Source organism: Pelodiscus sinensis, chromosome 20, assembly GCF_049634645.1.
Source record: "Pelodiscus sinensis isolate JC-2024 chromosome 20, ASM4963464v1, whole genome shotgun sequence".
Taxonomy (NCBI): Eukaryota; Metazoa; Chordata; order Testudines; family Trionychidae; genus Pelodiscus; species Pelodiscus sinensis.
Genome location: NC_134730.1, coordinates 12,342,652 through 12,484,427, shown reverse-complemented (window position 1 = coordinate 12,484,427; position 141,776 = coordinate 12,342,652). Strand labels below are relative to the sequence as shown.

The following is a 141,776-nucleotide window of genomic DNA, read 5'->3' as shown; positions in this document are numbered from 1 at the left end:
TCCTTAAAACAGAAGTGAGGGGAAATCTCTAACCTTCTCTAAGATGCAGTGCTCATACTTCAGTAGGGGAGTTGTGCAGATAAAAACATCAGTGCTTTAAAAAAAAATCAGCCTTGATTAGTAGATGTCAGAAACATAGATAATAGAAAAAAGCAGTTGTACTTTAGTGTCCTTACTCCAGCATATGGATCATTTCCTTCATGGCTTCAATGGCTCCTGGAATTGGCTCCAGCCCCAGAAAGAAGCCAGGTGACTCATAGATATTAGCTACTTTAGCCTGGAAAGAGATATGAGGAATATTAGCAATTTTTTAAATTGGAGTTTTGTGCACAATAGCTATTGAAAGTATTCAACATCAGAAGGACCTGTTTTGCCCACATTTCAGGGAGGGAGGCCAAGTGGCTGAGATAATTGTAAATGGGTTACTTAGTCTCACCTACTGGTGCCTGGACAAATCCAGCCCAGGCAGGTAATGGCTGGAAATAATTACCATCTGGTGACCTTTGTGAAATGAATTGTTAGATTTCATTCCAGTTCTCAGTAGACATATCTGCCTGGTTACAAAAACAAATCAATGGGCCACAACACACAGACACATACCACACCATGATAACTAGCACTCTCAGCAGAAGGGCCAAAGTCAGACTGGGGGACAGACTCAGTTATCCTCACATTTTACAGTGGATCCTGCCAGACCATGACTGAATATACTGGTGGCATATTTGTTGTGTTGCTCTCAATGCTTTTGAGTGTGTGCTGTCCAGGGCCTCAAGCAACAAGACTGAAATATCTATGAGCAGATTCTGGTGTCGGTATGACAGTTTCCCCATGGTGATATCAGTGCAAATTCTATTTTAAGATGTTGTAGTGGCAAAATGACTAAAGCAAGGGAATTCAAAGTTTGGATAATATCAGAGGGGTTGCTGTGTTAGTCTGTAACTTGAAAATCAAAGAGAGGTCCCATGGCACCTTAGAGACTAAACAAAATAGATAGAATCATGAGCTTTTTTTTGGGGGGGGGGGGGTCCACGAACGCTCATGATCCTATATATTTTAGTTAGTCTCTAAGGGTATGTCTACACTACAAAGTTAATTCGAACTAACAAATTAGTTAGTTCGAATTAACTTTTATAGGCGCTATACTAGCGATCCGCTAGTTCGAACTTAATTCGAACCAGCGGAGCGCTTAATTCGAACTAGGTAAACCTCATTCCACGAGGACTAACGCCTAGTTCGAATTAAGGGCTGTGTAGCCACTTAATTCGAACTAGTGGGAGGCTAGCCCTCCCCAGCTTTCCCTGGTGGCCACTCTGGGCACCACCAGGGAAACTCTTCTGCCCCCCTCCCGGCCCTGGGGCCCTTAAAGGGGCATGGGCTGGTTACGGTGCCCGTGCCAGGTGCAAGCCTGCCAGCACCCAGCCAGCAGACCCTGCACCTGGCACGGCTCGAGCCAGGCACCCGCTGCCACCCAGCCCTCCACCTCTTCCTGGGACCAGGCTGGCGGCTCCCGGGAGCCTGCCCGGGTCCGCAAGAGGCGGGCGCCCGCCTGGTCTAGTGCGGACATCGTGGACCTCATCCACGACCTCCGCACTAGGCACAGGAAAGTGGCCGTCTAGGGCAGGATAGCTGCCAGCCTGGCCACCCAGGAGCAGGTTTGCATGAAAATCAAGGTGGTCCACTGAGACCCCCGACCCTGGGCCCTGAGCTTAGAATGGCCGTACTGGGTCAGACCAAAGGTCCATCTAGCCCAGTAGCCTGTCTGCCAACAGCGGCCAACACTAGGTACCCTGGAGGGGATGGACCGAAGACAATGACCAAGCCATTTGTCTCGTGCCATCCATCTCCAGCCTTCCACAAACAGAGGCCAGGGACACCATTTCTACCCCCTGACTAATACCACTCCATGGACCCAACCTCCATGACTTTCTCTCACTTCTCTTTAAACTCTGTTCTAGTTCTAGCCTTCACAGCCTCCTACAGCAAGGAGTTCCACAGGTTGACTATTGGCTTTGTGAAGAAGAACTTTCTGTTGTTAGTTTGAAGCCTGCTACCCATTCATTTCATTTGGTGTCCTCTAGTCCTTCTATTATGGGATCTAATGAAGAACTTTTCTTTATGCACCCTCTCCACACCACTCATGTTTTTATAGACCTCTATCATATCCCCCCTCAGTCTCCTCTTTTCTAAGCTGAAACGTCCCAGTCTCTTTAGCCTCTCCTTCATATGGGACCTGTTCCAAATCCCTGATCATTTTAGTTGCCCTCCCCTCTCCCACCCTCTCTCTGCCCCTCTCCCACCTCCTTTTCCCAGTCTCCCCCAGTTTTGTTCAATAAAGAGAGTTTCTATTTTTGAACACACCTGTCCTTTATTTTGTACATCAGGAAGGGGGCTAGGGAGGGGTAAGTGGAAGGAGGTGAGGGAGGAATGGGGTACGAGCCCCCGATGGGGAGGACTGGGCTGGCTCTGCAGGCTCCTCGGAGTGGAAGCTCTCCTGAAGCCCCTTGATTGCTCCCCCCTCCGGATAGCAGCCTGCGGCAAGTGTAGCCAGGCTGATGGCCGAGTGCTGTGATGTGTTGAGTGTGGGCACTCAGGGCACTCCAAGCCAGGACTGCTTTGCAAGAGGGGAACCCCTGAGAACTGTCTGTCCGGGGTGGGGGTCGGGACCCTTTAAGCACAGCCCTCGGCTAGCCTGAGACAGCAGCTCCACGCTCTAAGTCCTAATCTGATGCCCTGCCAGCACTGCTTCCGGCCATCCTTAACCTTGGTTCAGGGTCCACTCAGTGTGGACATGCTAGTTCAAATTAGTAAAACGCTAATTCGAACCAGTTTTTAAGTCTAGATGCGCTAATTTGAATTAGCTGAGACATACCCTCAGATGCCACAGGACCACTCATTGTTTTTAAAGTTTCAATAGTTACTCATTCTGTGAGGCACTGCGTAGTCAGCTTGAACACTAGGGAATTATTGTCTCTAAAAAGTACAGCAATAAAATGCGGGTGTTGCAAGCAGTCCTGTGAAATTCAGTGCTAGTGACTAGGGTCCCACAGAACAAGTTCACAGCAGTGAGAGCAACTGCACGAGCTTTGCCAACCTTACCCTGCTTGGCCCTGACAATAAAGGTGCCATTTAAAGCCAATTGTGGGTTTAGTGAAGGTCCACCTATTCACTGGACAGGCCCACGGCCAGTCACCACCTCACCTGGAACAAACTGACTGGTTTGGATTTGAAAGGCAGCATAGAGATGGCAGGCCTTTCCGAAACGGGGATGAGAGACAATGCTTCCTGCTGAACACAGGCTTGTTGCTGAGAGCTTGTTTCATATACCTGTAGCCAAGGGCCTGATTTTAGAGGTTAAAAGGGACCAGGCAGAACAATGTTGAGTGTGATTTTAATATAATGGAACCTCCTCCTGTGACTAGCTGCTACAAACACATTTCAGTAAAAACCAGTTACTAACCTTTCGTAACCGTTGCTCTTTGTGATGTGCTGTTCGTGTCCATTCCAGTGAAGGTGTGCACATCAAACTTTTCCCTAGCAGCTTCTGTAGGGTCAGCCAGGGAGTGGCTCCAGTACATGGCACTATATATATATATATATATCTCACCATGCTGACCCACCCCTCCCTCAATTCCTTCTTGCCAGCTAGGGAGGATATTGGAATGGACGTGACTGACCCTCCTCGAGGAACAGTTATGACACCTTAGTGCCGTTTTTCTTCCTCAAGTGCTTGTCCATGTCAATTCTAATAAAGGTGACTCCCAAGCTGAATCCCAGGAGGCAGAGTCAGTTAGCCACTGATTATAGGATGGCCCTGCCTACTGCATCATCATCTCAAGCCTAACAGTCAATGGCATAATGGACCATGAACATGTGAATCGAAGAGCAGGTAGCTGCCCTGCAAATGTCCTAGATTGGAACCAAGCCACCACCTTCCTTTCCTCAGCCATTGCCGCAAAGTCTATGCAAGGACACCCTGCTGACTGGCTAGCCACCGGTGGAGTCATCCCACAGCATAAATTTCCTCCCAAAAATATCGAGGTGCTGTGCCTCTTTGGTGCCAGAGCTGGCCGGCCCCACTGCTCCTGCTAGTTCACAGTAGAAACCAAGGAACATGAAAGGGGATGGGATGTAATACTTTCTGTCCACATGTCTGGCCACTGGGGGAATGGAAGCCAGTGTTTGCCAAATTCTGAGATTTCTACCATCTTTATGAAGGGCAGGGCTACCCCGAAAGACCCTTCTGGGGCCAGAATATCCATCATCGGGCCCTCAACCTCAGCCACTTCTTGCACCTGAATGCCCATATTATGGGCTATTCTGAGAAGTTCATGGAACGCTCTATGATCTATTGGGGGTGGTCCTGAAATGGATGCCCCTTGACAATTTAGGGTGACATGTCCCTAACATTACTGACCTAGAAGTCATGGCAGGCCTTCCCTGAGCTTGGTGGTATGCCCAGGGGGTCCAAAATGGCCACCGAGGAGAAGGAAGCCATTGTGGATGCCACTGCATCTGGTGATCCACTGTAGGGTGAGAATGTTCTTCTGGCTGCCCAGGAGCAGGTGGACTCACCCTTAGATAATGACGACATTGAGGGTGAAGACCATGGTGGGGCGGATGAATCCTGCACAGGGGTCTGGTATTGAGAGGAAGGCAAACAAGAACGGTGCTGGGGAAACTTGGTGAGGACCCATATGCACTCAGAGACCTTGATCTCTGACTAGGGATGTTAAAATGCATTCATTTTGGTAAACATTTAATTGCTGAATTTTTCAGAGGATACATGCTTACACACAGCAGCTCCCACCTGCCCCTCTGGCTCATTGGTTAACCATTTACACATGTACACTGTCACATCCCTATCTCTGACAGGCAAAATGGCAGTACCAGCAATTGGTGCCATGATCCCTACCCCAAGGAGGACCGGTACCATGGCCTCGGTGCCGGGGGTTCGGTAGGGGCTGGAGGCGGTGAGAGTCCCTCACCAGTACATCATATGGCTCCTGGAACAGCATCAAGGAGCAGGCTTCCTGTGATGGTGCAGCACTAGCATAGTGCAAGCTCCATACTGGGAAGCCATGCCAACCATCTGGTGACTTGGGCATGGTGCTGGTCAGGTAAAGGTGAATGCTTAATCATCAGACTGTGATGAGGGCACCTCGGCACTGCAGGCTTCGATGCCGTGTGGCCACTGCTGCAGTGCCACCATCTCAGGTCTCTGGCCACCTCAAATGTATCAGATGTAAATGGCTCTAACATGTCTGCCACTTTGTGATCTGTGGGGGAGCGCCCAGTGCTGGGCTCATCAGCACTTGTGGTACTGGAGCTGGCGGTGCCATCACCCTCTGCCTCAAGGTTCCACAAACTGAGGGGAACTTGGCAGACCGAAGAGGGGATCACGCTCTATTAGTCTCTTTATGCCCCTCAGCACTGGGGAGTTAGATCGGTGCTGAGGCAGAGGGTCCCGTTGTGGTACCAGTGATCTGTGGTGCCAAAGCTCTTTAGCAGCTTCTTCAGGTGGTGCTGTGTCCCGTACCGATGCAGGAGCACAGCGCACCAACAAACTGGGTCCCAGTGGATCCAGTACCATCAGCCTAAGTACCACTTCCATCAGTAGCTGCTGCAAACAACAATCCTCCTTTTTTGTGTGTGGCTTGAAGGATTTGCAGACCTTAAAATGGTCTATTTGGTGAGCTTCCCCCAGAATATGTAGACAGGAGTCGTGGGGGTCACTATTAGGCATAGGCTTATGGCAGGAACCACAAGCTTTGCAGCTTTGGGCCTGTGCATAGCACACCGCCCAAGGCAGGTGATAGCCGTTATCTACCACCTCAACTACTCTAACAATTAACACTAAAGTGAAAACAATAGCTACGAACAATAAATACAAACTCAGCTAGGGAATGGCGCACTTGTAGAGCAAGCGAGCAATGTTCCAGCACCGTTGTGGACAATAAGAAAAAAAACTCAGGGAGGGCTGGGTCAGCAGGATCATATGGCACCATATACTAGCGTCACTCCAGGGGGCTCCCTGGCTGACCCTACAGAAGCTACTAGGAAAAAGTTTCCGATGTCCATGCATGCAATGCGCACACACCTTCATCAGAACCGAGGTGAACAAGCACTTGATGAACACATGACATTTTGGGGTCTTTAATCCTCATTGCCCTGTGAGATAATACATCTATCTTTATTACAGATTAAAAAATGGAGGTTAAAAGCACTAATCAGTAGTCACTGCGAGAAGGGATATTACATTTTGTTTAATTAATTGACTAGTCAATGGATTTTCCATCGACTAGCTGATTAGTCAATGGGGGAGCTACAGTGGGGTTAGCTCCCAGGCCATGAGCTAACGCTGCTGCAACTATGCCTTTTAAACATAGTAAGAGCCTGTTGGCTCACGCTGGGTCTCTCCTGCTGCACTGTAGCCTTTTAAATGTACATTTAAAAAACAGAGGTGCAGCAGGGGGGACCCAGCATGAGCCAGGAATCAGCTCTCCCTGGTCCCCCTCCCCCACTGAGCTTCTGATTTTTAAATGTATTAAAAGCCAAGTTTAAAAAGCAGAGGTGCAGTGTCTGGGACTGGGTGCGAGCTGGGAATCAGCTGATTCCTGGCTCACACCTGCTCCCCACTACCCTCCCCTACTGCCTACAGAGATGGTGCTGGGGGAACCAACTTTTAAGCTGTCTCCCTGCAGCAACGGCTCCTGATTCCTCCCCTCCCGTCTGTAACAGAGGCAGCAAGTGGGAGGAAGTGGCTAGTCGACTATCCAACAAGATTTGCTTATCGGATAGTCAACTAGTTGATTACATCCCTAACTGCGAGTAGAACTGGCTCTGTCCGGTGAGCTCCTTGTTCCCAGTCTCATGCATTGCTGAGACCCTGCTGCCTCTTGTAAGTGACAGGGCTGGCTTTTCTTGTCTGTTTCTGGAAGTAAATGAGGGAAAGAATCATCATTGTGCTCTAGGCTGGTGCTCCCCTGGAGAACACCCAGGTCAGAGCCAGCTCCAGCAGCCAAAGGACAAAGGGCTATTCTGGAACATAGGGAAGGTAGGGAGGGAATGTAAAGGACAGTTTGAGATGAACCTGTGAGCCTGGTGATTCTGCTCCCCAGACCACTGAGGGCAAGTTCCAGCAGCCCTCACTTGCATAGAGGGACTAGACTGGCCCCCTCGGCCCCTAATATGGGAGGCACAAGCTGCCTTTCCCTCTGTCCCAGGGCCAACTCTGGGCACAGAGATGAGCCTGCTTGTACAAATATGAGTTTATCTGCTACTCCGTGTTCTCCTTCCCCTGCCATAATCAGGACACTCCACAACTGACAGTTTTCCGGGGAGGGGGTGTGTGGAATCTGCTGCATATGCCTCAGCTATCAGAGCAAGAGACATTGTTTTCCTGCAGTTGCCCGAGCTGTACTGACGTGTGGAGGAAGAGGAATCATATGTGGCAAAGACAGTCTGCGGTTGATAGAAAACAGACTTTTCAAAAGAACAGAGGACCTACACCCAAGCATGATCGTAAGCCAGGAAAAAGTTCCCTTTCAGAGAATCCCTTAAGGGAGCAAAGGTGCAGAAAAGGTGAGAGTTAATACTGCTATATGTCAGGGTTTGCTGTACAGTTCAGAGGCACCGTTGTTCCCTACTGAGAGGATACACCACTTGAGGTTTTACTGGCATGGCTGGGGTCCTGCCCTCCACACAGCTAGTTGTGCTGTTCCTCCTCCTTTAAAAACACAGCAAACAAGAAAAAGTGTCATCCATGCACCTTTCAGTGGGAAATGCCTAGATTGGTCAGAGACCTGCATCAATACCACTTGGAGGGTTGCAGTGCTGGTTGCAGCAGAAAGCTACTCATATTGGGGAGGTGAAAGGTTAACTGATAAGTGTCACCCTTAACTCACCACCACTCCTCACCCTCTCATTAGCAGTCATCACAACAGCCTACAGGATTGAACGGACTGTGGGGACTAAACTCACACTCACACTTCAGGTGTGTCTACATAGGAGCTAGGGGCATAATTTCCAGCTCCAGGAGACATACAGGCACTAGCCCCGATCAAGCCACTGTTCTAAAAATAGTGTCTGTGGCAGCATGAGAGTTGGAATGGGCTAGCTGCCCCAAGTACATACCTAGGGTTTTAGGCAGGTTTGTGCTGCAAGGAGCTAGCCTGTCATGCCACTCGCGCTATCGAAGCTGAAGGGCTAGTCCACGCAGACTCACTCCGCAGCAGTAGCTCAGCTCCTCAGATTAGGTCTGGCAGCTCCTCCATTACCAACTTTTAGTGAGTGGTATTGCAACCTGTGCATCATGTCACAACACCCTTGTGTTTGGGGGCCTTCAACAAACTGATCCTCCCCCCCTTCTGTGGGTGGCCCTGGCTTCTCCAAGCTGTGGTTTGTTGGGACATTATTTTGTTTCATATAATAAAATCTCAGAGTTACAAACACCAGAGTGACAACACTACCTTAAAAACAAAGGCTGTAGTCATAATTTTGCATAAATATACTGTAGCATATATAGGAATACTAAACTATGGTTATAATACTTCTAACTAACCAACTGTTTAGTAAGTGATTAATATATATGACTGATACAAGTAAGTATAGTTATATTCGTATATATATGTATGTTTACCATGCCCATGTCTTACTTCAGTTTCAAGTGGTTTGATATTTTTATGATCACGGGGTTTTTTGTTTTCTCTTTTTTTTGGGTCTGTGTGGTGTTTCATAACAGTTACTTTATTCCTTATACTGAAAGGGTCCAATTATGGCAGTGTTAATAGCTACTTCCATTCCTTTCTTTAGCCTATATTGTATGTTTGCTTTGTGGTTTGTCTATGCATGTAGCAACACATTCGAAGTAGGGCTATGACTGTTATAGCGTGGATTACCATGAGGAATATACTGAGTGTTCTCATTTTTGGATGTTAGGTTACATCTTCTAGATTAGCCCACCAGCGTGTTTCAACTTCTCTTTGGACACTTTCTACTTCTTCTATTTGTTGTTGGATAAGTTGGGCTGTGGGCATCAAAGCTTCCTTGGCTTTGGCTACCAAATCATGTATGTCTAACTTTCATTGATTCACTGGAGGGAAAAGTTGAATTAACAAAATTGTTCAAGTGTGCAGGAGAAGTAATTGTGTAAGTGACTGTTAACACTGCTTGTTGGCCAAAACGCATAGGTTCCTATTTGGATTGTTCCCATAACCGGGACACAGAATGCTGCATTCCTTGCAGGACAATTGTGGCTTGAAATTGAGAAGTGGGAGTAACCCAATGCACATACCATGTCTTGTATTTGAACCACTTCGACGACTAATTGTTTCTGTACCAATTGAGCCCAGCCTTTCTTTGTGTTAATAGCAATTGTAGCATAGCACTCACATAGCCACCATCCTTTATGTTTTATGCAGCAAGCTTGATTAATTTCCAAGCCAGTTTAAGTTACCAAACGCACTGTGGAGTAATGCTGTAGGAATGTATCATTTACCAAAGTGCCCACACTGTTTGCATGGTATATTTTGACTGGCTTTTGTGTCCATTTTAGAACGGTCATCATGAGGTACATAGTTTTACTGACCTCGTAGTCCAGTTTTGGAACTTTGTCAAATTTGGCAGAGTGCAGAAGCTTTGGAGCAATATGATGTACTCCTTGCCTCTGTATCTGTTTTAGGATAGCTGTGCAGTCTAGTATACTCATGGCCAATTTTGTAACTGCACTTGCAGTAGCCTGTCCTTAATTATTTCAATTACTCAGTCCCCATAGGCCACACAAGCAATTGCTAATGAAATATTATTCTGGAGGCTGTTGATAATTGACAAAATGGTAGCATTTAGGTGGGTGAATCCTTGAGCAATGAGGTGCATGTTATCAATTGTGACTGCATGTGGGCTTATGTTTTAGGCCTTCATCTTACAACATAGACTAGCAACGCTGACAATACCACTTAACTTACTAGAAGAAAAATGTTTGCCCCCAAAAGCATCTGGATACTAGGATCAGATACACTCAATAAACTATTTTCATTTCAATTGGGTTAGGGATGTTAAAAATTATTAATAGGATAATCATGTAACCATTAAAAACCATAGCAATTATACACACTGCAGGCTCTGCTTAGCTGGGAGCTGGCTAAGTGTAACTGATACCATTAGCCAACAAGTATCAGCTTATTGATTAACTGGTTAATCGGTTATACTCTAACATCCCTAGTTAGGATCCTATTTACTTAGTGTAGGGGACAATAAAAGGTTCCAAAAAGTTTCTAGTATAAAACAGCTGTTAACTACAAGCAAGTGAATAGCCTGATCCCATTAACGAGAAGTCCTGTGGCTCCTTAAAGACTAACTGGTTTATTTGTGTATAAGCTTTTGTGAGAAAAAAAACACTTCATCAGACATGTGTAAATAATTATGTTAATCTTTAAGGTGTCACAGGACTCCCCATTTTTGGAGATACAGACTAACAACACAGCTCTGAGACTGATCACATTAGTCAGCCTATGAAAATCAGGTGGAGATTGAGTGTTCTGAGTACCAGTTCTGGTGCCAGAGAAGAGGAACATGAATAATAGTCTTTTAGCTGCAAGTTACAGGCATGGGTAGTTTTCTAGACTATTTGGGACTTTAAAAGCAGAAGCTGTGGATTTCTCAAGGAAGGCATCCGCAGTCCCTTTACTATCTGTAGAGCACATTAAATACTCTGTAAAAAAAACAAAGCCTCAAATCCATCTGCATTTTATTTTTGTTTTTGTTGTGTTTACTTAAAAATACCCAAACCGACTACACTCTCATTCAATATCAGATATTAGGGGCTCATCTACACTGGGGAGTTATTTCAAAACAACTCTTATTTCAAAATAACAAAATGAGCATTCACACTACCAAGCCTGTTGTTTTGAAATAATGGTCTTATTATTTCAAAATAATAATTCCTACTTTTGAAGAAGAATGAACTTATTTCAAAATAGAGGACTGTGTAGCACTTTAAAGACTAACAAGATGGTTTAGTCCTGTTTTTTGTTTCAGCTACACCAGACTAACACGGCTACATTTCTATCATTATTTCAAAATAGTTATTTGGGGAGTTAGTCTAAGAGACTCCATCAAAGGCAACAATTCATTCTGTTGGAAGTGGAGAGCTGGGTTCATTTGCAGCTTTGATAGCTTCCTGTAACTGCTCTGTGCACTGCAGTTCTCTCACCTGGGAAACAGGTGCTGTAATAGCCCCATTCCATGTCTCTTTGCCTGGCTCTTAACCTTTGTAGAGTGCTCAGAGATGCTTGGATGGAAAATTTTACTGCCACTGCTGTATAACAAGAACAGGTCTTTGGAGCAGATAAATGAACACGAGGATGCCCCTGTGTTTCAGAGTTTCAGCTGGACTATGTTTACTGCCTGTGTTTGTTTAAATAAGGAGCCTCCCTTTCTCTGAAAGGAGTTGGGGACAGAGTGTTCACTGTGAGCCGATCAGGATACAGCTGAAAGTTAACAATGGTGGCATTCAACAACCTTCTGTACTATCCCGAAGAAAAGTGGTGGCTCCCATTTTGCCCTACCAGTATTCCAGGGACAGTACATTTCTCTCCACTGAAGAAGACGAGAGAGTGAGCATTTTCAGCAAGGAGCAGCTGCTCCATTCTGAATGACATTTCATTCCTTGGTTTGCTCTCAAGCCGATCCGGTGAGAGCAGACCGCCCCCTCGCTGTGCGACACACCTGCCTGCTCAGCACGTGTGCCCAACCAGGGCACGCTGCCCCCAGCCCACCATGCAATGCTGGACAGGCTAACTGGGGCATCGCCTTTGCCCACGTGCTATGTCAGGGGGCGCTTCTACCCTGTTCCGCCAGCCCCTCACCTCCAGGTCCTCCCGCAGGCAGCGATATTGCTCCAGGACGGAGAAGCCCCGCCGATCCGCCAGCTCCACGTGCGCTTCCCCGGGGTAGCGGGCGAGGAAGGCCCGCAGCACTGCGCCCTCGAAGTCAGCCAGCACCCCGTCCATGTCCACCAGCACTCGGAGCCGGGGCGCGGTGGCTGCAGCCATGTCACCCAGCGCCGGTGATGCGGCAGCAGCCTCCTTAGAGAGCCCCCAACGGCTTAGTCAATAAGACCGGGCGGACTTGGCGCCTGGCAAGCCCCGCAGGGGTCTCAGCGCTCGTGGGGCGCGGGAAAGCCCGGGGGCGGGGCGCGCAGCGGAGGGCCGGCCAGGCGGGGGATTCAGCATGGAGGCTGAGCAGCGAGGGGGAAACACGCCATTTCCGCTCCGGCCGAGCCAGTGCCAAAGCTCGGACGGGAGCGGCTGCTCACTTCCCCCAATGCCAAGCCCGTCCCGCTGGGAGGGGAGCGGTGCTGCCGGCTGGGGCAATGGAGGTAGCGGATTTGGCCGGAAGAGCGTACCCAGCCTGTCCTGCTGCTCTTGAAGAGCAGCCAGGCGCCTGCAGGGAGCGGGACGGTAGCTGTAGTCCGGTTCAGGGCGGAGCTCTGAGGCCTCCTCCCAGTTTTGTTTGGCTAATAGGAGTGGACTACAGCTCGGCTTGAGCAAGCTGCACTGGTAGGGGGAAGGGATTCAGTTCAAGTCTTTGCCCTTCCACAACACTTGCTGAGTCAAATGAAGGCACGCTTAGATTTTTTTTTTTAAACACCAGTTCTGGTGGTGCTCATGCTGGGTGATACACATGCCCCTGGTAATGGAAGAGCAAGCTTGAGCTAAATGTGAGTGACAAAAAAACTGTTACAAAGACAAAATGTTAGAACCAAGTATTTAAAGTTTTTCCCTGCCCCCTTTGAAAACTAAATGTTAGCACTAAAGAGGAAAAAATAGCAATAAACCAAGTCATAGTATGTCTGCTTCTGGAACACCTGTGGGTAGTTGGCAAAGGCTTCACGCTGTAGAAGATTGACGCTGCAGCATCAATCTGGTGTTCGATTTAGCAAGTCTAGTGAAGATGAGCTAAATAGAACTCAGAGGGTGCCTCCCCCTCACCAGTATCAGTACTGCTGCTCCTTATAGAGAGTAAGGGAAGCTGCTGTCAACTTGCTGTTACCAGCATAGTGGGAAACTAGATTTAAGATACACAGCTGAGTGGAGTACTATTAATTAGTCCTGTAGCACCTTATATAGGCTAACAGATGTATTGGAGCATAAGCTTTCGTGGGCAAAGAGGCATCTGACAAAGTGGGTCTTTGCCCACGAAAGCTTATGCTCTAATACATCTGTTAGTCTATAAGGTGCCACATGACTCCTTGTTGCTTTTGCAGATCCAGCCTATCATGGCTACCCCTCTCGTACTTGCCACCATATCTGGAGTTGCACATCTTATTCCACCTTTCACTGTAGTGTAGGTCAAGCCTTAGTTCCCCTCCCCCGAGACAGCAAAATAGCATGAAGTATTAGCCAATAGCCTCATTGCCACAAGCGGTCCTTTGACTAAGATCTTAGTCCCATTCTCCAAGAATTAGACATCCAGTTATTTTAAAAAGGAAGCCATCATGCTTCATATGAGCTAGCCCTGGCTGACAGCACAGAGTAGGTGGAGCACTACTCTGATCTCATGATACTTCTACTGTTTCTAACTCAGCTCCTGTGTGATGTTTCTTGATTTACAAGTCCTCATGTCCAGAGCTCCCTGTAAGATGGGCACTTTTGCAGCCACTCAGGAGAGTCCAGTGCTGTCCAGCTGATTAGTAGAGCACCCACAACTAGCTTTGTGTTTCTACTTGTGCATTGAGGCATGTTGAATGTGCACCACATTAAACATTTGTTCTGCACCTGGATGGCAAAGATCCAAGGGAACATTGCTCATGTCTTTTTACACACCTAGATTAATTAAGCTATTGTGATGAGGGATATTTCCTTTGAAATGCTTCAAAGTATACTGTACCAGCAATAGATAGAGACAAGATATATAAAAAAAAAGGGACATTGAAATAAAACCCACACAGGAAACACTGCTTCAAAACTTCTATATTATTTACTTTTAAGCAACAGTCCAGCTTTGTGAAGTTACAACACACATTTTAAAAGGATAAGATTTTCACCTCATGGTCAAGCACCAGCATGATCATGCACAGCATTGAGTCATTATAATAAAATGCCCCTGTAATTTTTATTTGAATAGCCACTCTTGTATGATCTACTCCTCGTTCCACCTTTACTGAATTAAAGTTTTGCTATACACCTAAATCCACCTCTCAATATTAGGACAGGCATCTCAGCCCTACATATGGCACATGCCCCATTTCATAATGGTCCAACTCTAAGATACCCCTTATTAAAGGCAGCATGGCATACATTAGCATCATACTTCTGTATTGTTCTATATGGCACAGTAGGGCTTGAGACATTTACCACAGGGAAATCAACCAACAGTTGTGTGGTAAAGGGGATTACTCTTATTGTTTGCCTCCTGTTCAATCAGAATCCTAAACCCTTGTAAAGCTGACTAAGAGGTTCTTTTAAAAAAAGAAGTCTCAGTACAAAAACCCTCTAAGCACATTTAGAACCAATCTAGTCTTCTTTGAAACACATTACTATCCGTCCACAATTTCCCTCATGTTTACTACTAGAAAAAAAAACAAACAAAAAAAACCCATGTCACTTCCAGTAGATCCTGGGCAGACAAAACAGTGGGGGGAAAAAAAAAAAAACTTCTTTAAAAAATGGCAGTACATAAAGTGCTTCTTTTTAATGAAAGGAATTAGATGTACAGTCAGGCTCAAGTTGTGCAGTTCACAAGCGGGGGGGAAGAAACAGACACGAGTTCAAAACAGAAAGGAACAGGTTTAACCAAGGACTAAGCTGGACTTTCCACCAGGTGGATTTCTCCTGGATGGTGCAGGTACTGGTGCTACTGGGCTAGGAACAGGTGCAGCTGGCAGGGTTTTTTCGTCACTCTGGCCTGGAGCAGCTTCTACATCAGCCTCAATGTTTTCTAGAAGATAAAAAAAAAAAGTTTGATAAGGAAAAGGAGACAGCCAGAGACATGGGTGGTGGGTGAAAGCTCAGGTGAGGAAGTCAAGCCTGAGGCTCTGCCCCATCCACATCCTCCCCCCCAATGGGGTCAAGCCCACCTCACACCGCAGCTGACTGCCCCCAGACACAGCAGGGGGCATGTCCCAACCCTCCAAGGAGCCTGGCTGCCACATCACTGCCCCAGCCCTCCCAGGCAGCTGGTGGAGAGCATAGGCAGCTCTGAGGAAAACAATACTTTCCCTTGCCTATTAGTGGAGACTTCCATTTTAGGTACCTCCCGCATCCACATTCCAAGAGGATGCAGCCGTGAACATCTTCACTTGGCTCTAGTCATTTGGGGCCAACTTAGTTCAATTGCCAGAAGAGCAGCACTTGCAAGCAATTCAAGGCAAGTACTCACAATTAGTATGGCCATGCATATTTACGTTTGCACCTTCAATTTGAAGTGGATTCCATCATATGCAGGGTTTATAGTTTGGTTCAATGCATCTCAGCACCCCAGCTACACAAATTGTTCCAGTTCTAGCACTCATCATGCAAGTTATGTATCAAACCTGCTAGTGGCTCCTAGTGAAACATCTCAATAGGTGTTAAATAGCCACTACAATGCAAGTCTGAACCCAAGTTCTGCAATTAAGAGTTTTACATACTACATTCACATTGTAATACACAAGCTAAACAGAATCTACACTGAGTGAGATAATATGCCTAATCCCCTTCCTAAACCTCTGTGGTTTGTTTATAAGCCCTCCAATAGGTCCACATTAAAATATGGGCTTCCCTGAAGTTTACATCTTTTAAAGAGTGCACCATTTCATCCAATTCTATTCTGGTTAAAAGGACCCCCCAAAAAAGAACAAACATACCCCACCCACACACAGGAATTCCACATGTGTAGCCCATTTGTTAAATGTTTGCCAGGGCATCAACTTGTTAGAGGAAACCTCCCCCCCCCCCCAAGTAACAAGAGCAGCCTGGCTAAACTTTTTTATAGTGGGCTGCAGTACTCCTTGGGAGAAGCCGGACGCACCCTTCCTGCATACCATTGCCTTTAGAAAAAGGGAAGGTGTGAAAAGGGGAAAATAGCCTCAGACTCTCCCACCTGTCACCTTGGTATGAGAACTGCAGGGCTTACCTGGTCGCATGAAACCTGCACAGTTTCGGCCCAACCCCTGGGACACAGACCCCCACTTGGTGACCGTTGGCCCATATATGGTAATATGCAAGTGTGGGAAAGTGATGTGCGGACTTGGGGATAAATACCCATCACACAGTTCGCTCGAGGGGGTCTTCGCAACACACGTACCACCGTGTGTGCACCTTCCCGTATACTCCAAAGCACTGCCGGCCTGATCAACCGACCAGCCACCTCCCCCGACTCTCTGGCATAACCAAGGCCTTCGCAACGGAACCGATATCTTTGAAATGTTCCATGTGCTGTGTAAGTTGGTATGTATGATTTTATTTTCTTGTTGTACAAGCTTAGTGTTGTAGTTGTTTTTGGTAGTACATAGAGTTTGTAGTTATCACTGGTAATTAATGTAACTGGATATCGTTAGAATAGAGACTATTCCCCTTACCGTTCCCATCCTTATATTTGACACGTTTAACTAAAAATCATAGAATATAATAGATACTGTAAATTCATTAACACCATTTATTAAAAATCTTAGAATAAATACTATAAATTCATCACTGTCAAATATCTTTAGTTTACTAAAATGGTCCACCTGGTTCTGTCCTTCCCCCATTGGGTATGCATCATCAGACCTGTGGCTCTCGCAACACAACTATTAAGTTTTCTATTCATTAGAGTCAATTATCCAGCTTTGTCCATTCACATTTCTGGAAAGAGGAGTTTTAATTAAATGAATCTCCAGTCAGGGAGGGATGTAACTATATTGGTTTCTGCTGCAGCTGGGAACAGTTTCCATCTGTCCCAGGACAGCAGTCCCTCTGCTTTTTTAGGACAATCCAGGTAGTTAATCTACAATATGCTCTCACAAAATAGGACACACACAGATGTCACATGTTCACTCAATTCAGTATATACATGCAATGAAGTTCAGGGAAAAGCTAACTGAAAATGCACCCTCTTTCCCCCCCACATTCTCTGCTATTCAGAAGTCTAGTCTTGATTGCTTATGTTTTTCAATTTTTTTTGAAAGCATGAAGAGGCTTGTAGGATTTGCTGTAACTAAGTGGAACAGATTGAACTTGTGCTGCAATAAACAGCAGTGACAGAAAAGAAACCCCACTCCTTTGACTTGTCAAGTCTTGTTTTGAAAGATTCCTGTAGGATAAGACTTCTTATTCAGGTCTACAGACTAAATGCAAGATGCATTATCAGCAAATTTTAGTTACAAAACACATTTTTAGCAAATCACCTATAGGAGATGTAAGGAAAACATTCTTATGCTGATGCATCAAAAAGTATATAAAACCCCAATGATCCAGCAGAGAGTTTAAACTTCTCATATGGTAATCTCTTCAGTAATCTACAATACATAATTAGAAACTGGCTGGATAAATGGACCCTACATGTCTACACTTCATCTCTCACTCACTTATTCTGCAAATGCAGACACCTGAAATTGCAAATGAAGTGGGGATTTAAATATCCCGCGCTTCATTTTAAAATAGCGCCATAACGTAATTATGAAAATGAAGCACAGGATATTTAAATCCACTTCATTTGCAATTTTGGGTGTCTGCATTTGCATTGAGAGAGAGAGGGAGGAATGAAATATAGACATATCCAGAGTCCTTCAGAATTACAGATTGCATCCATATTCCTTTAAAGCAACAGAAGCTTGAAACAGTTTAGAAAATTATTTCAGACCAGTGAATGGAAACATGAACAACACTGGGCATGGAACATTTGTCTGCATGAGTGGTGGAACATTTCACATGACAGGCATGAGAAGAGACATTCTGAGATGCTAGGCTTGCTCAGTGACAGTGCTGTGCAGTTCTGACCATGCTCTACTGGGTATCCATAAAGACATGGGGGAGGGGCACAGAGAGAAAGGGGCACAGATTTATCAGGGTTCATGAGGAATTTCAGTCAGAGGTGCCTGCCTTCCTAGTATTTGTGCTATTGCTTTGGAAGAACAAGTACCTCTACAATTCCTGCTAGTGGCATTAGAGTTAAGTGTGACTGGTTTGCCTGTCTTCACAACTTTTGTGACTGGCCAGAACAACTTAGCAGTCATGTTTCCTTGTCTCAATCCTGGCGCTGATGCAATTTAATCAAAACACTTTCCCGTAATATTATGTCATGAAAACCAACTCCATTTCACTTGTCCATATCATTGAGAAGTGGGTTGACGGACTATCCAGTGCAGCTGGAAGTTACTCTTCCAGTAGGCATAGGTTCTGCTGCTTATTTTCAGAAGAACGGGTCCTGCACAAAAAGGGGTTTTTGCACAAGAAGGAGCAGCGTAGACAGCTCCTTCTTGCACAAAAGCCCCTTCCGCAAAAATGGCAGCTCATAAGATATGCAAAGGAAGCATGGCAATATGCATATCTTCTTGTGCAACGATGCGCAGTGTAGACGTAGCCCTAGGGTTTCAATTACAAGCAGAGCTACAGTAACATGAATATTAATTTGCACCAGTCACATTTACTACTAGGAATGGTGTTGACAAAACAGAACATTCCTTCCTAGAAGTCTTGAAAAAAGAGGTTACTTACCTCATAACTGTAGTTCGAGATGTGTTGCTCATGTCCATTCTGATTAGATGTACGCGCACCATGTGCATGGATTCCGGAGCTTTTTTCCCTTAGCGGTATCCATAGGGCCAGCAGGGAGCCCCCTGGAATGGCGCTGGTATACTGGTGCACATATACCCCTGTTGGCCCCTCCACCCCCTCAGTTCCTTCTTGCCAGCTCCTTCCGACACAGGGAGGCAGGTGGAATGCAGAATGGACATGAGCAACACATCTCGAAGAACTACAGTTATGAGGTAAGTAACCTCTTCGAGTGCTTGCTCATGTCCATTCTGATTAGGTGAATCCCTAGCCGTGTCGCCGCCCCCTCCCCCGAGGTGGAGTCGGATGGTAACTAACTACCTAATTATCTTTCTGCAGATCTCAGAACTGCCCTCCCAACGGCAGCATCCTCCCTGGCCAGTTGCGTAATCGCATAATGCTCCGCAAAGGTATGTGCCGACGACCATGTTGCTGCCCTGCAGATTTCCAAGATCGGCACAAGAGCTAGGAACGCTGCCGACATCGCCTGGGCTCTTGTGGAATGAGCCATTATGCGCGGCAGTGACCTACCCGCACCCTCGTAGCATAGCTGAATGCAGGAAGTAATCCACGAGGATATACACCGCGCCGAGACTGGCAACCCTTTCATTCTTTCTGCCACTGAAATAAACAATTGAGGTGACTTATGAAACCCTCACATCCTATGTAAAAAGCCAATGCCCTCCTAACATCCAGGCAGTGCAAAGCCTGTTTCCTGGGTGATGTGTGTGGCTTGGGGGTAAAAAACTGGTAGGTAAATATCCTGGGAGAGATGGAAATGTGAGACAACCTTGGGTAGAAACCCTGAGTGTGGACACAACCTCACCTTGTCTTTAAAGAACACCGTGTAGGGTGGTTCTGAAGTCAGCGCCCTAAGCTCTGACACCCTCCTGGCCGAGGTAATGGCCACTAGGAAGCTACCTTGTAAGACAAGTGCTTCAGCGAGCAGGATGCCAGAGGCTCAAATGGCAGCTTCATAAGGGCAGTCAGGACCAGGTTAAGGTCCCAAGGCGAGACCGGCGGTCTCTCATATGGCATCATCCTGTCAATTCCCTTCAGAAACCTTTTAACCATAGGATTAGCAAAGATGGACCTCTGACCCTCCCCGGGGTGAAAAGCTGCTATAGCCGCCAGGTGTACCCTCAGAGAGGCTGTGGCCAGGCCTTGCTCCCGCAGGTGGAGGAGGTACTCCAGGACAGTCAGGATCGCCCCTTCACCCGGAGCGAGCATTCTGACCCCTAGCCACAAAGTAAACCTCTTCCATTTAGCCTCGTAAAGAGCTCTAGTGGATGGTTTCCTACTTTCTAACAGCACCTCCTGGACTGCTCTGGAGCAGGCTCGCTCCGTAACCGAGAGCCACTGAAGAACCACGCCACAAGGATGACAGGCTCAGGTGGAGTGTTCCTCTAGCCTCGCAGCTCTGCGTGCTTAAGTCTGGCACGAGAGGTAGCCTGAGTGGTCTCTCCACGGTTAGGTCTAACAGGGTGGTGAACCAGTGTTGGCGAGGCCACACCGGCGCTATCAGAATGGCCTGGACCCCGAACTGCTGCACTCTGATGAGCATGGATCAGGGGGAAGGCATAGAGTAAACCTCTGGGCCACCTGATCTGCAGCGCATCGCCCCGAGAACCCAGACCGTGACCCATGTACCAATAGTACTCCCAGCACTTGGCATTGCTCAGTGTCGCAAACAGGTCCAGACAGGGAAACCTCCACCTTTGGAAGACTTTGTGAAGTATGTCTCGCCTTAGCACCCACTTGTGTGCCTGAATCGAACAGCTGAGCCTGTCTGCTAGCCCGTTCCTGGTCCCTGGGAGGTGAGACGCCTCTAGGCAAATGCCATGGGCTACACACATTTCCCACAGTTCCCAGCACAGGGGAGAGGAACGCACCCCACCCTGCTTGTTGATATAATACATGGCCGTAGAGTTGTCTGTCAACACCGCCACCACCCTGTTCTGTAAGTGGGGAAGGAACGCCCTGTAGGCCAGCCTGACCACCTGGAGCTCCTTGATATTTATATGGAGGGGAACTTCCCCCTGGCAACCACGTACCTTGTGTTCTGAGGCTGCCCAGGGGTGCTCCCCATCCCACGTCCGAAGCATCCGTGACCAGTTGCACCGATGGGGACGCTCTGGTGAACTGGACTCCCGCACACACCCTGCCCTCATCCTTCCACCAGTCTAGTGAGCATAGGATCTCCTGAGGTATAGTCACCACCGCATCCAATGGCGACCTCAAAGGGTTGTGTGCTACTTTGAGCCACCCCTGCAATGGGCGCATGCGCAGCCTGGCATGTTGGCCACATGGCAGCGTGTACTTATGTGGTCCTAGGAGCCTCATACAGGTCCTTGCCGTCGTAGTGGGAAACTCCTGTAGCTCCGCTACCAATGAGCAGATAACAAGGAATCTGCCCCTCGGTAGAGACGCCTTTCCCGCGGGCGAGTCTAGACGGGCCCCCACGAAGTCTATCACCTGCGTGGGGTCTAATGAGGATTTGACGTCGTAGGCCGAGGCTCCCGAACAATGCCCTTGCCCGTGACATGATCTAGCACCTGTTCGAGACGTGCCCCTTATCAGCCAATCGTCCAGATATGGAAACACCTGGACCCTGTGCTGCCGCAGAAACGCGGCTACCACCGTCATACATTTGGTAAACACCCTTGGGGCTGTACACAGCCCAAATGGGAGGACCGTAAACTGGAATTGGTCCTGTCCCACCAGAAACCATAGGAACTTTCTGTGACTTGGAAAAAATCAAAATGTGGAAGTACACATCTTTGAGATTGAGGGCAGCGTACCAGTCCCCCTTTTGGAGCGATGGGATGATGCAAGCCAGCATCACCATCCTGAACTTTGCTTTTCTTATGAAGGTGTTCAGGTTTCGTAAGTCTAATATGGGATGCATGCCCCCCTTTGCTTTGGGTACCAGGAAGTAGCGGGAGTAGAAACCCTTATCCCTCATCTCTGGGGGCACTCTTTCTATAGCCCCTAGTGCCAGCAGGTTGGACACCTCCTGCCAGAGGAGTGTCTCATGAAAGGGGTCCCTGAAAAGGGACAGGGAGGGGCTGGAGGGCAGGGTAGGAAAGGAAGGGGATAGTATACCCCTGCTTTACCAGGTCTAGGACCCAGCGGTCCGATGTGATCTTTGCCCATTTCTGGTTTAAAAAAAGATGGTCCCCAAAGGGTGGATAGATAGGTGTGACTGATCCTCTGCTCTCCGGCATACCTTCAAAATGAAGGCTTAGTCTGGTGGCCAGGTGACGGCCCTGCACCTCTCTCTGAGTCCAACCGAGGACCTCTACGCCTACCTCTAAAAAGGTTGGGGCGGCTATTGTTGCGGCTCCTATCAGTGCTTTGCCCCCGCTGAAAGGGTCTGGGATAGCTTCTAGCCTGGAGGGAACGCCTGTGGGGGGGGCCGGGGTGTGTATCCCTAGCGACTTCAGTGTCACTCTTGAGTCCTTCAAGCTATGAAGCTTGGAGTCAGTCTGCTCTGAAAACAGGCCCGACCCTTCAAAAGGTAGGTCCTGGATAGTGGTCTGCACCTCGGACAGGATGCCGGACACTTGCAGCCATGCACTACGCCTCATGACCACCCCAGTAGCCATAGTGCGGGCAGCTGAATCGGCCGTGTCCAGAGCCGCCTGGAGGGATGTATGCGCCACTGCCTTGCCCTCCTCCGTCATGGCCCCGCACTCTTGTCGGGATTCACAGACTTTAAGGTCAGAAGGGACCTTAAAGGGATTCAGGGGGAAGCTGGCTGCCAAACTTTTGCATTGACGCCCACGAGTTAAAGGCATAACACCCCAGCATCACTTACTGGTTAGCTATACGTAGCTGAAGGCCTCCCATGGCGTAGGCCTTCCGGCCAAGCAGGTCCAATTTCTTAGGCTCTTTTGCCTTTTGGGGTAGGGCCTGGAGGCCCTTGATGCTCCTCCTGCCCCGCGGCCTGCACTACTATCAACCCCCGGGGCTGGATGGTTGAAAAGATGCTCGTGCCCCGCTTGAGGTACGTAGTACCATCTCTCCACACCTTTCTGGGTCGGCGCAATGGAGGCTGGTGTCTGCCACAGGGTCTTTGACAGCTTGTCCACCGTTTTATTCAGTGGGAGCACCACTCGCCCAGGGCCTGTTGCCGTCAGAATGTCCACCATAGGATCTTGGTCCTCCTGGACCTCCTCGTGCTGGACCACTAGGTTAACCGCCAACCTTCGGAGCGGCTCCTGGTGCACCCTTGCGTCCATTGAAGGGGGCTGTGGTGCTGAGTCCGCCAGACCCTCGTCCAGCGATCACGATGAGGACTGAGGGACTACCTCATCCTCACAGAGCTGCACCTCCGATTCCCCTCCGGCTGAGATGCCCATCAGGGCCGAGCCCAGCTGGGTTGTAGCCTCCTGCCCTTGGCCAATTACTTGAGACCTAGGCATTGTCGCCATGGACAGGCTCTCCTCAGGCAGAGGAGCTCTTAATGGGGTGGCTGATGGGGCACTACTCTTTTGGGACAACCCAGCCACCAACACCGTAGGAGGGGGCCCTGGGCCTGGTGGTAAGCCCAGGGTGTCCAGAATGGCCACTGGGGTTGTCCCTGCCACTGCTGCTGGTTCACTGAGTCCCAGTGACCCAATCTAACAGTTGAACAAGACCTATGATGAGAATCGGGACCTGTACGATGACCAGGCTGATGTCACCGATTCAGCCTCGGACTGACGAATAGTCAAATGCCGCCCAGGGAGGAGCCGATGACACTTGCACCCTTTGCTGCGCCACCAGGGCCGATGGCTTGCCCCTGTGTTCCACATGTGGTGCCAGCGGGAGCATAAGTGGAGGCACTTGCTGCGGCAGTACCGTGCCCAGCTGCATTTGGCAGACCGGTAAATAACCAACTGGTGCTGCCATTTGCTTCTGCACCGCAGTCTGTTGCGGTACCAGTGCTCCCAGGGCGTGAGCTGGGATCGGTGCGGGGAGAGGTAGCAGCGTCGGTGCAGTGCGGGGAGAGGTAGCAGCGTCGGTGCAGTGCGGGGGACTGGTGCCGAATAGGCCGTCGGGTGCCCAGGTACTGGGGCCATCGGTGCCGCAAGCGCACTTGCTACCAGTGCCACTGCTGCCGGATAGAGGACCGGGGTCGAGGCTGGTGTCTGTCCTGGCTCCGATGCCGGTGCTCTTGCCGGCACGGGGAATTGCTGCTGGTGCTGGGCCGAGGCCTGCACCTCGCCCAGAGAGTCCCACGGCCCAGCTGTCAGAGCCTGCTGGGAGGTGTTTGAGCCCTGCATCGGCATCATCTGCCCTCTCCTTCCTCCATGGCCATCTCAATGAGGTCTCAGGCCGCCTCAAAAGTTTCTGGGGTGGAGGGAGGATGGACCTCCCCTATACCCATGGGCTGCCCCGGGGTCCTACCCTTGTCTGGGCTGCGCCTCTTTTTTGAGGCCTTAGAAGACAGGTGCCCCTCCTTAGGGCACACCTTCTGGTCACTCCTCTCCATTGAGCATCCCCTCGAGCCCTTGGAGCCTCTTGGCACCGGGGACTGCGACCTATGTCTTGGTGCCTTATCGGCCTCTGACCGGTGCTTGGCCAACACGGGTGCCGCTGACGGCACGCAGCGGACAGAGTGGGGGCACTCCTTGCCCTGGGGCTGCAGTGCCGACTCCATTAATAGGAGTTTCATCCGGGAGTCCCTCTCTTTCTTGGTCCGGGGCTTAAAACTTACAAATAGAGCAGCTTTCTTCTTGATGGGCTTCTCCCAGGCACTTCAGGCAGTCGGAGTGAGGATCTCCACAGGGCATAGGTTTAGAGCAGGAAGCACAGGGTTTAAAGCCCTGAGGCCCTGGCATGCCCTCCCCTCACAGGGAGAGTCCCACTGTGCTCCCCTATCTAACTAATTACACTATTTACAGTACTTAACAGCTACTTAACTAGATAAATTTGTAGTTGTAACTATAGTACAACAGATAAAGGAAATACAACTGCTAAGAGATAGGCTAACAGCCTGAAAGCATGCTCCAGCTACCCTCATGGGCGGTAAGAAAAAACTAAGGGGGTGGAGGGACCAGCAGGGGTATATATGCACCGGTATATGGTGCCACTGCAGGGGGCTCCTTGCTGGCCCTATGGATACTGCTAAGGGAAAAAAGCTCCGGAATCCGTGCACGCAGCACGCGTACACCTAATCAGAATGGACATGAGCAAGCACTCGAAGAAGAATTCATGCTCTTGCCTCAGTAGATTCTAAAGTTGGTCTCAGAGTCCACCACTGCAATGCCAATTAAAATGCATTAGGAATGGCTCATAGGAAAACATTTAGGAAAACTGCATATTAGTCAAGGGCATTAGATACTCTTCCCACACTAACATTTGCTGTAGTATAGTGATAGAAATGTAGCCGTGTTAGTCTGGGGTAGCTGAAGCAAAATGCAGGACAATGTAGCACTTTAAAGACTAAAAAGATGGTTTATTAGATGATGAGCTTTCGTGGGCCAGACCCACTTAAAGCTCATCATCTAATAAACCATCTTGTTAGTCTTTAAAGTGCTACATTGTCCTGCATTTTGCTTCATTTGCTGTAGCGTTATCAGATGTCAAGCCCATCCCATAAATCTTTCCTCCTTAAATGGAAGTTCTCCTAAAGCCTTTAAGGAGAAGTCCTTTCAGGAAATGTAACTTCACAGCTTTGCTGATCTTCCAGAAGCTAAAGTTCACTGGTGTGGAAAGTGGCACTAAGGGAAGTATTGGTTTAAAGAAACAAATGGGTACTTGTTCTAATCAGGAAGTGGGCTATTTTTGTGTAAATGTAAGCAGGTGTGAGGCAATAGACTTCATCTAGACCCTGGAGAAAGATTATCCATGATCAAAGGCATCAATGGTTTTCCATATTTACATGGACTGTTTTGCCAATAAACTCCTGCTCAGCAAAACTAGTTGGTAAAGACTTTAAAGAGAAGACTATTTACTTGAAATAAAGAGGTGTGAAGTATCACTTTATCCTTGAGTGTTGAGTCATAGGTACATTTTTAAAGCAATCTGTTTTTAAAAGAGCTCTGTTGGTGTGAAAACTACATGGGAAGAGAAATTTAACTATATGGATAGAATCAACCAAATGCCATTCAATACACAAAATTTAAACTAGAATACAGAAAACTTACAGTTATAGAAAACAAATTACAAGTGCTGTTTAATTTGATGGTAACCATTTACATCCTACAAGGATAGGTAAGCTGTTTCTAACAGAGTACCTTCTGGCTTTTTCAAATTATGAAGTCTTGGTTAAAGCATCTAAGAGGTCCCTGCCAGAAAGATACTGAATGAAAAGCTCAGATTAAGAGAGCTGAAGCTAGATCTGCTTGGTCACAAAGGAACTAAGATTCAAGTTGCCAATGCCCCTAATGACACACCACAAGGCTTTCAATGACATCTAGATGGAGACACTGCATATCAGATTCTTAGTAGGAAGCATACCTTTTAGTGCATAAATAGCAAGGCTAGTCAGATAATAGTCCAATGAAGTTGGAGTGCGTGACCAAGGGGGGGGGGGGGGAGACCTACCACATGAAAAATATAATGAATACACATGAAACCTAGATTTTTCCAAGATGCTTTTTAAAAGGTTATAAATTGAAATTGCTATTAATATTCATGTACTCAAATATAAATTCCACCTAATTCTCCTCCTTGAGGAGGATGACTGTTAAGAGTCTTAAGGGGCATAGTAGACACCATTGCCCTAAGGAATCACAAACAAATCCCTACAGTTATCAAGTATCCATTTGGCTTAGTGAAGAAATCTAAGCTTTAATAAAAACATGAACCTTATGAATGCTTTTAAAGTCTTTTGGGAGTAGATTCATGTTCAAATGTGGCTCTTCAAATGTTCAAACCCTGTCCAATCAGAGGACAGCATTAGGAGCTGTTTCTTCATTGTGGACCAGAGTTGCAAGTGCTATATTTTGCAGGTAGTCACTGACTATTAAACATATGTTGGCAACAATCACAAAAAGCAAAATACATGACAACTACCTTCACTCAGACTTGAGATGTTCTGCAAAGACTATATTGTGCACTTGGCTCAACAGCTATGCAGCCAAAAGTGGTCTTTTAAGGGCATATATACTGAACAAGAAGCTACAAAGAACAGCAAGATTTAGTCACATTTCACTTAATTCTGAATTTTCTGTAGCAATACAAATAATGTCCTTTTATAAACAAAACTCAACTTAATATTTACAGTCTCTGAACTTAGTATCTAAGGTGTCAGCAAATTGTTCAGAAACTGAAGTCACTTACAGAGCTTCATACACACCGATTTTGAAATCCTGGTACAGGAAGTCTCAAACTTCATTGTACCGTGACCCCCTTCTAACAAAAATTACTGCACAATCCCAGGAAAGGGGACTGAAGCTTGAGGCTGCCCAAGCCCCACTGCTCTAGGCAGGGCAGGAGGGGAACCTAAAGCTGAAACTCCAGGGCTTCAGCCCCAGGCAGGGGCCCTGTAACCTGAATACTGCACTCCAGACTGATGCCCTCAGGCTCTCTCTTTAGCCCTGTGTGGAGGGACTCAAGCTTCAGCCCCAGAAAGTCTAAGTCAGCCCTGGAGACCCCATTAGAATAGGACTGCACTTGCAACCCAATTTGGCTCTCAAACTATGGTTGGGACCCCACTGTCCTAGTACTAATGATTTGTGGCACTCAATTAGGGATGCTAAAGAGGAGACTTAGAAAGCATCACAACTCCCACAGTCAAAGATTTATTTCATTTAGGTTAAATAAAATGCAGGGATGAAACTTGGTGCAGTACAGCAGTTGTATCTAGGGACAGTCCTTTTCCATCCCCATTTCCCCGTTACATGGGTTTCAAGTAGGGACACAAAAGTGCGTTTGCAAATCTAACCATGTAACCACTAAAAATCACAGTGGTTACACACACTGTGGACTCTGCAATATAAAGCTTATTTAAGCTTTATACTGCAGAGCTTGCAGCAGAGTCTCCTTGAGTGGGGTTGCTGCATAATTGGGGGGGGGGGGTTAGAGACACTGACAGGGGCTGCTCCAGCAGGCCCTGCGGGGCTGGAAGGACTCCCTGCCCAGGGCAGATGGGGAGCTGCCCCAAACCCCTTACAGGTCAACCTTTATACATCCCTACTTTCAAGTTAGCTCGTTAGTGCCAAGAAGCCTGCACTCGAGACTAACTTTACTGTTGGCAAAGGAACATGCTCAAACCCAAATCCAATGGGTTAAAAACAAGGACACAGGTATTCTACAATTAGACTTCATCTACATTAATAATATGGAGATATACCATCTCATGGAACTGGAAAGAACCTTCAGAGGTCATCAAGTCCAGCCCCCTGCCCTCATAGCAGGATCAAGTACCATCCCTGACAGATTTGCCCCAGATCCCTAAATGGTCCCCTCAAGGATTGAACTCTCAACCCTGGGATTAGCAAACCACTGCTCAAACCACTGAGCTATCCCTCCCTCCACATTCTAACCAAGCACAGCAAATATTCAAGTCATCACCCTTTTGAAAGATCCAAGAGGTAGTCACAGGCTAGATTTCACCACTAGTATCTGAACAAGATATATGATTCTCCCCTCTCCCGTAAAGGATGTAAAAGGTTAACCAGAAAGCTGGAGCAAGACCCTCCCCCTGCCACAGGACCCCAGCCCTCCACACTTAACAGGTTAGCTTTTTACATGGGTATTAACTCTTACATCCCTAATAGTTAAACTTTCAGTTAACCGATAAGCTGATGCTTAGCGGTTTCCATTTCAGTTAAAAATCTTCCCTCCCAGCTGGCTCCCTGGGAGTGGGACAGGCCTCTGGAAGCCGGTACGTGCCGGAAGATGGCTTATACTACAAGGCGCCTAGCGCATGGGGCAGACTGCCATGACCAGTGTTTCCTCTAAGATTTTCCATCTGTGAGCGGGGTGAAATGTGTCTTGTGCGCTGATGCTGATGTCACATGTGCTTGGTCAGATGCATGCCACACATCAGTTACTATCAATATATGTTAATAAGGGTTGCGGGAGACAAAATTAGAATGCTCATGCTACAAGCTGATGGTATCTTCTCTAACTGTTCTGTAGTACCCATAGTTCGGTTTTTTGTGTCATTAAGATGTGGAATGTAGCAGGGCATCCAGCCAATGTCTTTATTCATACTTCTGTTACAGGAATCAAATTTGTAAATGAAGTTAAGTTCTAAGGCTTCCCTGCAGAGCTGGCTTGTGAAATTGGCCAGAAACAATACAGTGACTTTGAGATCCATTAAATGAGTGCCCAAGCAAGTTAAAATGTTCCCCAACAGGTTTCTGTGTGTTGCCTTTTTGGATATTTGATTTTTCCAATAATTTTTTGGAAGTTTGGCCAACATACATGGCAGGGGATCATTGCTGGCATATATCACTTCAGTGGATGTGCAATTAAATGAGCCTCTGATATGGTGGTTTGTGTGTTTAGGACCTGTTATGGTATCGCTTGTATAGATGTGTGGACAGAGTTGGCACCAGAGTTGATTGCAGGGGTGTGTCCCTGGATTAGTATGATAGAGGTGTTGGGTGGTTAGCAGCCCCACTCCTAGTGGCAGCAGCAAACCACCCGCCCCACCTCTAGTAGCAGCAGCTGTCTTCCCTGTGGTCCTGGCAGCAGCCAGAGCAGGCTCCTCCTGCCATGTCCACGTCTCCACCCCAAGGCCCTGGCCATGGGAGCAGCCACGCAACTAACCTTCCAGGTCCAGGAAGGGGAGTGCTGCTGTGCAGCTCTCCAAAGGATGTGGGCGGGCTCAGAATTTTTTGTATATGGCCACACAGGCACACACCTTAGAGGGAACACTGGCCATGAGCCCCAGAGGCCTGTGGGGCACACAGGTTTGAGCCCCAGCCACTTCCAACCCTGGCTGGTCCAATTCAGCCTGATGAAGCTGGCAGGAGATACACCTCTCCAAAGTCATGCCTAAGCAATCTTGGACAGGCAGGTGTTAACTATTACAATTTTAGTCATTAAAAACTTATTTATATCCATATTTCCTTCCAACACTTAAAATATACCAGAACTCAATTCTCCCCCCCCCCCCCCCCCCGAGACTTCTATAGATTAGCCATCAGAAAGGGAGAGTTACTTACCAAGAGTGTCACCAGTTTCCCCGCCCTGGAAGAAAAAACACACACGTTATTTCCCTTTACTCTGCAATGCATTTTTAATATTAGATACAGTAGGAAGCACTGAACACCGGGCTCCACCTAGCAATGACTGCTAAACAAGGCTAAACAATATTTCTCTATACCTAGCACAGCCCTCCCAGTTTTGGGAATGAAGAAACAATGTAACAGCTACCTCTGAAACGCAGAAACAGGAAGCAATATTAGGATGTTGAATTTTCTAGATCAGATGTCAAGGCAGTACTGTGGATAATGCATGCAGAAGAACCACTATTGCCACTCACATCTATGGAGGTGGTCAATTTAAGTAGGAGTCTAATGTCAGTCAAGTGATCAGGGAAAGGGGTTAGATATATCTGTTTTTAAAATACAGACATGTTCATTAATAAGAGCATAATGGTAAAGACTGACTGGACATAGATGCCAACGCACCCTAAAGACCAGAGTTATAATGACATGGAGAAACCTGTATTGTGCTCGTGTGCAAGAAGCAGACAGGGCACTCAATCCAACACTGTTCATCTTAACACCTTTCACTAGAAAATTCACTTTGAAAGCTTAAGTTATATTTAAAACTAACCTGATAGCTAGAAAATGTGTCGTGGGAATTTTCATTCCCTCCCCCCCCCCCCCCCCGAAAGCATACCCTTGCTGTCTCAAAGGTCATTTAACTGCATGTGAAGTGGAACAAAGTGATTCTTACTGAGCTTACATTCCACTCAGTCCCAGTTACATTTTCTGTAACAGCTCTGAATTAAACTTCCTTACTTGCTTGAGCAGCTTTAACACCAGGTTGGGGCCCAACATGAAACTGTTGCTGGCAATCTATAAAGTACTAGGTCATTTCCCCGATGCAGATCAACCCATTAACAGTGAGATAATGAATCTTAGAATGGAGAGCCTGTTGCTCAGGTGTAAGCTGACAGCTGCACTGACGTCAACAGAATTACATGAGACAGGCTGAAGCATGTGTATGCACCTCTTAAGTTCTAGACAGGACTACACTATAATCATTTAAACTGCTTGCAGCTACAACTACTGTTCAAGTAAAGCATTCTGTGAGAGGAATGATATTGAAGAGTCATCTTCTTCATGCTACAGAATATATAATGAAATTAAACATATTAGAACAAACAGTTTACTCTGGTTTTCTGCTGTAACCATCAGATGAAGTTTATAGCTGTTACGTTCCAGTTAGCAAGCAAGACGTTTCTATACTCACAAGTCTCATTGTGAATCAAAAAAAGTCAACTTTGTCTGTGACTTTAGATGCCATTTAAATATGAATAACTGTAAGTCTCTACACACTTATCTGTTTTATCAAACCTGGGAGCTACACTTTGTAGTTTCTTTCCTTGAAAGCTATTGGATTTTAGGCTGCATCTATGAAGAAATCTAAAAACCAGTCAAAGCCTGCTTGAGCCTCTCCAGTTTAGCTATGTGCACAGAAGCTACTGTTCTAGGTCTTATTCTCCAGGATTTGGAATCACCTATCAAGCAAAAACCTGTACAAATAGCACAGTCCCTTTCTTGCCTTTCCACCTCAAGTTAGGCCACATACTTGCATCTGCTGCTCCTTGTAGATGGCAGCCAAGCAAGTCATTACAGAAGTATTCAGGTTACTTATTTTGCACTCCAGCACAAAACTAACATCCCCAAAGCACAGCTGCTTGAACTTTACAAGTCAATTCCGGTAATATTGAACCCCCATTAGGGCTAAGGCACAATTTTCCTCAGTATTTCCAGATTTTAGCAATGGAACAAGTCAGAAACATTTACTGAGTACCCAGTTTAAAAATCTAGAACTCAGTGTTTAGTTTGCTACCTCTCAGCTTATTAATGGTACTGGGAGATTTTATACTTTCTCCAGGTAGAAAATAAGAGGCCATAATAAAGCCTTCAGTCCCTTTTCCTACTATATAATCTTACCAGCAACCATTAAGCAGCCATAAGCATGGCACGAGCTTTTGATAATCACTGACCTTTGGATCTATGAAGTCCCCACAGTTTGCATCAGAAGAGTTTCTCCTTTGTGGTTCAGAATCTTCTCTCACACCTCTGGGCATGATCCCTGAAAGCAGAATTTTGTTTTAAAAATGAGTAGTCTCATGGCAATTTAGAGACCAACACACACATGCAAGCTTTCATCTTGAGATCATCTAATCTGACATAGGTTTTGCCCACAAAAGATCATACTATTTTTTTTTGTTAGTCTCCAAGGCCATGCCTACACAGCAAGCCATTATTTCAAAATAATATTGAGATGGACTTCTTACTCTGACTCCTGTAATCCTTATTTCACAAAGAGATAGTGACGTTGAAGGAAGAGTGCTTGCTCTTCCTTCGACTTCCTGCTGTGTAGACAGTGCCAAAAGCTAAATTAAGCTATTTTGACTTCGGCTGCACAATTTACGTAACTGATGTTACGTGTCTTAATTCAACTTTTGCCCTGCAGCGTAAATATGCCATAAGGTGCCACAGGACTACTCCTTTTTAAAACAGAGAGACTAAGTCTAACACTTTTGAAGTTTTAGTAAGGATGTAAATTCAACCTACAAGAAAGCACACTAGCACAATTATCCATAGTTTTATTTCTCATGAACTAGTGAAAGAGCAGTGACAACCAAGATTTCACCCCAGGTATCTTGGTGTCTCATCACTGCAGTATTAAAATGCCTCAAACAGTCTATCCTCACAGCCTCACCCCTTTGAGATAAATATATACTTTTTCCTCATTTATACATAGAAACAGAAAAGGTGTGGCAAACATGAGAGATTAAACCACATTATCTGAATCTCAAACTGCTGGTGCCTGAACTTAAAAAAAAAAAAAATTTCCCCCCCTCAATACCATCAACTGCATTCACTTCAAGATGCTAATGATACTGCTTTGCAGTTCAAGGGACCACTTGAACCAGCCTTTTCCATAAAGCATTACAAAATTAGAATAATCGCTGGACACTAGCAACACTAGAATAGACACTAAAACCAGAGTGATGCTTTTACCTGTTGATTCAGCCTTAGAAAGTGGAGTCTCTTCAGGAGGACCAAAGATGTTGGATGCCATTCTGTTCCTTCGCACTGGCTGCTCTTTCGGCAAATCAAAGCCCAAGTTGAAATTGGAACCTCCGCCTGGAGGGCGCAGTACCCTGTAGAAAGATTTAGTATGACAATCTTATATTTCAAGAGTTTTATCATGTTTTGGCATACACAAGCCAAGCACAAAAATGGGAACCAAGAATGAGTTACACTTGTAGCTCACTCCTGGACCTACAACATACTTCAGGACAGCACAAAGAAATCTGTTCGGTTGCTGCTATTCATACGGAACTGATCAGAGGACTAGAGAGAGAGACAGTGCAATTCACTACACTAAATAAAGATAGCCAAACAAAGGGGGGGGGGAAGGGGGGGAGAACCTTAGCCAGCTCCATTTATCCAAGCATCTCAGAATCAGGAAAAAATACTACATTTCCAACTCAGAGCCAAAAACCTATTTATCATAGAGTCCAATCTTTCAATTGCTAGCAGCCAAATTCATTAGAACACCCTACAAAATTAATCTTGAAATTAGCAATATGGCAGAGACCAACATTTGGCACATAAACCACTGTACTATTTGCACCATCACTGATTGTGTCTAGCTTCCAGACTCTTCTATTTGGAACTGTTCCAATTTTTTTAAACCCAAACATGCAGCAAGTTCCTGAATTAAGAGATGAGCCAAAAAGCTTATAGTAAAAATTGCTCAAGTGCCATCTGTATTGAACAGGGATCAAGGGGCAGAGTTTAGCTGCCAAGCAAAAAAGGCATGGCATATAGCTCAAACAAGCAAGATAAATCTAGCAGTGAGACCTTGAGCAGGAAGTAGTAAGAAGCCTATCTGATACCTCCTCCAGAAAGTCAAGAAGAGAAAATAAGAAAGTGCACAACACTTAAGCTTTCAATTCCTTCAGCCATATTTTCTTCAGCCTAATCTCGGAAGATTAGCACCACTGGAGGCTAGATGAGTAAGGAACAGCTCTCAGACAAAATTCAAAATACTGCCAAAGTTGTTGATTCAGAATATCAAATGAAGTTATCATATTAGGAATGTGAAATCTTAACCAGTAAGCATCACCTTACTGAATGGGTGAGGCATACCTATCCAATTAACTCTGTGGTGTTCAACTAGTTCTATAGTGGCTACTGCTATCGCAAACTAGCCACACTCAACCAGCCAAATAACCACATGTGGCTAGCACTGGGTTGGGCAATAATTTTGGATGGGAGGGGGGGGGGGGGCAGGGCACTTCACAAATTTCAGAAGTTGCCACAGGCTGACCCAGAAAGGCAGGGCCTCAAGCGGAAGGGGCAGGGTTGAGAACCACCCTGCTGGATACTGTGACCTTATTTTCTGAACCAGCTGCAGCTAGAAAGAAGAGTTTAATTTAAATTATGAAACAGATTAAGTGTTTTAACTTTCTCATGTTAGTTTATCAAACCTCATTTTAAATAAAGTAAAATATTATGTCCAACATAAAAGGTTTCAATGTTTTGTTTATTTATGGGAGGGGTGGGGAGCCCTTTTTTGGGCAGGGGTCACTGACTCACCAAAAAAAAAAACTTCCACTCTCCCCCCCCCCCCCCCACTGATGTGGCCCCAACTGAGACACCTCACTCCTTTGGTGTGCCAGCCTCATGGGGGCAATTGGGGGGGGGGGGGGGGAAGAGGGGAGGAAGAGCAAGGGTATGTCTATACTACAGTGTTATTTCAAAATACCTATTTTGAAATAATGTGTCTACACACAAAATGCATTTCGAAATAGCATTTTGCTATTTCGAAATAGTGCATCCACACTGAGTGGACTCTGAATCGCATTTAAGGCTGGCCGGAACCAGTTGCAGCAGGGCACCAGGTCAGGATTTACTGCGTGGGGCTGCTGCCTGAGACTGAGGTCTGTGCTTAAAGGGACCCCCTCCCAGACAGCCAGTTCTCAGGTTTCCCTGCTTGCTTGTCTAGCTGGATGAGAGACAGCAAAGCATTTTGTCTCTGCACACTCTGGTTGCCCTCACTCGGGACACCCCAGCACTCTGCAACATGGAGCCAGAATTGCCCCTGGGCACTCTGGTGCTTCTCGTGGATGCACTGCTGCAAGCCTGGCTGCACTTTCTGCAGGCTGCCATCCAGGACGTCCATTGGGGCGGGGGGGGGGGGGGGGGGGAGGGCTGTCAGTATCCAGGAGGCCCTGTGGGAGAGCTTCCACCCTGAGGAGCACTAAGAGCCTCCCTGGTTTGCCCCACTGGGGGCTTGTGTCACATTTCTCCCTCACATCCTTCCACTTACCCCTCCTTAACCTCCCCTTCCTGATGTCAAATAAAATACATGTATTTTTTTCCATGAACACAAACTCCCTTTATTTAACAAAACTGGGGGGAGGGAGAAAATGAAACTCTGGTGAGACTGAGGAAAGGAGGCAGGAGAGGGGAGAAGAGAGGGTGGGAGAAGGGAGGGGGAAACCTGGGAGGAGGGAGCTGGAAAGGGGAAGCAGTGGGAAGAGAAGCTCAGGGCTGCGGGAGGAGGGGGGGGGTCTCACCAGACCAACTTGATTATCATGCAAACCTGCTCCTAGGTTCTCATGTGGCCTTTGGTGGCCAAGCTGGCAGCTAGCCTGCCATAGACGGCCACATTCCTCCATCTAGTGTGGAGATCATGGATGTTGGGGTATCCCCCCCCCCACCCTGAATAAGGTCCATGATCTCCACCCTGTAACAGGAAGGCTCCCGGGAGCTAGCAGACTGCTCCTGTGGAGCAGTGAAGGGCTGGCTGCTAGTGGCTTGCTGGCTCAGGTTTTGGGGCCACTAGGTATGGGGCAGTGACTGCTGACTCTGGGCATGCAGGCTTGGAGCTGGCACAGGCACGGTGGCCAGAGTCTACCTTGTAGAATGAGTATCAGAGGGGTAGCCGTCTTAGCCTGAATCTGCAAAAGCGGCGAGGAGTCTTGTGGCACCTTATAGACTAACCAAAGTGTTGAAGCATAAGCTTTCGTGGGCAAAGACCCACTTTGTCACATCTGACGAAGTGGGTCTTTGCCCACAAAAGCTTATGCTCCAACACTTTGGTTAGTCTATAAGGTGCCACAGGACTCCTCTTGTAGAATGAGGTTTACCAAATTCAAAATAAGTGCTCTGCTATTTCAAATTCACTTTTCTGTTTAGACATACCCAGGGGCTGTGTCTACACTGGCATGAATTTCCGGAAATGCTTAAAACAGAATAGTTTTCGTTATAAGTATTTCCGGAAAAAGAGCGTCTACATTGGCAGGCTGCTTTTCCGGAAAAACCCTTTTTCCGGAAAAGTGTCTGTGGCCAATGTAGACGCGCTTTTCCGGAAAAGAGCCCTGATCGCCATTTTCGCGATCGGGGCTTTTTTCCGGAAAAGACTACTAGCTGTCTACACTGGCCCTTTTCCGGAACAGTGTTTCGGAATAAGGACTTATGCCCGAGCAGGAGCAGAATAGTTTTTCCGGAATAGCAACTGATTTTGTACAGTAGAGCATCGTTGCTTTTCCGGAAATTCAAGGGCCAGTGTAGACAGCTCGCAGCTTATTCCGGAAAAGCGGCCCAGTGTAGACACAGCCCCAGGGAATGGGGTAACTGAGGTACAAGGCTTCCCATAGACCAGATTTTTTTTCTGGTGTTCTGGAGTTAGCGGATTTTATGGACCTCCTTAGGCTCCAGAGTGGGGAGGGGGAGATGAGGGGTACAGTGCAAGAGACAAGGCTGCCAGCAAGTAGGATTAGGATGGGGTGCAGAAGCAGGCTGGGAGTAGGGCATCTAGCCAAGTGGAGGGAGCAGGAACAAAGGAGGGTGCAGTGTGGGGCCAGAAGAGAGGGTGCAAGAACAAGGGAGGGTGTTGGAACAAGCTGGGGGAACAGGGGTTTTGGGAGGGAGGGAAGGGACAGGATTGGGGTGGGAGGGTCTGGGCATGAGAGGGGGAGAAAACCTTCTCTGGCTTCGTGTCCTCTTGAAGCAGCGGCTGCAGCCACACTGACCCGGCCACCCCAAAGGCACTGCAGCCACAGGCTAACCCAGAGAGGCCACATGGCTGAGGTAGCGATGCCTCCAGTGCCAGCCCTGTTGAGAAGCCTCAGCCCCAGTGCTGCCTCTTCTCCAGCAGCTCCGTGGGGGTGGAGTGGCGGAGCTGAGCTCCTTCCCCTGTGGTGCACACCTGTTAGGGGACGGGGCCTGGAATTGCCTCATGGGCCATATCAAAGCCCAAGACGTGCTAGATCTGGCCCACTGAGGCTTCTGCCCACCCCGGGTTAGCGGCTAGCATGCTGGACACCACAGAGTTAACTGGTAGCCAGTGAGGGAGGGAGCAGCTACCCACCTGCCATGGGCAGGGGCTGTGCCAGATGCTGCGGGTCCAGGCGCTCCACAAGTAGGGGAAGCCTCTGTCCACAGGGAGTCCAACCCACCTCGGACAAGGGCTGCTCTAGCAGGAGCCGGTGGCAGCCTCAGGCCCTACATGAGGGCTAGGAACAGGAGCCCTGTGGACTGTACCAACCAGGCTGGAGCAGCCCCCAATCTGGGATCCCACTTAATAGATTGAATGTTAGGTTGACCTAATAGTTAACTGATTAACCAGAACTTTACATCGCCATTTCATATACAGTTCAGACCCAAACTATGGAGAATGGACAGTCGGGTGAGTCTATAATAGTGAAGTGAGGATCCCGGTACTTTAGTAGGGATGTTTACTGTTTTAACAGACTAATCATGGGACTGCTGAAAAGCTCAGCAGTTACACATGCTGCAAGCTCTGCCGCTTAGTGGGGCTGCCAGCCCCTGCTGGCTCCACTCCTTGGGAGTGGCTTTGCTGCTGCAGCGAAGCCACCTCCTCAGGAGTGGGGAAAGTTTAACCGATAATATTAACTGATAAGCTGATGCTTATCGGTTAAACTCTAACATCCCTACTTTTTTGTACAATTAAGTCCCCTTAACAGTTTGGGTCTTATGCTACAGTTCATAGTGAAATGCTACAGACATCTTTCTACTATGCAAAAATTCAAACACAAATACTGCAGAGCTGGAATAACGATCCTGTGACTCAGATATGGATGATCGCTGCCAGGAATTAATTATTCTCAATGAATTCCAAACCTTAAGCCTACTGCACTAAAGGCAGAAACATAAGACATCCAATTACTTTTATACCTTGATAACCTCAAATGCAGCAGAGCAACAAGCAACACAACTTTCATACAAGAGTGAATTAATTTGTTTGATATTCTAGAACTGAATGGAGTTTTTAAACTTACTTTGAAAACATCCTTAGAGGGGAACACCCCTAAATTGCACTGCTTCTTAGTATAGCAGGGATTCTGTACAGAATCCCTGCTATACTACACTACACACTGAACATACATCCAGACTACCCAGTAGATTAAACACAGCTTTTAAAAATCCACATATACCTTTATGATTTCTTTAGTCCCATTTCTGAGGCATGTAGTTTGAACAATTACAACAGTCAATTAAAAATTAATCTACTGAATACTATATCTTGTAAAGAAAATTTATCCTTCTAGTGAAAGTGTTTAAATGTGAACACCACCTCTCATCTATTAGTTGCAGTGTTCAAAGATGGACTTGCAACCACAGCCCATATCTCCCCCTATTGACAGATTAGTGACAATCATTTCCTAGGCAGACTGATGTCAAACAGACTAAGACAACACAAAAAAGGGTAGCCAACTGCTAAGTGTACATAAGAACGGTCATAATGTATCAGACCACAGGTCCACCTAATATTCTGTCTTCCAACAGTGGCCAATGCCAGATGCCACAGAGGGAGTGAACAGAATAGGGAATCTTCAAGCAATCCCTCTCCCGTCACCCATTCCCAGCCTCTGACAGAAGCTAGAGACACCACTCTTACCTTCATGGAAGTTAGGTCCATCAATGGCTATTAGCCAGGGTGGGTATCTAGTTCTTTCTTGAACCCTGTCTTCACATCCTCCTCTGACAAGGAGTTCCACAGGCCCAACCATGCACTGTCTGAAGAAAAGCTTCCTTTTAAACCTGCTACCTATTATTTAGTGACCCTTAGTACTTATGTTATGGGAATAAGTAAATAATTTTCCTTATTCACTTTTTCCACACCACTCGTGATTTTATAGACCTCTTATCATATCCCCCCTTAGTCTCCCTCTTATCTAAGCTGAAAGTCCCAGTCTTTTTAAACTCTCTTCATAAGGGACCCGTTCCAAACCCCTAATCATCATTGTTGCCCTTTTCTGAACCTTTTCCAACGCCAAGATCTTTGAGAGGAGGCAACCTCATCTGTATTCAATATTCAAGATGTGGGTGTACCATGGTTTTAGAGGCAATGAGATGTTCTCTGTCTTATTCTCCATCCCTTTTTTAAATGATTCCTAACTTTGCTTTTTTGACTGCCGCTGCACATTGAGTGGATGTTTTCAGAGAACTATCCACAATGACTCAAGAAATCTAGTGAAGCTTCAACATGTCTGACATTCTAGTCCAGCTAAGCTTATCAGCTCACCCTTTTAGTCATCATCCAAGCCCAGGATTTTGCAATTGCCCCGCCAACAGCCACACTTTTCCTGAAATACATTATGTTTTTAATTGGATTTCATGCAAAGAGCAATGAGAAGCAAACCTCAGCTCCATGAAGAAAACACTCTTGCAACAGAACCAAATACCCAAATTCTCAACAGGAAGTTTCTGCTTGTTTAAAACCGCCACTTATCAAACAACTGCCTAGTTCCAACTTGCCCAGAAGACCATGATTTACACTGCCAATGCTGAGCTCAACTGTAGTTTGAGATAATTTTTAAGAAATGCTATGCAATCTCTCACAAGTGATCTAATTAAGTTCTTTGTTTTAGACCAACCTTGGCTTCCCTGATCCAGTCTCATGCTCTCTCTTGTTCTGGTATTTTTTTTTTAAATAAAAAAAGCCCTCTTTTTCACAGCAGTTTCATAGCCCTTGATTCCTGCCCCCTCAAGATGGCTCCCACATCATTATGTGGGAACCCCCGCCCTCAAAGAATAGCCAGTGCACCGCCGCAGGTTTTGATCAATGGAGAAAAGATGCTCAGTGAAGTAGCGCCTTCACTTCCCCCAGCCCTGGAGCATGCTCTTAGAGATCCTGCTGCCTATAATCCGTTTAAAGCAACAGTAGACAATGAGCTTGACAATATAGACACAGTCCAGCTGGCACAATCAAACCTTCCACAAAGTTCCAGGACCCTACAACTGTCCCCGAGTAGGAGCAGCCTCTTAACAGGAATGCCCAATGAGTTACCAGCGTGCCCACTGCCCCTGCTAAGGTTCACAAGTAGAGAAGCTACAGACGAGAGACAATAGAGCCAGCTCCAGCCCCACCCAGTGTGGGCAACCCTCCCGGGGCACCGCCACTAGAGCAAGGAGCGAGCTACCAGCAGCTCAAGACAGGCGGCACCAGGGACTGCAGGGAGGACGGCGCCGGGGTTTTGGGGAGGGACCGAGAGGCGAATCCAACTGCGTGGCTGGGCAGCGAGCTCCCTTCCTTTGTTCGGCGAGCAGCCGCACGCAGCAGCAGCCGCCCGGGGCGGGTCTGCCGCGATCCCAGGCCCTGCGGCTCATCCCCAGACAACTGCGTCAGGGCTTCGCCGCGAGACAGCGAACCCCACGGGCGGCACATGCCGGCCAGCCCCGAGAGATCCGTCAAGGCACCGCACGGCTGGACCCAACCCAGCGACGGGGCTTCACGGATCCGGACTCCCCGTCTCCCTCCGCGTGCACGCCGCCGTCGCGAGAGGGAGCCCCTCAGCGTCACCCCAGCGCGCGGCTCCCCGTCACGGCCCGGCCAGTTTTGTCCCCCCGCGGGCAAACGGTCCCAACGGCCAGTCAGCCCCGTTCCCTCCCCGGTCCGCCCACCTGGAGCTGCTCCTTCCGTTGGGGTCCACGCCCTTGAAGGTGGTCGTGGTGGTCATGGCGGGGACAGATGGGCGAATGCGCTTCCGAGCAAGAGGCTGGCAGGAGGTGAACTTCACTCCCCGCTGCTGGTGACAACTACTGCAGCTGCCCCCCACCCCAGCAGCCGGTTTTTATACCCGCAAAAAGACGCGCCCCACCCTTCGGCTCTCTCATTGGACGGTTCAAACCCGATCCCACCCACCATTGGGCGAGGAGCCGCCACTCTGTGCTTAGTCCCGCCTCAACCTGTATTCTGAGTGGCATAGGGCAGCCTTCTTCCCTGCCCCTAAACTTGATTGGGGGAGAAATAATGTTCTCTCAGAGTGGATTGGCTGCCTTTGGTGCCGGGATCCCTTTGTTGCTAAATGGAAAGTTCAGTTGTCACTCACCTGACTCGATTCTGATTGGCTCAACTATATATGAGGCCAGACAAATCTCCAGTAAGTCTAGTTCAACAGATTTTTCATTATGAGGGGGCACCGTTGGATTGGAACTGAAGGGTCCCCACAAATGGAGTGACTGGATCTAGCTTAGCAGCACTACAGTGGGAGGTATCAGGCCAGAAATTCAATCTTCAACCCAATCACCACCACGTACAAAATACCTCAAAATTGCTCTCATGTTGCTGGTGCTGTCTCAGAAAGTCACCACACCATGATGTAATGCTCTCATGCCATGTCATTACCTCCAAAGGTAATCTTCCTGTGATGCAATGTGAAGCCACCATCTCAAAACATAATTTCAGCACCTACCCACATCCATATGCTGAAGTAGTCCCTAGCCCACAAAAAATTATGCCCAAATACAACTGTTAGTTTTTAAGGCGACACTAGATTTTTTTTAAATGCCCATCTAAGGCTATCATCGTGCTGTAACAAGCAATAACACCGATTGCCTCAAAATGTTCTGCTGCAATGCAATGGCGGCAACTAAAATTTCACAAACTCATGGGATACAACAAAATAGCACCACTTCAAAATCTGATCACACAATGATAATCATAGTGCAGCCTCTAACGTCCAGACAAAGAGACATACAGCAGTGCTTCAAAATGTAACACACAGTAGTGATTTTGTGTCAAAAGATACGTGATGATGCATAAAATTCTGCTCTTTCAGAATCACATTCCGTTACAATACATTAGCACTGTATCAAACCAGATTCTGTTCTATTCTCTATAGCTTCTTACACTACACACCACCAAAGTACCTGAGCACCTTCCAGCAATGCATTAAGAAACATGACTAACATTGGTCATATGTTTATTCTCTCATGATAGCTTGCAAAGTACCAAGGAAATGGACTAACCTTGAACTTAGTCATATGTTATTTGGAAAATGGGAATCATATTCAGATTGATTAGTTCATATTCTATTCTGATAAATAGCCCACTATAGTTATGTAGGTTAGAATTTTGTCTAATAGTTAATATGTCTCAAATCTCAGTTACTAGCCATAATTTCTATAATACCTTCCATCCAAACATTTAAAATGCTAACTGATTAAATCTCCTAACACCCCTGTGATGGAAATCAGGAGTATTAACCCAGTTTTACAGATGGGGAAATGGGGACACAGAGGTGAAATTACTTTACAAGGGTCATAAAGTACCACAGAATGGAGATCAGAAGCCAAATTTCCAGTCCAACTTGCTTCTCTACCCACAATTCCAAATGGCATGTCCCAACTCAACTACATAGCCTCCCTATCACTCTCCCTTAGGAAACAAAAGGAAATGAGTGCCTCTCAGGTCTGAATACACTGACTTTTGTGACCCAGTTATAGCAGAAATTAATCTGTCTGTAATGGTATACCATCCACCTATCGCAAGCACCCTTTCTGGTCTAGTAGGAGTGCAGTTTTTTCCACTTCCTCTGCTCTCAGTTCCCCATCAACTGATGCACTCATCAAGCAAGCCTCCAGTGACTCAACCCTCCATTCAAGTCACACACACTCCAACTGCAAAACCAAACCAAACCAAACCAACTCCTTCTGGGATATATTGTCCAACCAGGCCTAATCGCAAAACCTTTAGTAATATTCTGCAGCTCTTCCTGGGTTCAGTTCCTTTTATAATCCAAAAAGCCCCATCACTGTACCTCTCCATCAGCAACATTTCTATCATCAGACTGAGGATGAGGGAAGGCTAATCAGGCGTATTTCAGTACCCAACTTGGCAAGCTTATGTGCAAAGATTTCTGTTCTGGGATGGAGCAAAACCCCTAAACTACCTTCTAAGTACATAAAAGGTTCTTACAAGGAGGAGGGAGAAAAACTGTTCTCCTTAACTTCTGAGGATAAAACAAGAAGCAGTGACTTAAAATGCATCCAGGCAATTTAGGTTGGACATTAAGAAAAACTTCTTAAGTATCAGGGCAATTAAGTACGGAAGTAAATTGCCTAAGGAGATGGTGAAATCATCACTGGAGATTTTTAAAGAGCAGGTTAGAGAAACACCTGTCAAAGAAACAAAGAAAACTGCCATGGGTGCAGGGGGCTGGACTAGAGGACCTCGAGGTCCCTTCCAGGTTTACAAGTCTATGACTTCACCTGTCCTTTAGTCCTCTAGTCCTGGTTCTCCAATTGGGTCAGCTTCATTTTAGTTTTCTTCTGGGGGTGGGGTAACAGTTCCATCCCTTCCCTGGGTCTGTCTAAACTGTCCTCTCTCAGGGCACAGCCAATTCTTCAGTGACTGTTGTTGCAAGGGGACCCACTTCTCCAGGCCCCAACTCAGAAATTCTCTAAGTAAGAGAATAACTAAATTTCCCTGGGCCACTTCCCCATAGCCTTTATCTTTTCTGAGTCCCAGCAGCCACTCAGAAATACCTTCCCTGCTCCCCTGGTTCCTGGCTGCACCTCCTGCAGACAGACAGGAGTCCCTTCCTTATTCCTTTGGCCCTTCTCCTGCAGCCAACCAGAACCACCTTTTACTTCCCCAATGTCTACCTACAGACTGAACTCATGTGAGCTCTGAAGCTCCTTTCATATGGACCTGCTGAGCCCTACGGAGTCTTTCCTGAATGGCTTCAACCCATGTAGCCACTTTGGGGAGCTTGAAGGATCTTTTTACTGCCATTTTCTGGGGCAAGGAGTGGCAGGGAGGAGGCCTAAGAGCCTGGGTCCACCCAAGTCACACTGGCTCACTTTAGATAAAGCACAATAATAATTGCATATAGAAAGTATTAGAGTAAAACATGATTCAATGTGAAAGCATTGTAAAAAATGATTTTAAATTATACTTTGTTTTATTGTTCCAGAATAGCCCATTACGTGAGGGGATACAGGCATGTATGGAGAAGAGGCCACAATCTTGAATTCTATCTTACAAAATCTCCCATTTTTATGTTCATTTTAGATTTAAAATATAAAAATTAAAGGATGACCACTTTCCTTTTAGTCTGAAAACAAACAGCTAGAGCCTTAGAAATCCACTCATTTCTGATTGGTTGAAGCTAGAGTCAGTTCTCTTGGCTAATCATAAAATATTTTTGCATTAATGGTCACAATATAATCAGCATCCATCAGAAAAATTGACACTACTTACATTATGCTGGCTAGGCCGTATGAGTAACAAAATGAAGTTACGGAAAATAATATTCTTGCAAGAGGAGTATCTGCTTTGAGCCTAGCTATCTTTTGCCAAGGTGTTTATTTTATATCAGTATCTTCACTGTGACTTTGTACAGCTTGCAGCATCAGATCATGCTATATTTTATTTCCATTAATTGATTTAATCACCTTTTTATTTGAAAGCCAATTTGAGTAAATGTAAAAAAGATACTCTTCTTGAAGTATCTCTTTGCACCCTAGAAGTTATTAGCCACTCAGCATGTTTGATTTCAGAACATTCTGATGTCAAGCATGTCATAATACTTTGCATTTCTAGAACCTCTTTCACATGAACATCTTAAAGTGTTTAACAAACATTAATCCTCAAACCACTGGCTAGATGGATATATATTATAATCCTAATTTTGAAGTTGGAGAAACTAAGGCACAGAAAAGGTAAGGCCAGCATTTTCAAACTTGAGTTCCTAAAGATGGACACTTAAATCTATAATTCAAGGCCTGAATAAAACTGCCTGATCTTCAGTATTAAGTACCCAGAGCTCCCATTGAAGACAGCTGGATTTCTAAAACTCAAGCCACTTTTCTTTAGGGTCCATATATATTGATGTAAATCTATAATTGTAGGCACTCACATTTGAAAATGATAGTACAGGCTATTTGCCCAAAGACAAGATTTTATCTGAACTCAGAGAAGAGTCCTGGCTACTACTGCCCCATTTTAATGCCTAGATTACACTTTTTTATTAACAGAACAGATATGGAAAAATAAGTCTCAGGGTGTCCAAAATATTATTTGAAGGGATGGCCATGATTTGTGAAAGACCAGTAAAATTAAACTGCATCTTAGTGAGGATCTAATGAGTTTGTTGCATTAGCATTTTTGTATTAAAGGTCATGTGGTCCCTATTGTATTTAGCTAGTATGCATTACCTGTGGCATTTATATTCATTATGGGCCTATTCATATCCTCATTAAGAAAACTCAGTTTTCACCTTTTTTTTTTTTAAAGTGCTGAACCTTTGTCCTGATCCACATTGGAAGTAAAACCAAGTTCAGATGAACCTGTTCCTGACACCTATCAGCAGCAATAGGTCATTTTTCTAATGAAGATGACATCGTGCAGACACACTCAGACCGTAGGAAGCAGAACTCAACAGCAAACCTCTAAGCACTTAGTGCTGGCAGTCTTCAGAGGAAGGATCAACTTAAGTCACAGGGATACGAATGGCAAGAACATACCAGGACAAAGGTCCAAAGGACTAGTTTTTGGGCTTTAAAAAGATTTGGTATGCTACCCCTGCTACATTTTATATGTTGGAATGAGTAAGTGCCTTCTAGTAATCAGTTTGCTAGATTAGTTGAAAGAAAAGTCTCTGAAAAATTTGGGGACAAAAATGGTTTTGGTTGTCAAACATTTTAAGGCAAAAGGAGCTTGTACCCATAGTCATCTTCCAGTACTATTGAAGGCAGCTGTTAGCCTGAAAGTGTCTCCTTAATCTAAAAGCAACAACAGCTAGAAAATCAGGTACTAGACACAAAGGAATTGAGGTTAACTGATTGCAGCTTTTGTTTTAATATGTTGAAATCCTTCTGCAAGGACCTAACAAAATTACTAGGGATATTCTTAAAGCTGCAGCACCTGACATTGCTACAGATTATATTTTTTCACTCTTTTGGACAGGGAAACTTTTGTAAATTAGGTATAAACCCAATTTAAATGGTCTGATTTCTTTAAAAAAATCATACAGCTCCCCATGATGTTGACAGGAATTCAATGAGGTTAGTGACAAATGAAGCACCATTGTACTTCTGTATGAGGTTAAAGGATTCCTTACCACTTTTGAAAACATATGGGTGCTCCCTGCCTGTCTTTTTTACTCCTATTCCCTTAAGGGAGAAGGAACAAGACTGAAAATGCACCTGGCAGTTTTCAGACTAACTGTAGGTAAGAGTGATCAAAAAATTAAATGAGAACTCGTCCTCTATTTTCAGAAGCTGAAGCAAGTTAAAACAGATTTTTCCAAAGTTTTGGCATAATACCATGCAGCTGAAAGAATTTGAGATTTGGAGTGGGTTTTCAGAAATCTCAGGCTGGAGAAGTCTTTCCTAGCCAGGTTGAATGACAGAACATCTGAAGACCAAGGGGAAAGTATTCTCAGAATCCCACCCAGGACTCTGATTTTCGATCTTAATTTTCCTTCACTGAACTTTTTTAAAAAAGGAATCACCTGTGGATCTAGATAGAGAAATATCTGCAACGAAGAGCAATGTCATCTCCCCAGAACAGTGTGATTTTGAAGTGCAGTCCAGAACAATTGCATGCTGAGGAAGAAAATACTCTGCTAAATTTTAAGAAATCCCTAATTCTAGTAACGGGGGAACATGCAGTGGCCTACAACAGGAGACTAATACTCCTGGATATTTATTTGAAAGTTACCACAAAATACAGGCATATTCTGTTAATTTATTCTACCCAGAAGTTTAAGGTGGCTAACGTGTTACTAGGTGATATGAGAAAACACCATTCAGTCATTTAACTTTCTTAAAGCATAGAAGCCATAATCTACCATGCAAGAATCATTTTGACTGACATTTCATTTGCTAGGGCAGGAGGAATAGGAAATCACTCTTAAAAAAAAACACACACAACACCCACAACTCTTGGAGCACTTGCAAAAGGTGGTCATGAAAAAGCAGGGCTTTACTTTCTACTTCCTTTATGCATTAAGTACTTGTGAGTAGCTGAAAGCATTAGGAGATTCCAAGTGACATAGAACAAACAAGAAAACCAAACAAGAATATTCTACTCAGACAGTGAGGGGAGGAAGTAATAGAGAGATCTTAGCGGCTTTTCACTAAAGTCTTGATTACAGCTCCACTCCATTGTATCCCTCTTGTTTTGTACTCTTCTTGATATGAATCAGGATTTAAATGGGGCCTGAACTCTTCTTCTTTCATCCTATAACACAGCATAGCGTCGAAGCAGGGTTTGAACCTTCTTTACAATACCTGAATGTGTCCATCTACAAAGTCTGATCTACTTTCTGTACAGTACTTCATGGATTCTGACCTTAGCATTCCAAAATATATCTCCCCTAATCCACATTAATGTAAACCGAACACTCTTCCTCTCAATCTCCCAATCTGTAAAATGGGAACTGTATTTATTTGCTTACCACATAGGGTGTGTCTGTTCTACTCCTGGGAGAAAGTCTCCCACTATGGGTAGACAAATTTGCACTAGCAGAGTTGTGCACTTAAAAATAGCAATGTGGATGCTGCATCTCAGGCTGACCCCAAGTGGCTAGTCTGAGTCTCTGCCAGGGCTACAACATCCATGCTGCTATTTTCAGCGTGTTAGCTCATGCCCCACTAGTGCAAGTGGGTTGGAAAATTTACTCCCAGCTACAGTGCAGTCATTACCCACAGAGGTGTAGATGTTTGAGGATTAAAGTTTGTACACTGGTAGAGAGATATAAAGAACTACAAGTGCTAAGTATTACCACTATGCAGAAAAATTGAGAAAACTGATTATTTTAAACAAGAAGTTTATTTAAACAACAAGACGCTTTACTTGAAGGGAAACTATCTAGGATCAATGTTTTTTGGAGTAATTTACCCCTACTTAGACAGAGATTGCTCTACATGTAACAGCTACGTACAAAAAAGTTATAAAATCGTCCTTGGTTTTACAATGATAAAAGAAAAACATTGAAATTATCCAATCAAACAAAGTATGCAATGTTTTTGTTTGTCAACAGTGAGAGCAAAATAACTTACTGGAATATAAAGATAAAAGTTGAAGGAGCATGCCACAATGGAGAAAAGGGGTATTTTCACAGAACCAGGCTTTTTTTCCCCACCCCATCTCCATTCCATGTTGATCAAAACATACCATTGGCCATTTAGTTAAAAAAAATATGCATTGTGTCTGTGCACATACACCAGATACTTTATGTACAATAGAAGGAAGAGGAAAAAAGAGAAGAGAAAAAACTATACTGCAGTAGTCAGGATGTGGCTGAACCAAGTCTCATTTTTCTAATTGTGAATGTGTTGTCTGTGGGAGCACAGTTTTGGAGAGAAAAGTAGCAGGTTCTCTTTTTAGTAGACTCCTCCTGTCTGCTGCTGGAACACATCAATTGTATCTTCATCCTCCATTTCCAACTGTATCAGAAAGAAAGAACTGCTTTCAACTCAGCTGAGTAAATATTAGACATATTCGAAATGTCTTAATTTCACATCTTCACATATCTCTTACCACAATTTTAAATGAGCAGAAAAAAAAATCCCAAATGTATGCATTCACTCTGCTTTATAGGAACATGAAACTTTAAGAGTGATATAAAGAACAGTGGATAATTGACTAAAACAAAATTAAGATCCATGACTATATTGATATGCTCTAAGGGCTTCACAGACAACTCTGTTGCCTACTACATTAGACCATTTCACTCACATCCACCCTCCTCCCCGCCTTCATTCCACTTTGTGATTGTTCAAATGCACAGCATTTTAAGTGGCTTAAGTTGCAGTATTTAAAAAAAAACAAACCACCAAACCAAACCAAACCCACCACACACACAATGTTCAAAGTCAATAAGAAAATGGGATACTAGTTACTAGATACAAAGAATTTGACTATAAAGAGTTTCTAGACATGTTGTATGGCCAATGTAACAAACAGTACCAGAGTACAACATGCCCTATTACTAGACCTGTGTTTGCTATAACACACTGCAACCTCCATACCACAGGTGTTCTTGTATTGGGGACACCTGAACACTGGCAAGGGGAGGCAGCAGCAACTTTGTGCATTGCCACTCCCCTCCCCACCCACCCACACACCTGGGGGAACTGCAGCATAAGGACATGCTCTGCTGGAGGCTTTTGTCCACTACTCCCATAACAGCAGGGGGTGGTGTCTGCGAGCGACAAGGAATGCAGAGCACCAGGTAAGCACTGCACCCCTATCTCCCTCACACCTTCCCTGGCCTGGCAAAATCTTTAATTCAGCAAACCCTGTTTCCCAGGGTTGCTAGATTAAAGAGGTTCAAGAGTACAAGTCTTGCAAGTGGCACTCTGTGTTGGCATACTGCCTTTTCCCCTATAAAAGATCTCATGTGCTTTGTAAGGGCTCCAGATGTTATGCTTAAACAAGTACATTTACACTGCAAAGAAAGGTCCACTGTGGTATGTCTAAGAGACCATGTCCACAGTGCATTGGTGCTGCTACATCACAGTAATGCTCCTGGTGAAGTTTTAAGAGTGTGATTCTGCACCTGTTGTAAGTCCACAGTGTTTTACGGTTTTTAATAAACCGATTTAGCTTTCATAGCATGCATGGTGTACAAATGGCATATGATTTTGATTCTCTGCATTTCAGGCTTAACCAGAAGTTTAAATTTCAACAGCTAGGGTGACATTCTTTGAAGCAGAAGTCTGGAAACAACAGCCCAATGACAGCACTGACAAAATTGCCAAGTCCCTTATTTATCATGGGATGGCATGCTGAAAGAATACACTTTAATCAACATGCAATTCAGGGGCCTACTACACAAAACACTCCAGAAAGACATTCTTGGGTATCACCAGCAATCACTGCCAAAATGAACCAGCATCCTACATTGCTGGTCTGATTTTTGTTTTTAAACTTACATACTTCAACCATCTCAATGCACCATACTTGGTAACTTTACATACTGAGATCCTAACTTCACATTAACTATACTAAACAATTTTCAAATTATAGTATAGTATACCGTTCTACAGAGCCATCAACCGGCAGGCCTGTCAGTATGCTAACACTAATATTATTATTTGAAAGAGAACTTCAATACTTACCTGCCAGGATTAACAACCCACCACAACCATTGTAATCCATAAAGTAATATCCTTACAGGGCTTGGCATCAGTAGAAGCTGTACATCATCTTATCTGGCACTGTGGTGGTATAAATTTAATATTCTAGATGCAGAATATAGTGTTATACTTGTCCCAACATTTCTGAATTAGTTACTGTAAAAGTCCGAAGTTATACCAATGGTCAAGTTCCATTACTTAAGCATGGATAGTTATATGGATGTTGCTCTTTAGCAGTAGTATAAGACACAACCATTAACTCCTGCAGCAATCTTTAAATATAATTTTTACCTGTGCAGGTGTATCTGTTTCATTGATTGGCTGCCCATCGAACCGGAACCTGATTTGCCTCATTGACAAACCCTTGCACAAAGAGAAATAAGTCACATGTTAAAATACTGCATAGCTCCAGTTACAAGAGGTCAATCAACCCAAACTGATGCCATAATCCCCTTGCTCACCTCCTGTACAATTCAGAATTTGTACAATTGTGCTCCTTTGAATTACAAATTGCACAATGTTTAGTTTCTAAAAAGATGCATCATTGCTCCTACTAACGGAACATTAAATAGTGTACTAGAAATCCCATCAAACCCTGAAGGATAGAAGGCACTGAAAAAAATTACAAGAATTTTAAATAATTAATTTGGAGGAAAGTTAGAAGTAACACTTTGGATGGCAAGTGTCACAGGTGAAGTAACATCCCTGCTCAAATATGCAGCACAGCTCTATTTCACTGTCTCCAAAAGCAGCAATATTCTACAAAATATTTTATTTTCCTCATGTAAAGCTCACATCAATCTGGCAGTCTGAAATGATTCAAGAAGTAGCTGATTAATGCCAAAAGTAATCATTCAAGGCTATAGTATTTTAAACTTCCAGCATCTAATGGTGATATCAAGTCTAACCTCCATATTGAATTTAAGGCACACACAAGATGAAATTACAGAACGTGGATGATCAAGAACACAAAGATGAGAAACAAGCAGTCATCTACCTTTGTAGGGTATCTACCAAGATAAGATAACATAGAATTTTCTTTAAAACTTTTTCTTTTAATTCTCACTAAAATCATTTGGTGACCCTTTCCATTTTCAAAATACTATCTCATTCTCACATGGGCTGATGGAGATGTTCCTACACTAGTAAAACGCGTTCTGTCAGTGCCCAGGTCTATGTAGAGCAGATATAGTCCAAATTAGTTGTCCCTCCGTAAGAGCATCTGAATTTAAGATATAAGCCTGTGGCTGACCAAGCAGTTAGTAAAGTGGTTCCACAACTATCTGCTACACAAAGGAATTAGGTTCAAGCCCCAGTGTTGAAGGACTGAGTGACTGATGCATATAGGCAGCTCTCCCAGCCCTTGGGATGAAGCAACTGATGCTGATAGCCTCTTCAGGAAATTAGTTACTAAAGTAGAGTATTTGACGGGAAGAACTTAACAAGAGGGGGAAACTGAAGGCGCCACCCAAGAGAAAAACAACATACAAGATCCACAACATTAGAGAATGTTATTTTGTAGTGGTTCCTGGCAATTTTGTATGGACTGCAAGTGAGACCTGACAGAAAAGTGTGTATTTGAGAACTCCACTCTCACAAAAATATGGATTCTTCTGCACTTCAATGTACTAGAACAATTTCCAGTAATACATTCTTCCCAGAAACAATGATCCTCAATAACCTTGATCTCCTGAAACTATATCTGAAGACTATTTAGTTTCATTTTAGACCAATTATATACCCTACATGACTTCTACTGTAAAGCTGGCTAGGTCTCTGCATTGCCTACCTTTTGTCTTTCTTCAATATGCATGAAGTCATTTTGCTTCAACTTCATGTTTCTTAGCCAAACTTTTCAAGCTTGGGAGTCTACAAATAGTTCTGATTTTTAGAAGTGCTAACCATTCACAGTCCTCAAGGACTTTAGATGGAATCTACAGAATCTCCTATGAAAAATGCTTAAATATTTAAATGGGTATCTATCTTTAGGCCTTCAAGTTTGAACATTTTTGCCGTTGACCTGTGAACCCTTTAAAATGGTTGCTTACCTCATTTCCTATTTTAACTGGATTTTGGATGTTAGTTTATTCAAAATCTGGTTTCTGCTCATTGCAAAAATTGCCTAAATCCTTACACTCATCCTGCCTTATTTAAAGACATATGAACTCAGCAAGCTCAGTAACTTACTCAAGATAATAATGAGCCATTGGCAGGGCTAGAAAATGTCTCAGACGCCACCATCACTAATTCATAGTCATAACACCTATTGGGTAAGGAATGGGCATGCATGGTACTCCTGCCCTTAATATGGGACTGTAGTGAATGTATGCATCATTCAAAATTATCTCTGATTCTGACTGTCAAGTGCAGATGTCATTCAAACAATCACTCTCACCATGATGAAAACCTGTTGAATTCCTTCTGCATTATACCTAGGTTTCCTTTGGCTCCCTAGATTAGCTCAAAGCCAGACATGGAGAAAGGTAAATTGTAAGCATCGTTAATTACAACGTATATCAATCATACAACTAAAGCATAACTTAAATGATCTTATTGTATAAATCCCTTGAAATATACCCCATCTTAGTCAGAGAAGGACAGAATTATTAGACCCAAGCGTGGCCTACACATTTTTTGTGCCAATGAATCTATTTTAGGCAGAAGTCTAATTTTTACTGAAATAGTTATACTGGCACAACATCCAATAGTTATACTGGCACAACGACGTCTAGACTATGACAAAGTTCCAATTTCACTTTCAAAAGCAGAGCTTTCGAAAGTAAAAGTAGTCGGGATGCATCCCCCCCCCCCGGGCAAACCTCCCCTCTTTTTCGAAAAGCCATGGAAACCTCATTTTTTTGAGGAAGAGCGGTTTTTCAAAGGGGAGGAGGGGGGTTTGCTGGGGAAAAAAACGCATCCTGACTACTTTCACTTTCGAAAGCAGATCCGAAGAACCTATGCAAATTCCCACAGAATTTGCATATCCTCTTTCTGAACTTCGGTGTAGTCTAAACATAGCCCCAACGTGCATAGAATTAGAGAGCTATAAAGGTTCTAGTTAGTATTGTTAAAAATCAGTACAGTTTGAGATCGTAGATTAACTTGATACCGAAAACAAGTTTTTTAGAGAAGAGACTTTTTAAAAATACATTCTTGAGAAACTTATGGACCAAGTGTCAGACAACTTCTTCCACAACTATGAAAAAAAAGTCAGTAAGTTTTCCTAAAATAAGATGATGTTTCAAGCTCTGACTGTTCAACTCATCAAAAAAATAAGTTATCTGGCATCACTCTTTACTTTTGCAACTACTGTTTGAGAACTCCTTTTTTCCCCAATATCTATTTGCAAGTTATGGAAGGTATCTATTTGCATGATATCGGAAAACATGTTTACTCAGATGAGTTAATTAATCCACTAAACAACAAAAGGAATGTCTACACTGCATGCTTATTTCAAAATAAGCTATTCCAGAATAGTTATTCCAAAATAGTTTATTTTGAAATAGCATGTGTGCACTGCAGGAAAGCCTCAAAATTAGTTTGAGGCATCCTAACGTAATGTAGACGTGCTATCTTGATTTAGAGCCCCAGGAGGCACTGGGAAGGAATAACTTAGAATAGCCCTGGTGAGGGGCTATTTTGAAATAGGTGTTATTCCTCATAGAATGAAGTTTACAGATTTCTGAATATGCTGTCCATTATTTTCAAAATTATTTCAAAATAATGGAATGACTGTATATATGCTCACATTGTTATTTCAGAATAATGATAGTTATTAGTAATGGTGCAGTGTAGATGCACATACAATTAGAAAAATGAAACTGATCATGAAGCCCACATTTTCTTTCCAAGCCCACTCCCATACAGTTTTACATTTCAAAGAAATCTATGACCAGCCATTGACACTTTCTATTTCTGTACAGTAAAACTAAGCCCAAAAATCAGAAATCTGAGAACAAACAACAATTACAAAGGTACTTATCCCTGTTCAGCTTCCTAACCACATTTCTTTCTACCCTACTCTCTGTGTTTTGGGGAAAGAAGGGAGTAGAAATATTAAAGTTGCACTCCAACAACAGGGGACTATGAAACAGACGAACATAACTTAACTTTATTCTCTTTCTCTCAGTCTATTTACCAACAAATGCTCAAAGCAGTACATAGTCTTCTATCTGATTGGTTTTGCTAAATATGTAAAACATTTATTGTCCTCATCCATCTTACTTAAGATGACCCCTCCTATAGACATTGATCCCTTTTAGTGCCTCACCTGTCGTTCACAATAGGCTTTCATGAGTTTACTAAGTGGTGTGTGCCTCTTTATCTTAAACTGCACCACAGACCCATCTTGCCCTGCCACTTTCAGATTAATGTGGTCATTGTTTTCAGTCTTCACTCCTTCCTGTTCAGGGGAAAAAAGAAAGGATAGGAATGATTGTAAAAAAAGCATGAAATACATTAACATTTTACCATGTAGCAACAGTTTATTACAGAAGAGCAAAAGTACCTTACAAGCTTCACACTTTATTTCATAATTCAAAGTAAGTGTCTTTCAATTTTCCTAGTATGAAACTCTTCCTAATTTGGAAATGCAAAACCTCTTTCTATAGCATTGAAAGGAATAAATTCTGTCAAGATCTACTGAAATTAATTAGTACACACAATGGTGATGGAAGAAAAACTTAAAAGGAACACAGACACATACTAACTGCATTACTGAAAAAATTCTCCAAAGGGCTAAAGAATTAAGAATATTGTTGTCACATGCTCATATACAACAATACATTTCATCCTTATAAAGCAAACTAAATTTACATTTAGGATTGTAATCTCAAATATTCTATAAAATCCCGCCCCTCCTCACTTTATTTCAATTTAGCCAAGTGAAGCAAATTCTGCAATTTTCAGAAAGTTTAACTTGAATGCCACGGATCTTAAAAGGAAGCAAGTTCAGATCTTGCATCTTGTTAGACTTTCATGAATCTATTAACGTGCCTAACACCTGAAACCAGCAGCTTTATTCAGTTTATTTCTATCTCTTTAAAAAAATTTGAAACTTACACTTCAAACCCCCTAAAAAATGCACACGAGCCACACTAATAATGCAAAAGCGATTTCAGATTTTTAATTTCATACCCTGCTAGATTCTAAAGGCCAGAAGGGTCTATAGTGATCATCTAGTTCAGCCTCCTGTACAGAGGCAACGAAATATCCCCAAAATAATTTCTAGATCTTATCTTTTAGAAAAAAAATCCAATCTCCATTTAAAAATTGTCAATGATGGAGAATCCACCTTGACCTTTGATAAATTGTTCCAATGGAACAATTACTCTAACTATTCTCACCCTTAACAGTGTATGCCTTAATTTCAAATAATTTGGGAGTGGGGTGGAGCACTCTTTAATGCAGAACATAAACCACCCAATGCAGATGACACCCTAGTCAGTTCAAACTAAGCATCTCTCCTTCGGATATAGACAGTTCTCTGAGCTTTGCTTCATTAAAAAGGCGATACCAGAGGCACCCAGCACAGGGGTCTGTGTTCCAACTTCACTTTATACCACACTGTGGGGTCAAGACCTCCTAATTCTAGCCACTGTGAAGCTTGAATAAGATTTCAGAAGACAACAAGGTACAGAGGGGTCAGGTATCCGTGTGACAGATATCCCTGCAAACGAGGGTGGGCGCGGGGGTGGGGGAAGAGGAATGAAACACAGTCTGCTGCCTAGAGAAAGCTACAATCAGAGCCCTGGAGGGAAGGGAGAACGGGTCCTTTAAATGGGAGAGGCTTTTTGGCGCCTTCAAACTCCATTTAAAATGAAAACGCAACAGCAGGGAATCACAGGCTGCTCCATGCTGCTCCCCTCCCCTGCCAGGCCGCTCAGAGCTTCGGGAGACCCGCCCAGGGCAGGGGGCGCTGGGCAGCAGGAGGCACAAAAGAGCGGGGGCGTGAGCCACCTCCCTGCCCTCCCCAGCAGGCTGGCACCGCCGAGCTATTTCAGGGTCCCCCTCCCCGGGGAGAGCCGCGAATGGCCCCAGCTCAGGGTAGGTGCGAGATGCTGCAAAGCCTGGCCGCGGCCCGGGGGGAGGGGGGAATCCAGCCCCTCCGGGAGGCGGGGGCCGCAGCCGCGGCGTAGGCCTGCCTCCCTGAGACAGGGGAAGCAGCACAGGCCCGGTTCACCCCGCTGCGGCCCTTGGGGATCCCCTGGCACAGAGCCAGCTCCACCACCGCGGGAGAGAGCCGGCCCGGGCCGGGCGGCCCTGCGGGGGCCGAGGACCAAAGCGCGACGGCGGCCAGGCCTGGTGCGGAGGGGGGAGGAAAATGGCGCGCAGAGCCGGCGCGGCAGAGCCAGGGCTGCTGCCCTGCCAGGCCGCGGCCGGGCCTGGCCCCTCTTTGCCCTAGACCGGGGATTTCTCCCTCACCTTGGGCTTTTCGTCGGCCATGGCGAGTCAGCAGGGTCCGGGCCTCTCCGAGCGCTTCACAAAGGGGGGAGAAAGACCGAGCGAGGCGGAGAGAGAGAGAGAGGGGGAGGCTGGGGTGAGCGCGCACGCACTGCCGCGGGGCCGCGCCTTACCCTGCGTGCGCGCGCCCGCGCCGCCCCCTAGCCCTGGCCCCATTGGGTCCGGCCGCCGGGAGCGCGCTGATCCGTTACATAACACGGCCGAGAGGAGGAGCGTGCGCGCGCACGGGCATCTCACAGCCCTGCGTGCGCGCCCCCCAACCCGCCGGGCGCAACGGGCTGTGCCGTGCCCGAGCCGAGTGTATTGTCCTCTCAAAATGGCCGTCGGTCTGTAGCTGCGGCCTCCATTTGCCCAGGTGCCCTGCCACACACCCCTGTACCCTCCCACAGCAGCCTTCCCTAGCCTTGGGCTCTGTGCATGTCTGGCCCTAGATATGCACCCTGGGGCCAAATCAACCCCTCCTCTACAGTCCCTTCTGGGTCACAGACCTGACATCACTCCAAGGGTCACCGCTCCCCTCACATCCCCTTCCTGGGCCTGCTTCAAATGTGCCTCCACCCAGCAGCCTACCCCCCATTTTTAGCGTGGCCCTCATACACTGCCATGTATCTCCTACTCCCTTAAGGTTCTCAATTCTTCCTCCTCCTCCTAACTCTTTACTCAGTCCTCTGTATGTCCCTTTGTCAACTTACCCGTGGCCCTCTATGCCCCTCAGATACATCTGTACATACATAGGTACATTAATGCTGCTCTAAGCTAAAGTCACCCCCTTGTGCCTCTACCCTATAACTCACATAGGTCTAGTCTACACTTAAAACCTTATGGCTATGTCTAGACTGGCCAGTTTTTCTAGAAAATCAGCCGCTTTTCCGGGAAAATCTTGCCAGCTGCCTACACTGGCTGCTTGAATTTCCGCAAAAGCACTGACTTCCTACTGTAAGAAATCCGCTTTTTGCGGAAATACTATGCTACTCCCGTTCGGGCAAAAGTCACTTTTGCGCAAAAGGGCCAGTGTAGATAGCTGAGATTTGTTTTGCGCAAAAGCGCGTCTAGATTGGCCACGGACACTTTTCCGCAAAAAGTGCTTTTGCAGACAAGCGTCCGTGCCAATCTAGACGCTCTTTTCTGAAAATGCTTTTAACAGGAAACTTTTCTGGAAAATTATGCCAGTCTAGACATAGCCTTTAGTTATAATTAGTGCTTCAGTGTAGCCAGTGTTTAACTCAGTGATGGGCAACCTGCAGTCCATTTAGGTTTTGCGCATTTGCGCAAGAGGGCTTTTGCCCGAACGGGAGCAGCATAGCATTTCCGCAAGAACACTGACAATCTTACGTGAAATCATCAGTGTTCTTGCAGAAATTCAAGCAGCCAGTGTAGACAGCTAGCAAGTCGCTTTTGCGGAAAAACTTGCCAGTCTAGACGCAGCCTTAGAGTCTGCTGAGATTGTCGGGTCACTCGTGGGGTTAAATGTTTTGTTTAATTGGTTAGCTGCTACAGGCAGGGGGCTGCTCTGGCTGGGTCCACTATGGCTGGGGGTGGAGGGGGGGAGGTCCAACCTGCCAGGCCAGTTAATCTGTTACTCTGTAAGCAGGCCACTAAGCCCACAATTTACTGAGTAATCGGTTAACCTCTTACATTCCTACCACTCACTAGCCTAGGTTGCTCCTCACTTAGACCAAAATGAGTATTCTCACAGGGGGACAGGTATTCCACCTCTCCAAGAGCCATTAACAATTAGCAGAACAATTTTTCCATCAAACTGATTTTGGTTATAGCAGGGGTTCGGTTGCTACAGCTACATTTCCCAGAAGTGTGGATTTTTCACATCCCTGGGAAACATAGGTATACCAACATAAAAGCCTAATCTAGATTACATTTTGTACACTACTTTGTGGTTATAATGCTTTCATCCTTCCCATTTACTCATATTATTCCACCACACCTACACACTATGTAGCAAAGTCCCTACATATCATTACATTGATCCTCTTAAAACTCTGTGTCTCACTTTCCTAATGCTAATGAAGGGTTCGGTAATCGGTACATTATATAAAGTGTTTATAAGAAGCTAGTTCAGTTCTGAAGGACAACTCTCCCACCTGAAGGAATGCCGTACTGGATTTCCTCTCAAGAAATTTCTACTTTCAAGTTTTAATAGCCTCAGCTAAAATCATAGGGTCTGTCCTTTATGTACACTCAGACAAAATCTGACAAGTTGGAAATAATTTCAAAAGTTTATTTTTCAGATCCTTGAACTGGGGAAGAATGTGATAGCTACTTTGAAAAAATCACTTAATAAAAGATATACTGGAACTAACTCAGAGCATTCTATTGTAAATATCATTGATTATTTGATCTTTTAAAGTAATTGTTGCCACAATTAAAAAATATCTAGAGATATTCAGGTGTTTCTAATCCAGCTACACATCAAAGAACCAATGATGTGGTATCAATAAATTTTGCTAGACCTAAAGGACTCATACTGAAAGTTGTTACAAATGCCATATGGAAATTCATCCAAGAATTTATCAAGGTTCTGGGGAACACCCATAGATTTGATATTAGCACATGTGAGACTTTCTGTGGAAAGTCTCAGGCTGTTGAATTGGTTCCATCAAAACTGTTTTTGAGCTTTACAATTTAGGTATTGCTAATGCAACTGTGTCCATCATATCCACTTGCTGTTTTTAAACACATACTTGGCTATGAAGTAAAAAACAAAATATGTACATTTTAATACATAAAATGCACTGCCCACAAACATTAGCAGATATATAATGACAAAAATTGCACAGATTAAAACATGTCATTGCACAACTTTAGAGAACTTAGTCACCAATAAAGCTCAACCTTCCTTTTAGATCTTCCCAATATTATTTCACCATGAAAGCTGCTCCACTTTTTCCTTGTCTTTTGACATGTATTTTCCCTAACACCAGTCCCCTTCTCAAAACCCAAAGTTAGCCTTATAAAAGGTTGGCTAGAAACAATCTTCATATCCAGTAATGTTCAGGGTTATCGAGACATTGAACCTTCATACTATCCTGGGTCTAAGAGTTGGAGGAAATCACAGGGTGTCAAACCTACAAGATGAGCATGGCCTATGGATTCACATACTAGAAATGTTAAATATCAGTTAATTGAATAGTCGATTAACCTCATGAATTCTTATAGATTAGTCAACTATTCTATAGTTCCCAAGGGTGGGGCCGGCGCTGGCAGCCAGTGTGCTCCAATCCCACTCCCAGGGAGCCCCTGCACCTCACACTGCTGCCTCTCTACCAGAGGTAGCAGTGCAGGGTGCCAGGCAGGAACTGGTCCACAAGGGGAGCCAGTTTAAAAACCAGCTCCCTTCGCAGACCAGCTGCCTGCCACTCCACACTGCAGCAGCCCCTATCCACGGATGGGCTCTGAGCTTCCAGACCCAGTGCAAACTGGAACTGAGCTGGGCTGCCTGCCCGCCTGATTCCCAATATACTTTAAATGCATAGCTGCAGTGGAGGTAGGTCCCAGACCTGGTGCAAGCTGGGACTACCATGCTGCTGGCCAGCCTGCTAAAAAAATTACTGCCTAGAGTGGGGGGTAGAGGAGAGGGAAGGAAAGGAGGAAATGCATGTAGTCTATAGCATTAACCTATAAGCTTTTGCTTATCGCTTAATCAATTAGACTATTACATCCCTATCACATGATCTGTGGATAGGGTTGCCAGGTGTCTGGTGTTGTACTGGACAGTCCGGTATTTGTTCGCTCTGGTAAAAAAAAATATCAGAAAATACCGGACATTGCAATGTCCGATATTTTCTGATTTTTCCAGCTGTGCACCAGACAGAAGCCTGGCGTGGGCAGGAGGGGGGAGCCGCTGGTAGTCCCAGCTGGGAGGTGGGGTCGCAATTGCTGCTGGGAGCCCTCAGTTGGTTGAGTGTGAGGAGAAGTCTCCTCCTTGCTCATGTGTCACCGGGAGCCTGCGTGGGACAGACAGCAAGGATCCAGGTCAGTCCCACCCCGGCCAGTTCTCCCCCACTTACCCTCTGGATCTTCCCCAGCCAGCCCCCCTGCAGCTCCCCCAGCTCTGCTTCCTGCCAGCCTGTTCCTCTTCCTGATCTCCCCCGGGCAGCACTGCTGCACCATCCCCTCCCCCCCCCCCCCCCCCCGCCAGCTCTGACTTTGTAATGTACAAAGTGTGCTTCTTGCGCAAATACTTTCACACTCCCACTCAGGAAAAAGCCCTCTTGTGCAAGAATACTTGCTCAGAGGGCCACTGTAGACAGGGAAGAATGGTTTTGCGCAAAAAAGCCCCGATAGCCATTTTAGCTATCTGGGCTTTTTTGCGCAAAATCACGTCTAGACCGGCCACAGCTGATTCAAACCAGGGATTCGGACTAGCATGCCGGGCGAGATCTTGCTAATGAAGTGCGAGATATTTAAGTCCCTGCTTCATTAGCAGTTTCGGTCGCCTACATTTGCATCCCCAGTCCGAACTAGGGAGCAAATGTAGATGTACCCATAGAGACGTTTAGATGGAACGTTTAGATGGAAAGAGAAGAGAACCTGAAATGCCATGTTCCCAAGTCAGCCTGGTGAGGTGGACAAAGGCTAGTAATATTTTGAAGCACCCAGCCATCTGTTGTCCCACTGGTCATCAATGAAGACCACCAGAGACTGCCGTTATGTAAAATGTTTCTTTGAGCCCTCTCACAAGAAGTTGTAATAGCGATCATAGAGCTGGAAGAGACCTCAGGAGGTCATCAAGTCCAGCCCCCTGCCCAAGGCAGGACCAATCCCAACTAAATTAACTCAGCCAGGGCCCTGTCAAGCCAAGACTTAAAAACCTCTAGGGATGGAGATTCCACCACCTCCCTAGGTAACCCATTCCAGTGCTTCACCACCCTCCTAGTGAAATAGTTTTTCCTAATGTCCAACCTAGATCTCTCCAACTGTAACTTGAGACCACTGCCCCTTGTTCTGCCATCCATCACTACTATAAACAACCTTTCTCCATCCTCTTTGGAACCTCCCTTCAGGAAATTGAAGGCTGCTATCAAATCCCCCTCACTCTTCTCTTCTGAAGACTAAACAAACCCAAATCCCTCAGTCTCTCCTCATAGGTCATGCACTCCAGCCTCCTAATCATTTTGGTCGCCCTCTGCTGGACCCTCTCCAATGTGTCCACCTCCTTTCTATAGTGAAGAGCCCAGAACTGGACACAATACTCCAGGTATGGCCTCACCAGAGCCAAATAAAAGGGAATAATCACTTCTCTAGAGCTGCTGGCAGTGCTCCTCCTAATACAACCTAATATGCCATTAGCCTCCTTGGCTACAAGGGCACACTGTTGACTCATCCACTGTAATCCCCAGGTCCTTTTCTGCAGAACTGCTACTTAGCCATTCAGTCCCCAGCCTATAACAATAATTGGGATTCTTCCATCCCAAGTGCAGGACTCTACACTTGTCCTTGTTGAACCTCATCAGATTCTTTTGGCCACAGCTGATGGTCATCTGTCTAGGTCACTCCCATGGTCATCTGTCTAGGTCACTCTGGACCCTATCCCTGCCCTCCAGCATATCTACCTCTCCATCTTAGTGTCATTTGCAAATCTGTTGAGTGCAATCTATCCCCTCATCTAGGTCAATAATAAAAATATTGAACAAAACCGGCCCTAGAACCGATCCTTGGGGCACTCCGCTAGAAACTGACCACCAGCCTGACATTGAGCCATTGATCACTACCCGTTGGGCTCAACAATCTAGCCAGCTTTCTATCCATCTTACAAGTCCATTTATCCAATCCATACTCCCTTAACTTGCTGGCAAGAATATTGTGGAGACCATATCAAAAGCTTTGCTGAAGTCAAGGTATACCACATCCACTGACTTGCCCATAGCCACAGAGCCAGTTACCTCATCATAGAAGCTAATCAGATTGGTCAGGCATGACTTTCCCTTGGTGAATCCATGTTGACTATTCCTGAACACTTTCCCTTCTTCCAAGTGCCTCAAAATGGATTCCTTGAGGATCCCCTCCATGATTTTTCCAGGGACTGAGGTAAGGCTAACTGGTCTCTAGTTCCCTGGATTGTCCTCCTTCTCTTTTTTAAAGATGGGCACTACATTTGCATTTTTCCAGTCATCCGGGATCTCTCCTGATCTCCACGAGTTTTCAAAGATAATGGCCAAAGGCTCCACAATGACATTTGACAACTCCTTCAGTACTCTCAGGTGCATTAAATCTGGACCCATGGATTTGTGTACGTTTAGCTTCTCTAAATAGTTCCTAACTTGTTCTTTCCCCACCAAGGGTTGTCCACCTCCTTCCCATACTGCATTGCCTAGTGCATTTATCTGGGAGCATTTGTCCGTGAAGACAGGGGCAAAGAAAGCATTGAGTACTTCAGCTTTTCCCACATCTGTCACATGAGGTTACCTCCCTCATCCAGTAAAGGCCCCACCCCCTCTCTGATCACCCTTTTATTGCTAACATGCCTGTAGAAACCTCTCATTACCCTTCACATCCCTTGCCAACTGCAATTCCAATTGTGCTTTCGCCTTTTTGATAACTCCCCTGCATTCTCAAGCAATATTTATACTCCTCCCTAGTCATCTGTCCAAGTTTCCACTTCTTGTAAGCTTCCTTTTTGTGTTTAAGCTCACCATGGATGTCTCCGGTAAGCCAATGGGGTCACCTACCATATTTGCTTTTCTTGCTCTGCATCAGGATGGTTTCTTCCCATGCCTTTAATAAGGCTTCTTGAAAATACTGCCAGCTTTCCTGGACTCCTTTCCCCTTCATGTAAGCATCCCAGGGAATCCTGCCCATCAGTTCTCTGAGGGAGTCAAAGTCTGCTCTTTTGAAGTCCAGGGTGTGTATTTTGCTACTCTTTCTTCCTTTGGTCAGGATCTTGAAGTCTACCATCTCATGATCACTGCTTCCCAGCTTGTCACCCACCTCTACTTCCCCTACTTGTTCCTCCCTGTTTGTGAGCAGCAGGTCAAGCTGCACATGGCCCCTGGTCGGTTCCTTCAGAACTTGTACCAAGATATCCCCAACATTCTCCAAAAACTTCCTGGATTGTCTGAACTGCTGTATTGGTCTCCCAACAGATGTCAGGGTGATTAAAGTCACCCATGAGAACCACGGCCTGCCATCTGGAAGCTTCTCTCAGTTGTCCAAAGAAAGCTTCATCTACCTGATCCGGCAGTCTATAGCAGACACCACCCACAACATCACCCGTCACTTCCACCTCTAAATTTAACCTATAGACTCTCGACAGTCTTTTCTCCCTCTAAGTACTGGAGCTCCGAGCAATCATATGCTCTTACATACAATAGAACTCCTCCTTTTCTCCCCCGCCTGTTCTTCCTGAACAGTTTAGCATGACTGGAGCACTGTCATGGAAGGGTATAGTCATCCCACCTTATCTCTGTGATTCCAATCAAATCATAGTTCTTTGAGTGGGTCAGGGCTTCTAATTCTTCTTGTTTGTTTTCCAGGTTTCTCGCATTGGTGTACAAAAACCTTAGATAACCAGCTGATCGCCTTGCTTTCTCCATCTAAAAGAGGGGTCCTCCTTTGTTGCTCGTTCCTCCTTGTGATTCTTCCCAGTGTCCGACTTCCTCACTTACCTCAGGGCTTTGGTCACCGTCTCCCAATGAACCTAGTTTAAAGCCCTCCTCACTAGATTTGCAAGCCTACCCATGAAGATGCTCTTTCCTCTCTTGGTTAGGTGGATCCCATCTCTTCCTAACAATCCTTGTGCCCAGAACAGAGTCCCATGGTCTAAGAAACCAAAGCCCTCTGACACCACCTGTGCAACCACACATTTACTTCCTCAATTTGATGATCCCTACCCAGACCTTTTCCTTCAACTGGGAGGATGGAGGCGAACACAACTTGCACTTCAAATTCCTTTATCCTTCTTCCCAGCACTACATAATCTGCTGTGACCCGCTCAAAGTCATTCTTGGCCATATTGTTAGTTCCTACATGGAGAAGCAGGAATGGGTAGCGATCCGAATGTTTAATCACTTTCGGAAGTCTCTTGGTCACATCCTGAATGCAAGCTCCCAGTAAGCAGCACACTTCTCGAGATTGCAGGTCTGGACGACAGATGGATGACTCAGTCCTCCTTAGGAGGGAGTCCCCAACCACCACCACCTGTTTTCTTTTGGGGGTGGTAGTCGTGGAACCCCCATCCCTCGGACGAGGCATCCCATGCCTTCTGGTAGATGGTGTTCTCTTCTAATTTCTTCCCTGAGAGATCCCTGCCAAAGCATTCTCCACCGCAGTGCTGTGAAGAAAGCCTGAAAGCAGTTACTTACCTCTACAGGAATGGGGGATACCTGAGTTGGCTTTCTCCTTCTAGAGATGACATGGTGCCAGTTTTCTTCCTTGTCCTGTACTGCCCTGACTGGCTCTTCAGCCTGCTGTGCCTGCAGGATTAAATGCTGCCTTCTATCAAGGAAGTCTTCATCCTTTCTGATAGAATGTAGGGTTGATACCTAGGCTTCAAGTCCTCTAATTTTTTCTTCTAAAATGGTGACCAGCTTGCACTTAGAGCAGATGAAATCCATTCTTTCTTCCGGGAGGAAGACTAACATGGCACATGCTGTGCAGGTAACAACAGCAGACCTATCACCATCCATACCTGCCTTCCTTCTGAGAGTATCCTCAGATGTTATTAAATGCCTCCTTGAAGGGCAGGAGAGAGAAAAGAAAAAAAAATTCAAGGAAAAGAGCACTAAACACTATGGGGGTCTCCTAGGGTGAATTCCCAGGCCAACTCCCAGGTTGGCTGCTGCTCTCTGCGTTTGCTCTGGCTGCCTTTTTAAGAAGGCTGAGGCTAGGCCTGTCTCAAAGCCTTGCCTCTGATGCAATCAACCCCTGAAGGCCCACCAGAGCTTAGGAAGTTTTGATAATAGTTTAGTGAAAAGATTTTTTAAGAACGGTAAGATTTTTTTTTTCCAAACTCCCTCTCAACTCCCTGTTATCAGCCCCTGTTATGATCATAAATGGGGAGGCCTGTCCATAGTACAGGGTAGCAAGGGATGGAGGACTACACTCTACCTTAGAATCATAGAACCATAGAGCTGAAAGAGACCTCAGAAGGTCAAGTCCAGCCCCCCACTCTAGGCAGGACCAATCCCAACTAAATCAACCCAGCCAGGGCTTTGTCAAGCCGAGTCTTAAACACCTCTAGGGATGCAGACTCCACTCCTTCCCTAGTTAACCCATTCCAGTACTTCACTATCCTCCTAGTGAAATAGTTTTTCCTAATATCCAACTTGGACCTCTCCCACCACAACTTGAGACCATTGCTCCTTGTTCTGCCATCTGTCACTACTGAGAACAGCCTCCATTCTCTTTGGAACCTCCCTTCAGGAAGTTGAAGGCTGCTATCAAATTCCCCCTCACTCTTCTCTTCTGCAGACTAAACAGACCCAACTCCCTCAGCCTCTCCTCAAAAGTAATGTGCTCCAGCCCCCTAATCATTTTGGTTGCCCTCCGCTGGACCCTCTCCAATGCGTCCACATCCTTTTTGTAGTGGGGGGCCCAGAACTGGACACAGTACTCCAGATGTGGCCTCACCAAAGTCGAATAAAGGGGAATAATGACATCTCTGGATCTGCTGGCAATACTCCTCTCAATGCAACCTAATATGCCATTAGCCTTCTTGGCTACAAGGGCACACTGTTGACTCATATCCAGCTTCTCATCCACTGTAACCCCCAGGTCCTCTTCTGCAGAACTACTAAACTGGTTGGTCCCCAGCTTGTAACTATGCTTGGGATTCTTCTGTCCCAAGTGCAGGACTCTCCACTTCTCCTTGTTGAACCTCATCAGATTTCTTGTAGCCCAATCCTCCAATTTGTCTAAGTCACTCTGGACCCTATCTCTGCCCTCAAGCATATCTACCTCTCCCCCTAGCTTAGGATCATCCGCAAACTTGCTGAGGCTGCAATCCATCCCCTCACCCAGGTCATTAATAAAGATATTGAACAAAACCGGTCCTAAAACCAAAGCTTGGGGCACTCCACTAGAAACCGAACACCATCCGGACATCGAGCCGTTGATCACTACCCGCTGGGCCCGGACTTCTAGCCATCTTTCTATCCATCTTACCATCCATTTAGCCAATCTACATTCCCTTAACTTGCTGTCAAGAATATTGTAGGAGTCCATATCAAAAGCCTTGCTAAAGTCAAGGTACATCACATCCACTGACTTTCCCACATCCACAGAGCCAGTTACCTCTTCATAGAAGCTAATCAGATTGGTCAGACACGACTTGCCCTTTGTGAATCCATGCTGACTATTCCTAACCACTTTCCTCTCTTCCAAGTGCTTCAAATGGATTCCTTAAGGATCCTTTCCGTGATTTTTCCAGGAACCGAGGTAAGACTGACTGGCCTATAGTTCTCTGGATCGTCCTTCTTCCCTTTTTTGAAGATGGGCCCTACAATTGCCTTTTTCCAATCATCCATGATTTCTCCCAACCTCCATGACTTTTCAAAGATAATGGCCAAAGGCTCCTCAATGACATTTGCCAACTACCTCAGTACCCTCAGATGCATTAACTCCGGACCCATGGATTTGAGTACATTTAGCTTTTCTAAATAGTTCCTAACCTGTTTTTTACCCACCACGGGCTGTCCATCTTCATCCCATCTTGCATCACTTAGCGCATTAGTCTGGGAGCCCACCTTGTCTGCGAATACAGAGGCAAAGAAAGCATTGAGTACTTCAGCTTTCCCTTCATCATCTGTCACTTAACACTCAGAGACTCAAATACCTATATCTGTGTGCAGAATTTACCACCTACAGCATGAATCCAGGTATGGAGCAGGTTAAGCAGTTGCTCCATTACACCAATGTATGCCATCATCCCCACCTATGCAGCTGGAAGGAAGAGAGGCCAGCAGTGGGAGAGCCCTCCAGCTCTGCTAGCACAACTCTCCCACCCCCTTATTTCTGGATCCCTACACACCAGCATGATGTTGCCACAGGCTGTTTGGACTGAGCATGACACCGCCTGAGCCCACCCGCGAGAGCCATTGCACCGCCCTCCCCCGGGACTAGAGCAACGCCCCAGGGGCTGCCGCTCCAGCCTGATGGGCAACGTGAGGGCGCCCCACAGCCAGCGACACCGCCACCCCGCGAGCAGCTGAGCCGAGCCGCCAGCGTTAGGGAGGGACGAGCAAAGAACCCAACCCAATGAAGCCCAACCCACCCCCACCCCTCCGAATGCATTGACTCGGGCCGCCTCTCCCGCTTATATAGCTTCGCGGGGTCCTTCCAGCGCTCGTTGCGCCATCGGGCTGTCTATTGAGCGCCTGCCCCCCATTTCAACATAAAAGCCCCAAAAGGGAGAACTTACCCTCACCCTTTCCAACACACGCAATTCCCCCCCTTCCTAAGGAGCTAGTCGAGAAGCGCAGCTGCAGCAATGTGGCCCAGGTGGCGTAGATTTGTGCAGGCACCGCAGTAGTCAGCTCCGAACTAGGGGCCTCTCTCTCTGCCTGGCGCCCTGAGTGCAGGCGGCCTGTGGTGGCGGCAGAGCTGCTTCGCTTCCGCTGTCCGGCCCCGGCCTGGAGAGCGCGCTGGTGGCATGGAGGAGCTGGATGTGGAGCCGGCGGTCACTGTACGGCAGAGCGAGTCCCTACCTCTGGGGAGGCTGGACCCTCCTCCCCCTGCCAGAAGCTCTGGGGCGGGGGAGGGAACAGGCGAGGGGGGGCCTGCGGGGAGAGGGGCGCGGCTGTGCGGGGCAGGGAGCTGTTGTGCCTCACTTCGGCCCCTCCCCCGTACCTGTGCATTACTGATTATCTCCCTTTGTTAGCACAGATGAGTCCCCCGCGCAAAAAAAAAAAAATGCAATGATCATTAGCGCAGTACCTAGTGCTCTACAAGAGAGGGTAGGATCATTATCCCCGTTTTACAGATGGGCAAACTGAGGGCATCTCTCTTGTATCTGGGAGCAAGCATCCCAGCTTGGTTAGATAGACTTGTGCTAATGGGGCCTTGCCCTAGTGTGCTAAAAATGACTTTGTAGATATTGCTTTTACATTATGGCTCTCAAACCCACCCCATCCTCTCCTGGGGTTAAGAATGCGGGCTGCAACACTAAACAGCTAATTTGAGTTTGCTACTGTGGGCCCCACTACCACAAGCTTGTGGACTGAAATTGGGAGGCTGCAAGGGAGACATACTCTGAAAGAGGAAAAGGAATCCCGCTTGCTTGCTCTGTTGTCATAGAGAGCAGCCACATGCTTGATAGTCCCTCTGCCTTCTTTCCTAACAGCTGATTCCTGGAGTGGACTCCAATCGGAAGCAGATGTGTTTTGACTGGGGACCTGGAGAGATGCTGGTGTGTGAAACTTTGTTCCCAAAAGGTGGATAGCTTCTCTTTCATTTTTGAATGCTTGTCTTGGGTGGATTTTACTAAATATTAATGCAGAGCAAACTGGAGTATTGACAACCTCTAGGCTACGTCTACACTGGCCCCTTTTCCGGAAGGGGCATGTTAATTTCACCTATCGTAGTAGGGAAATCCGCGGGGGATTTAAATATCCCCCGCGGCATTTAAATAAAAATGTCCGCCGCTTTTTTCCGGCTTTTAAAAAAGCCGGAAAAGAGCGTCTACACTGGCCCCGATCCTCCGGAAAAAGCACCCTTTTCCGGAGGCTCTTATTCCTAGTAGGAATAAGAGCCTCTGGAAAAGGGCGCTTTTTCCGGAGGATCGGGGCCAGTGTAGACGCTCTTTTCCGGCTTTTTTAAAAGCCGGAAAAAAGCGGCGGACATTTTTATTTAAATGCCGCGGGGGATATTTAAATCCCCCGCGGATTTCCCTACTACGATAGGTGAAATTAACATGCCCCTTCCGGAAAAGGGGCCAGTGTAGACGTAGCCCTAGTGTTCAGAAACTGTAAATTAGATCCCAAAATAAATTAGCTTAAAATGAGATATTTGAAAATAAGCGTGGGGTTCTTTTTATTGCCTTTTAAAGAATTTGGTGTACGTTCAGATCATGTTTTTCAAGTTTTATTTTGCAACGAGAGCTAGAAACTTCTTGGCCGGTCATTTGATTCTAGGAGTTGAGGCTTCAAGAACACCACCAAATGATGTGAGAGTTAGCAACACTGTTAAACAGCTAAGAGCTGGGTGAAGAATTCAGTCACATTTGTGCACATTAGACTCATACATTCAGTCACAGTAAGCATACATGATCAGACTTAGGAATTATATTGAGCAGATTTGAATTTTCATTATCACATGCAAATTATTAAGGAATTTTGTGGAATTGAATATTACAGAGGGTCTGATATTTTATTAATAGTTTTGTGCCTCTTGTCCTATTTTTGTGCTGACTCCTAGACTTTTTACCAAATAAATTTCCAGTTAATATGTTAAGAACCATTACTGTAAGTACAGAAGTATATTACTATCCAATAGGACTGAGATTCTGCAGAGCCATAGCATTCATTTGGCTATTTTATGGTTTACATGCTTCATTTCAGGACGTGAAGAGAAAGGGCTAGGCTGCCCCAATATTTTCATTGTTCGCAAAGATCAAGATGTGTACTCACAGACATTACGCAAACTCTTCAATGAATCCCATGGGATTTTTGTTGGACTACAGAAGAGTGAGGAAGAATTGGCTGGGAAGTCAAAGAAGGCACAGTGAGTAAACAGAAATGCTAGATACTGTTGAAACAAAAAGAGAACATGTCTGCTTCCCTGTTCCCCATGGAGATCAGTAGTGAGGCATAATTTAGATGTGCCACTTAATAGTGGAGGGCGAAGGCAGGTTGGGAATAGTTCCGTCAGATCTGTTTCTCAAATAGTGTTGCATCTGTGCATCTTGTTAGGTTGGTAAGTTTGTGAGTTACCAAAGGTACAATTCATACAGTATATACCTTTGTTCATTGACTGAATTTAATAAAGAATATCTTGATTGTTCCTTTTATTTGTGCCCACTCTCCTTTACTGTTGATCTCTACTGCCTCATCTGTAGATACGAGGTAGGAGAGCAAATCCCCTATGCCTTTTACAGATTGTCTTGTTAGAATGTGAGGTAAGGTGATACAATAATTATTCTGTGCAGAAAATGACCAGTATATTGTTCCCCTTCCTCTACCAAACATATAAATCTTTCTCCAATGAGTGGAATAATGAAACTGAAATTCTCTTAGCTGGTGAGTCTCAGTAATATTGTGTAACTAATTTTTCCTGTTACCATTTTACAAAATTTGGCCCCAATCCTGCAAATAGACCTCTATGCCTGTGTAGAGCCCCACTGACTTCAGTACAGTGCAGGAGAGATCTGCCTCTTCAGAGAAACTTGTAGGATTGGGGCCCTACTATCCTGTAGGCACAAGACTAACAATAAATAAATCTCTCTAAACAAGATTTTTGTATTCTTCACAGATTGGTTCTAGTGAGTAAAAACTACCGTTCAGTCATAAGAGCTTGTATGGAGGAGATGCACCAGTTGGCTAGTAAGTTATTGTTCTCCATTTAAGAAAAGACAGTATTTGAGACCATAAAAAAATCTTGGTGTTAATAAAGCTTTTGATACTATCTCACAGGAACTGATAAACAAACTAGGGAAATGCAACCTAGATGGAGCTACTGTAAGATGGGTGCAAAACTGGTTGGAAAACTATTCCCAGAGAGTAATTATCAATGGTTCAGTCATGCTGAAAGGGCCTAAAGAGCAGCAGGGTCCTACAGAGATCAGTTCTGAGTCCAATTTTGTTCAATTCTTTATTAATGATTTAGATAATGGTATAGATGAGAGTACACTTATAAAGTTTGAGGAAGATACCAAGCTGGGAGGGATTGCAAGTACTTTTGTGGACAGAATTAAAATTCAAAATTATCTGGACAAATAGGAGAAATGATCTGTAGTAAATAGAATTAAATTCAGTTACAACAAATGCAAAGTACTTCACCTAAGAAGGAACAATCAGTTACACACATACAAAATGGGAAATCACTGTCTAGGATAGAGTACTGCAGAAAGGGATCTGGGAATCATAGTGAATCTCAAGCTAAATATGAGTCAACACTGTAATACTGTTGCAAAAAAAGCGAACATTTTGCAATGTATAGGCAATAGTGTTGTAAGCAAGACACAAGAAGTAATTCTTCTGGTCTACTCTATGCTGATTAGGCCTCAGCAGGACTATTGTGTCCAGTTCTGGGTGCCATGTTTCAAGAAAGGTGTGGACAAATTGGAGAAAGTCCAGAGAAGAGCAACAAAAATGATTAAAGATCTAGAAAATGTGGCTTATGAGGTAATATTGAAAAAATTGGGTTTGTTTAGTCTGGAGAAGAGAAAACAGAAGGGACATGATAGTTGTTTTCAAGTACATAAAAATTGTTCTTCACCTCTTAGGCTAGGACAGGAAGCAATGAGCTTAAATTGCAGCAAGGAAGATTAAGGTTGGACATTAGGAAATGTCAGGATGGTTAACCACTGGAATAAATTGCCTAGGGAGTTTGTGGAATCTCCATCATTGGAGATTTTTTAAAGAGCAAATTAGACAAACGCTGTCTGGAATGGTCTATATAATACTGAGTCCTTCTGAGAGTACAAGGGACTGGACTAGATGACCTCCAGTTCTGATTCTTTGAATAACATTTTGCAATTGTAATTTGTAATAACTGCTGTAATAGCGTTTTCTAATTTTAGTAACTATTGAGAATGCAGTTCCACCTAGGGATGTGAAGGACTAGTGGACTATCTGATAAGAAAATACTTATTGTATAGTTGACAGGATAATTGACTTGTCACCTCCCCTCTCTCTTCCCCTCCCCCCCCCCCCCCCCCCGCTGTCTTTGTCAGATAGAGGTAGCAAGGAGGGGGAAGAAGAGGGCTACTTCAAAGCAGCAGTGCCGCTTGAAGCCTGGGTCCAGACCCCAGGATCCACGCAGCACTGCCACTTTGAAAAGCAGTGTGCAGCCCAGGGCAAGCTGAGGTGTCCCCAGGCTGCACGTAGCATTTCAGAGCGGTGCCGTGTGGATCTTGGGATCAGTTGGGGACTCCCCAGCTGACCCCGAGTTCCATGCGGCACTGCTGCTTTGAAATGCAGCGGGGAGCCCAGCGTCGGGCTGCACATGGCATTTTAAAGTGGCAGGGCTGCGTGGAGCTGATCTTGGGCTCCTTGTGACATTTCATAGCCGTAGTGCCATGTGGAGCCTGGGATGAGCTGGGGACTCCCCTGCTGACACCAGGCTCCACACAGCACTGCCGCTTTGAAATGCTGCCACGGCATTTCAAAGCGGCAACGCCACACAGAGCCCATGGTCAGCAGAGGAGTCCCCTGCTGACCCTGGGCTCTAGGTGGTGCTTTCGCCTTTGAAGTTGCTACAAAGGGCTGTTGCTACACTTCAAATACAGAGGCACCCTATTGACTAATTGATTAGTCAATTACCTGATATTTAATATCCTTAGATCCACCCATAGATGCCATGTCAACCTAGGGAGAGACATTTTGCATTATTTTAATTGAATTTTCAGAATTTACACTTACACTCACTTTTTAAAATACTTATTCCTCCAAATTATTTCTCTGCTCTAGAGATGTAACAGTATATAGTTGATTAACTGATAAGCAAAAGCTTATAGGTTAACGCTGTAGACTACACACATTTCCTCTTGCCTCCCCCCCCAAGCCAGTAAATTTTTTGCAGGCTGGTTAGCAGCCTGGCTCAGTCCTGGTTTGTGCCAGGTCTGGGAGTTTCCCCTGCTGTGGTTCTACCTTTAAAGTATATTAGGAGCCGGGCAGGCAGCTAGCCCAACTCAGTTCTGGCTCATGCTGGGTCTGGATACTCAGACCCCATCCCCGGACAGGGGTTGCTACAACCGTGTGCTGCTGCCTCTGTGTTAGAGACAGCAGCAAAGGGCAACAGGTCTGTGAGGGGAGCTGGTTTTTAAACTGGCTCCCCTCGTGGACAAGCTCCCACCTGGTACCCCACACTGTTGCCTCTGATACAGAGACAAAAACATGGAGTGGCAGAAGGCTCTTCAGGAATGGGGCTGGAGCATATTGGCTGCTGGCCCCACCCCTGGGACTGTAGAATAATCAAGTAACTGATTAAAAATTCATGAGGTTAATCGACTATTCAATTAACTGATATTTAACATCCCTATTCAGCTCTTTGATTCCCTCCTTGATCTTTCAGCTGTCACAAGTTGCTTTTTTTTGTTTCTGCTTCATTTCTTAAAATATTTTGTACTCTCCCACTTCCATCTGCCTCAAACAGTCATTCTTATTGTCCCTTCTAGAATGCCATGCTTCTGATTATTTATTTGTAACTCCATTAATGCAGGATTTTGTCTCATCTTCTCTGCTGGGAAAAGCAACTTCTAACTCTGTCAGAAGAATAGGTGACCATACTGGATCATTATTACAGCTGCAATGTCCCTGTTTTGTCATCAGTTTTAGGCATAGTCTGATGATAGTTAGTGCTAGTCCTTCTTCTCTTTAGTTAATAGGCTTGTTCTTGCATGTGGCACCCCTACCTGTAACTTACTATTTCCTTATCCTTATCCTTATTTCTCTTCCTGTACCATCATATGACGTATATGTAATAATGACATTTAGCAGGGTAGTTACCACAAACACTCAGTGTTGAAATACTGTTCAGCAAGCAAAACTGTTTCCAGCTATAACATCATATGAATTTATCATCTTTTCACAGAGCTCTCAGAATAGTATCCCCTCTATGACTCTTAGAAAAGAGATCAGAACATGTAAAAAATTAAGAAAAGGTGCTAAGTAACTAATGAAATGCCTAGTAACATTTAAAAGTCTATGACAGAGATAGGAAACCCTTTTTGGGTTGGGGGCCACTGACCACAACAAAATTAGTCAGGGGCCACACAGAAGCGAGAAGCACAAACAAAAAACAAAAAAAACCAACCAACCAAAAAACCCCAGCTGAGAAGCAGAAAGACATTCCTCATATCCCCCTTCCACATCAATGCCTAGGTGGGGCCCAGACTAGTAGATTTTCGGGGCTCCTCTATGTTCTGGGGTGGGACCAAAAATGAGTTCAGTGTGTGGGAGGGTGCTGCCGAGAAGCTGGCTTGAGGTGTGACATCTGGGTGGGGAGGAGGGAGATGTGGCCCCCTCTTGCCCAAATTTCACAAGGCTAGAATGCCAGTGAAGGCTTCTTGATGCTGGGGTGGGAGCCTCAAGACTCTAGGACTGGATCCAGGCAAGCCGGGGGCCAGATCCAGCCCCCATGCTGTGTAGGTTCTCCACCCCTCGTCTATAACGAGACTAAGGAATGACTAAGCATATCATTGGATTCAAACATGAAAGAGCTTTATTTCTGAGCAGTGTCACCACAGGACTGAAAGAATATTTCTGCTGTGTTTTGACTTCTTTCTCTCTCTTCCCTCAGTTTCCACTCGGGACCCTGAGCTGCAGTGTCAACACAGCACCCAGGTAATTTGCAAACACTGTATTGTGAAATCTAGTCACAACTGAAAAAAAAAACTACTGCCAGCAAATTCATTATGCAAGTATGTTGTTACAGTGACATTCTAAATCTGTTTCATTAGTATTTTGCATTGGTGATATATTGGTATAAGAGAGACAAGTTGTGCTCTGACATTATTTATGTACAGATGCAATTTTTTAGACCTCAGATACTCTCACCTTCTAACAAAATCCAACCATAAACGAATCCCCCAGCCCTCTATTAGATCCTACGTCTCCAGTGTCTCACCCCCAAAACCAATGAGGCTTGTAGTGAGACTTGAAATCCTGCACTTGAAGCAATAATGGAACAATCTTTCAGGAAGAGTAAAGAATATCAGCTGTGGCATTATCTTGTCAATGTTAATGTTGCCGTACTCCTCTCTCTGTCATAACTTTTTCTTGCATTATAAATTCAGATCTATAGAAGCAAAATAAAGGTCACTTTTAGTTGAGGTCTCTAAGGCTACGTCTACACTGGCCCCTTTTCCGGAAGGGGCATGTAAATTTCACCAGTCGTAGTAGGGAAATGCGCGGGGGATTTAAATATCCCCCGCGGCATTTAAATAAAAATGTCCGCCGCTTTTTTCCGGCTTTTAAAAAAGCCGGAAAAGAGCGTCTACACTGGCCCCGATCCTCCGGAAAAAGCACCCTTTTCCGGAGGCTCTTATTCCTTTGAAGTAGGAATAAGAGCCTCCGGAAAAGGGCGCTTTTTCCGGAGGATCGGGGCCAGTGTAGACGCTCTTTTCCGGCTTTTTTAAAAGCCCGAAAAAAGCGGCGGACATTTTTATTTAAATGCCGCGGGGGATATTTAAATCCCCCGCGCATTTCCCTACTACGACTGGTGAAATTTACATGCCCCTTCCGGAAAAGGGGCCAGTGTAGACGAGCCCTAAGGGTATGTCTACACATCAAAGCTATTTTGGGATACCAGAGGTATCTCAAAATACCTACCCTGTGTCTTCACAAGCCATCTGTTATTTTTAATGGGTGCACTATTTCGGCATCCCGGTAACCCTCATTCCACGGTTAAGGGATGTCTTAAAATAGCGCTTTATTTCTAAATAAACTCGAAATAAGTATGCAATTTGCATAGCGTGAATTGCTTATCTTATTTCGAGTTTAGAGTGCAGTGCCAGACATAGCCTAAGATTGCTAAGTTTTAATGTCAGAAAGAATTCCTGTATTAGCTTAGTGTTGACTACAGATGGTAGATTTTTTTAATTTACAAGCAGCTTCGAAACTCCCTAAATCATATATGTGGCCCTGTGTCTCATTTAATACCAGTCATCTCTGAAATGTTTGTAAAACACTTCTGTCCAAAGAAATAAACTTATCAGAGGACTGGATAAAGAGGAGGGTGATCCTGAGCATATTGTGGTTCAAATGCCTTTCTTTGGTTGCTGTATTAGGAAACTCTGGAGTTATTGTTGCATATGAAATCTGTATCTGTTGCTCCTCAGGTCTGTATTCTGTCTGCAATGGAGCTGATCTGGAACTTGTGTGAGATCATTTTTGTTGAAATAGCACCAGGTGAGAATCGACATATAATAATAGTAAAATAGAAATGTTTTTTGTTTGCATAGGTCTTTGTTTTAGAAATGTATAAAGTGCCCATCAGAAAAGTCATGGTAATATTGTCAGGAAACAGCAACAGAACCTACTACTAATGCCTCCTGTCTCAAATAAGACTTGTCTTCTCTATCTTGCATTGTGCCCAAAATTTTTAGATCTCTTTCCCTTTTTCTTCCTGTTCTAATTTTCTCCTTTCTTTGTACAACGGAACTGGAGTTGGCTCATAGTACGTGAAATAAAGAAGTGTGATATCAAATGGAATTTTTTTGAGTTGTTGAATTTCAAGCAATAAACAATCTCTACATACAAAACACTATTAAATGCATAAGCACAGACTGTATAAATGTTACGTATCACTTACCCATTGGGGCCAAATTCTTTGGTGCAAGTCCATTGACTTTAAAGTGTTTTCTTGGATGTCAATTGAATTACACCAGCAGAGGACTTGGCCTGTGATTTTCAATCCAAGTGACTTTTTAGGCATGTAAACATGTGCTGTCTATTCAATGACATACTCTGGAAGAGTGGTTTTTCAAAGTGGACCATTTGATGGTTGTTTGTTCAGAGCAAATATTATCTCGTGCTAATTTTCTTCCTCATTTCCAGCAAAGAGAAAACAGATTGGAGAGGAAAATAAAGTGAAGAGGAAAACTATGTGCATCATATGGGCAATTTAAGATGTATGATAATTATTTTTGAAGTGCCCGTGATACATTGCAACAGTGTTGTCAGCTAGCAACGGCACAGATCAGGCGAATAGACAAAGGAACAAATCCACTTTCAGTTTGTAAAATTCTGAGTTTAATTAGGCAGCAGCCTGTTTTTCCCCATGGCCTTCAGTGAATTGAGCCTGGGAGATAAAAATCCTATGAATGAGCTGGAGGATTAGTCAGACTTGTCCTCTGCTTTTGCCTATGGGAACTATATTATGAAACTAATAACATTAGAATCTTAAAACAGCAGGCAATAGGGATTTGATCGAGAGATGTATTCTCTGCCTACAGCTGGCCATCTCCTTCTTTACCTCCTCGACTGGGTTCGTCTTCATGTGTGTGATGTAGACAGCATGGTTCGTGAAGTTCTGAACAGTGAAAATCCATCAAAACACAAAGACTTTTGGAATGCTGTGAGTGAAGAAGTCTGTGTTCTCTCCATCGAAGAAGTTTATATATTTGCATGCATGCTCTGTCCCTCCTTCTTCATGAATGGGTTTGTACACTAGATTGCATCTCAGAAACCGACATATGACATAGCTGCTAGTATCTGCATGGAAGGATTCCTGGAGGAAGCCATCATGAAAACTATTGCTCTCACTCCTAGAGAGGATTTCAAATCAAAATAGAGGCCAAGGCCAGCACACTACAGGGAAATGTTATAGGGCCACCCTACCTGGGCGGGCCCTCCTGCATCAGGTCATGGCATGACAGGTTCATCTGTTAAAGGAGCTGTCTTTCTCAATGTGTGATTCAGAAACCCACTTTTAGGCATAATTAATTCCTGCACATATACAATACTCTAAGTTAGAAAATAGGGATTTTATGGATAATGGAGTTCAGTAGGTTCACAGCATTTTTTCATACTCCCTCCTGGGATGTTATTTCCTGCTCACCCTCTTGAGATACAGTCCCTCTCTAATGTTTGTCTTTTCACTCTTATTCTGGGGCATCACTCTAGGCTGTCCACCTGAGAGTTCCCAGAGTCATTTTTTGCCCATGATGCTTCTCTGATCGCTCTAAGTCAGGTCTCCTCTGAAAAAACTCCCTGCAGCATTCTTCCCTTGCAGGCCTCCTTGCTTGTGAGTCCTACACATGCTCATAGAATGTTGCTGCAGGAACCAATCTCTTCTGGATGTGGTTCCCTATAGTTCTTCATTCAGGAGTGTGGCAGGGGGTCTTCTGTAGTGTTTCACTCCCCCTTCCCCTCCCCCCCCCCCCCCCCGCGCCCCTGCCTGTGAATCCTGCCCTTGGTCCTGGGATCCACCCTCCACCATCAACTTTCTTCTTTTGGGTTTGGTTTCCCCTAACGAGGAATGGTTCTTCCCTTGGTTCCTCTCCATGAACAGTCCTGTAACTTGGCAGGGGTTCTCTAGCTTTGGTCAGTCCTCACCAACAACATGCTTCACCTTCTTCCCACTGGCTCTGAGTACCAGCTCTCCTGTACTACTCCTGTTTCTGCCTGGGTCTTTCCTTTCCTCCCAGGCAGTTCTCACTTCCCTCTTTTCTCTGTCTCTCTCAGGTCCCTTTGATTTGACCACTGTTTATCTCTCTTCATTTATATGACCCGGGCCACTTACAACCAACTGAGAAGCAGCTGAGGGGTTGTGGACTCTCCTCCCTCATAAAGAGGCCCTTCACCCTCCTGCAGGAGGCTTGTGCTATGCAAGCATTTGAGTTAGCAGGATCTATAATTTAAGCTCTTCTGGTTACTTTACCTTTCCTAAGCCACAGATGTTGACTGAAATTCACTTTTGATCTGTTTCTGCAGTAAGGTGGTGTCTCAACACTGCTTCTGCATGGTGCTCACAGACTGGTTATTTTTGCAGGTGGACATCTTTGTGCTGCAGGGCCGGATGGATGAGGCACGGCACTTACTCTCTAAAGAAGCCAGTGCCAACCCTACATCGATGGGCATGTGCAGAATTCTGGATGACCTGATGAAGAAGATGCCTGTTCTTAGTGTATGCATGCAGCAGCTTTCTCAGACAGTTCCACTATGGAATAATGCATGGGATGGTCTTTAGGAGGGTGGCATTTGTAGTCCAGCTTGTATCATTTTGCTTTGGTAGTGATTCCTGTTCTTAATGCTGTGGAAGGAGACACACTTTCCAAATTGACAGCTCTTACACAACCTCCCAGATAATTTTCCTTGTTGACTTCATCCACACATCTCCCCTCTGCACATGCTGCAGTGGCTTTTTTGTGGTGAAAAGGCACCAGAAGCTGCATTGTGGTCCTGGATATGTTCCTGTGCACTCTATCTCTTTGATATTTAAGTGGCTGAAATGACGATGAAACCTCAAAAGATAGCAGAATACATAAAAATCCTTGCTGAGGGCCAATGTTTTGGTTTGTGTTGTGAAAGGCTTGTTTGAGAGTCCTGCAGAATGACTGTCGGAGCAGTTGGACTTTGCATTTACTTTATCGTGTATGTCTCTTCCCTGTTCAGATTGGCAGTACCCAGACACTGACTGAGATGGAACTGAAATGGCAGCACTGGCATGAAGAATGTCAGCAGTACCTCCAGGATGGGACCTTTGCTTCTAATCCCCGCATGGAGTCCATCTGCAAGGTGTGTTGCGGCTGCGAGGGAAGAAGGTTATGAGCATAGACAGGGCTTGACAAACCGCGGCGAAATCTACTCGCCAGCCCCGCACTGCGCATGCGCAAGACCTGCATTGCGCATACACCCGCCACCGGTGAACGGGGCAACCACTGAAATCTACTCACCACGGGCGAGTAGATTCACTGATTTGTTGAGCCCTGATCATAGATTTGAAGGCACCAGTAGACATCCACGGGGGGTTGGAAGTCCCGTGTTGGCCAGAGGTAATATTGGTATGCTATGTGGTCTGTGGTGAAAGCAGGATATATAGGGTGTTGGACTCTTGAGTGACTTCCACTTACTTCACCTCTCCATAAGTCAGGACTAATGCTGGCTATAGAACTGAGTTCATAGGCATGTTTGGAGGCCTGATTAATTTTTTTGAAACACTTAGGCTGTGTCTAGACTGGCAAGTTTTTCTGCAAAATCATCCGCTTTAGCGGAAAAACTTGCCAGCTGTCTACACTGGCCGCTTGAATTTCCGCAAAAGCACTGACAATCTCATGTAAGATTGTCAGTACTTTTGCGGAAATACTATGCTGCTCCCATTCGGGCAAAAGTCTTTTTCCGAAAAACTTTTGCGCAAAAGGGCCAGTGTACACAGCAGAGATTTGTTTTCCGCAAAAAAGCCCCGATCGCGAAAAGCGCGTCTAGATTGGCCACAGACGCTTTTCCACAAAAAGTGCTTTTACGGAAAAGCGTCCTGCTAATCTAGACGCGCTTTTCCAAAAATGCTTTTAACGGAAAACTTTTCCATTAAAAGCATTTCTGGAAAATCATGCCAGTGTAGACCTAGCCTTAGTGGATTTCAGCAAAAAGACTCAGTCATAAGTGTAAGATTGATATCATCAGTTCAGACTGTCCCCTCAATACAGTGCCTTCAAGAACAGCTATTCCTTTCCTTTGAGTTATGTGGTTTTAATTAAGTTGTTAGTGATTGCATGTCCTGCCAGTGGGAGTGATGCCAAGAGAAGTAGAGCGGAGGGATTAAAAGGAAGGAAACTAGTAATGAAGATGAGTCTTTGAGGGCTTATGGAGGCATTTCTCTTTCATGCTAGATCCTGCTGGGAGATGAGAACGCTATACTGGAAAAGAGGGAGCTCATGACCACTTGGTACCACTTTCTGGTGACCCGACTTTTGTATTCCCACCCAACTGTAAAGCCAGTGGAACTTCGCTTCTATGCCCAGGTAAGTCGCGAGTAATTGTATTCAACACCATGTTGCGAGGACTGAGTTTTACAGGGTCCGGATACTTGTGTGATTTTCCTACAGAGTTTGAAAGTGGATCAGCAACCGCCTGAGTTCCAAGTGCGTTATAAGTAGGGATTTAAAAATGTAACTTTGTAACTACTAAAAATTCGTAGCGGTTACATTCCTGCTCCAGGGGAGGCTTCACTGCAGGCTCTGCAGCCAGCTCTCCGCTCCACTCCCAGGGACCCATTGTGTAACCTGTGGCAGGGAAGGCGGGCCAGACGGGCCTGCCATGAATAGGGGCAGCTCCAGCAGGCCCTGTGGGGCTGGAGTCACTCCAACCCCAACCAGTTAACTGGAACAGACAAGCCTCACCCATTAAAGGTGGACTTACTGGTGAATCTTTTACATCCCTAGTTATGAGTAAAAAATATGTAGTTGACCAAGAATTTTCAGTGTATCTTGTAAGTGGTTCAGTTTCTATTTGAATGGGGCAAGCGGCGAATACCTGTGCTAATTTCTTTAAATCATAGTGCTGAATCTTTTCTGTTAAAACAGAGATGAAGCTTGTTGGATCATTTCAATAATGTTTTGTTTATCCTCCCCTTCCCCATTTTTTCTGAAAGGTCTGAATAAGGCCGATGCAGCCAAATAAATCTATTCTTCTGCGCTGTCCCAATGGCCCTTTGCATTGAATGTGTCTTGTGTTTTTTTGGGGGCTTCCACAGTCTAGCCTGGACCTGTTCCTGGAAGGAGAGAGCAGCCCTGAACCTTTAGACAGCATCTTAATGGCAGCCTTTGAGTTCGAGATCCACCAAGTGATTAAAGAATGCAGGTTGAGTTTTAGTAAGACTTTGACTTCTTCACTATACAGCATTGCTTCTTTGTTCCCTCAGTCCAGCAGCGAGCTGGCATCTCTTCTGTATTTGGGAGAGGAGTCCGCCTGCATACGGGGTTCCGTCTGCATAATAAGGATAACTGAGCCTTTCAGATCTGCTTTTTAAAGACTTTGGCAAGAACACTTAAAGCACCACTAGGTCTGTGGCATAATGTCACTCAACTGCAAGCCTGCTGGGGTAGTGCAGTGCATTGATTCTGTCAGTTGGAAATTTCTCCAGAAAACATAAGTCACTTCTCAATTACAGGCTAATATTTTCTTCTTTTGCTTTTTGCAAATGCAGCATCGCCCTGAGCAACTGGTGGTTTGTGGCACATCTGACTGACCTGCTGGATCATTGCAAACTCCTTCAGTCTCACAATCTCTAGTAAGTGCCTCTTCATTATTTACTCAGGTGTCCTGAGGCCAAAGATAGGAACCAAGGAGTGGTGATAGAAGGATAATGTGGTATTTTCTTGATGAAGAACCACATATCAGATTCTGAGAGCAGGGATGTACTGTGTATTCCTGTGAAGCTTGTGGGGAAAAAAGGAAAATCCAAGTGCTGCAAGGAGTGACGTTGCAGGAGAATGCTAGCTAATCTGTGTGACAGGCTCAGGTCAGGGATTTAAGAGTGCTAGAAGGAAAGTATGTGAGCCCTAGATTAAGTCGGTGTCTATTCCCTGGGTAAACGGGCTGGCATAGAACCAGCAGGAATTTTCCAGAAGCATTTTGGACAATCAGGTCAGCTAGAACACCTGGAGCCTTTCAGAGCCAAGGGAGTCAGGCTAATCAGACCACCTGTGGCCAATCAAGAACCAGTTGAGACTGGTTTAAAAGAGCTCCTCTTCTGTCAGTTGAGAGGCATGTGAGAAGAAAGGAAGGAGCCAAAGTGCTGAGAGAGAGGAGTTTGGGTGGGAGCTGCAAGGCAGGAATAGTGTGGTGAAGGAATAGGTACCAGAGGAAAGGTTCTGGGAGGAATCATTTGGGGAAGTGGCCCAGGAAAGTAGTTGCCACATGTGGAGGAGAACAAATCCCATCTGTTGCTGCTGCTGCCGCCTTAGGGTCCTTGGGCCAGAACCCAAAGTAGTGGGTGGGCCTGGGTTACCCTCAGCCTTCCCCACACCACTACAGAGTCTGTCCCTGGATAGGAGACCAGGACTTAGAGGGGTTTTGCCCCCATAGTATGGACTAGCCTATGATGGGTATGGCTCAGTAGGCCTCTAGTAAAAAGGAAGAGGCCGTGTGGTGGGACATAGCAGACCTTTAAGGCTGAATACTATCCGCCCAAAGCATAGGACCCATGGGCACAGCCAGAGCTTTGCCACACCTGCCACATCTGAGTTGATACTAAACCAGCACCTCATTGATGATAATGTCTGGTGTGCTGTGGGCAGTGAAGTTTTTTCAGATGAAATATAACTGACAGTGGTTATTAAAGATCCCATGGCACAATTTTAATGAAGTAGGATTAGTAATCCTCTTACCTTTGCTACATTCCTACTTGAGTAATTGCATTCTGCCTAAATTTTGCTTGCCGTTCCAGTTGGCTAAAGGATGGCCTGAATTATTTTTTAGCTATGAAATGCTATTAAACAGCTGCTGTGTCTGTCCCATGGGGTGGCTGATTTTCAGTGGAGTTTGTAAACCATACTGAGATGCTATGGGACGAAATGTATTGTGAAAATGAAAAGGGTTTATTAATAGCTTCAACAGAATCTTTCCATTTAAGATACAACATTGAGGCTGTTCATAGTTTGCTGAGGGATCCTGCTGCAAAAAAAACCTTGATATGCATGAGTTGTAGAAAAATTGACTAATTTAGCTGCTACTTAAAAAAACAAAAAACACTAATAGCATGGATTGTGAGACACTTAATAAAACAGGTAATCACATTGTAGTCTGAGTACGTGTAAGGGTTAAATATTTTTACTTTTCTGTTTCAGTTTTGGTTCCAATATGCGTGAATTCCTTCTGCTGGAGTATGCTTCCGGGCTCTTTTCCCATCACAGGTAAACAACTCTTTCCCTGCTTTCAGATTCTAGGCCAACAGTGGGCATCAAAAGAGGCACCTTCATGTTAATGATATAAAAGGCAAAACAATTTTTATGGGACGGGATATTGATTGAACTGTTTGACAAAGCCTTTGGACTGCTTCTGCTAGAACCAGGGGTTAAAGAAAGGAAAGATATATTAGTTCTTATCAAGTGTCTCCACCATAGTTTTATTGCTTTGTTTTTTCTGGTTATAAATGCCACAAGTAAAACGTTATCCCTGCAACCCCAAGTGTGCAGAGCAGCTGTTGTGGGTAGTAGGGTGGCCACAATAGGCATCAGTACTAGATAAAGAGTAAAAGCCAATTTAAGTCTCAGAGACGAGTGATCTAACCAAGGGGTTTCTGACTGTGTTACTGTTCTTAGTCCTGTCTCAAATTTCTTTCATGGCTATAATAAAATGCTTAACTGAAGAGTTCTCCTAAGATGGAACATTTAACCTTTTTCTCCCCCCTTTTGTAGCCTATGGCAGCTGGGAGTAGATTATTTTGATTATTGTCCAGAGTATGGTAAGGTCTACTTGGAACTTCATATAGAACGAATCCCTCTCAACACGGAGCAAAAAGCCCTCAAGGTGCTGAGGATCTGTGAGCAGAGACAGATGCACGAACAAGGTGACTGACTCTTCATTACATTTCATTCCTCTATAGTGACCTGAGTAGAACTACTAAAAACGGACTCTCCATTTTCTCTTCTCCCCACATCATCCCAAAGTACGTAGTATCTGTAAGATCATGGCCATGAAAGCTGTGCGAAACAATCGCTTAGGCTCGGCACTTTCCTGGAGCATCCGAGCCAAGGATGCAGCATTTGCTACTCTCATATCGGACAGGTGAGTCTTTGTTACTGTCTAGACTGAGCAGAACCTTTTAGAGACTTTGCAGTAATGGTGGAGGGAAGGAAGGATTGTCCTGAGAAGGCTCTTCTGAAGGCTAGTGAAGATAACCTCTCTTAGAATAGAATCTCCCTCCCATTAGGACAAACTAGTGCAGAATTTGCACTAGTGAATTAAATCCTTGACCCCTTTCAGAGAGAGAGATGTTTACATAATTAGGAATGCAAAATCCTGTTAACTGGTTAAACATAATATTTAACCGGTTAACTGATTAAAGGGGGAACAGAGGCCTGCTGCGGACAAGGGCTACTCTGGCTGAGCTGGAATGCTCCTGTCTGTGGGCGTTGGAGGAGGGCTTCTCCAGCCCCCACTGGTTATCTGGAACTGGTAAGCATCACCTATGAAGGGTGATGCTTACCAGTTGATCTTTCACATCCTTACGTATAATACTTGCAACATACTACTTCCTTAGCTGTTTCCTTACCATTCTCCTCCCTATCTTCTGCAATCCTGAAAGGACAAGAATAGGGAAATAACAGACTTACAGATCAACTTAATCTTAGGTAGCAGAGGCAATTAACCTTATTTTGTGGAGACTTAATCTTGTGGGCAGTGGGGGGCCTCTAAGGGAGGGAGAATGTGTTCTATCCAATGTTGGAGAAGGGAGATCTGATTTCTATTTCTGACTTGCTCCTATGTGATCATTGACAAGTCTATCCTATATCTGCTTCATTTTTTTTTAAAGATGAAGGGAAAGTACCTGAGTCTCATCTAGGATTAGATTGTAAACTTTGAGATCTTAGGGTAGAAGATGCTCCAGAACAGTGCTTCCCAAACTGTTTGCTAAGGCGACCCACCAAACACATTTTGGTGGGTTGTGTTTGGTTTGGTGTGGTGGGTGGTGGTTTTGTTTGTTTTTTTATAATCCACCCTTACCTATATGCACTCTCTGCCCTACCATTGCAATCTTAATCCCAGGCAGCTGGGCCAAACCTGAGTGGCACTGCAACCCTGTGTGCCAGACCACAATGCCCTGGAGCAAGGAGTTGGGCTTACTGTTGGGTGAGCGCAGGCATGTTTGATCTCCAGTCATCACTCCCCAGGCCACCTGTACATTGGGCTGGGAGAAGTGTCCTGTTCACCCATCTAGAGTCTTCCCACAATCCCTAGGACACACTTGTTTAGGAAAAATGCCATAATAGTGCAAGGTGGTGTTTTTTCACATTGGGGGCTGAATACCATGGGGGGATTGCTAATTTGTCTTGTTTTAGGAGGGGGAGGGATTATATTTACTTGAATGAATGTGGAAGAGAACCAACTCAGGAAGTTGGCACTGAAAGCAGAAGCATAATAAAGGCTCAAATGGAAAAACTCTTAGGACTTAAGCAGCCAGAGCAAATTATCAGCTCTTCTGTGCAGTAGAAAAACAAAGCCTTAGTTCTGAACTGGCAGAGGTGTTTATGCACTTATTCCTCGACTGCTTACTGTACTGCTATTCTTCCACCTCTGCTTTTAAAAACAAACCCTGATGACTGCAGGTATCCTGAATAATAACAAAAATAAATGGTATGGAGATGGGTGGATTAAACATTCTATCCTGCCTCCATGGAATGGTTTTGGCTCTTTGGGAGGGTGATTAAAACAGAGTGAAGTTTTGCAGTTGGGTAGTAAAGCTTCTCTGAAGAGTGGGAACAGAACATAAGAATAAGTATAAACTGAGCTTGGTGGACACAAGTCTCCTCTGACCTCTGATGTGTGCCATTTCCTTTTAGATTCCTAAAGGATTATTGTGAGAGGGGCAGCTTCTCAGACCTGGACCTTATAGATAACTTGGGACCTTCCATGCTGCTCAGTGATCGGCTGACATTTCTTGGTGAGAATTTGCTGTCTGCCAACCAGGGATGTTAAATGTCGGTGAATTAAATAGTTGATTAACCTCATGAATTCTTATTGGTTACTTGACTATGCTATAGACCTCAGGGGTGGGGCTGGCAGCCACTGTGCTCTGGCCCCACTCCTGAGCAGCCCCGTTACTCTGTGCTGCTGCCTTGGTATCATAGGCAACAGTGCAGGATGCTGGGCAGGAGCTGGTCTATAAGGGGAGCCAGTTTAAAAACCAGATCCCCTTGTAGACTGGCTGCCTCTCACCCCACGCTGTTGCCTCTGATACAGAGGCAGCAGCACGGGGTGGCAGTAGCCCCTGTCCAGAGTGGGGTCTGACTCCTAGACTCAGTGTGAGCTGGAACTGAGCCAGGCTCCCTGCCTGCCTCCTTATACACTTTAAATGCAGAGCTGCAGCAGGGGTAGGTCCCAGACCCAGCACAAGCTGGGACTGAGCTGGGCTGCTGGCCAGCTTGCTAAAAAGTTTACTGGCAACAGCGGGGAGGTAGGAATATGTGTAGTCTATAGCATTAACCAGTAAGCTTTTGCTTATCAGTTAATTGGTTAATTGACTATACTATTACATCCTTACTGCAAACCCTTCTTAGAACTTCTTACCCTACAACTATTTGTCTGAAGCTGCTACAGGTTCTCTCCATTTCTTCTTTCCTTTACATCCCTAGTCCTTTACAGATGTCGGGTGGAGAGCAGATTATTGTGTATGATTTGGGATATTGCCTTCTTACTGTTGGCAGACTGTTTTACCTCAGACTGCATTCAAAGAAGTTCTCTGAAGTTCCATACCAGTTTGTACAGGACAGTCTAAGGCTCTGGGACTCATAAATCTGGGATTTATAAATCTAAAATCTAATTAAATAACCACTTACCTTTCCCCTCTGTTTCCCTATCTAGTGGTGCTTCCTGTGAGGCATTAGTGATCAGAACCTGGAAAAACTTGTGGGGATTTTCCTAGATACATAAGGCAACTCTCTTGCACTAATGATCTTGCCCATATGGTAGTTCTGCTTGCCACTTGGAGCTCTCCAGAGTACATCTCCACACCTCTATTTGTTCAACATGGCAACTCTAGGCCCATAGTGAGGAACACTTAACTCCATATTAGGAATGTTAAATTGCACATAATTGACTAATCGATTAGTCAATAGAGCACCTCTGCCCTGGCTGTTGCTACACTTCAAAGGCGAAAGCACTGCGTGGAGCCTAGGGTCAGCTAGGGACTCCCGCTGATCCCAGGCTCCATGCAGCACTGCCGCTTTGAAACACTGTGGGGAGCCCAGTGTCAGGTTTCTTACGGCATTTCAAAGCGGCAGCGCCACGTGGAGCCCGGTATCAGCTGGGGACTCTGGCAGAACGGCTCTTGCACAAGAGCGGGGTTTTGTGCAAGAAGGAGCAGCATAGACTGCTCCTTCTTGCTCAAAAGCCCCTTGTGCAAAACGACGACTCATTGAGTATTCAAATGAGGTGCAGTGATTCAACACCATGCCTCATTTGCATATGTAATTGCACAAGGGCAATATCAAGGCAATGTAGATGTAGCCTTGTATAGGAAGCACAAGATTTCAACTTTCCTCTTCAGCCAAGACCTGCCAAGGAGCTCACTCCTCCAACCATTTAAGTTCTGGGAGCTTTACCACAGACTTCAGAGGCTAATCGTGCAACTTTATTTTAAAAAAAAAGGCATTGGATCTTCTGACACTAGCTAATGCTTTACTGTCCTCACTCACCACACCCACAGGGAAATACCGAGAATTCCATCGGTTGTATGGGGAGAAGCGTTTCTCCGAAGCTGCCAAGCTGCTCCTGATGCTGATGACAGCTCGGATTGCTCCATGTTCATTCTGGATGACCCTGTTGATCGATGCTCTCCCCCTCCTGGAGCAAAAAGAGGTGAGTTGGGGGTTCTGATGTAACAATACAACTGCTCTACTTGTTATTCCCAGGCACCTCTTTTATCCTGACTAGGAGTACAGAGATCTGACAGGGTATCTTGGAACTCTTTGTCTGCCCTTTGTGGCTGGGACAAACTGCACTAGTGATTCTCTGTACTTGTCTTGCAAATAAGTTAGATTTGGCTGTTCAGGAAATATGTGGCCATATGAAAGTTGTGGCCTGTGTTGGTAAAGATGAAGAGGCACTTAAGACAAAATAAATCTCCGTTGTACATCCTGTGAAATGTTATATGTACGCTAGGGTTGCAGGAGGTAGGGGGTAAGATTGTAAATCAGCACTAAATTCAGCCCTGTCCTTTCAAAGTAGTAGAAACATTGTACTGTTTAGGGTTGGGCTCACTACAAACTTGCCCAACTGCTTTAGTTGCTGGAATTTGGGATTTTCTAGTGTGCATCCCTCTCGTTTAAGGTTTGTCCAGAAAATTACAGCCTCTCAATTGCAAGACCTGTGCCTTGGCAGGTGTTGTGGTCCAAATGGAGACATGGGTGTGCAGAAGCTGTCTCCTCTCATTGACCTACCCCAGAGCCACTCATTCTCGATCCTTCCAGCTATGTAGTTAATGTTTTAAGCAATATTCTCTTTCCTCCAGGTAATATTTTCAGCAGAACAGACATATGAATTGATGCGCTGCTTAGAAGACCTGACAGCTGGAAAGACAGATAATCAGAAATTTCAGGTAATCCTGGCCTGAGGTCAATTAGATGATTTGACTGGAGTGGCATGGGAAAGGGGAAGCAAGTCTGCATAAAACTCTTCTTGTTTTTAGGGTGATGATATTGAGACCACCAAGGTGGACATCTTAAGACTTGCTCTCGCACGAAACCTTGCCCGAGCTATTGTCAAGGAGGGCACGTTGGAAGGATCATGAGAATGGGCTACTGAAGTAACTCTGTGATATACTGTACATAAACTGGCAGCTTTTCTAAGAATAAATCTCATTTTGCATATTTCTAGCTCATCTGTTCTTGTGCCAGTTTTCTCTAAATGTTTCAAATACGATAATGAGCCTGTAGGAAGACTTCCCCCACATGCTCTACATTCCTTTAGCAATAAACTGCCTCTAAGATTTATTCTAGGCACCTCAATTCCTATAAAGGATTTGGTTGCTGCAAGTCAGCTTGCAAGTGAAGGTTTGCCAGGCTTGACCTATGTTCGGGGCTCGACAAATTATACAATCTACTCACCCGGGGCGAGTAGATTGTAACCCGGAAGAGCCGGATTCCAGTGATCTGCGCATGCGCAGATCGCCGGACAGCGCGGCTGGCGAGTGGGGCTTGCCGCGGTTCAGCGAGCCCTGCCTATGTTGTTGTTCAGATAGCTAAATGTGTGCAACATTTGCGTGTTACCATTTCAGTTGTGGTGTCTCCTCTACCTGGAGCTGAATTTTAATGGCCTACCTTCCAACCCTGATTGAGGTAACAGCCTCCACCTCTTTTTGATTGGTGGATTGACTCTCATGGCTTCCATAAACAGCAACCTACTTCTCAGTTTGTCACAAAAGACCCCACACGAAGCAAAGTAGGGAAAACAGTTTATTTAACATGCAGCAAAACAAATGCATTGGAGACATATTTACAGTGTGACTGCTCAGACTGAAGCTGCCACCTCAACCTATAAACAAGTAACATTCATAAATAATTTCCAAAGCTCATACAATAGTTTTCCACAAAGTGAGACTATGGTCTCTTTCCCTTTGACTGAACAGCATGGGCCTTGCAGTGCCATGAACAAAGAGGATGAAGCTATTCTGCAGAAAACACTTGTGCTCTTTTGATTTCCTCTCAGTGAGTCTCACTTCTAGGCATCTAAAGCAGGGAAATCTGCTTCCTAACAATACGTTACAGCACCTGGGCAGACTTAAAAGAGCTAAGCAAAGCCCCTAGATGTATTGTCTACAATGCCAGTGAGGCCCATGTTGAAAGCAAAAAGGATGTTCCTTGCTCCCCCCTTTCCCATCAGTTTAAGAACACAGCTGCAGTTTTTTTTCAAAAGACAAGCATCTCTTCCACTCAAAGACAATTCAGAAGGCCACATGTCCTGAGTACCAAATCACAACTAACACTTTGCAAGCTGAGTGGATTTTTACTTCTACTTACCTTTTAATGTCTAGTGCCCCTTTCATTTTGCTCCATGGTTCATATTTCTTACTACTCTGAAGAAAAACATTGAGCGACTGTGGAAAGTACAAAGTGACTAGAGAGATCTCCAAGCTCTACTTAACAGTAATGAATTTTGTAACCTCCATTAAATCCATCAGCATTTCCTCATTTTAGTTTTATTCCTATAACAGGCTAGAATATCTTCCTGCAGTACTGAGTGTGTGGGCAGTCAGGCTGAACAATCTCTTCACAATTTCAGAGAGCTCTGACTGTACCTTAAACTGTTAGAAACGCTGTGTTTAGTGTAGTTAGTTTCTATACAGCCACCTTGCATGCTGTCTTCACTGGAGTGCAAGTTTACAGAATTAAACCAGGAAAAAAATGTTTCATGAAAACAATTAGCTAAAAGGTCACCGAATAATTGTTTAGGTATGTGCAGATAGAGAGCTCATTTGTCCCAAGCCCCATGATTCAACATACAGTTGATTTCCTGCAGAGCAGGGCGTTCCCCTTGTGGAGACAATTGCACTTAGCCACTTAATACTGGGAACAAATAAAACAGGGTACTAAACCCAGCAGTGCACATCTCAGCCTAGTGGATTCTGCCTTACCTTCATCAATCTGCTCACTTACGTCCTATAACTTCACTATTTACATCTCATATTCTTAGTCTTTTCAAGTGAACACAGTATTCAGCTATAACAACACTGTCTGCATAAGGAGAACCGAGAGGCATTTCTCCTTATCCCTGGTCTCAGTCTCTGCACCTGATTAGTGGCTGCTGAGGCTGCTGCACTGTAATTACCATCCTTTTATCAATGTAACCTTTGCTGTCCACTCAGTCAAGGACAACTGGAGCCTTTTGGCCCTGTTGGTTTTACCTCCCTGTTGCACACATTTCCTCTCCCTCATACTATGGAATGTGATGAAGGCAGAAGAATACACAGTACAGCCGTATGAATAGAAAAACTAGCATGAGCTGCCTGGAAGAGAGACAGTGCAGAGGCAGCTGGAAATATAAAACAAAAGCAACTAAAGAGTATCACACAAGGTGCAGTTACCGTCTGAATGAGCAGCACTGGCTCCAGCTGGCACTGGAGAGGAAAACAGGAGGCATGAAGTGTCATTTTACTGTAAAAAGCCTTCCTGTCTCGGAACCAGTGGTTCCTGCACAGCATGCCGAGAAGGTTCAGTTCTGGCATCGAGGCAAAAGCCATAGGGCAGGCACAGGCTTTAGGGCTCTGCCCCGAGGAAACTCGGGATGGCATCATAACCCTTACCAGCCTGTAGGCAGCTCTGGACAACAGCAAGGGAGGAAGCCAACCCATCCCCTTCTGGCTACAGGTCTCCCTTCCAGAACACCATTATTTCAAGTTTAACAAAGTGGAAGATAGAACCAGATTCACCCAGAGGCCAAGATAAATCAGCCAGCAAAGCCTCTCGCTGGCTGCCACTCAGTTCATTCTTGGCATAAATGCCCCAGGCCCACTTCAACCCGAGGTAAAACATTCCAGACTAAAGCTACAAGCGGAGTGGTCAGGACATGTAAACAAAGCTAAACATCACCAGTGGATAGCATGTGTGCCCCTTCCACGTCACATTCCAGTCCCTTTGGGGTGCCTGCCTGGTCCTGTCATGGAGACTGGCAGACTCGCTGCGTCATAGATTACCCCATTGCTCTACTGGGGGAAACTGATCTACTTCCCCAACCTCAGTGCTGGGCTGGTCTCCCAAAGTGAAAGTCAGTCTGTACCTCAGCCTCACCTTGTCCTGCAAGGAAGAAGAAAAACATGATGTTAAAGTAGCAGCATCCCCTGGAGCAGGAAGGCCATCACCCATTACTAGCAGGAGAACAATGGCAGTGCTCCCAAAAGATACACTCTACTGTAATAATAGTTTAGAGCCCACAATGGCTCTGTCTGGACACACCATATGGAGCAAGGGGTGTGTGTGTGTGTGTGTGTGTGTGTGTGTGTGTGTGTGTGTGTGTGTGTGTGTGTGTGTGTGTGTGTGTGTGTGTGTGTGTGTGTGTGTGTGTGTGTGTGTGTGTGTGTGTGTGTGTGTCTGGACACACCATATGGAGCAAGGGGTCTCTCTCTCTGTGTGTGTGTGTGTGTGTGTATTTTAACGGAGCATTTCTGGCTAGTTAATAAGGCTGGTTTATTTATTCTTTAGTTTGTGAGTATGAAAGGTCTGTTTCTTGAGTGAAATAGCAGAAAAAAATATTTACTTTGCAATAGATACATTGTATACCATCAGCATTTGTAGTTCAGCTGTTTCCCAATGATCCCATCACTAAGGACATGCTTTAGTACCACTAGAAGAGTACAAAGTCTCAAAACAAACAGTAGTGCAAGATGTAGAGGACGCGTACAACCTGACATTCCTATTTCTTGCAAGAATGACTAGTGGAAAAATAAATCTTCCCTCCCTTGGTTATATGGCTTTTCTAGATGTTCCACAACGTTAGTTTATAGAAATCCACCAAAACCCCATGATCTTTGTACCTTGGGATCTAACACTTTTTAGCTGATGTTGTAAATACTACTTTTACCATACTCTTCAAAAACAGTAAGTTACAAATGCCTAGGTTATCTGAAGTCTCAGAGGGGTTGCTGTGTTAATCTGTATCGGCAAAATCAACGAGGACAGCAGCAGCTGTAAACTGGGAGTTTGTAAGGGGAGTTTGGATTGTGGGACTCGTTTAGGGTTTGTTTTTGCCGTAGGGGTGTGTTTTGGTTTGTTTTTGTGTTCGCCGGACTAACAGGATTTAGGTGAGAAGGCTGATTAACATAGAGATAGCAGTGGCCATAACCCAAGCAGTGGAGGATACAATGAGACTGAATGGATGTGGCAGCTGTGGTATGTATATGGTACTGGAGGGGGTACCTGAAAGGAGTTTTGTTTGTATGAAATGCCGCCTAATAGAATTGATGGAAGAAAAGATCCGAGGATTGGAGATGCAGGTGGAAACTCTGGTTGAGTTTAGTTATAAGCTGGGGACACATCAGTTGGAAGTAACGGAAGAGGAGAAGGACCTCGGAGTCCTGGTTGATTATAGGATGACTATGAGCCACCATTGTGACTTGGCTGTGAAAAAGGCTAATACGATCTTGGGATGCATTAGATGAGGTATTTCCAGTAGGGATAAGGAGGTGTTAGTGCCATTATACAAGGCGTTGGTGAGACCTCATTTGGACTACTGTGTGCAATTCTGGTCTCCAATGTTCAAGAAGGATGAATTCAAACTGGAACAGGTACAAAGAAGGGCCACTAGGATGATCCGAGGAATGGAAAACATGTCTTATGAAAGGAGACTCAAGGAACTTGGCTTGTTTACCTTAACCAAAAGAAGGTTGAGGGGAGATATGATTGCTTTCTAACCTCAATACCAATGTGGACACAAGAACAAATGGATATAAGCTGGCTATTAGGAAGTTGAGACTCGAAATTAGGCGAAGGTTTCTAACCATCAGAGGAGTGAAGTTCTGGAACAGCCTTCTAAGGGAAGTAGTGGGGACAAAAGACCTATCTGGCTTCAAGATAAAGCTAGATGGGTTTATGAAGGGGATGGTTTGATGAGGTAACATGATCTTGGCAATTAATTGACCTCTCACTATCAGTAGTAAATAGGCCAATGGTGGGAAGATAGGAGTTGCTATAGAGAACTTTTTTCTGGGTGTCTGGCTCATGAGTCTTGCCCACATGCTCAGGGTTTAGCTGATCGCCATATTTGGGGTCGGGAAGGAATTTTCCTCCAGGGTAGATTGGCAGAGGCCCTGGAGGTTTTTCGCCTTCCTCTGTAGCATGGGGCACGGGTCACTAGCGGGAGGATTCTCTGCATCTTGGGGTCTTTAAACCATCGTTTCAAGGACTTCAATATCTGAGATGTAAGTGAGAGAATTATTCTAGCAGCGGGTAGGTGAGATTCTGTGGCCTGCATTGTGCAGGGGGTCAGACTAGATGATCAGAATGGTCCCTTCTGACTTTAAAGTCTATGACTCCTGTGGCACCTTAAAGACTAACAGATTTATTTGGACTTTTGTGGTTAAAAACTAGTTTGTGAATGGATGTTTCCAGTATGCTGGTCAGAAGAGAGAGAGGGTATGTCTACACTACCCTCCTAATTCGAACTAGGAGGGTAATGTAGGCATACCGCACTTGTAAATGAAGCCCAGGATTTGAATTTCCCGGGCTTCATTTGCATGAAGCCGGACGGCGCCATTTTTAAATGCTGGCAGTTCGAACCCCGTGCTGCGCGGCTACACGCGGCATGGAGTAGCTAGTTCGGATTAGGCTTCCTAATCCGAACTAGCTGTACTCCTCGTGGAATGAGGAGTACAGCTAGTTCGGATTAGGAAGCCTAATCCGAACTAGCTACTCCATGCCGCGTGTAGCCGCGCGGCACGGCGTTTGAACCAGCCGGGATTTAAAAATGGCAGCGCCCGGCTTATGCAAATGAAGCCCGGGAAATTCAAATCCTGGGCTTCATTTGCAAGTGCGGTATGCCTACATTACCCTCCTAGTTGGAATTAGGAGGGTAGTGTAGACATACCCAGAGAGAGTTAAGTATATTATTTAAGTGGTCATAATTACATTTCTTAGGGTATGCCTACGCTGCACAGCTGTTTAGCTACCCTGTGTCTACACAAGCTGCCCGTTATTTCGAAATATCTTTCAAAATAACGGGAATGCTATTTTGCCATCCTGGAAAGCCTTGTTGTTTGAGGGATAAGGAATGGCTCGAAATAGCACGTTATTTCAAAATCTGGTGCTGTGTGGACACGCCAAATTTCAAAAGCTATTTTTAAATAGATTCAAAATAAGATACCCAGTTTCTCTTACTCTGCCTCAGGACAGAGCTCTAGGGTCATTAGTCTTTGGGGACGATCATGTTTGTACAAATATTTAGTCAAAACCCATATGGAATTTAATCCTCATCTTATCCAGTTTGTAAAACAGTAAGTCACTGTTGAGAAGTTTTGAGCCCCTCTCACCTTCATAGGATTTGCCAGCAGCATTACTTGGGTGATAGCAGCTGGTGCTTGGATGGGGTTGAATGGAGAAAGTTCTGTACCCGAGGGTGGCTGCAACTTCACTTTCATGGACTGCAAATGTGAAACAAAAGGAACCCTCAGGTACCATTAACTGCACTGGCAGAATTCCCCCAGAACTAACTGGAGTAACAGAGTTTACACACAAGCAAGGAAAAATAATGCTAGCTGTGTACATGAGCACGTGTCCATTTGGGAAGAGCAGGGGACACAGATGAGCCCAGTCTATACTGAGCACATAGTCCTTGGCACATACCAAAATCAACACTGAGATAATGAATTGGACGGGCAAACCACAAGAGAACCCTTTCTTGCTCCTTGGAAAGGTTTTAATACAGATTCCCTCACTAATGCAGACAGAACAGAACAAAGCTTAGATCTCATTTTGAAAACTATAATCAGTCACCCAAAACTAAGGAGGTGGAAAAAGATCAAAAGCTCACATTGAAATATTTCCTAGGGCACAGTGCAAAATAATACCAACTCCTGGAACTGTCTAATTTTGTCCCTTCTCCTTTCTAAAAGCATGATTTGGAGCTGCTATTACTGGCCTGTGTATCTCTGATCCTTTCTGCAAATTGGACCTCCCTCTCATTTACTTTGTGTCTGCATTTTAGAAACCAGTTTTCCTTTTCTGATATTGGGGGAGGAGAGATTTCAGAACATGGGATCATTGCCCCAAAGTGATCAGCAAAGACAAGAGGAAAGCCTGTTAGTTCTTCTAGTTCATTTCCTGGCCAGGATGGGATCATTCCCTCTTGTAAACTTTCTGGTTGAATGTCCACTTTAGTTTTTAATGTCCCTTTCAATGGGGTTTAAACCCACCATTAGGGAGTTTTTCAATTGTTGATCTTGCTATCAAGAAGCTGAGATTTTAACCCAAATACAGAGACATGGGTAGGTCCCAGCTACATCAAAACTGTTAGGTTTTAACTGGGTCCCTGATGCTGTTGTAATATAGGTGGGATCAGAATTGAGCATGTTTCCATGTGGTGACAATAGGCCTTTTAAAGCTCAAACCCCTAAAGAAAAAAGCATGGAGCTTAGCGTATGAACAGTCCTGCCACTGAGTTAATTTCAGCCCAGTGCACACACCAAAATAAAGCTCAGCTGACCTTACCCCACAGGGGAAACATACTCTCTATCAGAAGTTTCTGTTGCTATATGTTACTTCCACTTGGTAGCAGAAAGAATACTGCTTCCAAGAAAAGATAGCACTATAATATCATGTCTGATCCCCAGAGCTCACACCCATCTCCTACTGGGGCTGCATTGTTTCAAAGCAGGATCCCCATCTACCTTTGAGTCTATACGCCTACCTTTGGTACTGCAGCCTGCAGTACAATGTTCTTAACAGGCAGGGGTGCTGTGTTTAACATTGATACCACCACAACCAGCACGTCTGATCTCCCTGGCGGGCACTCCTTGGCGAAGTGTAAGAGAATCCTGAACCCGTTCTTATCATAGGCTGTCACAGGAAGGGCACGACCTGGGAATGGAGAGGAGCGGAAGACAAATACAAGACTACATCTGCAGGACTATTATGCAAATTGACAACAGAACCTCACTACCTGGCATTTCTCTCCATGGCAGGGGCTTCCTCAGAGAGCTGTTGGTTGTTTTAAAATACCCTTCAGGAACAAAATGTTTTGTGCTCTGGATGCAACAGACCTGCAAAACCACCTGCTATCTCCAAAGATCCATCATCTCCTGAGCAGAAGAGTTACCCTGTGAGTCACTTTCCTGCTTAGGCAGGGCTGGACTGGGCTTTGACACAACCAGATGGTTTTTAGGTAAAACACAATGGAGATGTATAATGGCAAAAGCACAGGCAGAGAAATACAGCTGATGTGTCAAAATAACAGCATTGATGTGACCCTGGTTTGTAGTGTCAGGAGTGGCTGTGAGGCGCTTAGCACCTGAGTTGAGTGCACATTACAGTGTGCTATTTCAGCGCTGTAAGTGGCAGTAGAATTTCAGAGGTGACTGACAGCTCTACTGTGCACATGGGCAGTGTACGGAGAACACAGGAAGGGGATTCCAAAGAAAAAACAGTAGTTTCAGATTAAGGGATTTAAAAGCCCCTTAATTCTCTTGCTGGCTGCCTGAGACCCTACAACCTTTTGCACATATGCTGTGGGCAGGGCAGGTCCAAATGAAAGAAAAACTGCCAAAAACCTCATCCCTGGGAACGAGAAAGCTACAACCAGAACCAGTTGCCTAATCTCCCTAAATGCAGTCTGTGCTAAGGGCTGGATCCTGCTCCCAGATCCATCACTGTAGACCAGGTTGGGGAACCTTTTTTGGGTCAGGCCAATGACCTACAGAAAAATCAGTTGTGGTCCAAACATAAATGAGAAGCCCCCCCCAAAAAAACCCCTCAAAAACCAACCCTCACTGATGTGGCCCCTGACTAAGAAGGAGAAAGACGTTCCCCTCGCACACCAGAGCCTAATGGGGCCCAGGCTAGTAGATTTTGTGTGCTCCAGTCCCACGGTAGGCAGGCTCCCCAATGCTAGGTGCGGGAGCCCTGAGCCTCGGGGGCCGGATCCAGGCAAGCCAGGGGCCACATTCAGCCCCGAGGTCTCAGGTTCCCCCACCCCTGCTGTAGACATAATTCAGTGTTGTTCAGGTGTAACACAGAATTTGACTCTCTACCACTAACAGTGTCTGAGAGTAAGCACCACTAATGGATTGAAACAGGGATAGACCAGGTTTGGGAGCAGGTTGAAAGGGGTCTGAGATACTTACTGGGTTTAATGGATTCCAGTGGAACATGGACATTAGCCAAAGAAACATCCGTCCCTTTCAGAGGGCTGCCCTGCTGTTGGAATGAAGCTGGCTGGAGGAGAGGGCTTCCTGAACCTGTAGTGCAGCTGCTTGGAAAATAAATAGTAGGGGCAACTGGAGCAGTAACTGGTAATCCTGCAGTGGACATTAAAGGGGCAGAGGTGACAGAGGCTGGCAAGGTAACCCCAGGGTGGAATGCCGAGGGTGCTGACTTCGCTTGGGCTGAAGTCCTGGGAGAGAGACAAAAACAGAAGTGGCAAATTAAGAACTCTTGGCTAGCAGAAGTGGCAGTGACAGCACCGAGCACGAAGCTGGCTTTCCCTCCATCTCCCGCACTACCTAAAACTAGGGTGAAAGCAGTGGGCTGTAGTTTTACCAGAGTGTTGTGACACTGAAGTCTTGTGTTCGGCTGGGTGAGGCCTACACCAAAAACCACAATGTTTCAGGGAGTGGTGATGATTTGGGAGGTCTCTCCTACCCCTAATGAGCAATGAGCTGGTACCCCAGTATTGTCTTGGGACCCGATACTGCTGGAGGATGAGATGAAAATCAGACCTCATCATCTGTGGACATTTAAGGATCTCAGTGCACTTTTCACAAGAGTAGACCCTGATCACCCCAGTGTTCTGTTCAACATATCAATCTGCTTCCCTAAGCCACTGCGTAGTATAGCTGTGCACTGCAAAGCAGGTGCTGTGCTTTACCATCAAGCTGGCTGCATTTCAGTGCTGGGACAGGGACCCTTGGGTATAGTTTCCATATCATTATGTAAAGTGCTTTGAGATCCTTCAAGAGGAGAAATGTTAAATAAATGTAAAACCACCACTAGCCAATAATATATTTCCATCACACTAGAGACAGAAACAGGGCTTCCTTATTGCAAACTGGATAGCTGTAGAACAAGTAACTTTCAACAGGAGAGATGAAGCAAAATCCAGACTATTACCCTTTGGGCTCTTCAAGAAGATGTCCCAGTGCATCCATCTTATGCAATGCATTGCCTCCTATGGCAGAACTGAGGTACCGGGGAGCAGCTGGCATAGCCTGCGGTGGGCCCATGGGGGCTGCTGGTCCAGTAGGGAACAAGAACGGAGCTGAATTAGGTGCAGGGAGGTTGGAAACAGTCTGAGAGGCGGTGAAAGTGGAAGGCAGAGGCACTGATGTTCCACACACAGACTGAGACGTATGATGAAGAAGAGGGTTCATTGCAGTATTGCAGGCGACAGGCACCAGCTTTGAACTAAAGAAGTCCAGATCCACCTGGTCATTCTGCAACAGAGAGTATGCTGTTACTTCCTCCTGTGCCTTAGATACCACTGTAACTCACTGAAATAGGCCTTACCCATTAGGATATGATGGGGGAAAAGCTAATGGCAAGCAGGTGGGTCTGTTGCATCTGTTGGGCTATGTCCAATTTGTAGTTTCCTTGGCAGCATAAGGTGCTGTGCGGGACTAGATACTATTAGTGAACTGGAGATCAACGGGAAGGAGTCAGAAGCTGAGGTGGCTATATGCATTATGGGCATTTGGATGCGGACTTCTAAGGACAGTATCCTATCAGAGCAGAGAAAGATATACTAGCCAGAGCACAGGGGTGAGGAGGTGGACAGTACATTTCAGGGTAGCAACAACTGAAGAGTGCTACCTGTTGATTAGCAGTCCCGGTATCCTGGAATGATGGCCTCTCCCTTTGGCCTCCAAGTGTATTCAATCCAGAATACAGCCATTCCCTTGCAAACAGGGTTAATGTTTTTATTCAATCTATACTTATTGACATCCCCCCCAGGTGAGAGACTTTTGTATCAAGCTTTGTTGAGATGCACTCAAAAAGCAGCACGTACAAAGAAGGGATGTGAAAGCAGAGATGTCTTCTCTCTGTTGGTTCAGAGATCCCAGTTATACAAGACCCAGAGGCAAGACACAGGCCTTCAAATCTGGAATAGTTATTGTCTCTGGCCTGTGTGTAAGCACTGCCCTGGAATATGGAAAAAGCCACCACACCACAACAGTCTCTGTCTGTAACTCCCTCCCTCCATACCTGGAATATATTCCACTGGTTATTTTCAGTCGGTTCTTTCACTGCACTGGGGGCTGGGTCATTCAGGCCTGAATGAAGCAGAAAAGATTTGGAAACTGGAGTAAAATTGCAAAAAACTCTTAACATGAGTGTCAAGAATTAAAAGGAAGTGGTGCTAGACTGCTAGTTTTCCTAGTCCCCTCCTATAGGGTTTTTGACCACTATGGTAAAACCACTCAGTTCAACTCTGTAACAGGTTGAGAGCTTGATGAAAGAGACATATGTGTTCCATATCAATGATCAGTCACAAGCTCATAGATCTCATACACATATCTCCTGCACCTGCAAGCAAGTCTCTGCATGCAGCACTTCCAATGTTCCTCTTTCCCAACCCATTGCATCCCCTGTTATTTAGTATCAGAATCCCCTAATGCACTTTTCTCCTAACCACAGCCCCACTGCTATTTCAGTACTGAAATGTAATGTGAACTGGTAGTTGACAAGCATTTTTAGGGATTAGACTGGGATTACAGCAAACTCACTGCATTTGTGACCTATCTCTGATTTCAGCAGGGTATTCCAGAGGTTTTAATGCTAGCCTACTCCCAAATTCCCATTGGCAGGGAGCTTCTTCGGTGTCCCTTGGATGACATCCAAAGCAAGCCAGAATAATAACCCCTAGCACTAACAATGTGTGGGTAGTACTGATACACTGCCCTCTGCTGCCCAACTCTAGAACCAGGATGTAGCCACGCCTGCCACTTACCTAAACACAGCAGCTCCTCATCCAGCAAGGAGAGGGAATTGGCCACGCTGCTCTGATGAGTCAGAGGAGCTTCTGGTTGGCTGGAGGACCGGCTCCGTGAGTGACCCAACTTTTGGGGAGGAGGTGGGAGGATGGGAATTTCTGAGGAGGCTTGTGTCGGTGCTAATGTTGACGCTGGCGTTAGCGTTGCAGGTGGCATTGGCGGTGGCGGGACACTGGAAACGTCTATGCCAGCAAGGTCAATGAGTGTGCTGACATTACTGGTAGGATCACTCCCTACAGGGATGGGGAGAAAAGTTTAAGAAGGACTGCAGTCAGCGGGAACAAAGGCTCTGCAGACAATACCCAGGGAATTGGGTCAGACGGCTTCCCTTTTAATCAGAATTTCTGACTCTTCAGAAGAGAGGAAACCACGATGCTTTCCACTGGAGCAGTGTTTGCTCATTTTATTTGGCCACGGAACCCTTTTAAACCCTTTTAAATTTAAGAATTTTGTGGAACCCCTAATGCCAGACTTATACATGGAGCTGAAAAAGTACTCCACAAATAAGTAAGGATAATAATAAACAAATGCTAAACAAGGTCATGAGATCAACACAAATGAAAATTGTTTTTAATAAAATTCATAAATTCATAAATATTAATTTTTTTTTAAATCATAACATGTTATTGTAATGGAATTTTCTCACAGAACCCTTATTTTCACTTCACAGAACCCCAGGGTTCCTCAGAACACCATTTGTGGAATACTGCACTGGAGCATTGGCTGTTTAACAGCTATTGAGACGGACGCTGTATTGTTAGGAAACTTCTGTATAAAAAGAGGACCCCAGTCCAGCGATTGCTATCTCCCTACTACATATATTCTGTGTAGTTGGCAAACTCTCTATGCCTGCTTAGTTCTGGAACTTGGGAGCCCCAGTGCAGTGACAATAGGCAGTACAGGTTGTAATCAGTCAAGGAGTTACTAGCGAGCCAAAGAGAATTACAGGCTCTCTCTGCATCCAGAATCTCCTTCAAGTTCATCACAACCAAATCCTGGCTCTTCCCTACAATAAGGGACCCCATTCTGCACAGTGATCAGATCCCTCCTGTTCTTCATCCATGAACCTTTAAGTCAGTGTCCCCAACCTTTTTCTGGCCAATAGCACATTCATGTTTTCACAAGAGTGTGGCGGGCGCCAACAATTTTTCAAGGCTTATTTTGTATTTGTACATTAAATAATATAAAAAACATCATATTTAATATATGTATCCATAAGATAAAAAAGGTAATTTTACATGTAAAAGGTATTAATTAAATTATTCAGCAATTACTCTTTCACCTCATAATGTGAATTTGCTATTTTCATATTAAATGTGAATTGGGTAAATTTGATAGAAACTTAATTTAGTTGGATAATTTTTATGTTAATTATATTGTAATTCATTTTTAAACAAAATTCTGCATTAATAAAAAGGGGGAGGGGGGTGTCCAAATGTTGTTGAGCATAAAAAGCACCCTCCCCCCAAAAAAAATCATGGCACCTTTAAATCTCACACTCCCCATCCCCACGTCTCCTCCCCTTGCTCCATCAACTCTCCTGGTGCCTGCTGCCCCCCAACCTCTCACCCTCCTCTGCTGTCCTGACTCCTGCCCTTCTCACTGCCCTCAGCCCTCCTGTGACCTGCCCCCTCCACCAGCCCTTCTCTCCCCCCTGTGCCCACTCCTCCAGTAGCCCACTCTGATCGTGTGAGCTACTCCCTCTCCTAACACCTCCCTCTACACACCTGCCCTGCCTCTCTCGTCTGGTGCTGGTCCCTCCCCTGCAGGTGTCTGCCCTTCTGCTTCAACCCCAGAATCCCCTGGCACCTGCACATTCCCTTACCCCTGCACCCTCCTGGTGCCTCCTCCTTCCCTCACTGCCTCTGCCCCCTTTGCCCTCTTTTTCCCTGATGCCCACCCCCTCACCACCCTCTGCCCCCGTTCCCCTCATGCCCCTGTGCCCTCACACATGACTTGCTCCATCCCCACCTTCCTCATGCCCACCCCTTCTTTCAAGCCTTCTCCCAGCACCTCCCCACTCTAGCCCCAATGCCCTTATCCTCTCCTCTCCCAGCATCACCCTGTCCCCCCTCCCACTGACACCTCCCCTCCTGCCCTTTTCCTCATTGTGTCCACTTGCTCCCCCACCCCCGGCATTTGTATCTCCTCCACCCTGTCCCTTGGTGCCTTCCCCTTTCTTCTCCTGACCTGCCCCTCTCCCATCAGCATAAGCCCCTTCCTCTCCCCCTCTTTCCTCCTATTCTTCCCCTCTCTTCTGCCTTCCAGTTTGCAGGGCTGGAGTCTGCTGCGATCGGGCCCCAGAAGTCCCTGCAGCCCGGGCTTCAGACCACGTGCCGGACCTGGAGCTGAGCCGCTCGGTGTTCACAACACGACCGCCCCGCCAGGTGCGCTCACCGCCGTCCCACCTCTAGCCAGGCTCTGCTCCCCCACTCGGCACATCTCCTTCCTCTTCCTTCCCCAATCCACAGCTGGCCGTTTTAAAAAACGGCGCCGCAACGCCACACCAACGTGGCACAACCCCCTCCGGTGCACCACACGTGACTCACCCCCAGTGCAGGCCTGGCTCCACCCGGGTTGACGGCGCATGCTCGCGCCTCTCACAGCCATGCCCGTTTTCCCATCCCCTGGCCCGGTATCTTCCCTGGCCGGGGTCAGCTTGCCGGCCTCCTCATCGGAGTCCCTCAGCCTGGTGGGGTCTTCTGGTGGGGCCGTAAGTGTCAGCAGCGCCCCTACCAGCTCCGGTGCAGGAGTGTGGAGCCTGGTGGCTCTGTTCCACTGGGCCAGTCCGCCCCTGCATTAGGGTGAGCCTAATGCAGACTAGGCGGGCGCACATAAATGGCATCTGTGGGCACCACGTTGGGGACCACGGCTTTAAGTATTTTCCAAATAATAATTATGCCTCATGGTGCCCAGAGTGGTTTCCCCAGCATTTTCCAGATGGGGAAACTGGTGCACATAGTGGATACATAAGGGACTTGCTTAAATTCACTCACTGACCTTCTGGTAGAGACAGAAATAGAACCCACATCCCTTGACTCCCAGACCTCTGTTCCAATCCCTTAGATAATGCTTCTGACCTCCCATTTAAGCATAGAGAACAAGATGAACAATAAATGTATATTAACTTCTCCCTGTTGGTATTTAACCCAGGACTGTTGAATAATCTAATGAAAAGGCTACATTCCACACCAGCTATTAGTAATCTAAACAGGAAAGCACAGCTCAGATGCAGGTCTGCTTAGTCAGAATGTCACAAGTTAAGAAATTTCATTAGAAAAAAGCCAGTCTCTCAAGTCAAAGCATTTTCACCAGTGGCCAGAATTATAAACTCATCCGTGTACCCATCAATGGCTGCTGTTTGGAAGCAGATTTTTGACGCCTGCTTGGACAGGTTTTACCCCAAACAGCTGATAATACTGTCCTTTACTGCAATTAATTGGACACCCTTCACAAAAAGACCAGATTCAAAACTGAACAGCAGATGGCTATTGAGGAAGGCTACTCACCTTCGGTTGCAGACAATGTAGGGATATCTACTTCACCATTGACGACTTGACCCTCGATTATTTTTTTATAGGAATTTATTACCCGGGATAAATTGTCACTAGCCTGCAGAATATCCCCTAGATGTGGGAGAGAGGCAAAACTTGAGAAGAAATTTCAGTCACTTTGCTCTCTATTGAATTGGATGCTCTACAAACGATTAACAATCCATTATTAGGCTGCAAGCTCTTCAGGACAGGGTCTGCCTGTGCAGCACTTCACACAATGGCCCTGGAGCACTGCTATAGTAACAGTAATAGTAATAATAATTAATAGCTACTCAGTGATTAGTTTCCACAGGGACATTTCTAGAGCCCTGCGCGGATGCAAAATTTGTACCTGCATCCACATCCGTATCTGCAAAAAGAAGCTGCAGATACCTGCATCCACATCTGCAGATGAGGATACCTGTGGATAAAAAGCAGATATCTGTGCATTTGCAGGGCTCTAGTCATTTCCCCTCCTGTAAGTGTAGAACGTCCCTACCTTATGTTGACTGAGAATGTTTACCACACGGCGTACCTACAATTCTTACTGCCAGGGCCCCGCTCTAATTCAGATTGTAAGCTTTAAAGGCTTTGGCTTTTTATCCCTGTGTTAGGGGTCATACACATCCCTGGTGGCATAGAAAGAAGTAACATGACATTAATAACACTCTTGCTTTACACTGGCAGTTACCAGCCATGTCAGCCTGGCTGCAATCTTCTCCTTAAAACACACCCCCTTCCTACCAAAAAGGGGACATGGTTGTTTTACCCAAACTGCTGTCGTTATCCTCTGTTTCACTGGCCAGTTTGAATAACGTCCGTCTTTTGGTTTCACACCTTTCATAGAGCTCCTGGGAAGAGATATTGGAAGAAAGAATCTCATCAGCCAAAAGCCATCGACAGCAACAAACACCATTCTGACAGTCAGAATGAAATGACACATCTGAATGGAAGTCTCAGTATGAAGTAGGGATGGGTAATGGGCTAACTGTGTAACCTCTGAAAATATCAGGGGTTAGACACACAGTTACATGCACCCGCAGCACGGGGCAGCAGTTGGCTCCCGGTGAGTACTGGCTCCTGCCCCATGCTATTGGTACAGAGGTAACAGCATAGGGCAGCAGCCGGCTCCCTGGGAGCTGAACCGGGAGCCATATTTAACCATTTGGGTAACCAATAAGCTCATGTTTATCAGTTACCTGTTTAAACGGCTACACTCTTACATCCCTAGTCTGAAGGAAGACCCAGAGTCCATCTGGGTGATCAAGTCCCCCTTTCCTAGCCCTATAGGGGGCAATTTACCATTTTATCAGCATGCAAAGTTCAAGTCTGATCTACATTCTCAGTATAATAAAGATGAATACTAGTCAGTAGCATACCAGTAGAATACCAGTCATGCACAGCATGCCTGACTGATTGTGCATTGTCCAGTTGGCAGTCCACAGGACTTTTCTGTCCGTCCCCTGAGAGGGATGCCATTTTGTAAATCTTGCCATACTTGGAAGGTCATGTTACATGGAAGACACCATTTTGGACCACCTAAGCCGCACAAACAGAGCTGTCCTTAACCATACGCAGGATACACAGTTGCATAGGAAACCCAAAAATTTGGGGAACCACTGAATCTTAATGTCCACCCACTTGTCTCTTCCTATCTCTGTTCTGTGGCTCTGCTCTCTCTGGAGAGGATCTAGATAACTTAAAAGTGAAAAAGCCTGACATACCTACTAGCAGAACACTGAACCTGTGAAAGAGCCATTTGAGTAGCAATGAAGCCATGTAACAGGCATTTGCCAAACCCAGATATATACTGTCAGTTTCTGAATTTATTGTTATAGTTAAAGAGCCTTAGTTTAAAATATTTCATTAGTGTGTTGCTGAAGAGTATAAAATCATACCTCTAAAAATCGTTAACACCCCCTCCTCCCCAGCTGCCATAGGGACACCAGTTTAATAGCACTGCGTAGGGCCCCATAAATCCTAAAGACAGCCGTAAATGCAAGTGAGTTGTTGAGTCCCCTTATTAAAAATGTCACAGCTTGCCACTGATATCATCAGTCCTCCACGCTAACAGCATTTATCCTTAATTCTTTTTCCACTCCATATGTTGGATTCTTATCATCTCTGCTACAGGAGCTCCTAAAAACCCCAAATGAGAATGGGGTCCCATCGTGTGAGGTGCTGTACACTCCCTGCACCAAAAAGCCTCCAATCTAATGGGAAGAACAGAACTATCATCACCCCCACTTTACAGCTGGGCCAGTGGGGCTGAGAATCAGAAAATGTAGTTTCCTAATTCTGCCAGTGACCCACACTGTGTTTTCAGCAAGTCATTCATCATCTGTTAATAGATCTAATGACCACTTTTTTTTTTTTTACAAATAACTTTGAGTCCTTCAGCTGAAAAGTGTTGAGTGCATAGCATTATCATCTCTAGCGGATCACTCCATAGATGGTTCTCAGTTCCTATAGTAGCTCTTTGTGTTATTGATCATTTTTTTCTTCATATTTTCAACTCATGAAAAGGCAAAGCTCCATAAAACCTGAAAGAAGAAAATGCTGAAGGATTCCTACAAAGAAGGATGAGGCTGTACCCACCTTCATGAGCTCCTTATCAGCCTCCGATGAGTCCTCTTTGCTATAGTGAACCAGCATCTCATTCAAAAGCTTCACATTATTATTCACTTCCTCTAAAGTGTGCATGCGTTTTGTCACTTTCTGGATCCGAGCCTCATCCTTTAGGGTTTAAAACAAAAAGAGGAAAGTGAGCTTTCCCATGAAATCTCAACTGCAGGAGCATCGCTGTGAGTCACATTAAATGAAAGGCTGATTCCTATTTGAAATAGAGGGGGGCAGGAACTAGATTTTCTATTTTGCTAGAAATTCTGCAATTTCAAAAAAAACCCTTTCCATGCTGACAGAACAGAACCAAAACAGTTCAAAACTTCCCGTGGGGAAAAAAATTTAAAACAAAACTGTTTTGGGTCAACTGAAATGTTTTGTTCCAATCTGTTCTCAAGTCTTCAAATTGTAATACTGGAATGCTCTGTTCTGTTTTTAATCCTAAACACATTTTTGTTGAAATTAACACATTTTTTGCAAAAAATGTGTTACTTTTAACAAATTGGCATTTTCCAAGAGACACACAAACAGTCTGTCAGAAAACGTCTAATCAGTTCTGATTAGGCTACCATGCTCTTCAACAACAAGGGAGACTCCCTCCTATGTGATGCTTAGATTTGCATGGGAGTAGGGTTAATTTCTATAGAAAAGAGATTCCAGTGACTTCTATTCTCCCCAAATTAGAAACTGTATTTCTCCTTGCTAGAACAACACTGGGTTGCTTGAATGCCATGCCTCCTGAATACTAGAGCTGATGAACATATCACAAGTTCATATATAGCCATGGTGTCCAACATGCTGGCCACTAGCCATATGTGGCTTTTAAGGCTAGTTGGCATGAACAATGTGGCTATTTGGGGGTTGAATGTGGCTAGTTAGCTATAAACTGGTTGGATACCACAGATATATAGGCTGGGCGGGATGTACGTGTACATGTAGATAGCTTGTGACAAGTGCCAGATTGACAACTCTGCAGACAGTCCACTATATCCACAGATTAGAAATTACAAGCACAACATCAGTGCAAGCTTCTCCCTCACCAATATCTGATCACAGTGCCAGTTTGCTAGTGAGAAGGTAGTTTATTCCTCATGGTCCATTTGATCCTTCCTTCTTCTGAGTGTTCCAGCAAGGGAACGAATTGCAGAGGTTTTAAGGATGTAAATACCTGTTAACTTGAACCCAGCCTGAGACTCATGAACAAACTCATTTCAGACAGCCCATGCAACAGCCACTGGGCGATATCCACTTTCAGTTACTGAAATGTGACTGGATGTGAGCTGGCAATCCTAGAGATGAACATCATTGCTAATCCCCTTGAGTAATTCAGTCCCCAGAGCTTCAAGCCTAAACTTTAAACTAGTTGAACTAGTGCAACACTAATGGAGAATGAAAAAAAAACAAATCCAATGAGTCTGTCATTCACAGGTCACTAAAGCTATACATCAGTATTGTTAACATATTTAATTACAGGGTCACACTACATGATGAAGCAACCCCCTATTCCTACAAAGATTTCTTAGGCTACGTCTCCACTTGCCACTCCAGAGACTGATCTTCTGGCATTCGATTTAGTGGATCTAGTAAAGAGCCGCTAAATTGAATGCTGAGGGTGCCCCCGCTTGGCGCTGGTGGTACTCGCAGTCGTGAGGAGTAAGGGAAGCCAACGGGAGCATTTATTCCCGTTGACCTCCCATTGTGGAGGCAGCGTCATGCTCAGCTTAAGTTATGTTGACTCCATCTGCGTTATTTACATAACTGGAGTTGTGTACCGTAAGCTGACCTTCTGGGGCTAGTATAGATCTTGCCTCTGAAAAATAATTCTACTGCTTTTTCTTACCTCTTTTACCATGGTTTTAATAAGCTTGTTCGCCTCTTGCAAGTCATCTGGGTTTTTGCTTTTTAACAGTTTGGCTAAGAGCTGTAAGAAGAGAAGAGCACTTTTTACGAAAAGTGGCCTCTGGTGAGGCAGAAAGATCATATATCGAATGGCTGCTGCACTGGAGCAAGGGAAATGGACAGTTCAGAGAAAGACGACTCAGGTCAAAGCACCTTACTTTGCTTTTTGAGTTACAGTAACTTCTGCAAGAGTCTCTCATGGGTTTGCTATTTTGTTTTCTGTTAAATTACCATATCTGCAATCATGTGCAGCTCAAGCACATTGGGATCTTGGAGACTTGCTGATACTAGACAAGAGTTGCTCCGACTGCAGATAGGTAAAAAGCTTTTCCTCTCATCCATTACAGCAGCTGAAGAGCAACTTAACTAGAAATGGCCAGAGAGTGATAACACTGAGATGGTGGCTCACTCAGGATTTCAACTCTTAAGTGCCCAAGTGGTAAGAATCAAATCTACATTCCATGTGAAATCAGGCCCATAAACCAGCAGGTCGGAGCTGAGTCAGAGCACTTCCTCTTACTAAAATGTTTTGTTTTGCTGAAGAGTTTTAAGATTCCAGCCTTCACTTTACCTTGGATTTCTCCTCATCATCAAACACAGGGTTTTTGGGGCGAGGTGGTGGAGAGGGAATCAAGGTTCTATCCACTGGAATTATAGGGTCACACATAACAATACCTGAGAGAAGAAAGAAAAAAACAAGTTTGTACATGCAGTCACTCAAGGCACTGCTACTATTTGCATCCAAGCAGCAAACAGAGGGTGTAGTGCTGCTGTTCGCATACTGGGTTCGGTTCTTCAAACACTGAGATGGAAGGATGTTTCCATGAGGAATGGGATAATTTAGCAGCAAACTCCCTGTGCACGTGATCTGGTGAACTAAGGGATGTTTCCTTAGAGAAAGACCAACACTCCAGAGCTTAGTTTGCCACATCCTTGCAGTTTCTGAGCCTGACCCGTGTGATCAATAGCTCTCTACCATGTGTATTTCTTCTTTCATAGAATCATAGAATATTAGAACTGGAAGGGACCTCGAGAGGTCATCAAGTCCAATCCCCTGCCCTCACGGCAGGACCAAGCACCATCTAGATCATCCCTGACAGATGTCTATCCAACCTTCTCTTAAATATCTCCAGGGATGGGGATTCCACAACCTCCCTAGACAATTTATTACAGCGTTTAACCACTCTGACGGGAAGTTTTTCCTAAAGTCTAACCTTTCAAATTGGCCAGGGTTCCCCAATGTGAAGTCCCATGTAATCCTGCTCTGTACTTTTAGCAGACGGGCAGTAGGACAAGCCAAGAACAATAATGCAGGATTTGGTACTCCACAGACTCCCAGCCATTAGTTGCAGAAAGGGTCAAGTTTCACAGCTAGGCCCCACCACAAAATCCTTAACTTTGCATTATACTCATAAAGGCTTCTGAAGGTATCCTCTTTGTGCTGAAGCTATGAGAGAAGAGAGCTCTTGAGGCCTTGCCTAGGTGACAAAGTTGCATTACTTTAAAGTGCAGTTATAAAGTAATGTAGTTAAGTGGGTAAACAAGCTGTGCAGACACTTTTATTTTAGTTTAAACCAGGCCTGTTTGGCTTAAACTGATTAGGAACCAGGTTAAGCTCCACCAAGATAAGCCACTCAAACTAAAATAAGAGTGACTATAGGAGGTTGCACTAATTAAATCAGCTTAAAAAATCAAGTTAAGTTAAACCAGTGTGAAATTCTCATATAGACAAAGTCTTTGAAGAATTTTCTACCATCTAATTGATGAAGTCCTGTCCCCAGATAGTCAGCGGTTGCCTTCTTGAGTCTCTCCACTTTGGGGCATTCCTGCTTAAAAATGTAGGCTGCAGGAATACATGCATGAGAAGCTCCTTCCCACCTTGTCTCTTCAGCATGTAGTAGGCATCTTTTATTTTGGATTCCTCTGGCAGTGCCACTGTCCAGCTGTACAGCAACTCAATCACTTTGGTTTTCACCTTCTCCGAGACTCTGTCTCCCAGGTACTGAGAAGGAGAGAAAAAAGAAAGGAAAACATGACAATTTATCTCTCCTTTGTTAAAAAAACCAACCAAACATTCAATATGGGAATTCATTGGGTGATCACTAAAGTCTGCCACATTAGAAGGGAGTATGAATATCCCCTATCTCCTGTCAGTGCTGATCTGGGATACAGTTTCACAATAAAGATGGCCAGCCGCCCTTATCATAACTACACTGATACAAGATGCAGTTCATCAAGACAAAAACATCCCTCACCTCTTTAAACTAATATTTAAGTTGTTTTTCAGGATAAAATAATCTTATCTCCACCTGCTTCAGACAAGGGAGGGGAGGGATGTCTAGACTACATGCCTCTGTCACCAGAGGCATTTTTATTCTAATGAAGCGGAGGATATTTAAATGCGCGCTTCACTGACTATGTCGGCATGTCTAATTTACATGCCTCTGGTGACAGAGGCATGTAAATTAGACATGCCGACATAGTCAATGAAGCGCGCATTTAAATATCCCCCGCTTCATTAGAATAAAAACGTCCACCACATTGTGCCAGCTCAGCTGTTTGTCAGCACGAGCCAGCAGTCAAGACGGGGATCAGTCAGCAAGGAAAGCCTTTGCCGACCGATCCTGTAAACATCACTGCACGAGGCATAAGGGATCAGTCGGCAAAGGCTTTCCTTGCCAACCAATCCCAGTCTTGACTGCCGGTTCATGCCAACAAACAGCTGAGCCAGCACAACGCAGCGGCTATTTTTATTCTAATGAAGCGCGGGATATTTAAATTCCCGCTTCATTGACTATGTCGGTATGTCTAATTTACATGCTTCTGGCAATAGAGGCATGTAGTCTAGACATACCCCAGGACTCAAATTTGGTTTGGAGTTACACAATGTCTAAATGGGCTGCCCCGGGCCCAATTCTGCTCCTAGTGAAATCAGGAGCTTTGCCAGTGGCATCAAGGAAATCAGAGTGTCCAGATGCTTTTATCTAAGGCTACGTCTACACTATAAGATTTTTGCACAAAAGCCACGGTTGTTTTTCTGCAAAAACCAGTGGAGCGTCCACTCCTCAAGTGCGCTTTTGTGCAAGTAAATCGGCAGAAGAGAAGGCTTTTGGCAGTACAGTTATTCCTGTCCCCACAAGGAATAACTCCTTTTTGCACAAGAGTTCTTGAGCAAAAAAGGCAAGTGTAGACACTTTGCAGGGGTTTCTTGTGCAAGAAACCCCTATCCAAAATAGCACAGGTGCTCTGATGGCCATTCTGTGAAGTGTGGACGTGCTTTTGTGCAAGAAGTTTTTGTGGAAGAACTCTTCCACAAAAGGCTTCTTGTACAAAAGCCCTGAAGTGTAGACAAAGCCTAAGAAAATGATGGTGATGATACATTGCACTGACATCATCTTTCACCAAAGAGTAGCAGCAAGCTTTCCAAACAGGAATCAAGCCTCATCACACGCCTAAAAGGTATATAAGTATTAGCTGCCTGCTATACCGATGCACAGAGAGATTAAGCAACTTCCCGAAGTCTACACACAGCAAGTTAGTAGCAGAGCCAAGAACTGAATCCAGGAGCCCCAACTCCTACTCCTTTGCTCTTGCCATTGAATCACAACTCCTCCCTGCTGCTAATTATGTTTAAACAAAGTGAGTAATACAAGGTCCAAAAGTCTTTGTACCACATTAAGGAAATGAGAAATGATAAATCTTGCACCAGCAATGAGAAAAAAACTGTTGCTTGTTGAGGGAACTAGTAATCAGAGTGCAAAACACCCAGCAAACAAAAGCCACAGACTAATTCACACAGTGAGCCAGATACTGGGAGCTGCTTGTGGTTTTAAAAAGGCCAGGCCGTTACACAGGAGTATAGAAAATAGCTTAAAGACTGACCTTTGGAGAGACAACTTTTATTAACTCGTTTAAAAACCGAAACTTTCCTACTTCATTATGAAATCTTCGCCCGCAGTTCTTCATACAAGCTTCCAGCACCTGTGTTCAAGCAACAGAAACAGGTGGTGAAACCAATACACCCCCAAGTCCAAAGAAATAACACAGCTTGTTTTCCTCTAAGGGAGGTCCCAACTATACCAGGTGACAGTAAGGGTCTCATTTCATTGAGATACAGGAACTCTGCCCAAAGACACAAGGTTTGAACGTCATTTCTTTGACTGTGAAATGTTATCAAAACAGGTACGTCTCTAATTTTGACAGAGCACATCTAGGAGCCATCTTCTGGAGAAGAGTGGCAGTGGTGAAGAAAAAATTCTCTGAAGGTAACAAACAGAGGACTTAAAGTGAAAACAATTTCTGGCTCCAGTGCAGTCAATAAAGGAACTCCATGCTTAAGTTACATAAGGCAAGTATCTTACTTTCTCAGTCTCCATTCCCTTGTGGAGAAGGATAATTAAGGAGTTGATTGCAACAGTTTCATGGAGCATAACAATGATAGTACTAGATAACCCACTGAATAGTTGGGATCCCACTCCCTTTAAAAGTCCACAGTGACAGACACCAGCTGGATTTGGGGCCTTGAGAGAGAAGGTACGGACTACCTACTGTCAAGGCCTGGACTGCTTCCCATTCTTGGGGTGACTGGATTTTATGAGCCAGTAGTCTCACAGCTATCTGTGGACTGAAACAAACCAAAGTGCCACATTATAAATAAAACAGATACAGAGATTTTTTTAGGACTTTTTAGACTTTTACAAAATCTTGTGTTTAGAAAAGCAGGACATCACAAAATGAAAAGGAAATGCCACTTTGCCCTTCTAGCTTGAAAACTTCAAAGCACTTTAACAAAATATTCTTCATAACATATACATAAACTGGGGTGTTTACATGAGTAAAAAGGGAACATGGTCTAGTGGGCTGTGCACAGGGCTGATAATCAGGAATACCTGAGATCTAATCCTGCTTCATTGATTAATTCCTAGTGTGTCCTTGAATCTTCGCAGTGCCTCACTTTGCTTCATGTGCAGTAAAATAATACTTCTATACTTTGCAGGAGTGCCATGACTCATAAGGGTTCATTTGTTATTGTTTATAAAGATTTTTTAAGGATCTAAAGCCTTACATAAAGTATACGGATTATTATCCCTATTTTACAGATTGAGAAATTGAGGCAGAGGGCTTAGGAAAGATCCCCAAGGCCAGAGAAGCAGTCAGTGTCAGAGGCAGGTGTAGCACTCAAGTCTTCCTGGCACCCAATCCTGCACTCAGATCACAGTGCTTTTCAAAGAAAAGAGACAGAGCTATGCTATATGCTTCCACGTTCTCCTGCTTCCTTTATGTTCGTGTTTTCCTCGTAATATCAGCATATTTTACAAATATGAAACATCAACAACTGGACATAAAATTTTGTTTAAATTAAGAATGTTAAAATACAATACTAAGTCTGACTGACATGGACAACACACCCTTCAAGTTCTTTGTTGATCTGGTCACAGAACCCAATGATGTACTCCCAGTCTTCTTGCCTGTTAGACGGGTTGGTGGCTTTGTCTTTAGTTAAAAAAAGAGAGTGAAAGAGAGAGAAAATATGTATTACTAAAACACAAGAAGACGCAGAATAATTGGCCTTTCCAAAGAAGAAGCATCAATTGCCGCCCACCAAAATTGAGAAATGAATTCACAATTTCTATTCCCATATATGTGTGGGTGCTCAGTAAGGAAGGTGTGTCAAAGTCAAGTCAAGCTGCTCTAAAATTAGCCAAACACCTAACACAGTTCACTGCAGAACCATGCAATGACAAGTAAGTGCTTTTAGATTCAGTATTTTCTAGTTACTGTATAAAAGAGAACAACCTCACAGTCTTCCCTCAGCTAGGCAGGTTTGCAATGTTGTCTCTCTCCTCCTTCATTTATAATATTGAGCTACTTACAGACAGTGCCTTTAGTTCTGTTGTAAGCAAAGCTCCTTTTTGCATTCACTGGGAGTTTTGCATGTGTACAAATTGCAGGATCTGAGATTTAACACAGTACATAGATCTTTTACCTTGTTCTTGGAGTGTCACAGAATTTATTAGATGCCTTTACACTACCTACTAGAAATAGATCCAGTTGTCAAGACTTAACTTTGGAACACTCCCTAGCTCAAAAAGAAACAGACTGCAGAAAACTGATGCAGTTTTGCATCACCAATACAGCCTCTCTCCCTCCTCTCCCAGGCAATATCTACACTACAGAGTTTTTTCACAAAAACAACTGGTTTTGCACAAAAATCCGTGGAGTGTCCACACCTCTAGCGCGTTTTTGCGCAAGAAAATTTACAGTAGACGGCAGAACAGAGGGCTTTTTGCGGTGTAGGTATACCTCTTTCTATGAGGAATAACTCCTTTTTGCACAAGAGTTCTTAGTTCTTGCGCAAAAAGGTGTCTGTGGACGCTCAACAGGGGTTTCTTGCGCAAAAAGAGCCTGTCAGAAAAAGCACAGGTACTCTGATGGCCATTTTTTAATGGCCATCAGAGCTTTCTTGCGCAATAGCATCCATGCAGTGTGGATGTGCTTTTGCGCAAGAAGTTTTTGCAGAAGATCTCTTCCGCAAAAAGCTTCTTGCGCAAAAAGCCTGCAGTCTATAGACATAGCCCCAGTGACTGAGTTATCAACATCAAGAATCAATACCAAGGGAAAAAATGTGCTACAAATCCAGCATATAGCAAAGTTACAAATCAAACCATAGTGAAAATATGTAAATGTGCATGTACTGTCATCTTAAATGCATATGTAAAAGAATACGTTTAAGTACACACTACACTAAGAAGAGTCATTAAGTATAAGCATTAATTTAAAACATCCCTCCTCTGGTCCACTGGCATACATATATCAATTGTCAAACTACTGCACTGAAATGTCTGTTTTAAAGTGCATCCAAATCCTCTTGCTGTTGTATTCCTACAGTGTTTGCTTGGCTTTGCTTTTCCACAGAAAAATGCTCCCATAATCTTACAGGCCCCTGTCTTGCGAGATGCTCCACATTCCTGTGCCCGGGCTGAGCCCCAGCAGCTTCTATGGGACTTTGGGTGAGCAAAAGGGCACACATTACAAAGCTGCTTCCCTTAGTCTTTAAATTACGCCTCCAAGCTGTGTTTTAAACTCAAGAAAGTTCTGTTAAAAAGGTAGTTTTTCTGCAGTGCCAAGTATTTGTTAAGAACACTTACTACTAAAACCTTATTACTGTGCCTTTGATTTCTAAACACCATGACAGAAGCATGAAAAGCCAGGCTTACAAGACAGTCTGAAGTTCTCTTCAGGCAAGCAAATCAGCATTTCTGTATGGCTCTGTGTTCCAAAGCACCTTTTCGTTGCTCTTGTGCTGCTCTTTTCACAATTCAGACATAAGAACTATACAATGGGATGTTCTAGTATTGTAAAACAACTAATTCCTTCCAGCCATTTGGTTGGCTGCACATTCTGCCATCAAGAAGGCGATCTGATCTAGACAATGAAACATAAATGTTCATTTCCACTGATTTTAAAGCTGCTCTGCTCTGCTTTTTAAACTTAATGACTTCTCCTAGCATCTCTTGGAATCCCAGAGGATTGAATATTCTTAGTTTGGACTTGGAGTCACCTCATAAACCTTGTTATTTTATACTCTGAACTCTCAGGGTATTCAATTCTAATAAGAAGAGAGATGTCACTGAGGGAGATTTCATTTCACTTAAGGAAATCAACTCGTAAAAATCAATATTATACCTGTACAATATCTGATTTCATAGAAGTTAACACTCTTGCAGCAGCAGAACAAGCTTCCCTACATTGCCTCATTAATGTGCCTCAATCCTGAAAGTATCATCCCTGGAAGAGTTTTACTCCTCACTCCTTGGCCTCTCTATTAATACAGTCAACAAGGATCCTGTTAGCACCCATTGTGGAAGCAGGTTTCTTGCGACACCTGGTCTGCTAGGACACATACTAAAAGTGAGCAATGGATTTCACATAGGCCCCTGAAGCCCTCAGTAGATCTGAAATAGCAGCTACAGGAAAGGGCTCTATAACACATTACCACAATCCCATCACCACCCAATCCTTTGGCTTTTAATCCTTTGGGTCATATCTGATGGTATAATAATGTTGCCTGATACCTGATCTGAGTGTCAGAGTCACTGCATTCCTTAGCTGCTCCAAATCCTGAAACACTAATGAAGTAACACTCAGCTGTAAATCAAGGGGGCCCATTTCATTTATGTAGCAATGCTGTGGAACCCTGGGGAACAGAGATCTTTAATTGTCTAATGACTGGTTCATATTTTCACTGTTTTACTTCTCAGTTTTAAAAAAGGAAAAGTTACAAACAAGCCAACATTCTAAATGTTCATTACCAGACTAATGACCTGAATCAGCTCCTAGCAGCTATGTGTCTGGTATTTTAATTTGTTTCTCTCTCAGGTAGAATATGCAGAATGCCAACTAATGATGAAATGGAAAAAAATTATACGATTTGCACACACGCACACACATCGCCCTCTTCTTAGATTATGAACTCTTTGGAGCAGTACACTTTATATTTACCATATGTATGGACAAGGTCTAGCACATACGGAGATAACGAGTCATCATGGCAGGGTATTGGGGAAAGTTTTCTATTAGCAATAATCATGCCTCAGATTGAGCTCATTGGTTACGATACTGCCACTGCACAAAGAATAATATAAGTAAGTTTACTTTGCATGTAGGCATCAGACAGAGCAGAGAGTGTTAAGCAAAAGGCATTCCAGCTCGGCTTTCCCCTTGATATTTTTATGCCCACTGCCTCGTCTTGTTACCTCCCCTCCACCCCTGCCCTTTCTCCCCTATTTATTTTAGTTCTGGACATCCAACACTCTGGTCATCTGAAGAAGTGGGCTGTCCTACGAAAGCTCATGATAGCATCTACATGTTTTGTTAGTCTATAAAGTGCTACCAGACTATTTGTTGTTTTTTAAGTTTATCCTGTACAGACTAACTCAGCTAGCCCTTGAAGCTTTTGAAATTAATTTGTTAACCTCCCCTTCCCATTTCAGCTAAAGCACACAGGAAGAGGAAGAGCCCTGTCATCCCAGTAGCCAGAAGTGGGAAGGAAAAGAGGATAACAATGCTTGTAGGGATGTAAAATCCTGCGTAACTGGTAAACTAGTTAAACATGAAGGTTAATTCATTTTTAATCAGTTAATCAATTAAGAGGGGTTGTTCTAGCCCAGTTGGGTGGGAGCAGCCTCCCCCGCTCCCTGCCATGGCTGGGCTGGAGTGGCCCATCACCGCAGTCAGGAGCTGCTCCAACCCAGCTGGAACAGTCCCTGACTGAGCTTCAAGCCCCCCCCCCCCACACACACACAGACATGCACCCCCCGGTCTGTCGTGGACAGGGACTACTACAGACGCCTGGAGCAGCCCCTGCCTGTGAAGTGCCTGGGCCAACTGTGGACAGGGGCTGCTACAGATGCCCAGAGCAGTTTCTGCCTGTGACCCGCCCTGTCCATGGTGGGCCCCATGGGTCTGGAGCAGCCCCTACCCACGACAGGTGGGGAGCCGCTCCAGCTCCCATCAGCTAACGGGTTAATCTTTCACATCTCTTACTCATCACATATTGAAGCACATCTCCTGCTGCAGCAGAGATGTTAAATATCGATTAACTGTCTTGTCTCATTAATTCTTATTCTAGAGTCCCCGGGGGCGGAGCCAGCAGCCAGTGTTCTCGGTCCCACTCCCGAGGAGCCCCCTGCAACTCTGTGCTGCTGCCTTTGTATCAAAGGCAGCAGCATGGGGTACCAGTTGGGATATGGTATGTGAGGGGAGCCAGTTGAAAAACCAGCTCCCCTCGCGGACTGGCTGCCTGTTGCCCTGTGCTGCTGCCTCTGAGCTCCCGGACCTAGCACAAGCCGGAACTGAGCCAGGCTGCTTGCCCGCCTAGCTCCTAATACTCTTTAAATGCAGAGCCACAGCAGGGGGAGGTCCTGGAATTGTTGCATGCCAGGACTGAGCTGGGCTGCTGGCCAGCCTGCTAAAAACATTCCTAGTGGGGGAGGGGAGGGAAATGCGTGTAGTCTATAACACTATAACCTATACACTTTACTTATCGATTAATCGACTACACTATTACATCCCTACACTGCAGTGTGAAGACTTGAGGATGAGATTAAACTGTGGTGCTGTGACAGAATGGCACTACTGCTCAGTTGAAGGGCGAGTGCCATTGATTCAGAAAATTCCTGGTCACACAATTCATGTTCTGTCCTTTCCTTCCTGTGGGATATTGGTCCCTACTGTTGCATGGATTTTGCCCTTTTCTTCCATGAGGATACAACAGGTACACACCTTTCCGCTTAGCATCTGACATAAGACTCCTTTTTGGATAGAAAGTCCTCAGAAAAACAGTCTAAGCAGTTCAGCCTTCTGACCAAGTTTCCCACTCCCACAGCCACACAATTACCATGAAGTAACGAAGAGTGATACAACAGCACACATTCCCCTCACCTTTATCCAACTGAATGACATTCAGGCCACAGGGCAACGGGTCCCTGCCCTGTATTTCTTCACTGAGATTTCCTCGGGGAAATGTAATTTTGGGAGGACAAAGTGTGTATCATTTGGCAAAGACACCCAGACTCTCACCACCAGCCCACATGCATTTCTTCAATGGCCAATGGAAACTAATTTGTGAGCACTCTTCTACAAAGGGAGGATTCTATGAGTCACTGTACTAGTGATCAAGCATAAACTGTTTTGTTTAATTAGAAGGCAACATCCAAGTTGGCATATTCTATTTTTATTTTTGTGTATCATTTAGATAGATAATACTGATTATTTCTTTTAATCTTTTTTATTGTTATGGATTTAATGTTCACAGCTAAAGATGGAGAAGTCAGACAATAATTATTTAAATGCATCAGACACTGCCATTCAAAAAGGAAAAGTATTATAGCTGTTAAAAAGCAAATTTTCAATATCATGTCAAACTATACAAAGTAAATATCCTTAAATAAAACTCTACAAAAAATAAAATAAAGTTCTCATACACTGTTTTTTTTTTAAACTTTGGCTCTCTATACATTTTAAGGATGTTAAAGATTAGTTGACTAGTCGACTATCTGATAAGCATTTTGACTAGTGGACCAGTCCATAGGCACTTTCACATTTCTCCTTTGAAATGTACAAGAGCCCCTTGTACAGGAGGAATGCGGAACTTAGCGTACAGCCTGGGGCCACAGGGAAGTCCCACTGACTCCAGGCTGCACGCCGGTGCTTTCTTTGAAATGCACAAGAGTCCTCAGCGGGAGCTCTTGTACATTTCAAAGCCATTTGCTTATCGGATAGTCTTTTGACTAGTCAACCAGTCGATAGGAACTTTCGCATTCCTCCTTTAAAATGTACAAGAGCCCTACTGAGGACTCTTATGCATTTCAAAGAAGGCACCTGCTTGCAGTCCGGAGTCAGCAGGACTTCCCGCTGGCCCCGGCTGTACGTTGAGTTCCACATTCCTCCTGTACAAGGGGCTCTTGTGCATTTCAAAGGAGGAATGTGGACGTGCCTGTCGACTAGTCAATGGAATTCCATCAACTAGTCAATTAACCGCATTTTAACATCCTAAATACATTTCAATTATTATCCATGGAAATATTTTTGTCAATTTGTGCATGTGAGGTGAAATCAACATTTACTGATACAAATCTGATCATTTCAAGCCCACTTACATCCCATGAAAAATGTGCTATTCCTCCAGCTCCCAGTCAGACTCAGAGAAGTTAATGATATGCTCTCTCTAATTTTCAGACACCGAGCCATAGGACAACCAGTCCCTCAACTTTCAAAGTTAAAATTCAAATAGTTGGGAAGGTTTTCCTGATACCTGGCCCAAAATTTCCTTCGTATTAGACATTTTCATGTATGAGGGCTGCGTCTAGACTGGCAAGTTTTTCCGCAAAAGGAAAAACTTGCCAGCTGTCTACAGTGGCCACTTGAATTTCCGCAAGAACACTGACGATCTCATGTAAGATTGTCAGTGTTATTGCGGAAATGCTATGCTGCTCCCGCTTGGGCAAAAGCCCTCTTATGCAAATGCTTTTGCGCAAGAGGGCCAGTGTAGACAACGCAGTATTGTTTTGCGCAAAAAAGCCCCGATCGCAAAAATGGCTTTCTTGCGCAAAACCGCGTCTAGATTGGCACAGACGCTTTTCCGTAAAAAGTGCTTTTCCGTTAAAAGCATTTGTGGAAAATCATGCCAGTCTAGACGTAGCCGAGCTGTATGCCCTGAATCAGTTCTTCTTGGGGAGAGTGAGAGAGAGAGGGTATGTCTACACTACAATGTTAGTTCGAAATAACGGACGTTAGTTCGAACTAACATTCATAGGCGCTACACTAGCGCTCCGCTAGTTCGAATTTAAATCGAACTAGCGGAGCGCTTAGTTCGAAATAGGAAAACCTCATTTTACGAGGACTAAGCCTAGTTCGAACTTACTAGTTCGAATTAAGGGGTGTGTAGCCCCTTAATTCGAACTAGTGGGAGGCTAGCCCTCCCCAGGTTTCCCTGGTGGCCACTCTGGCCAATACCAGGGAAATTCTATTGCCCCCCTCCCGGCCCCGGACCCCTTAAAGGGGCACGGGCTGGCTACGGTGCCCCTGCCAGGTGCAAGCCTGCCAGCACCCAGCCAGCAGACCCTGCACCTGGCACGGCACAGAGCCACCCACCCGATGTCCCCCAGCCCTCCCCCTCTTCCCGGGACCAGGCTGGCGGCTCCCGGGAGCTTGCCCGGGACCGCAAGAGGTGGGCACCTTCCTGGGCTAGTGCAGACATCGTGGACCTCGTCCACGATCTCCGCACTAGGCACAGGAAAGTGGCCGTCTAGGGCAGGAGAGCTGCCAGCCTGGCCACCCAGGAGCAGGTGTGCATGAAAATCAAGGGGGTCCACTGAGACCCCCCCGACCCTGAGCCCTGAGCTTACAATGGCCGTACTGGGTCAGACCAAAGGTCCATCTAGCCCAGTAGCCTGTCTGCCGACAGCGGCCAACACTAGGGACCCTGGAGGGGATGGACCGAAGACAGTGACCAAGCCATTTGTCTCGTGCCATCCCTCTCCAGCCTTCCACAAACTTTGGGCAGGGACACCACTCCTACCCCCTGGCTAAGACTACTCCATGGACCCAACCTCCATGACTTGATCTCACTTCCCTTTAAACTCTGTTCTAGTTGTAGCCTTCACAGCCTCCTGCAGCAAGGAGTTCCACAGGTTAACTCTTTGCTTTGTGAAGAACAACTTTCTCTTACTAGTTTGAAGCTTGCTACCCATTCCTTTCCTTTGGTGTCCTCTAGTCCTTCTTTATGGGAACTCATGAAGAACTTTTCTGAATGCACCCTCTCCACCCAACCCCTGCTTTTAGAGACCTCTATCCTGTCCCTGCTCCATCTCCTCTTTTCTAAGCTGAACAGTCCCAGTCTCTGTAGCCTCTCTTCATCTGGGACCTGTTTCCAACCCCTGATCATGTTAGTTGCCCTCCCCTCTCCCAACCTTTCTTTTCCCCTCTCCCACCTCCTTTTCCCAGTCTCCCCCAGTTTTGTTCAGTAAATGTTGGAAGAAACGTTATCTTTATTTTGTACATCAGGAAGGGGGGCTAGGGAAAGGTTAGTGGAAGGAGGTGAGGGAGGAATTGGGTACGAGCCCCCGATGGGGAAGACTGAGCTGACTCTGCGGGCTTCTGGGGGTGGAAGCTCTCCTGCAGCCCCCCAATTGCCCCCTCTCCCCAGATGGCAGCCTGCGGCAAGTGCAGCCGGGCTGATGGCCGAGTGCCCAGTGTGGGCATTCCGGGCACTCCAAGCCAGGACTGGTTTTCAAGCGCGGCACCCCTGAGAACTGTCTGTCCGGGGTGGGGGTCGGGTCCCTTTAAGCGCAGCCCTCGGCTAGCCTGAGAGAGCATCTCCACGCTCTAAGTCCTCCTCTGATGCCCTGCCGGCACTGCTTCCGGCCATCCTTAAGCCCTGTTCAGGGTCCACTCAATGTGGACATGCTAGTTCGAATTAGCAAAACGCTAATTCGAACTAGTTTTTAGTTCTAGACGCGTTAGTTCGAATTAGCTTAGTTCGAATTAACTAATTCGAACTAAGTTAGTTCGAACTAACTCTGTAGTGTAGATATACCCAGAGAGAGAGAGACAGGGTGTTTCTGAGTATGTCACAAGATCAGCAAAAATTATCAGTAGGCAAGAAGAAATTACTTATAAGGAAAGACTAAGATAAAAACAACTGACACTACAGAAGTAGATGATAACATTCTACACCTGTCTGAATAGTGTAAACACCATGGTGGAAGAGAAATTATTTTAGTGGACACATGGAGATATAATTAAGCATAATAGATTTTAGACTGTAAATTCTATAGGGTAGGGACTATGTTTTAGTCTACATTTGTACAGTACTGAATCCTGGTTGGGACTTTTAGACACATTATAACACAAATACAGAAAGAAGTGGGATGAAATAAAGACAGGGAAAATCTAGACTGTGAGATCTAGTTATTTGTGGAGTGGTCTCCCTATCAGCAGTAGTAGAAGTCCTATCCCTTGGATAATTTAAAAACAAATTATTACTATTTATTTGTATTGCAACAACACCTAAGAGCAGCAGTCATGGAACAGGACCACATTGTGCTAAGCACTAAACAAACACAGGAAAAAAAGACAGCTAAATTGGACAGTGTAGTGGAGCACCTGACCTCCTTTGGAAGGGGTTATAACAGGCTGGAGGGAGCCTGTGCAGACCCTGGCCAATTAGGAAAGGGCTTCTAGAACTGACCAATCAAGAAAGGCTTGCTGGAGCAGCCCAGCTATAAGGGGCTGCTCAGCAGACTGGAGGTGGACTCTTCCGAGAGGTATGGGGAAGAAAACCTGCTGAAGAAGAAGACAGCAGAAGTAGAAGAGAGAAAACTACAGTTGATATCTGCCAGATTGAAGCCCTGACACAGGGGCAGAGAAGGTGCTGGCGATATGGGGAAGTGGTCCAGGGAAAGCAGGTAGTAGAGAGAAGTGGAGGAGTGCAGTAAGTGGATGCTGCTTGAGGGTCCCTGGGCCAGAGCCAAGAATAACAGGTGGGCCTGTCTCCCTTGCCCCACTGGTGCTAGAGAATGTAAACTGCTAAAGGATTGCAGTGTGCCCCTGATGGAGGAGTTAGACTAGGAGCTGCAGTTTACCACTGCAGTATGAGGATAGGCAAAGTACTGCTGGTTCCCCCTGTGGGGAATGGCCAGAGGGCAGTGCCTTTTAGGATGCTGGTCTGGGAGGGACATGGATCCATAACCTACAGTAGGTGGAGACAACAAAGTGGTGACTATGGATATTAGATAGTGGGTAATAGAATAGTTAACTAACACTATGAATTCTTAGTTAGTTGACTATTCCAGTGTTTCCCAACCTTTTTTTATAAAGAACTCCCTTTTTTTAAAAACAAATTATAAGTACCCCTGGTACCTACAGCTTTCAGACACACACAAACACTTTCTTCCATTGCAACACATCTGTTTAAACAACTTAATCGTAGCTGGGTGGGCAATCAAATTTTGGGATGTAAAAAGTACAAAAATAATAAAGTGCTGTAAAACTTAAAACAAAAATTTAGTTTTCTCCAAATTTCAGTTGTTGACATACCCCCTCCCCCTCGAGTATCCCTAAGGATACTCGTACCACTGGTTGAGAAACACTGAACCAGTATGCTCTGGCCCCACTTCCAGGGAGCCCCTGCCACTCTGTACTGCTACCTTTGTGTCAGAATCAGCAGTGTTGGGTGCCATGCGGGAGCTGGTCTGTGAGGAGAGCCCATTTAAAAACTAGCTCCCCTCATGGACTAGCTGCCTGCCGTCCCATGCTGCTGCCTCTGATACAGAGGCAGCAATGTGGGGTGGAAGCAGCCCCTACTCAGGGATGTCCGAGCTCCTTATGGACAGAGGCCCCAGTGGGAAGGGGATGGAAGAGGCTGGCTGCTCCAGGCTCTGTACATGGGGAGCTCTGACCTCCCACGGACAGGGGCTGCTTTTGGGGACCAGCCTCTGTCTGTGGTGGGCCCAAGCCTGCCATGGACAGAGGCTGCTCCATGGGATGCAAAGCAGCCTCTGTCCACAGGGAGGTTGGACCCTTGCGGACAGGGCCCGCTGCAGGTAGGGTTTGCTTTGTGGCAGCCTCCCTTGTCCCTCCCCCTGGGCTACTGCCTCTGATATCAGAGGCAGCAGCACAGGGAGAAGGGGAGCAAGCAGCAACACAGAGCCAGTTTGGGGGGAATCAGCTTTTAATCCGGCTCCCCCCAGCACCAGCTCCTGCTTCTGCCCAGTCGACTAAATTAACCACTAAGTCTAAGTTTATCAGTTAATCATCTAGTTGACTATTTGATGGCATGCCTAGTAGTGACAGATGAGACACCACCTGAAAGGGTGCATGAATTGAACTAATTCCCAGAATGATCCACAGGAGATGCTGTGGTGGTGAGTCTGTACCCTATTACAAGCAGATTAATGTACAATTGGGGAAATGTTTAGCACAGGCTGGGAGATGGACTAACCAAGATGACTTCTACCTAAAAGTTCAGGATTCTGTAATCTGAGAGTAACTTGCCATTAAAGCCATCATTCCAAATACTAATGCTTGCAACAATTCCACAAGCCTTTTAAAAGACAAGCTATTTCATCTAAAGGTTATAACTACTAGTAGGGTTTTAAAATCCCATTTAATTAACTGGTTACATATGCTTATATGGTTAAGCCATTCAATGGGGGTGGTCTGGAGTGGCCCCCACTAGTTAACTGTAAATAGTAAGTATTACCTGGTAACTCCTCTTGTGAAATAATAGTGCTGAATAAGGCAGGGGTTACTGCCCTACTCCCCCCGGCCCCAGTGTAACATGACTGCAACTTATCGGAGAGACAAGGTGGGTGAGGCAATATTTTTTATTAGAGCAACTTCTGTCACAGCTGCCTCACCCACCTTGTCTCTGTTATCCTGGGACCAATATGGCTACAACAACACACATAGTATTTGACTGATTTAATGGTGAAATTTCTAAATGTGGGGACTAAGACGAAGAGTACACAGCCAAATGAAGTGATGTCTTACATTCAAGTTGGTAGCATTTTTCTGCCATCTATCTGATGCAATAACTTCCAATGGCATATCTGGCCTATTCCAAAACTATATGGAGTTTTCTAGCCATCAATGGGCACATTTGCTTCCAATGAAAAATGGAAGGAGGAAATGGTAGGCACACGGAACCCCTTATATCGTGCTAAGACATGCAGCTGCTTCAACTATATCTTATTTGTCTATAGAGCCAAGAAATAACTGATGGCACCAATTAACACTTTCCACCAAAACTGTCTATGTCTGTGGTGTCTAACCAGTTTTGAAGCAGTAGCCACTATAGTGGCTGTTGCTATAGCCAAATAGCCACATTGTTCAAGCCAACTAGCCACACTCAACTGGCCAAATAGCCACATGTGGCTTGCACATTGGACACCACTGGTCTACCTCATATCAGCTCTGCCCATCCTCCCAATTGAGTTTAACATGCTGACACACCTCCCAGTCAAATAATAATTTTATGTGGAAGACAGTATAAAGGAACACAGAGCCCCTCACATGGAGAACAGGGAGCACAAGGGAAGCCCTCTCCCCAGAGCCTTGAATATGGAAAGGCAGAATGGGAGGCTGGGAAAGAATGCACAAAGACCATGGCACGTGGCAAAACAGTAAACTGCAGGACCCCCTGCGGAAAAATGGAGGACAATGATCTGTGAGGAAATAGGACAGAGTTCCCGACAATGATCTGAGTTCATGTGGCTGAGGGTGGGACACAGAACCTCTGGCACTGGTGGGGAAGGAGGAGACCACAGGCATGGGAGGCTCTGTCATGGGCACAGGAGGAACATGGGGACCTCTGGCATAGTAAGAATGGGGGAGCATGGATTACACGCAGAGCTCCTGGCAAAAAAAGGGCTACAGAAAGTCCCTGAAATAGAAGGGGTGAAGAACGTAGTATACAGAGAACCTGTGAACAGTAATAGAGGAAGGCAAGGAGCTTGGCCTACAAAAGCTACAAATTGTGTGACAGCCTAGTACAGTATACTTAGCGAATGAGACTCCAAACGACAGAAAATTTAGAGAAAAGTGAAATGCTGATCTTTTATAGCACAAATGAATCACTAAAAAACAAGCCAGACCTGCTGTTGTGCCCACTGCAATTGCAGCACTGGGTTTCTGCTTCCCTCATACAGTCATGATGAGCACACTGAACACTCAGTTATATAACTTATTGGTGGGGATATTTTGAGGGGAGAATCATTCCCCTGCAGTGTGAAAACATAATAATCCTTCTTTTCCTTCCTCTCCCCAGCTACAGCAGACGGCTAGTCTATGGAGTAACTTCCTCCTTGTATTACTCCTTCAGCACCAGGGATGGACTGCACAGTTGAGAGCAAGAATGACAGGAAGTGAGTGACAGGAAAGGGACAGGGAGACAGAACAGGGAATAAAGCCAGGCAGTGAAAAAGAGAACAAGCAAAAACTCAGTGGGTCAAGTAGGTGAAGATAGCAGACATACAATGGGGAAAAAAGGGACAGGTATAAGATAGGCCAAGCAATCAGGAATGATCAGACTTTTGATTTAAAAGCAATGACAAAAGACTGTGCATAACTCTGGAAGTGGGGAGAGGCAACAAACACACAATCAGGCTGTTAAACAACCTGCCCAGAGACTCAGAAAAATGGGCAGTCATGACAAATAGAGGCATGGGATAAAACCCAGAGTACACTGGGAAGCCCTATTAAACAGCTAGCATGATAACTGCATGAGTAACGACTTCCTTCTACCAGAGACCAGAAGGCTGTGTCCATGTACACACACAGACTACACCTGTATGTCCCATCCCACCCCTGTTTTTATATGAGCTGGGTAGCGACGACAGGAAATGGGCAGAGGGGTGATGGGCACAGATGAGAGTGGGAGGGGATGGAGCGGGCAAAGGAGCATTAAGCATGAGCAGTGACAGTGAGACATGAGCAGGGACAGGATGGAGGACGCGGGGGTACGGGGGGCAGGCAGGAAACACAGGGATGAAGGGGGTGTGGGGAGTTAGACTGGGGACATGGACAGCGGGACAGATGCCCAAAGAGAAGCAGTGAGGTGGGCACCGGGGCACGGAGGGCGGCAGATGGGGGAGGTTGGGGGGCCATGGATCGGGGCCCTGGGCACGGAGGGCGGCAGACGGGAGGACACGGGGGGCCGTGGATCGGGGCCCTGGGCACGGAGGGCGGCAGACGGGAGGACACGGGGGGCCATGGATCGGGGCCCTGGGCACGGAGGGCGGCAGACGGGAGGACACGGGGGGCCATGGATCGGGGCCCTGGGCACGGAGGGCGGCAGACGGGAGGACACGGGGGGCCATGGATCGGGGCCCTGGGCACGGAGGGCGGCAGACGGGAGGACACGGGGGGCCGTGGATCGGGGCCCTGGGCACGGAGGGCGGCAGACGGGGCAGCGCAGGGCGCTGCTGAGGGGACGGGGCCGCGGGGGCGGGGTGTCACTCACTGAGCCAGGACTCCAGACTCTCCCCTTCCGCCTCCGCCATGTTGCTGGCCGGGCCGAGACTCCGCCTCAGCCGCGCGAGAGCGGAGCGGAGCCGGGCCGGGGGAGGGCCTAGCGGGGGAGGGGCGGCAGTTCTGTGGTGGGAGGGGAGACTGCGGGGTGAGGTGAGGGAGCTGACCCCCCTCCCCGCTATGACCCCCGCTAGTGCTGGGGCTTCATGAGCCTCCCGCAGCAGGCAGGGGGTATTCTACCCCCAGCATAAATGGGGCTAATAAAAGCTCCCCCCCCAACTCCTTTCCCCATGGGCTTAGGGCTCAGCTGTCCCTGGTCTGTCCCACGACTGCTCTGATTTACTCACAGCACCCAGAGGCTCCCTCTGCAACAGTGCAGCAGAAGTTTTGCCATGCAAGTGTGTGTTGGGTGTCCGGATGTTACAGGTGCAATCCCAAATAGGGATTTATTTTATGTAGACATCTATTACTTCTACCCCATCCCAATTTTTCACACTTGCCTGGTCCCTCTAGCATGTGGTGCCCCTTTGCACCAGGACCCATGAACTAGGTGGCAGACTTTTTGACAGGGGTACTAGGTTCCAGAACTCAGGCCCCAGTGTCGGTTCTCTTCTGGGTTTTTACCCTCAAAAAATAGCATAAAGGGGATAATACTCAGCTATGTCTGACATGGAGCCCCCGCCTCTCATGTGGTTTGGTTTTATTTTGTTAATCTTAACTAGCAAACTGAGATCCCTACCTGGCATTTCTACATCAGTGGATCCTGCACTGATATGGCTCCAGTTGCAGGACATGGTAGGATGCCAGTAATGTAAACAATGATCACAAGACAGGCTTACATTTTATCCTAGTAAGACATTGGATGGCACTAAAAGCACAGATACTACCATTTTGGGCAACATTTCCAAAATGCCCAAGTGACTTTTAAAGGCCTAAGTAATTTTTTGAAAATGAGACAAACTCCTAATTCATTTTGGTATTTTTAAATTGTTACCCTTTGCTCCTGATTATGCAGAGCTGGTGCAGACATCCGGAGGGCTCCAGAATCGTGTCTCCACAGAGTACTGTGCCAGATAAGGGCCCATGTAGATGACAGCAATGTCGATGCGTAGCCCAGAGATTCTCCACATCCCCTACTCTGGAGTTATGTAGTGACTTTGTCATCAGAAAAAGAACAGAGACTGAGCCCCTCCACCCTAGTAAGAAGGGAAGGAAATGCAGCCCTCCTCCCACTAGTCTGGGGGAAGGGCAGACCAGGCTTCAGCTCTGAGTCCCAGCAAGACTTGAGGTCCTGGCTAGCCCATTAAAACAGGGTCCCGACCCGTTTTGAGGTCCTGACCCACAGTTAGAGATCCAAGGGCAGTATGTGAAAGCTGAAAAGAGGGACATGCTTGCTGATCGTACACTGGTGTAAATCAGGATGCATTCACGTCAATGGAGTAGCATGGGAATAAAACCGCTAAACGAGGAGAATCAGGCCTGCTTATCACTCTGCTGGAATAGGGAGAGTGTGGGGAGGGGGAAAGGTGTTTGCAAAGTTGCCAATTCTCCCGGACCGGACACAATTTGCTGCCCTGGCGTCCGGTACAACAAGGGACAGTGCAAATGGCAGAGTGAGGGAAATAATAACCTGCCGCGACAGGGAAGCGCCCGACCTAGCACGAGGCAGGCGCGCGCCGGCCGGCCGGCTCTGTGCACGCAAGGGGCGATCAGGCGGGCCCGAGACAGCAGCGCAGGCAACGGCCAGGGAGGCCCGGCGGGGTCCTGCGGAGCCCGGATGGAAGATGGCGGCTCCCTTGGCGGGGCGGCTTGGGGCGCTGGGCCGTCGGCTGGCCGCTCCCGCGCGGGCCTGGCTCCCCGGGTAAGGAGCGGCCCCGCGCGGCTGGCTGGCGAGGGCTGCGCGGTTCCCGCTCTGGCTCGGGGTCCCGCCCGGCCCTGCTCGCTGCGGGGCGGGGGCAGCGCCACTTGCGCGGGACGCTGGGATCCATTGACCCAGCTGTACACAGAGGCGTGCCCCATGGGGAGTGCAGAGGAAAGCCAATGGGGGGGGATTATGGCCGGGGCCAACCCCCAGGGGGCTAGGGAGAGAGTGCCCCCCAGCTTTGCTCCTCGCCCCAGCCCTGCGTCTAGGTCCCTGACTGTGGCCCCAGCCTCAGCCCCCTTACCCGTCTCTGAAGGGACACAGAGAGAGGTAAGGGGGGGGGGGGGCATGATCCTGAAAAGTTTGGGGGGGCCACTGGAAAACACTTCAAGCCAGGCTGCAAGCAGGGGGCACTTTGGCCAGGCCAGAGCAGCCTGGTGCTACGGTGGGCCCTGCCCTGCTGGATCCCGTGCACCCCGGATGAGGGGCTGCGGTAGAGCCTCCCCCCCTACACATGGCATGATGCAGCGGGCCAGTTAACTGGTTAAACATATAGTTTAACCGGTTAACATTTAAAACGGGATTTTACATCCCTTTGTAAGGCCAGCCTAGGAGCCTTGAGCTGAGGTTCATTATAGTGAAGCTTAATAAGGTGATGGCGCTTCCTATCTTCAAAGCATTGTGCATGCACAATCTGCTCCTTGCAGCTGTATAGGGAGGATGGCAGGTGAGCTGGGGTATTGTCCCATTGCAGTGTAAGTACCGCTATAGATTTTGGTCTCTTGAGTTGCCAAGTCTCACTCATGGATTTTTTTAAAGCATTTTTAGAGCATCCAAGGAAGATTTTTGCAGTGTTTCTCAAAAAAACCCTCACTTAATGACACTGACTTGACTTTGCCTGATACATCAGTGGAGTAATTTTCTCAGTTTGCTCTGCTCTCAGATTACACTCGTCTTTTTGCTCTTTGTCCTGTGCCTCTCATGCCTGGAATCAGTCTTCCCTCACTTTTTTTCACATTTCTTCCTGGAACTTGCTTCCTTTTAAAGCCCTACCATTACTATTTCATCAGTGAAAGATGTTGGCAATTGTAGGAACAGCTCAGATGTATCATTGCCCTTATACTGCTAATAGCTTAAAAAAGTTTCACAGAGAGGTTATGTGGCAGGGGCCTGTGCTTTTAGAGCAGGTGAATCTGAGTTCTAGCCCTACTGTTGGTATGAAGTAGGGATGTAATAGTGTAGTCAATTAACAGATAAGCAAAAGCTTATAGGCTAATTCTATAGACTACATGCATTTCCCACCCCCATCCCCTGCCAGTAAATTTTTTAGCAGACTGGCCAGCAGCCCGGCTCAGTCTTGGCTCGCGCTGTGTTTGGGACCTACCCCCACTGCGGTTCTGCATTTACAGTGTATTAGGAGCCAGGCAGGCAGACAGCTCTCACTCGCGCCAGGTCTGGGAGCTCAGCTCCCACTTCCCAGGCGGGCTGCTACCACCCTGTGCTGCTCAAACTATCAAACTGGCTCCCCTTGCAGATCAGCTCCTACCTGGCACCCCACATTGCTGCCTCTGATACAGAGGCAGCAGCATGGAGTGGCTGGGGGCTCCTTGGGAGCGGGGCCAGAGTGCACTGGCTGCCAACCCCATCCCCGTGGACTATAGAATAGTCAAGTAACTGATAAGAATTCATGAGGTTAATCGAGTATTCATTTAACTGATATTTAACATCTCTGGTATGAAGTGCTGAGCTGTCCTGATAAAAAGCACAATGACAATCAGGAAGACCTAGACATTTGTTTCTCTTATGAAAAATGATGCTCCCCAAAACATTTATTTACGACTCCCTCTTGTAGATTGCATTGCTCTTGTGGGCTGTCTTTTTGCTATGTTTTTTATGTGGCTTTAGTCTCCATCATGCAACAGGTGGAAACAAACTCATGCAGGGCCAGTTGCAGGATTGGGACCTTTAATTTAGAAGGATAATTGGGATCTTTGCTCCTAAAGGTAATTGTCTTGTCAGTGTATTTCAATAACCCTCTTGTGGAGCAATATGAATAAACTGGCTGACCACTGTAGGATAATTGTGATCAAAGCAATACTGCTGATCTGGAGACTCAGTATATTAATGCTCAGGACTATTACTTGAACTTCAGTTGTATTTTTTGCTATTGCCATTCTTATATACAGGGCTCGCCGAACCGCGGCGAGCCCCACTTGCCAGCCGCGCTGTCCGGCGATCTGTGCATGCGCAGATCGTTCTGTGCATGCGCAGATCGCCCGAATCCGGCTCTTCAGGGTTGCAGTCTACTTGCCACGGGTGAGTAGATTGTATTATTTGTCGAGCCCTGCTTATATATACTTTTAATTACTATAATGGTCACAGATGTATCTTGCTGTAAATAATGAGCTTGATCCCATTTCCATTTAAGTTAAAAAGGGGCCAGGGTTGGGACCAGAATTTTAAATTGCTCATAGAATTGAACTCTTTTGCATTTAATTTTCTGTGGATGCATGCTGAGTACATTGTTCATGTTACATCTCATGGAGAGGCTTTGGTGGTAGACTCTAGATGTACCCACAGTTCCCTGTTAACAGTAACTAAAGGGAAACTATCACCCTATTTAGGACCCCCTGAGTAAAGTATATCAATATACCTTTTGCTTTTTACAGGGTTTTTTTTTTATTAGAAATGATCCCCTCCCTCTCTCAAAAGTAGTAAAATAACATTACTCCTTAATTGAGAAATTTCTGTTGAAACCAATGAGAAGTAAAGTCCTGTTTAATCAATTAACTGGTTAAACATGTTGAACTGGTTAACCAGTTAACTGGGATCCCAAAGGTGGCTGCTAGGGCTGCTGCTCCCAGCTGAAATAGTCCTCACCAGTGACTGCCCCTCTGCTCCAGACAAGGGCTGCTCGAGCTGGGCTAGTGCATCCCTGTCTGCAGCAGTTCCTGCAGGGCTGGAGTAGCTCCCTGCTCGAGGTGGGTGAGGAGCTGCTCCAGCCCCCACCAGTTAACAGGTTAACCTTTCACATCCCTACTGGTAACCTCACAGGACCAGGCCTTCAATTCTTTTTGAACTTTAGGGCTTTTGGAATTAATGTCCCAGGTGTCTGCACAGAAAGGGGTTGTCAGCCACTCAGGAGCATTCTGTATATCCAAAGCGGGGAGAGGGCATCATTGCTGTCTGGGAGTAGCTCAAGTGTGTGGTTGGCAGAAAGGAAGACAGTAGCAGGTAATTCTCCCTGTCACACTGTAATTCTTGTTGGTTTTATATTAGTAATTATCTTTAATATTCAGCAGTTTATAGGTGACCAGAATTTAATTATTTGCTGTGTGGGGATTTAGACCTTGCTGTCTCTTTCAGAAAGGGACTTTTGCAGTGTGTTAGTACAGCACCCAACATAATGGGCCCTCATGATAATTGGGGCCCCGAGGAATATTGGAATGTATCTCCACTATCAGTTGTCTTCCCTGTCTGTTCCAAGACTTGTTCCATAACACTGGAGATGGACTTGGTGAGCCAGATTGAGGAATAAGTCTGAGGGATAGCCATGTTAGACTGTAACTTTAAAAACTATGAGTAGTCATCCGGCACCTTAGAGACCCACTTCTTCAGATGAGCTGGATCTTATACGTACATGTAATTTCTTAGTCTCTAAGGTACCACAGGCCTACAGATTGAGGAATGACAGTGATGCCAGTTTACAAACTTCTTCATCTCATCTTACTTTTTGCAGGCTTACCCAGGTGAGATGGAGCCGGTATGGCCCCGATTACCTCGAACCAGAAGTGAACAAGGAGGTATACCGGAAACCTGGGCAGGAGCTGTCTGAGGAGGAGAAAATGGAACAGGATCTTAAAGCCCTCCAACCCATAAAAGCTGCCCCTTGTAATGTCACCAGTTCTCTGTTCAGTGACCCTACAATCAGGTCAGAAAGCCCCTGTTACAGCACCAGCTGTGTCCCAAGGATTCCGCTCCCACTGAAATTACTGGGAGTTTTGCCATTGACTTCAGTGAGAGCAGGATTGGGTTTTATTGTTCAGAATTGTTGAGCCGCCATAATCCCAGGTGACTGCTAGAGATCAGCACCGAATAAGGATGTTGAAATGCATTTATTTTGGTAAACGGGTAATGGTTGACATTTTCAGCTTTGACACATTTACACATGCGAGTGAGGGGAGGTGGCTCTTGCGGAGTGGCTCCCTCCCACACTGCTACCTCTGTATCAGAAGCAGCAGCTGGGGTGGGGGGTGGGTTACAGGCAGCTATGCTGAAGCCAGCTCCCCGCAAGTACTGGCTCCTGCCTGCCTCCCTTCACTCTCCCCCTCCCCCCTGCTGCTGCCTCTGATACAGAGCCAGTAGTGGGCGGGGAGTGGGGGAGAAGGGCGGACTGTATTTAACCGTTTAGACTATCACACCCCTACTGTCAATTTTCTCTTCCCCTCTCCAGAATGAGGGCGGCAGATGAGTTGGATGGAGAGATTTGTTCATGAGTTCTGTCTGGATGGGGATTTGCTGCTTATTATGAAATGGATGTTTATGATGCTGGATGGAGTAGTAGAGTGTTCTGCTTCTGAGTCCACTATGGCTAAATAGTAAAGTCATTATAGTACCCCCTCCCCGCATTAGACTTTATCTGCCAGGCTGTGTATTGCCTTCCATGTACTCTGTAATTCCTGTGTTTGGGTTAACTTTTTCACACATGGAAATGCCACTGAAAAGTAGAGGCTAAAGATGAGCACAGACACCTAGAATCTAGCAAGAATAGGATTTAACCACGGAAACAACACAGATGGGAACCTCTGGTGATGGAACCAAAGTTTCGATTGTATAATGTTTGGATTTGTGCTTGCAGTAAATTCATCAATATGATGATGAAGGGAGGAAACAAAGTGCTGGCCAGATCCATCATGTCACAGGTGAGGACTGGACTTGTATGTTTTAAATTGCATGCCAAAAAGCTGCACTGAAATAACCTTATTAATCTTCCAAAGGGAGTGCTCAGAACTTATGAAATGCCAGAAATAAGGTTGCCTCTGCAATACCTGTCTGCTTCACAGTCAAATCAAGCAGCTTTCTTCTCCATGCTGCCTAGGCCAAGCAGGAGGGTCGTTCTCAGAATACAGCAGAGACAAGCTCCCTTTTTCTCCATTCTGGTGTCCAGCACTAGCACAGAGCTAAAACTGCAGGGAAAGCCTTACTCAGCCTTGCGCTAGAGCAGTGTTTCCCAATTTTATTTGGCCACGGAACCCTTTTAAACTCGAAAGAATTTAACAGAACCCCTAATAACAGTCTTATATATGGTGTATAACAGGCGATCGCAGCACCAACTGACTGCGTGCACAGCACTGATTAGTGACATCATCGTCTCCAGTCTCTGGTGAAGCTGGCATTACACAGGGACACTTACCGTGGCAAACACAAATGAAAATTGTTTTCAATAAAATTCATACATTCTTAAATATTAATTATTTTTTAAAATAATAAAATTTTATTGTAGTGAAATTTTCTCGTGGAACTCTTATTTCACTTCAGAACCCCAGGGTTCCGCAGAACACCATTTGGGAAACACTGGGCTAGAGTATACCTAGTACAGATGGAATTATTTGGTAAGTCTGGCAAGTCTCTATTGAAAGCAGGCAAACTTTCTTCAGTGGTTTATAAATTGGCCACTTTGGGGTGAATTTTCACAGGCATGGCAAAGGTACATCCCTGCTACAAAGGCCACCCAACTTCCATACTTGAAGTCCCTGTTCTAAAGTTAGGAGGCACTAGAGGCTAAAGAAAGAATTTTCTTAACATGCATAATTTTTTTTTTCCCCCCATCCTCATTTTCGGAACTGTTCTGAATTAACATTTTCTGCTAAAAAATTATGCTGAGGCAGACGCCCAGTATGGAAAATTTCAGTCCAAACAATTGAAATTTGGCCAAGTTATAATCAACTGAAAATAGGAATAAGAATTTGGCAGCCCTAATAAAATGGTACTTCGTATCTATACTGTTAATACTTAGCACTCTTTTCCTAGGATCTCTGACCCCTTCATAAGGAAGGGGGGGTATAATTATGCAGATGTTACAGGTGATAGCTGTGAGACAGAAAAGTCAGGTGACTTTCCTAAAATTAGGCAAGACCACTGTGACACAGCCAGGGATCAGAACCAGGTGTCCTCCTCTTAGGGTATCTCCTACTCTGTTCACTGAACCAGACTCCCTCCTTTGGGCACTAGTTGATGTGGAACTGAAGTGTAGAAGCCTTCTAATTTCCGTTCGGTACAGAACTGCCCCACCATAATGGGCTACAGTTTCCTGATTTAGGGTGCATGCTGTGGGCTTCATGCAGTGGTGCTGTAAAGGGCAGTGTTCTCCATGGTTAGGGTTGGGCGGTGGGTATAAATTGACCAAAAAAGTGAGTAGATGCAGCATAATAGTATATGTAAACTGGTGTAACTGATACATGGAGGAGGTTGAAGTGAATCTTGAGAAAATCTAATAGGAGGTTGTAAGGTAGGGGTAGAGGCATAACTATTTTATCTCCTCTCTGATACCCTGTTTGCTGGTGGTCACTGCTATACTTCTCAGCGATCAGTGGGCTACATGAGGAAAAAAACAGTAAGTACTTGACTCCAGCAAGGACATTTGCTTGCGTGTGGCAACCTAGTGTAAGGTGGTGAGAGAGAATTGAGTAAAATTTGTTGTAGCTCAAGAGTTCCTGTTTTCTTGTGTTTGTATTTAGACCTTAGAAGCCGTTAAAAGGAAGCAGGTTGAGAAATACCATCAAGCCTCTGAGGAGGAAAGGGAGAGCATTGAGTGCAACCCTTACGTCATCTTCCATCAGGCACTGAAAAACTGCCAGCCTATCATTGGGATCTCCAACATCAAGAAAGGAGGCAAAACCTATCAGGTAAACAGAAGAGACCAGAAGGCCAGCCTGGGTGCCAAAACTACCAGTGTCCTTTCCACCGTTCCCAAAACTTGTCTCCCTTGGAAGTAGATTATAATAGCACGAGGAATGTTAAAAATCACTTAAAACAGTAACTGTTACATTTCCAATTGGTTACAGAGTTAACCATTAGTTAAGCCTGGGGATGTACTCCAGCCTGCTGTGGGCGCTACATTTGAAGTTAGAGCCAGCAGCCAGGCTCCGTCCCGGCACGTGTGCTGGCTCCGAATTCAAATGCAGAGCTGCAGCAGGGGCAGCCCAAGAGTGGGACCAGCTGCTAGGACATGGCGCCTGCCAGGACAGAGCCTGCCTGTTGACTCCAAATTAAATGCCACAGCAGGAGGGCAGCCAATTAGAGATGTTAAGTATCCGTTAATTAGCTAATCGAGTAGTTGATGGCATTTCCATCCACTACTTGATTAGTAGATGAGGAGGCGTGTTCGCTAGCACTGCTGCAGCTCTGCGTTTTAAATGTAATAAGAGCCAATGGACTCTTACTACATTTAAAGTATAGAGCTGCAGTGGGGGTAAGTAGCTCCTGGGGCAGCGCAAAACAGGACTGGATAGTCCCAGTTCACACTGGCTCCAGGATTGTTGTGGCTTTGCCTCCCCTGCCTCTCCCCTCCTCCCGCACCACGAAGACAGTGCTGGGGGAAGGGGAACCAGCTTTTAAGCCAGTTCCATCTCCTGCTTCTCCCCCCCACTTGCTGCCTCTCATACTAGGGCAGCATGGGGCTAGGGAAAGCAAGTAGTTGAATAGTCACTCGACTAGTCACTTACATCCCTACAGCCAACTCACCAAGTTGGCAGCATTTAACTGGTAACATTAACCAATAAGAATCATCTTATCAGTTAATCTCTTAATGTCCCTAATTAGCACCTAGAGACCCCAGCCAAAATTAGAACTCCAGTGTGCTGAGTGTTGTATTCAGCCATAAATTAGAGAGAGTTCCTACCCCAGATTGCTTGCATTTTGAATGGACCAAGTGTGGGAGGGGAAACTGAGGTACAGAGAGATTAAATGACTTATCTACGGTTACAGAACAGATCAATAGCAAATCCAAGATTCTACCACGTCTCTGGGGTCTCAGTCTGTCTGCCAGACCAGTCTGCCTCTGTGTACAACCAGCTGTTTAAGTTGAAGCAGCAGAGCAGTTCAGCCCCCACAGAGAGCAGTGCACACAAAAGGTTCATATAGATACCTTGTTTTATTTAAAACCTGAGCACAGTTCAGTTCTTTAGCTCTCCTAATGAGATATTTGCATCTGGATAGCTTATGGCAGAGGTGGGGAACCTCAGACCCAGGGGCCGGATGCGGCTAGCCTGGATCGGGCCTCTGAGGTTCAGGCCCGCCCTCCCTCCTCCCCCCAAACAATGAGAAACCTGTGCTGGTGCTCCAGCCTCCCCACCCCCACCCCATGGGAATGGAGCCCATAAAAACTATTAGGCTGGGCCCCCCTAGGCTCTGGTGTGTGAGGGGAATGTGGGGAGTGTCTTTCTGCTTCTCGGGGGCCAGATGTCAGTGAGGGGGTTTTTTTTTTCTGTGTGTCAGCGGCCCCTGACCCAAAAAAGGTTCCCTACCCTGCAGGTTTATGGGATTATTAATGAACTGTGGAGCATTTCACCAGTCTGCTACCCAGCCAACAAATTACTGCCCTCTGGTAATTGATCAGAAATAGTTTGGTCAAGTTCCCCTAAGTGACAGCAAGGCCAAGAACCAAATGGAACTCCCATCCAGTCACAAGAGGTAGCTGCTGCTCTTTTTGCAGTTTTGAGGCAAATGCTTCCTGCTGTCAACATCAGAAACCTTGCACTGCTGCACCTGATCTGTGGATTCATAGAGGCAGATAGTGGCCTAATGACAAACTCACAGGTGCCTGGCTAGAGTTAATCTCTTCCCTCCCCCTCAGAACTAGTCACTTTCTATGGAATCACCAGGGAGTGTTTAACAATTGAAAAGTGATATTTCAGCATATGGTCCTATTGTGGGATAAGGCATCTTAATAGTGTCACTATTTGAATGTCCCCTAGGTTCCAACCCCTCTGACGGACAACCGGAAACGTTTCTTGGCCATGAAATGGTTAATTACTGAGTGCAGGGAGCATAAGCATTATCGGATATTCATGCATGAAAAACTATCCCAGGAACTGCTACAGGCCTTCAACAATGAGGGCCCTGTGATCAAGAGAAAGCATGACATACACAAGATGGCTGAGGCTAACCGGGCCTATGCTCACTATCGCTGGTGGTAGGGGGTCTTCCTGCGACCAAGAGAGAGCTTGACTTACGACAGCAGGAACATTTCCTCACTCCCTTGTACTTGTGGAGCTCAAACCTGTGAAGCATCATCTTCTGTCTACTTTTCTGCAGAGGAGCTGTAAAAGGGAGGTTGCCTGCCCATTTCTGTTAGTAGCTCCTAGGCTGGGTTCTTAAGCAGAGAAAATTCAAGATGAGATATGCACCCACAAAAGCTTCATTTTCTTAGATTATTTTTCTGAGCAACAGTCTAAAAAAACCTTGCTCTCTGGAAGCAGTGGAGGGGTTGTCTTCTGGAATCTGTTTTGCATTGTGAATGCTCCTTCTGCATATCAATGCCGGAGACAGACAGAGCTCAGTTTGAATTTTAGACTGTTGGTTAGCAGAATAATTGTTTGAATGAACATATGTGATCTGGATGTTAGAGAAAATAAAAATGGAAACTCACTATCATCCTCTGACTAACTGCATTCCAGTGCTGTGTGTCTGTCTCAGGGTTTTTTACGGATGCCCATCACTGTAGCAGAGCCGTGATGTTTATCAGCCAAAGGAAGTGTTATTCTTAGAACAATGGTCTCCAAACTTTTTACACCCAAGATCATTTTTTAAATGTCAGTACGTGCCAAGATCTACCCCATCCCTTCCCTAAAACCCCACCTCTTCCTTGAGGCCCCGCCCTCTCTTACCCTTCTCTCCATCACTTGCTATCCCTGGCCTTTATGCACTCTCAGGGTACAGCTACCCTACCACTTTTTTCAGCAGTGAAAAAAAGAAAGTTTTCTGACATTTGGCCCATCTAGACTGGGCCAAATGTCGGAAAATCCCTTTTAGAAGCCCCCTCATTCCTTGTGGAACGAGGAAAACAGGAGCTGCCAAAAGAGTGCGTTTTCTGGAAAAACTCCTGCAGTCTAGCCATACCCCCACAGGAGGTGCAGGCTGTGAATGAGGGATTTAGGTGTGGGGAAGAGTGAGAGGTACAAGTTCTGGGAGGGAATTTAGATGCAGGAGGATGTGGAGAAGGGGATGCTGGCTCAGGGAGGGGGCTCCAGGCTGGGGAGTGCTGGGCAAGCCACAGGCTTGTGGATGAGTTTGGGTTGGGAGTGTGAGGGGCTCAGGGCAGGGAGGCTGGAAGTATGATGGGCTCAGGACATAGATTTGCAGTGTGTGGATGGTACAGGAGTGTTGTGGCAGAAGACTGGGATGTGGGGGTGCAGGAGTTTGGGGGCTTGTTGGCCAGGCTTCATTTTTAAATAAAATGTCAAACACAAAAGGTTTCAGCATCGTCTTTATTTATGAGATGGGAGGGTAACCTGTTTTGAGTCAGGAGTCACTGGCCCACAGAAAAGTCAGTTGGGGCCACACAAGTGAGATACAAAAACACAACCCCTCAAACTTCACTAATGTGGCCCCAACTGTGCTTGTG

General features: G+C 45.6%; 7 protein-coding genes and 1 non-coding gene across 17 annotated transcripts in view; 3 read left to right on the top strand and 5 right to left on the bottom strand.

The window, feature by feature from the left end:
• The window catches only part of NT5C (5', 3'-nucleotidase, cytosolic), a 14,536-nt gene extending 2,486 nt beyond the window's left edge, over window positions 1-12,050 (bottom strand). Inside the window, exons 1-3 of the mRNA XM_006136414.3 lie at window positions 11,865-12,050; window positions 177-277; window positions 34-94 (exon numbers count right to left, since the gene is read on the bottom strand). Of these exons, the coding sequence (XP_006136476.1) occupies window positions 34-94; window positions 177-277; window positions 11,865-12,050 (348 nt within the window). The remainder of the gene's footprint in view (window positions 1-33; window positions 95-176; window positions 278-11,864) is intronic.
• Window positions 1-19,208, top strand: part of ARMC7 (armadillo repeat containing 7) — a 27,879-nt gene extending 8,671 nt beyond the window's left edge. Inside the window, exons 4-5 of one of the 6 annotated variants that reach the window (XM_075903699.1) lie at window positions 7,406-7,581; window positions 19,071-19,208. In XM_075903699.1, the coding sequence (XP_075759814.1) occupies window positions 7,406-7,560 (155 nt within the window). In that variant the 3' untranslated portion in view covers window positions 7,561-7,581; window positions 19,071-19,208. Of the gene's footprint in view, window positions 2,354-7,405; window positions 14,852-19,070 lie in introns of those variants that run through there. The other 5 variants (XR_012896815.1, XR_012896814.1, XM_014580246.3 and 2 more) reach the window with 5 other exon arrangements.
• On the bottom strand, window positions 13,953-47,801 carry JPT1 (Jupiter microtubule associated homolog 1). Of its 2 annotated transcripts, none has more exons than XM_025178164.2 (5): window positions 44,391-47,801; window positions 32,885-33,027; window positions 31,861-31,949; window positions 29,843-29,867; window positions 13,953-14,937 (listed from the first exon to the last, which is right to left on the bottom strand). In XM_025178164.2, coding segments are annotated over exons 1-5 (408 nt in total). In that variant the 5' UTR covers window positions 44,393-47,801; the 3' UTR covers window positions 13,953-14,788. The 2 variants fall into 2 exon arrangements, with proteins under 2 accessions (XP_025033949.2, XP_006136475.2); XM_006136413.3 differs by lacking the exon at window positions 44,391-47,801 and adding an exon at window positions 40,808-40,966.
• Window positions 47,802-47,947: 146 nt separating this feature from the next.
• On the bottom strand, window positions 47,948-56,847 carry SUMO2 (small ubiquitin like modifier 2). Its single transcript, XM_006136420.4, has 4 exons — window positions 56,702-56,847; window positions 54,549-54,680; window positions 50,570-50,641; window positions 47,948-48,583 (listed from the first exon to the last, which is right to left on the bottom strand). The coding sequence occupies exons 1-4, from the start codon at window positions 56,720-56,722 to the stop codon at window positions 48,521-48,523; spliced, it is 288 nt and encodes a 95-aa protein (XP_006136482.1). The 5' UTR covers window positions 56,723-56,847; the 3' UTR covers window positions 47,948-48,520.
• Window positions 56,848-68,245: 11,398 nt separating this feature from the next.
• On the top strand, window positions 68,246-89,888 carry NUP85 (nucleoporin 85). Its single transcript, XM_075903697.1, has 19 exons — window positions 68,246-68,378; window positions 69,036-69,126; window positions 70,252-70,414; window positions 71,162-71,232; window positions 75,152-75,195; window positions 76,692-76,761; window positions 77,808-77,929; window positions 79,346-79,480; window positions 79,969-80,091; window positions 81,183-81,314; window positions 82,046-82,152; window positions 82,499-82,582; window positions 84,141-84,206; window positions 84,711-84,862; window positions 84,963-85,080; window positions 86,856-86,956; window positions 88,721-88,872; window positions 89,525-89,611; window positions 89,702-89,888. Exons 1-19 carry the CDS (start codon window positions 68,346-68,348, stop codon window positions 89,801-89,803), a joined length of 1,953 nt encoding a protein of 650 aa, XP_075759812.1. The 5' UTR covers window positions 68,246-68,345; the 3' UTR covers window positions 89,804-89,888.
• On the bottom strand, window positions 88,720-129,396 carry GGA3 (golgi associated, gamma adaptin ear containing, ARF binding protein 3). Of its 4 annotated transcripts, XM_025178118.2 has the most exons (18): window positions 129,284-129,305; window positions 118,261-118,383; window positions 115,167-115,251; window positions 114,307-114,382; window positions 113,641-113,739; window positions 111,637-111,760; window positions 110,330-110,433; window positions 109,700-109,780; window positions 107,836-107,973; window positions 106,007-106,088; window positions 105,214-105,330; window positions 101,662-101,937; window positions 100,917-100,984; window positions 99,825-100,147; window positions 98,840-99,108; window positions 97,408-97,577; window positions 96,032-96,142; window positions 88,720-92,804 (listed from the first exon to the last, which is right to left on the bottom strand). In XM_025178118.2, exons 2-18 carry the CDS (start codon window positions 118,346-118,348, stop codon window positions 92,694-92,696), a joined length of 2,322 nt encoding a protein of 773 aa, XP_025033903.2. In that variant the 5' UTR covers window positions 118,349-118,383; window positions 129,284-129,305; the 3' UTR covers window positions 88,720-92,693. The 4 variants fall into 4 exon arrangements, with proteins under 4 accessions (XP_025033903.2, XP_075759808.1, XP_075759810.1 ...); XM_075903693.1 differs by lacking the exon at window positions 118,261-118,383 and having other exon boundaries at window positions 129,284-129,396; XM_075903695.1 differs by lacking the exon at window positions 118,261-118,383 and having other exon boundaries at window positions 115,154-115,251; window positions 129,284-129,319.
• LOC112543601 (U4 spliceosomal RNA) lies at window positions 118,260-118,395 on the bottom strand. Its single transcript, XR_003086839.2, has one exon. It is a non-coding gene; the product is annotated as a U4 spliceosomal RNA (small nuclear RNA).
• A 1,598-nt stretch (window positions 129,397-130,994) lies between the features above and the next one.
• MRPS7 (mitochondrial ribosomal protein S7) lies at window positions 130,995-140,806 on the top strand. Its single transcript, XM_075903700.1, has 5 exons — window positions 130,995-131,152; window positions 134,892-135,083; window positions 136,011-136,074; window positions 137,890-138,057; window positions 140,128-140,806. The coding sequence occupies exons 1-5, from the start codon at window positions 131,076-131,078 to the stop codon at window positions 140,347-140,349; spliced, it is 723 nt and encodes a 240-aa protein (XP_075759815.1). The 5' UTR covers window positions 130,995-131,075; the 3' UTR covers window positions 140,350-140,806.
• Window positions 140,807-141,776: the final 970 nt, after the last annotated feature.

Coding starts and splice junctions, on each gene's coding strand:
- MRPS7 (XM_075903700.1), top strand. CDS start 131,076: ATGGCGGCTCCCTTGGCGGGGCGGCTTGGGGCGCTGGGCCGTCGGCTG. Junction 131,153..134,891: donor GCGCGGGCCTGGCTCCCCGG/GTAAGGAGCGGC, acceptor TACTTTTTGCAG/GCTTACCCAGGTGAGATGGA. Junction 138,058..140,127: donor AAGGAGGCAAAACCTATCAG/GTAAACAGAAGA, acceptor AATGTCCCCTAG/GTTCCAACCCCTCTGACGGA.
- GGA3 (XM_025178118.2), bottom strand. CDS start 118,348: ATGATTATTGCTAATAGAAAACTTTCCCCAATACCCTGCCATGATGAC. Junction 113,740..114,306: donor AAGCAGTCCAGGCCTTGACA/GTAGGTAGTCCG, acceptor GCTTGAACACAG/GTGCTGGAAGCTTGTATGAA. Junction 105,331..106,006: donor GGATAACGACAGCAGTTTGG/GTAAAACAACCA, acceptor TCCCACATCTAG/GGGATATTCTGCAGGCTAGT.
- NUP85 (XM_075903697.1), top strand. CDS start 68,346: ATGGAGGAGCTGGATGTGGAGCCGGCGGTCACT. Junction 71,233..75,151: donor GGAGATGCACCAGTTGGCTA/GTAAGTTATTGT, acceptor CTCTTCCCTCAG/TTTCCACTCGGGACCCTGAG. Junction 79,481..79,968: donor AGAAGATGCCTGTTCTTAGT/GTATGCATGCAG, acceptor TTCCCTGTTCAG/ATTGGCAGTACCCAGACACT.
- SUMO2 (XM_006136420.4), bottom strand. CDS start 56,722: ATGGCCGACGAAAAGCCCAAG. Junction 54,681..56,701: donor TGGCCGACGAAAAGCCCAAG/GTGAGGGAGAAA, acceptor TCCCCTGAACAG/GAAGGAGTGAAGACTGAAAA. Junction 48,584..50,569: donor AAACAGATACACCTGCACAG/GTAAAAATTATA, acceptor TTTCTGATACAG/TTGGAAATGGAGGATGAAGA.
- JPT1 (XM_006136413.3), bottom strand. CDS start 40,863: ATGACCACCACGACCACCTTCAAGGGCGTGGACCCCAACGGAAGGAGC. Junction 33,028..40,807: donor AACGGAAGGAGCAGCTCCAG/GTGGGCGGACCG, acceptor ATCTTTCTACAG/GGTACTGCGCCCTCCAGGCG. Junction 29,868..31,860: donor GGGACTTCATAGATCCAAAG/GTCAGTGATTAT, acceptor TTTTTCTTCCAG/GGCGGGGAAACTGGTGACAC.